This window comes from Castor canadensis, chromosome 7 (genome assembly GCF_047511655.1).
Source record: "Castor canadensis chromosome 7, mCasCan1.hap1v2, whole genome shotgun sequence".
In the NCBI taxonomy this organism is placed as follows: Eukaryota; Metazoa; Chordata; class Mammalia; order Rodentia; family Castoridae; genus Castor; species Castor canadensis.
Window position 1 is genome coordinate 39064637 of NC_133392.1, and position 144179 is coordinate 39208815.

General features: G+C 38.7%; 1 protein-coding gene and 1 pseudogene across 7 annotated transcripts; one reads left to right on the forward strand and one right to left on the reverse strand.

Moving 5' to 3' along the window:
* Positions 1-17344: 17344 nt before the first annotated feature.
* Positions 17345-119290, reverse strand: Pcgf5 (polycomb group ring finger 5). Of its 7 annotated transcripts, XM_020183932.2 has the most exons (11): positions 119180-119271; positions 77083-77252; positions 65602-65904; positions 48694-48790; positions 43869-43924; positions 43697-43756; positions 41282-41430; positions 38476-38574; positions 35378-35467; positions 29732-29791; positions 17345-23107 (listed from the first exon to the last, which is right to left on the reverse strand). In XM_020183932.2, the coding sequence occupies exons 3-11, from the start codon at positions 65711-65713 to the stop codon at positions 23060-23062; spliced, it is 771 nt and encodes a 256-aa protein (XP_020039521.1). In that variant the 5' UTR covers positions 65714-65904; positions 77083-77252; positions 119180-119271; the 3' UTR covers positions 17345-23059. The 7 variants fall into 7 exon arrangements, with proteins under 7 accessions (XP_020039521.1, XP_020039522.1, XP_073934886.1 ...); XM_020183933.2 differs by lacking the exon at positions 77083-77252 and having other exon boundaries at positions 119180-119290; XM_074078785.1 differs by lacking the exons at positions 77083-77252; positions 119180-119271 and adding an exon at positions 118733-118871.
* An 8440-nt stretch (positions 119291-127730) lies between these two features.
* On the forward strand, positions 127731-131634 carry LOC109699294 (ADP-ribose pyrophosphatase, mitochondrial pseudogene; annotated as a pseudogene).
* The last annotated feature ends 12545 nt before the right edge of the window (positions 131635-144179 follow it).

Here is a 144179-nt window from a genome sequence, read left to right on the forward strand (position 1 = left end):
AAGTGGTAGAGCACCTGTTTCACAAGCCTGAGGCCCTAAATAAATAATATAATAAAATAATAATAATGTAATAAAATAATATTTATTTTATTTACCATAAATAAATAAATAAATCTAGGTGTGAAGTTAGAGCTCATGTTTGATTTTTTCATTCATACTAGAAGGGGGCTTGAACACCATCCAGAACAGCTCTTCCATTTTACAAATGAGGAAATTGAGGTCCAGGTTTCATATGGTTTGCCAAGAGGTTATGCCAGAGGAAACCACAGAACTAGCCTTGGGCTCTGATGCCAGCTTCTGTACTTTTTGATTTCCACTAATGGGATTTAGACAAGGACAAGAGTGTTCCTAGATTACCAGAGGATGCTGGGAGCCCCTTCTTCATTCTGTGACACACTCTTGCAAAGAAAGAAGGCTGACCCCCTAGAGGCTTTGGAATCTTGCCCTTAATGTTCCAGTGCCCACACAAAGCTCTCCTTTTTAGAAACAGTTCTTTTCTCAGAACATTTCAAATGGAACAAATGTACATCAATCAGTATGGAGTGGCAATTAGCAATCAGCTCCCTATTCATTCCAGCAGGTGACCCAGAGGCACCAGGCGCCTTGTAAAAGCAGCCAGGTGACAGAGATACCACGCAGTTGCAGAGAGGCCTGGCCTCACTGTTCTCTGCTGTCAACAGCCTTTCAGAGTTCTTTCTTCTGAGGGCGCAAATCTCCTAGAGATTGCTAGAATGATGTTTCTTATGCTTTCCAAAGTAAAGGAGAACTGAAAGAACTGATCTTATGAGGCAGAGGTGCTTAGCTGAGGTTAACAGACTTTCAGGCTCTCCTCTAAGATGCAAACACCTCTTTCTTACATGCCTTCCTTCTGCCATAGCATTGCATCCTCTACTCCTCATCCTCCAGGTCTATCTACTCCCTACTACCCAGGAAGGCAACAGAACTATGGCAGGCTGATAGTGCCCCCTGCGGGCCAGGGTGAGGAACTGTGTGACTCAACTTTGCAGCTATAACCACAAACCTCCTTCCTGCTCACCATCTTCCAGAGTCTCCTGCATAGATTACATTCCCTGCCTGTTCTGGAGTAAGGAGAGAAAATAGAAAGCCAGTAGCTCTTACAAGTTATGGGTGTTTAAAGGACACGCATGCTCACACAGACATTTAAGAAGTATACAACACACTGTTTTAGATTTGATATTGGATTAGTATTGATTCTATTTTTGAACCATTTATACTAACCACATTGCTTAAATAACAAAAACAAATCAGAATTGTTTTTGTCAAAGAAACATTAATAATTTTCATTTGCATGTTTTCTGCAATTTCTTTCTTTCTTTATTCCTTCCCTCATTCTCTCTTATTCAACTCCTTCACCCCCACTCCCAGCTCCTTCCTTCCTTCCTTCCTTCCTTCATCCTTTCTTTTTTTCTTTTGATACTGGGGATTGAACTACTCAGGGCCTGGTGATTAGTAGGTAAGCATCCTACCACTTGAGCCATGCCCCAACTTGTTTTACTTTCAGTGTTTTTGTTTTCAAATAGGGCCTTACACTCACTTTGCCCAGGCTGGCCTCAGACCACAATCCTCTTGTCTTCACCTCCCAAGTACCTGGGATGACAGGTGTGCCACCACCACCTCTAGCCTGTTTTCTATAATTCCTTTTTATTTTAGTTAAATAGTGTGTATAGCTCATAAAAGTTAAAAAGCAGTGGTTACTCTTATTCTTATTTATCTTTTAAAAATTATTATTGTACTTGGGGTACATTGTAACATTTACCAAAGTTCTTGCAATATATCATAGTTGAACTCATCTCTACCATCCTTTTTTGTCCTCCATTCCTGGAACAGGTCTCATTTTTCCATTTTCATACATGAGTACATAGCATTTCCACCATATTCACCTCCTACATCTTTTCCCTACATCCTCCTGTGGTTACTTTCATTGAGCACTTTATACATCCACTCTTCAGAACCATGCGGATAAACCAGTTGATAAATAAGTCTTAAAGACGGGGGTAACTTGCCCAAAGTCAATGGCAGAGAAGCATTTGTACTCAGGTCTCTATCCACAAAGCCTGTGTGCTCTAAGTCACATATACTTATTCCATTTTGTATTTGGTCTTTTACTTTATCATAACAACACTTTACTTAAAATTTTATAAGCATCTTTCTCCATCTCAATAATCTTCCAATAGTCTCCAATTCATGCCTCTCAGCTTCTTTCCTATGGTTTAGAATTTTGTTCTCTGTTGAAGTGCAAATGTCCCATGTAAATTTCCTTGTTGGTCAGTAGGGATCAGACTTGAGCTTCAGTTATGTGTTTTATGGGGGACCACTGGAGAGAAGCCACAAACCCTGGGCTAGCAGGCATGTGGCAGGAAAATGACTTCCTGCAAAAGGAACCCACAGGACTTCTAGGCAATGTTAGCTACAGCACTTGGGGAAAATCAGAGATTTTTATCTTCTGGATTTGCTTTTTGTTGCTTTAGGTTTGTTTTTTCCTGATCTTTGAAACAAACCTAACAATGAATGAAGCTAGAAGTGAAAGTTTCTCCCCACTCCAAGTGTTGTGCCTCACTTTATTCTTCTGTAAACACTTTTGAAATTTATTTACTCTTAAGAACTTGAAAAAAAAATTTAACTTTCACCTACGTAGTATGAGATCACATTAAGCTACCAGCACAACTTAAGCAGCTTAAGGCAAAGACAGTGATTTCCCTTTTACTAATAAAGATCACAAATGTAAAGGAATCACTGATTAAGGTGAGACTTCTTTAGCTATTCACATTTATTTCCATTAGCATCTAATGGTTAAATTAGCAAACTGTTAAATTTAACAGTTTTTTTCCTTGTCTCTAAATAGGGATCAAGTATACCTGCATTCTTCCACTGAGAATTCATTGAGCATCTTTCTGGTAGCTTGTGAATACCATAGAGAAAACAAAAAACAAAAACAGAGAAGTAGCAGAGTCCATAACAACATGCAAGAAATGAGGGAAGATCCCCAACTCAGAACCATTCAGTCCAGGGGGTATGAACTGACATGTGCCCTCCTCTGTTTGCCCAGAAGGTGAAAACTTCCAGGTTCTAGGGTCCTCTGACTTGACTGGTTTCTCTCTGTGCTGTGGCTCCAAACTTTAGGATCACTTCAGTGAGAAAAAGGGGAGATAGCCCATGTGTCCTGAGGACATGTGTGTCCTTTGCACTGCTCTGTGTTGATTCTCTGCAAAGCAAAATGAAAGTTAAAAAGAAACATTCAGGAATGGAGGTTTAGACCCAGCACCACAAAAACAAAAAACTCCACAAAACACCAGTAACTGCAGAATACAATTTAGTACATATTTTTGTGTATCTTTTACTAAGCTATAATTTATATTATATTTTGGTGGTTTTGTTGATTGAACTGTTTAGTAATTCAACAGTTGTTACCTTTCAATTATTGGGCTGACAGCATGTGCTTTTGTTTCTCATTTGTTACTTATGTGTTCTTCTGTGTTAGCACTTATATTTTGAATGATTTAACTTTAAACCCATGTCAATAGTTCTCCTTTATCACTTGATAATTTTGAATTTTTCAGGGTTTTTCATACTGAGAAGTTGGGGAACCTTGTGGGTTTTCAGCCCATTTATCATTGAACCAATGATGTGGGAAAGGCTAGTCTTAATTCGGGGCCTCCTATGTGGAAGCTGAGACTATCAAGATAGATTCTTCAGCTCTCAATGAGTTCACTGGTAAGGACATGCAAGGGTGAAGAGAGGGATGTGGAAGACAGATTTTGTTAAAATGGAATTTTCTTTAAAGAAATAGATTTGTCACTCAGTAGAAAACATGCATTGAGCATCTCCTGTGGGTCAGCCACTGTTCTAATCACAGTGGGTATGAGAGTGGGAGAGATGTACAAAGTCCGTACGTACACGCAGTTTACGTCCTCGCCACGTAAGACAGATAATGAACAAATAGGTAAACATATCACTTATGTCGTTGGAGTTTTTAAGTTAGAAACTCAACATACTTTTTTCACACATTCAGACAAAACGGAGGAGTGTAAACAAGAAACAAAGGACATTTTTCAAGTTCCCTTCAACTCCTTCCTCCAAGGTAACTGCTATTATAATTTTATGTACATTCTCTCAAATTTTTGCCACACTTATACAAACATATATCTATGAATTTATTGTGGGGGAAGAATCACAATGTATATATCACACTGTAACCTTCACAGACCTCAGACCTGTCACACTCTTTACAATGCTGTAGTGTGATCTTATTAGTCCATTCCTCTTTTAGTAGACATTTATATTGCTTCTACTTTCTCATCATTACAAATGATGCTGCTGTGAATATTCATTTATGTTATATCATTTGCAGTGATGGTAGTATTGCTATAAGCGAGAATCCTTCAGCTGAGATGTCAGAATAAAAGTGTATGAATATAAAATTTATTTTTCTGATGGGAAGTATTTGTAGGACACACGGGGGGAAAGGAAGGAGAGTTAAAGAATCATAAAAGCAGAATATCAAGAAAAGTAGCTCTTAGGGAAGAGTGCAAACAGAGCAAGATAGGAGCATAATTGACCACAGAATGTAATTATTCAATTTGTCAGCCTTTCATTACTTTCCTGTAAATTCCACATTTGGACAATGCTGTCTGATTTGAGTGCCATGAAATGCATACCAGGTGGTTCTCACCTGGTACTATTTACCTTCACTCATGCTGTGTTTTATGAAAGCTCCATATGCATTGGCCCAATTCAGTTCATCAAATGTATATTGAATTCATCCATACATTACATTAAATTTATTTAATTCAATTATTCAGTAAATATTCCTGAATGTCTGAAATGTGTCAAACAATATGCTGGGCCCTGAGATTTAGCAGTGAATCCAAGAGATACCATCAAACTCAGCAGCGTTAGCATGAAAGACAGCTAGTAATCCAGTCCACCAGCATAAGGTTCCCAGTGTGACATGGTAAGAAGGTATCTGATATCTACCAGGGCCTCAGATGGGAAGCTGATTCAGTCCCTCCAAAGGGTTCCCCTAAAGTAGGGTGTTCTGAGTAGTGTTGGGAAGGGTTAGAGTACATTAGCTAACGGTACCTTGGCTGAGACCTGAAGGGTCACTTGGAGTTATGGAGGTAAAGAGGGAGATAAGAGGAACATGAACAAAGTCTCGGTAATAGGGAGACACTGACAAGGATAAGCATGGAAGAAAGCCAGGTGGGTCTGTGTGTAGAACTTGTAGTTTATGACCAAGCATGAAAGGTCACTGGACAATGTCAACTGCCCTGGAGAAGTTGACAATAGGGACAGCACATTGGCAGCAGCACACTATCTAGCACATAGGAGTTTAAAATAGCTTACTAAAGACAAAATCAATGATAGCTCGTGGTAAATTAAGCCCGAGCATGGAGCAACCATGCAGACACACCCTTCAAGCTGAAGGGCTTGGTTGGGTGTGGTGTTTTACGTCTGTAATACTGTTGCAGGTCTCAAACAGAGACACAGGACATCAAGGCAGTTCTGCAGGAAGCAACGATTTATTGTGCTGACACAGACTTAGCGGACTCGTGTCCAAAGGCTGAGGCCTGAGAACAAAGGTGTCTCACCTTATATATCCTTGCAATCAGGTTACAGAAACAAAAGCAAAGTTTAACCCATATATGGTTGCGTGAGACTCTATTGTCTACTTCACCTCTCAGTGCTACATGACCTTCACATTTAGATTCGTTAAGTTTTCTCTCTCTGCTGTGCCATCCCTTCCCCCTGCAGATTGGCCTGCTTCTTTTTTGGCCCTCCTCCCTGCTACATTTATCCTCCCTCACTCCCCACTTTGATGCTTGGACCCAGCTAGGGTCAAAGAGCATCATCCTGATTTAGGGGTTTATATTTCCACAGCCTCATTATATGGGTGGCTGTTTTCTTTCTGTAGTGGCCTCCATAATGGTTGTAATAGACCACAACACTAAGGGAACCAGGCAGGGTAATATTAAAACATGCTCCCAGGATAAGGCCCGTTGCCCCTATCAGGGTTTTGAATCCAAAAGAGAACCAAGGCAGAGAACCATCCTCCAAACAGGCATTCCATCCTCTCCAAGTCTGGATGGGGACATGGGCAATTTTTCCCAGTCTGTCTGTGATTTCTTCCATTACCTTCCCTTCATCATCAATCTGTAAGCAGCAGTTGCTTAGGTTAAATTTTCTACAAACTCCACCCTTAGAAGCAAGCAGGTAGTCTAGAGCTAAGCAGTTTTGATGCATAGCATTGCACATTTTAGTGCTTTGTTTTGCTAGAAAATTGAGAGCTCTTGTGGTTTCATTAGTTACAATTTCACCAACAGCCTGTAGCCTGATGAGGTGGTTAAAGCATATAAATTGGGGTGCAGTAGCCCCAGGATCCATCTTCTGCCCAAGTGGCAGGACCATAATACTGGGTGATTTGCTTGGGAGGCCATTCGTTATTTTTCCAATTGCCTGTTTGTAAGGCACCCCACTTTTGTCTACTTAATCTCTCTTCCTATATGGGAACTCCCAGCTTTTCACTTTGTCTGAGGGGGAGCAAGACGAAGGATGGCTTGATTGTGCCCAACACACAAGACCCAAACCAGCTGCGGGGTAGCACCGTATAAGCTTGCTTCTCACAGATCCAATATAGACCCATGGGTGCCCGCCAATCTATGTTTGTGGTAAGATTGTTCCAAACTTTTTGGAGAGCAGAGAAGTTGGCCAACAGGTGGGGCTGTGGTTCTGTGTGGTTTGGAATTCCCCACTATTGGGTCTCTTGGGCGGTGTCATTGTAAAACTTCTGTCCTAAACAAGTTAAATCCCCTACTGGGATGGAGCACTGGCTTTTTGGGCAGAAGATGCAGTAATTTCCAATGACAGAAGTTTTTAGGAGCCAGACACTTTTCGTGTGATTGGGGAAGGCGGTCCCATTAAAGGGCACCCATGGGTCTTGCTCCCTTGCTTCCTATAGCCAGTGGTCTCCCACGTTGGTTCCTCCACATACATAGCACGAAGTGACATTCAGTGTCTGGGCTATAGACTCAGTCAGTGAGAGGAACAAGTTTTTGGCCTTGGTAGAAATAGAAAATTCACCCTGTATTTCCTCATAAAAGGAGTGATAAACTTGGTATGAGGAACTCTCATGGGTAACAGTTACTAATTTGAAGTGCATCAGAGTCCTTGGGGTCAAGGCCCTCTCCATCTGTCTTTATACTAATTTTACGTCCCTGTTTCCAATCAGAGGGATTAAGTACAGTGAAACTTATAGGGTTACAGGTGCCAGTGGTACAGTCAGGGGCAGCTATTCCCTTGTGAAGGAGGGCTGCGTGTTTTGCCCTTTGACATGTAGTCCCTGAACCCCACCCCCAATAATAAGAGCTCACATCATCACATGGCCAAGAGTTGTCTCCCCGGCACATATACTTATCATTTGATGAATAGGCTCTTTCCCAAGTTAGGCCCCCAAAGCCACAGCCTGTACCTCCACATCTACCTTGGTCTGTGGTGGCACAGGCCTCAAAGAATACTGACACTAGTTTCCCAGAGTTAAACTCTGACAAGGTTCCCAGGGTTGCAGATGCTCTGGACCTCTAACCATGGCTCCCACGGGTGGTAGGTGGGATTGAAGCAGATATACTGATCACCATGGGAACACACCAAAAAGGTGGTGTGGTTGTGGGTGCATGCTCTGATGACAGTGCCTGCACAGAAATAGTAAGTATGGGAAAACAGAGTTCTGGTCCCCTGGTTAGGGCCGCTTGTTTGGTCTTCCGTTTAGCCTTCTGATCTCACTTGACAAAAACCTTTGTGGCCATCTCCAGAAGCTGGCTAGGAAATACCTCCAGTTTCCGCAATTTTTACCTTATGTCCCCTGAGCCTGGCCAACAAAAGTGGTGTTAATCATCTGCTGTTTTTCAGTGGCCTCTGGGTCAAGGGGGTGTACAAGTGGAAGGCCTCAAACAAACACTCAAAAACTGGCTGAGACTCTCATGTGGCCCTTGGAGGACCTCTGATGCTTTGCTGATGTTCATGAACTTTTCCCCTCCTTCCATTCTGCCTCCCAATATTGCCTCCTGATATTGTTCAAGTGGCTGATAGTCTTGGTCATCAGTGGGGTCCCAATGGGGGTCTTCCTCAGGGAACTGAGCTTGAGCACATGCTTGGGCATTTAGAGTGCCCTCAGGGGCATGGTCTTCTAACCACTTTAGAGCTGCCTGCATTATACAGCATTGCTCTTCAGAATTAAATAGTCAGAAGAAGCTGTTGACAGTCTGTCCAGGTGGGTTTATGAGTGTGGATGATAGATTGCATCAAATCAGTCAGAGCCTGAGGCTTTTCTGTGAAGGAGGGGGTGTGATGTTTCCAGTTGAGGAGGTCTTTGGTGGTAAAGGGCTGGTAGACAAATGTCTGTCCTCCTTGCATTTGACCATGCTTGTCATAATACATTGGGCCTTGGACTCCCTCAAAGGCATCTGCAGGGTGATGGGAGTCTGAAGAGAGGAGGGGTCCTTGCGGAGACTTGTTGGATGCCCCCAATTGAATGGGGGGGGATATGGGGTGAGCACTGGCAGACTTGTAGTGGGTATGGGATCCACAGGACTCAGGGAGTTCAGGGGAGTTGAGGCCCCAAAGGCTTCTGGGCCAGTTTTTACAGGTGAATTATCTCTCAAGCGTCCCCATCCAGTATCAGAGGCGAGGGTACAGAATTGGGCACTGGTGGCAGAGGTGGATAAAGTGGCACATAGGACAGTGGTACCTCCTCAGGCTCCTCAGCCAGTACAGGCTCCTTTGTTTTCTCCCTACATTTGGAAGTTGCAGCCACCCTAGCTACCATAATTCTACAGGCCTCTTCCAGACGAGGCCTTAGCCATGTGGGCCAGCTGAGGACAGTACCTGCCAGCAATTAATACAGGGAAACTGATCTGGGTGCCCAGGCTTCCCTACAATCACTCTATAAACGTCATTAACCACAGTTTTGTCTAGAGATCCTTCCAGGGGCCACCCTATACCAAAAGCAGGCCAATCTACTTCACAAAGGGCCTTAAGCTTGTTAGGAGTTAACCCCATAGTCTCCATTAATCCTTTTTTAAAGTGTTTACCCTACACTCCAAGGGAGTGTTTTTACTCTGATTTCCTCCCATTACCAGATGTCAAGACAGAAATGGGGGATAGAGGTTTTGGAGGAGAATTAAGGCGGGGGGGTCCTCTTCTCTGACACTCAAGGGAGAACAATACATCACTCGCTTTGTCCATCTCTAGCCATGTCACTCACGGGAACTTCAGGCGCCTCTTAGCTGTAGTGAGTATGTTAGGGCTCACCCTAGACCATATGAGTTTGCCACAGACCTGTGGATCAGGACTCCACACTCACTTCATAGCCAGGCTACATCTCATTCATACATGTTCACACGTAGGCATCCAACGTCTCTGCTCCACACCCAGCACCTAGGGGTCACAGTTTTGCTTTTGCTCAAAACTACTGGGGTGACTCTGGGAGGTGATCAAGCTCCCCTTCTGCCACTTAGGGGCAGGCCAAATGTTTGAACCTGGGTTCTTACCAGTCTGACAGGTAGTGCTCCCCTCACTGGTTCCTGTGCCTCACAAGGTTCCATTGTGTGTCTGAGGCTCTCACCCTGACTTGCCAGGAAGACAAGTCCCTCCTTTGGATCAAACTGTCCATTGGCATCTGGAGGGATCACTTCTCCCAGTGGTCTAGGGGACGCATCCCGGTGACAAGGGAGGTAAAAAACCACCATCTCTGAAATCTTGTGGGATTCTTAAAGAGAGACATGGACACCAAGGCAGTTCTGCAGGAAGCAATGATTTATTGTGCTGGCAAAGACTTAATGGACTTGTGTCCAAAGGCTGAGCCCCAGGAACAAAGGGGGGCTTACCTTATATACCCTTGCAAGGTTACAGAAACAAAAAGAAAAGTTTAACCCATATATGGTTGCATGCAACTCTATTGTCTACTTTACCCCCTAGTGCTACATGACCTTCTTCATGTTTAGATTCTTTAAGTTTTATCTCTCTTCTATGCAATCCCTTACCCCCACTACATTATCAGAACACAGACTTGCCTGCTTCTTTTTTGTCCCTTCTCCCTGCTACAATACCATTTTACTTGGGGGCAGAGGTAGGAGGATTATGGTCTAAGACCAGTCCTGGGCAAAAAGTGTGAGACACTATCTGAAAAATAACCAAAAGCAGAAAGGACTGGGGGTGTGGCTTAAGTGGTTGAGCACTTTCCTAGCAAGCACAAAGGTCTTGCTGAATTTAAACCCCAGTACCTCAAAATAAATAAATAAATAAATAAATTGCAGAGCTTGAAGAAAGAGTATAAATGGAGGCCATGTAGCATTAGCCTTACTGTCTCAGTTATCTACAAAGCCACACTCAAAGCCAGCCTTTCCCTGGGCATCCCTACTACCTGTGAGTTTGAGTAATTTCATGCACTTACTGAAGCAGGTAGGGAAGAAAGTGGATGTTGGCCCAGGTTCTCAGGTTCCCTGAACCCACCTGAACTCAGGATGCACACTGACTTGTCAAGTACCCCAAGAAGCCTGGGCCTCCCAAAACAATGCCATCCAAACAGAGGCAAGGGAGGGAGCACAGTGATCCATTGGCCTGCACACCTGCTTGGGGTTCCTGGGGTGTGTAGCTTTAACCAAGCAGCACCCCCTCTTCTAGTTTCCTAGCTTTGCATCTCCTTCCTACTGTGGCCCGAAGGGCCTAATTGGATGGCTTTTCTGTCTCCCCTAATTCCTTTTCACACAACTGGTATTGAAATTTACAAAAAGTTTTTTTTTTTTTTTTAAAGACTCAAAAGGGAGACATTTGTGTTGGGGTGTTTGTGATAGGTACCGTTAGATGCTTCACAAGGACAGGTCCAGGGCAGGGCCTCCCCTTGCCCATTTAGGGGTGGTGGTGCTAGTACAACTGTTTCTGGATTGATACCAGAAATCTGTGAGAGTTAGTGCTCATATTATTCACTTGGGTTTTTCATTTTTTAAATTTAATTAATTAATTAATTTATTATTCATATGTGCATACAATGCTTGGGTCATTTCTCTCTCCTGCCCCCACCCCTTTCCTTACCACCCACCCCGCCCCCTCCCTCTCCCACCTACCCTCTCGATACTTGGCAGAAACTATTTTGCCCTGATCTCTAATTTTGTTGAAGAGAGAGTATAAGCAAGAATAGGAAGGAACAAGTGTTTTTGCTGGAAGAGATAAGGATAGCTATACAGGGAGGTGACTCACATTAATTTCCTGTGCATGGGTGTTACCTTCTAGTTTAATTCTTTTTGATCTAACCTTTTCTCTAGTTCCTGGTCCCCTTCTCCTGTTGGCCTCAGTTGCTTTTAAGGTATCTGCTTTAGTTTCTCTGCTTTGAGGGCAACAAATGCTAGCTAATTTTTTAGGTGTCTTACCCATCCTCATATCTCTCTTGTGGGCTCTCGCTTTTATCTTGTGATCAAAGTTCAATCCCCTTGTTGTGCTTGCCCTTGATCTAATGTCCGCATATGAGGGAGAACATATGATTTTTGGTTTTTTGGGCCAGGCTATGGGTTTTTCATTTTTTTCTGAGTGCTACCATGGGCCAGGCCCTGTGCTGGGATGGAGAGCTGAACATGGCAGACTGACTTGTGTGGCCAGGGGCTTGCAGTCTTCCTGGATTGACAGATGTTACATAAGCAGTTGCAACAGAAATGAGTGTTACAGAAGGGAGGGCCAGGGAGAAGTAGACAATTAGGCAGAGATGAGAGGGGAAAGCAATCTATCCCAGGCCACACAGCTAGTGAGTGGCTAGACCAGGAATGAACTCCTTCCTGTGCTAATGCCTGGATCCTTGTTTCTTTCCTATCACCTTACCACTTAATCCAGAGCTCTGGGCTGCCTTAGATGGAAACCCCAGTGGCAGCCCCAAGATGCTCTTCAGTGAGCAGGTCTTTAAAAAATCAGGAATACATCTCACTTCTTGGTTATCTGAAATGGGAAAACTTTCCAAAACACTTCCCTCCCCTTTCCAGCAGCTGTCCCCAACTACTTCTGTGTATGTGCTTGAGAAAAGATGGCGCTTTGATGCTGATAGGTACCGACTGGCCCAGGACAGCTGGTACCCATCCATGGTCAGGGAGCAGAATCCTCTGTAATTAGATCCCTAATGTTAGGTTTGTGTCGTTTTATTCCCTTCCCAGGCCCATGGCCTCTCTGCTCTTCCCACAATGCCTGATGGTCAGCAGAATCTTGGACTGTGGTGGTCAGACAGGACTGCACTTGCTGTCCATCTTCACTTGCTGGAGAGCTGTTTTTAAAGAGTTTGTCCTGGGCTGGTGCCAGGGCCTCAGTCTGAACTGGATGCTACAGGTGGGTCTCTTTTTACCTGCTGTTGCATTCAGGAGCTGAATTATGGCTGAAGGACTGTGTGCCATCTCACTTCTGGACAAGGTGACAACAGAGAGAGCCATGTTTTCTTGGATCCAAGACAAACTGCATTCCCCTGGACATGATGATGGAGGAAAGGCAGAGAGAGTCTGCTCATACCTGATGATGATATGCTGCCCAAGGGCTCTGGCTAATTGGTTGGCTGGGAGAACAAATCTCAATTAAAAAGTCCTCTAGTTTTCAAAGAATTATTCCAGGAACTCTGGAGGGAGAATTTGTGCAGAGGCTTTCTGTGGAGTGAGCTGGACTGTGAACAGCATTCCTGGAGGCAGAGGGTGCTGCCCCCTTTTTCCCATCTAGTTGGAGTGGGGCTTCAACAGCACCCTAGGAAGGTCTGATGTCTCAACTACACTTAAGGGCTACAGTACCCGGAGTCAACACATCCAGAGGAATAGAAAGGTCTGAAGCTAAGCCTCTCAAAAGGAGGCTTTGGGGCAGGGAGCAGGGTGGGAATTTCTGCCATGCAGATAAGAGGCACAAATTCTGGTTGATGGTGGGTCAATGTTGCATGACTCCTGGGGACCATATGAGGGACCTGCAGTAGAAATATCAGAAGATGCTTCAAAGAGATTCTGCCCAAGATGTAATCTGTGTGAAGAGCAAATCCCTAGAAAGAGGCTGTGGGCTGCACCACCAGAAAGAAGGTAAGGGTTCCAAGGAAAAGCCCACTCAAATAAAGGTGTGGCCCTTGGCTAGGTGAATGGTGGTTGAAGGGTTGGGGAAGAGAATGTTCCAAGAACCTGGCAAGACTCCTGAGATAGAGTGAGCTTTATAACATCAGTCAGGCCCAGGCTCCTGGGCTCTGCTGAACTTCATTTGCTCTTCTCCCCCCCACTGTATCAATCAGCTTTCTGTCACTATTACAAATACCTGATGTAGTCAACTTATAAAGAGAAAAGGCCATTCTGGCTTATGGTTTTTGAGGTTTCAGTACAAAATCAATTGCTTTAGGCAAGGCAGCACATCATGGCAGGAACCCATGGAGATGCAAATTTGTTCACCTCATGACCAGGAGGTAAAAAAGAGGAAATGGAAGGGGCTGGGATTTCACCATCCCCTTCAAGGGCACACCACAATGACCTGAAAGCCTCCCAGTTGGCCCCATCTCTTAAAACTTCTACAACCTTCCAATAGTATCACGATGGGGACCAAGCTTTTAATGCATGGACCTTTGAGGGACATGGACACATAAGATCCAAACTATAGCACCTATGATGCACCAAAGCCAGGAAGGAGAGGAGAGAGAAGGAAAGTGACAACTTTCCACTGCAGAAGGAAGTTGATCTTATACCAGGCCCCAGCTAAGAGCAGAGAAGTGTTACTTGGGGGATGGGTATTAGGGTATTGATTAATACATTAAACTGAACTTTCTAGTTTCTGAATTGAGACTGGTTTGTGATTTAAAGCATACTGAAAAAGTCCTGGGGGCTGCTGAATTTTACCTACATGGAAGGGTGCTGTGAGAGGCACAAATAAAATACATAGGTGCTTGAATTAATTGATCTGGTGAGTCTTGGTAGTTTAATGTCTTGTTGGCCACTGAGGAGAGACACATAATTTACTCATCCTTTAGGTAATCAGTGATGGAACCCTAATTGGAATCCAGGGCCTCACCGATGCCTGTGATAGGGTAGGATGTGTTTGCAAAGGGCTATGGGAGGAAAAGCAGGCAAGGATCATCTCTGGGGAGTAGGAGAGTGGGCAGCACAGAAGGTATCACATAGCTTGTGCTGGGGCTGGGCTGGGAGAAAAGTGACTGAGCTGAGCAAGGCGAGGTGCTTGATAGGGCCACTGATATTCAGGGGAGACCTGAATACCAGGTACTGGACAGAACTGGTGGAGAAGGCTTTTCAGGATTCTTTCTCTCACTCTCCAACTCAAACCCAGCTCCTTACAGGTGCAGGGAATTTTAGTATTTGTTTTTCTTTTTGAGATATGGTCTTGCTATGTTGCCTAGGCTGGTGTCATGAACAGAATGTCTTAAGACTTGAACTCCTGGGTTCAAGTGATTCTCATGTCTCAGTCTCCCAAGTAACTGGGATAACAGGTGTGGCCACCATGGCAGGCTGGGGAGTTTTAATGGGGGCAAGCAGGGCCTTGTGAGAAGCTGGTCTTTACAAGGAGGAGAAGGGCTTTGTAGAAAGTGTGGGAGTTTGTACTATGTGCATAGCTGTCTAGGAGGAAAAGGGCTTCCTAGGAGAAGCAGGGTTTATAGGATGAGCAGGGCTTAGAGAGGAGCCAGCTGTGCAAAGGAGTGGGATTTCCTAGGATCCAAGCATCCAAGGTGGGCTTTGTTGGAACTCGGCATGTCAGGTGGGGCAGGGTTGAGAAGACATGCAGGACTTTGTAAGCAGAAGTGGGCTTTGTAGAAGAGCAAGGTTTTTAAAGCAGGAGCAGCATTCTGTTGGGAGGACCAAGGCTCTTTAGGTTGGATAGGGCTTTGTTGGGATGATCAGGGCTTTGTTGGAGGAGCAGGGTTTTGGAAGGAGGCAGGTGGTTTGTAGGAAGGCAAGTCTGGGAGAAGCAGCAGGGTTTTACAGGAGGTGCAGGCTCAGTAGGAGAACCAGCCTTTTCATGGAAGGTTAGTTTGTAAAGGGACAAGACTCGGCAAGAGAAAGTCAACATGTTAAGGAGGGGTTGGCTTTGTAGGAAGAGCGGGATTTCCCAAGGAGATTAGGGCTTGCAGGAGGAGGACACAGTAGAACAAGTCCCTGGAATCGTCCTGGGGATTCCAAGGTGGGGTGGAGCTTTGTAGGAGTGGGGCTTTGTATGAGGAGCAGGGTTTTGTAAGGATGGTGGAGTTTTGTGAGATGGGATAGCGTTTTGAAGGGTTGTGGCTGTGGAGGCACAGTTGTGGCTTTGGGAGAAAGTATGGGGCTTTGTAGGAGTAGGAAGGCCATGTCATTGTCAGCTGGGCTTCAAGGGCGCAGTGGAGCTCTGTAGGAGGAGAGGGGTTTTGTATTGAAGGCCAAGTCTGAGGAGGAGGAGGAGGAGGTCTTTGTAAGAGGCACAGGTGTTGAGGAACTGCACTTGGTGAGGAGCAGGGAGGAACAAGACTTGGGAGGAGGGACAGGCTTTAGGGGAGCAGGATGCTGTGAGACAGAAGGAGCTGTGGGGAGAATTGGGGGTTTATAAGAAACAGAGCTTTATAAAGACCAGGGATTTGTCTGAAGAGTAGGCATTTGCAGGCGGGATAAAAAAGAAACAGGATTTGTTCCTTTTTCTTACTTTCATTACCATACATAAGTAGTACAAGGGGGGTTAATTGTGGTAATTCCATGGACGTGTATGAACAAGTTCACCCCCTCTACTACATTCCTTAACTCTCTCCTGGCTGCCCCCCTTTAAACAGTTTGGTGGTTTTCATTATGATACATATGTAATGTACTTCAATCCTCTTCACTCAGTAGTGTTTCTTTTCAATGGGTGGAGTTGCTGCTTACTTATCTTTTTGTGCATGATTCTACATTTGTTTTTTAGTGTAGCTATCTTGGCACCCCAAACAGGGACTTGGGTATTAAGTAGAGTTTTACAAGGCTTCCAGAAAAGTACTACCTGCAAATTCCCCAGCAACACAAAAAGCTGAGCTTCTCAGGCCTCACCTGAGTGAACAACCTTGTTCATATCTTTCTAGACTAATGAGGTCAGGGCTGAGCCTGTGGTGACAAAAACATTTCTAAGACCTGAGTAAATGTGACTTCTTTGCTCAAATGGAGGTGTGGGAGCATGGTTAGCAGGTTACAAAACTGTTTTCCTGCTTGGGACGGCTTCATTATGTCCTGGAGACTTCCTCACATGTTCTGTGAGCAAGAGGAGAGAAATATATGCTACATTTTTTGAGCACTTCCTATGCAGGATCCTCCATGCTCTTTCTCATTCTGCAGTAGACTTGGAGAGAGTGGGGTTAAAGGATGGAAGGAAGCCAAATCCTGCTGGACTGCACCTCACCACAAGGCTTGGGGTTTCCAGCCACCTTCAGGGTTCAGTGTGCATGCAGAGTGTGATAAAAACAAAGGAAATAATCTTAATTTACTTGTGCCTTTCTTGGACTCCTGATTACTTTCTCAAGATTCTTTGGATTTGATTAATCTAACAAAACAAGAAATTCCCACCAGGGTATGTCTGTGCAGACACCTGAAGTATTAGTTGAGGGCCATTTTAAAACGGAACAGCTCAACTAGGGGAGAAGGGAAAGAAGAAGAGAATGATAGAGAGTGAGTAATACTGAAATGCATCGCATCTACGTAGGAACAAGATACAACAAAACACTGAAAACTGTTGACCAATACAAGGTAGGGGAACAGAGTAAGGTACAGAGGGTGTTAGACTGATTAAAGTTCTGTATATTTACAGGTAAAGTACCAGGCAACCCCTACCCTGAAAGTGAACAGACACATGAACGATGAAGGACAGGAATGTAAAACAAGTTACAATAAGGGGAGGGCACTAGTGGGTGGAGGAGGGTAAATGAAGAGGGTAAAGGAGGGTGAATATGGTTTACGTATTTTCTACATATGTATGAATACGGAACATGAAACCTGTCAAAGCCATTTTAGGAAAGGGGAGGGTAAAGAAGAATTATACTGGAGAAGCAAACCAAACAGGGCTACGCTGTATGCATATATGGAATTGTCACAACACCTCCCTCCCCCACCCCATAAAACTACTATGTACTAAGGAAAACATTAAAAAAGCCAAACAGAACAAACAAAAAACTGAACAGCTCAAGGTTCTTTAGAAAATGTTTATGATCTCAAATATTCAACAAATTTCAATAAAATTTGCTACGGGAAGGAAAAAAAATTGCTATGGGAGTAGTACTGAAAGGAGCTATTTTAAACAGAGAATACAATCTATAGCTACTAATATTAAACAGATGACAAACAATAAATTATGCAATCAAAAAATTTTAATAACAAAGATACTATTTTTAACATGGTCAAATATATGTGGCTAAGCCCAGACTTTTTTTATTTTTTAAAAACGTATCTAGCCCAACAGTACAATCATACAGCTTTGTACAGAACATTCCATAGATCAACAAAAAATACATTTGGGCATAAAAATAAAAAATATTTAAAGAGACTCTAAGCAGCATTTTATTTCTGCAAAACAGACATATATCTTATACTGATTAAATATCTACAAGTGCTTTTCCTTTACAAAAATACATATATTCTTAATAGACTAAGTCATTAACAATGACCTGGTAATTCTTTCACTTCAATTTGAATGATTTATAAGCTAAGTCTTACAACCACAAAAAGGTTTTTATTTGTTTTAAGATGTTACCACTTTTGACAAAAAGCTTAAAACATTTCATATTTCAAAGTAAAATTAGCAACATAACTTTACAATATATGCTATGATAGCTTTACTTATTGAGGGCTACTTTGTGTAAGAACTGATCCCGGTTGTGTTGCCAGATGCAGGAAAGCAGTGGAACATTGGTACCCCTCCCCCAAGCTCTTGCCTGGACCACAGCTTCATAAGGACACTTAGGCCCCACCCCCATTCTAGAAAAACAAGAGGAAAGGAAAACTGCCCTCAAACAAAGTTAGGCTGATCTTATTTTAATGTGTAGAACTGCTCCAGTGGACTGATGTGAAGTGTATGGATAGGTAAGTCAGCTGTTTACTTTCTGTACACTACTCAGAAATACTTACTCTTATTTCTACTGAATTAGTTTATTCCATAAAGATCTGTAAGATGGAAGAAAACTAGTCTCAGTATTTAACATATATCTGCTTCACTTGATTTTAGATTTAAAGATAATTAAATTTGAAAAGCATTTCTGAAAAATCAGTCTTAAGTTTTGAATCACAGAAGAAGGGGCATAATGAGTATACAAACATTCGCATGAGCATTTAAAGTAATTAAATTATCTCTAAGTTTGATTTTATAACTTTCTGAAAAGGAAGTGCTCAAGCATTTAAATTCTATTTGAAAATACAAGGGCAGCAAGTAAACATGCCATTTGTGAAAACTACTACAGGAAGAGAATCACTTTTAAATTACTAGAAAAACATCATTGCTTTAACAAAAACAAAAGTATGAAAACGCTGTACTGTCTAGTACATTTTAATGAACTTTCAGCCTCATGTTTTCCACCAAAATACTACTGAACTGTCAAGTAAATCCAGAAACACCTGGTTATTTTGTGCTTTGAAAAGGCTTCTGAGTCTTTAGTGTATTTAATATCTTTCAAGAATCAGATCTAGCAGATATGCTATGCTCTTTAATTGCTCTCCAAACTATTAGGGATATATACCTTAAAATAATGATAACAGCATTTTAAGTTTTTGTGTTTCTAATTCAGAAAAGTTATGACAAACTTACTCATTTTTGATATTCCTACAACCAGAATATATCTTACTGATATAAAGTTTATTTTGCTAGAAAATTCTTTCTGATAGACCAGAGTAATGGGTTAGGGATGTAGCTCAGTGGTACAGTGCTTGCCTAGGTCAGACTATGTAATAGAGTGTGAGAATGTTTTTCTCCCATCCGAGGAGGCTTACCCTCATGACCTGTCAGACAGACTTCATAATGTGAGTTAAAGGTGATGTAGAGATGAACTTCCAGGGAGAAATGTCACAACAGTACACCTCTCTTGATGGACATAAAAGCTCTTGTTCTGTGATCCATTTTGTCAAATTTGGCTGCATGGCTAAACTCTAATAACAATACAGTAACTGCTAAAAAACAAGACAGAGTTGTCTATTTAAGAAAAAAAAGGCCCTTATGAAAATTTTGCTTTAGAATATAGAAATTCTATAAATCCAATAGAACCTGCATATCAGCACTTTTACCAAACTGTCTTTAATAAAATTTCTCATTTTACTAAGAACCCAGGAGCTAAATAAGTATAATTTATTTTATACTGCCTCCAGAGAATGAAATGCTTCTTAAAATTTAAAATCTCAATTTTCTTTAAAAATATGTATTTCTCCCACTTTTCATTTAGCTGGGGGCTATTTGTTGTATTTATCTCTTTCTTCTTTCTCACATTTGAGGATTTCCTAAGATCTATTATATGGTGCTAAAAAAAAAAAGTGAACACATTTGAAGGAAGTGTGCTCTGGTTATTACAAAAAACAACCAACCAACCAACCAACCAACAAACCTGCATTTGACTGATCTCACCAAGAAAATTGGTTTTAAAGCCTTTCTTTGGTGATATTTAGCAATTAATCAAGGTTATTGCCTAACTACATTATGTAAAATTAAGTTGTAATCTAAACATTTCCAACCTCTGAACTGGTAAAACTATCTCTCTAACATGGTTATTAATTAAGAGTAATGTCTTTGGTGATATCTAAATTCTTATGAAAATCTTTTAAAAAGAGACTAGTCTCATGTGCAAGTGTCTATTTAGATAGGAAACCATTCATAAGAGACAGGTACAGATAACTCAAAACTTATGCACTAAATTGAAAACACAAATGCACTTAGCAATGAGGCACTTTCTTTTAAATATTCAATAAAGCTAAACAGTTCACAATGTTACATAATACTTCTTAAAGAATCAGTTTAAATTTAGGTAACATTTGAGTGTACAATATAGTTGAGCACACTCATTACACTTACAAAATGTGGCATATTAGTGTGGGAAACATGTTCAATGAATAAAGAAACAATATTTAAAGATACTTAAAAGACATTGCCCAAGTTACGCAAACCCTATCCTTAATATTACCTCATCAGTGAACCCTTTCCTTTATTTTTTCATACCTCTTAAAAAGTGTCTTAGTAATCTAAAGAAAGGGTCATATTTTGATTTCTTTATAAATTGATGTGATTCAATTTAAAGTGATTTATAAATCACAGGCATTCTTTATATCCAAGATTCCTTCACCCTTTTATAGCTGGTTTTTAAGGCAGATAGAACAGATAAAATCTTTTATGGAAGTAAAGTTCTTTCAGTTTATTGCTTAAGAAATAACAGATTAAAGAATAAATTAATTCAGGTTTATTTCTGATTTTACAGATTCAAATAATTATTCCTATAAGTTATTTATATAAACAGTTTGTTTTTAGCACTCTATATTTATAAAGCTAACCACAAAAGGCGCCTGTACATTTTTTTAATACCTGGCTTCTTGTAAATTCTATAACCTGAAGTAAAGGTAGTTATAACTGGGAATATTGTGTATTACTAGACATGAAAGTAGTTCCATACTTAAGAAACTCCTAGTTGATATACTGAAAGAGGTTGGCTGAAGAAGTCTATGGTTGTAGTAGCAATACCATATTATTCAGGACAATGAAAAAATGTGTACCTTTTTCCAAATAGCAATTGATTAAGTCAGATTTTAACATGTTTTGGCACATATTCCATTGCATTTCAGTAAAATGTCAATGCATTAATGTTAAATAAAGGAATTTTACATAAAACTATTCTCAATTCCATAATTATTTCCTATATGTTTGCTTGGAAAATAGTGAAGTGACTAATGATCAGGCAACAGGTCAAATTTAAAGAGATCTTGTATATAAAACTCATTTATGACCATAAATTTTGGCTGGGGAGCCAAACATCTCAGTCTCACCTGTGGTTTTCAAAATGTACTCTTAATTAATTTTGAGTTAATTAAAATTAACTTCCATATGTAAAACACCATTTTAATCACTGGTCTACATGTGACAAATTTATAATAACTGAAAAAATTTCTTAGGAAAATCTAGGAACTAGGTTTCACAGCACAGGAAAATAATTTCTGTAGCTAGATAATAAATTCAGGCTTTGGCTGAGGGTAATGGTATTCTCCAAGAAGCATTTAAAGACTTAATGAAAGTTGCCTTTTAAATTCTGCTTGTGAGCCCTTCCAAGAACAAACATAATTTAATAAAATAAAGTTAAGAAGGTACCGTTGTAACCTTCACAAAAGTCAGAACAACAGAAAACTTCAAACTTTATAAACTTTTTGACTTGAAAAAAATGATGAACTTTCAGCCTTTTAAATTATGAAATGCATCAAGACTGAGCAATATCTGTATGCTTCTTGGAGTTGTACAATGTTTTATTTCTATGAAGCATTTTGAAATTCAGAAGGCATGAATGTGACGCAGTTACTAGAAACTGTAGCACATGTGCCATGCATACAGTATAAAAACTTTGTGTGTAACACAGACTGTGTATGTCAGATTTCTAAAACAAGTAATTTCTCCTAATTTTCAAGATTCTTTTCCAAGTTTCAAAGATTAAGTTGTTTGTTTCAAAGTAACTGATGAAACAATTTTCAAGAAGGTCTTTGAAAAACAGCTATATACTTTAAGAGGTTTATAATGAAGTTTTTCATGTAATTTAAAGGAACAAGACATTCTTTGATTTGCAGACTAATCCCAAATTGAATGGAAGACTTAACAAAACCGCAAAATCAAGGACATTATCATAGTTCTGACCTTTAATGAACTCACATGTAAAACAACAATCCCATTTCCCCCTGATTACTACAGTATCTAAAATAAAATATCCTCAAAGCATTAATTCTGATTAGCATATTTACCTACTACACTGCATTTATTCTATTTTATGCATATAGTTTGGAAATGTGATAGGTAATAGTTTTAATCTACAACTGCTTTGAGACTTGAAATCCATAAAATAGCTAATGTTATCTGCTCTAAAAATCCTAATATTTAAAATCATCATACATAACCTTCTGCATGCCACAGTGACACACACATAAGGCCAACTTAAAAAGAAAACAATGCATTCGGTAAGTAACAGCAACAATGTAATGATACGTACATAAAATGGGCTACACGATGAAGTTTCATGAAGCAGCACCCACTGGTCATAAGGCATTATGAAAGATTAACCTTACTTATGCAACAATTTTATTAGAAGTCACTGTGATGAGCTGCCAACATTTCGAATGGTTGTGAATCTAACTTCGGTTGTCCAAGAAGTGATATACATTTTCAATCTGGAGGACTAACATGTCTTCCTTGTGCAACTGATAGACTACACAGACAGATGCTTAGAATGTCTACAAAAATGATGTGCTCTAATGCAAAAGAAAAATTGGAATTCTCCACAAAAGGACTTGCAGCCTCAAGAATGAGCTATTATTTTTTTTTTTTACACAAAAAGCTTACTAACAACAGGGCAGTGGCTCAGAAACCACTTTTCTAAATATATTTCCAGACAAAATAATTTCAAGGTATAATTACTAGGTTCTTGTACAGTACTCTATTTAAACAAGAATTAATAAAATAGTTGACTGTGGAAACTGTAACACCACAAAGATTGAGACATTTAACTAGTGTAATTAAACATTAGAACAATCTTGGAACAGGCAAGCAAAATATTCAGAAGGCTGAATCACAGCTGTACACCCAACTGATTTCGAACCTGACTTGCACACGGTGAGACAGCACAATTACCCTATGCAGATGGTTCAGTAGCAGAATGGCACTTGATTTGATCTTAATAGAAACAATGTGAATGCAACTGACAGTTCAGAGACAGACAATGGCCTTATTTGCATGCTGAAAATCTGATTGTGTCCCTCTAGTCCACACTCCATTCACTATGCAATCTGTTGATGAGTAAACAAATAGTGCAGGATTCATTTCAGAGATATCTAGGCCCGTTGGCCTAACCAAAATCAATTCTTGGTCGATACTGCAATACCATAGGGTATGACTAGAAAATAAAAACAAATGGTGAATAAGACCGTGTTTACATAAAAACAGTGTAATTTATATTCAAAGCTCTTAAGAATTTGGGGTTATAATTTACAATATTTCCTGGTACTGGTGAATATAGCAGGTAAGATTTAAGTTGCCATTTAAGATTTAAGGTACTACCATTAACACTATTTCTTTTAATTGCCATTATTTTTCTTGAATCAGTCAGCTTTTCACCAATATGCAGCAGAGGTCATGTTCAAAGGCCTAGATATCATACAGGGTCCCATATGTGATCAGTACCATGGGCCTGTGAAAGAGTACAAGCTACATGCCTTGTGTCCAGGCATCCCACTGGTGACCCTGTGGGGCTGAGCAAAAGGAGCCGGCAGGCTGGACTCTCTCAGAGCTGTTGCTGGTGAGAACCCAATGACTCCTCAAGAGGATACCCAAAGCTATGAAGCTATGAAGCTATGAAACTGGAGTAGTTTTCACAAAGTACATTTTTTATAAATTTGATGCTTTTCTCTTTTTCCATTTAAAATTTGTGTCACTGGTTTTTTTTTTTTAAATATTGAAAAACAAGTAATTGTTATATGAAATATTTAGGTCACTATGTATTTTCAGTAGCCAGTTGATACTATTAAATATTCATATCTGTTATATAATTGGAAGGTTTACCTTGGTGTCACTTTGTGTAGAAAAGGTATCATACATCTGGCTACCATACAGTTCTAGAGAGGAAAGAGCTTGCAGATAAAGGCATATGTTTTTACCTCTATTTCACAAAGTCAGAAAGGGTCTGAAGAACCAATGATTTCTCTTTTCTTAAAGCTGCAGGTTCCCCTTTGTAAAATGAAATTTGAGGAGCTACTTTTATGAAATCAAGAAAAAGCACAGTGGCTCACACCTGTAACTCCAGCTACTAGAGAGGTGGAGATCAGGAGGATTGTGGTTTGAGGCCAGCTTAGGCAAAAAATGAGTGAGAGCCCATCTGAATCAGTAAGCTGGGCATGGTGGTGCATGCTGTCATCCCAGCTAAGTAGCTCTAAGTAGGAGGATCTCAGTCCCCAAGGCTGTGTCCCAGAAAAAATTCTGAGACTCCATCTGTAAAAATATTGAAAGCAAAAGGGCTGGGGACATGGCTCAAGTGGTCTGCCTAGAAAGTGCAAGGTGCTGATTTCTACGAGAAAAGAAAAGAAAAAGGCCAAGATGGCCACTGGCCAATGTTTCTCTATCTTAGTGTACGGGAATGCAGAGATGTGGTTAAGATGTGGATTCTTTTAGATAGATAAAAAGGATAGATTCACATCCTACAATCCTGAAAGTGGCCATTTCAGCATTTACAGCTATGTCGTTATATACTGAGAAGATTCAGTGTTGGGGTACTTTACCTTTCAGCTCAGATTAGGACATGGGGTAGGACTTGAGGAAGCACTACCAGATTTCTAAGGGCTAGAGTAAAAGTCTGTCTCTCAAGGTTTACATGGTCTAAAATTATACTAGTTTAAATTTTATTTAGTTGTTTTTATTTTAAACTTTACTTGGCTCCAGCAGAATCATTATCTGGGAGTGGGGCAAAGAAACCTGCATTTTACAAAACTCTCTGGGTGTTTCTGTAGCAGTCAGCCAGCTTTTGAGACCACTAAGAGTCACCCTAACCTAAGGTTATTAAATCCCATTCCACCCTATACTCCAACCCAAAGTTTGCCCCATGCTGTAAATAGCCCTTCAAACTTTGCTTTCTTTTTCTGATTGTTGAATTGTGCACTTTCTGCAAGTGTGTCACTTGTTTGAGAATACACGCATCTTATACGATTGTACTACACATGATGGTAGAGAGGAGAGTAAAATGGCTTAGTTGTCAGTGGTTGAAATTTTCTCAGATAGTTTTGTTTTCTCCTCCAAGAAACTATTTGTGTTTGTTCAATGCCCACATATGAGGTTTAATAATTTTATTGAAATGTATCAGAACACTGATAATTCTTGGTACACTTTAAGTTCTATTTGTGTTTTAGTTTGCTTTCTGAGGTAAAATGGAACTGTACTACTACAATGAAATATGGCATATCATTCATTATCAATTAGTGTTAAGTGATTTATACTGAATGGACCTACATTTCATAGACTTTCTAGTCCTCAAGTGTCATTATGTAATAAAAACAAAGTGTAGATATGCTCAAAGTATACTCTTCATGTGATAATCTTAGAGAGTAAGACTGTCTTTGATTGATGTACTTTTTCCTTATTTTAAGAATAAATTATTTTTATCATAAAAGTGACTTGTTTTTACTGTAAATTTGGAAAGAACAGAAAAGCACCAAGGCAAGAGAAGAAAATTATTTAAATCCAACCCAGTCCTTTTGCTTTTGGTTTGTTTTTCAGATAGGGTCTCCTACTAACTTCGTCTGGGCTGGTCTCAAAACCACCGTCCTCTTACCTTCATTTCCTGAGTACCTAGGACTACAGGTGTACACCACCACACCCAACTTGTTTTTAAGCTAGAGTCTTGCTAACTTTTGCCCAGACTGGCCTCAAACCATGATCCTCCTGTTTCTCCCTCAAAAGTAGCTGGGATGTCGTTTGGTAAGTAATTTTGTTCATTTGAAATTCCATAAACATATTTCTATGCCATTGAATACAGTCTTACATGATATTTTAATAGCTCCATATTATGCTAATTAAAGAAATGAACCATAAATTACATGTGTCTCCTCTTACTATATATTTGAGTTTATTCCAACTTTTTTTTTGCTATTGTAAATTAATCTTGACCCAATGATTTATATCTCAGGATGTGAATTTCCCCCAGGATAGAGTCCTAGAAATGGAACTACTAGTTTATAAACCACACACACATTTAAAAAGGTTTTCTGGCAAATATTGCCAGACTCGTCTTCAAGTAATTTGCTCTGCTTTTACAGTTCTAAAAGAAATATGAGTGCCCATTTCACCAGAGCCTTGCTGATAAGAGTATTATTCCTTCCCTGTCCTAATTTGTTAATTTAATAAACATAAAATAGTATTTTATTTCTTTTTGCATTTCTTGACTTCTAAAGAAGTTAACCATTTCTGTATGTTTATTAGCCAACTGTACTTCCTTTTTTGGTAACTTGCCTTTGTTCATTTCTCGGTGGAAAGTTAAGCTTTTCCTCTAGAAATATGAATTGCTTATTATTAATGGCATCAATCCTTTTTCTCACATACTGAAAATACTTACTTCTCAGATTTTTGCCTTGTACTTTTCAACATTAATAGTTAACTTGATTAGTCTTCCCCCTCCCCCACCCATAGGTACAATGTGAAAACCCATACCAACCAAGAGATTAGTTTCTCAACTGCATTTTCTTCTTGATCTTTTATGGTATCACTTTAAATACTTACCACTTTAAACCACTGGAGACTAACTCTGGTGGTGAAGTCCCTTGCCACAATCAGTACCATTGATGGAAACAAGCTCTGTGAGATCTGCATCCTACCTTCCACCCTACAGCTCTGACTGCACAATTTCCAGTCACCTTCTTCTGTACTGTCTGCTCTGCACCATGGCCTCCTTGCAGTTCTCAAACTAACATATACCCACTGCTCAGAGCCTTCCCAGTTGGTTCCCTCTGAGTGAAGTGCTCTATATGAGATGTTCCCTTCCTTCCCATCAAAAACCACAGCACCAAAGAAGTCTTCCTTTGTTTATGTTATAAAATATAGTCTATCTATCTACTTTAAAATTTTTTAATTTTTTTTTGTCTGTTAAAAACAGTCATCAGAGTATAAGTTCCATGGGAGAAAGACATGTTCATGTTTACTTCCCTGGACGAGAAGCGTGCCCAGTGTGCACTACATGCTCAATCCATATTTGTTAAAGGAGTTTTCCTCCATTAATTTGAAATACTGTCTTATAGACTCATACATACTAGTGTCTATTCCTGAGCATTCTTTATATTCAAATATCTATGTTTAAGTTAGTACCTGATTCTAACTATTAAAGCTTCATAATGTGTTTTACCACGTGGCAGTGAACTTGTCCACTAGTTACTCACTTTAAAAATGTGACTGACCAGAGGTGCCTGCCTGTACTTCTGGATGAACTTTAGAATGGTTAACTTTGTCAAGAAAAACAAGAATCTGATAAAAGTGTGTTTGGAATTACACTTAAATTCAGAATTTAATCACAAGGAGAACACACTATTTATATTTCTTGTATGTATGAAATGGAATTTTGGATATATATGAGTAGTTGTCTTTGTCCTTAAGAAATACATGATGAAATATTTACTGGTCAATTTTCATGACACCTAAGTTGTTTTCAAATAAACTCCACCAGGTGCATATAAATAGAGCAATAAGAAAAGGAGATGGGAAAGGGAAGAGAGGGAAAAGGAGGCAGGAAAAGTGGTGAAATGTTAATTGGTAAATCTAGGAAAAGAATAGTCCCTGAAATAATTATTTCAACATTTTATGGTTTTGAAAAATTTCAAAATAAGAAGCTGGTGGGAAAAATCAGTACTTAATATTGAATTTTATCAAATGCCTTTTTAGCCTCTACTAGTGGGTTTTGTGTGTGTGTGTGTGTGTGTGTAAAATATAAGCTTATTATTTATCTCTCTAGTTCCTCCACAACATTAAGCCACTCTTGTATTTCTGATAAAAACTCCACTAGGTCTTGGTCTATATTCTTTTGTATAGTATTTTAGCATATTATTTAGTGTATTTTAGGATATTATTTATCATCTTTGTAAATTTATTTATATTCAAAATGAGATTTGGTGCTAGTTTTCTAATTGTGATTTCTCTGTCAATTTTTTTGCTATATTTATCTTTCATGAAATGAATTTGGAGAAGTTTTAAAAACATTCAATTTTCTTACAAGATCATTAGCCATAATGAAGTGTTGTAAAAGGAAATTAGTGTTGATTTGAATATTTGTCTTATTCTACTTGTTATTTAAAGCATAGGGTCAGAGTTTAAGAAAATAGACACCAATATCAAGAATAAAAGCAAAAACCCATGTATGTATGGTTTAGAGCTATGAAAAAGGTGTAGCACCACAAGTCACCATCCCAAAGTCAGCTATGAATCTTAAAGATGAAGGAAGTATGTAGTTCAGATTTTTACAGATTTCACTAGGTCAACTAAGTCATTTGCTCACCCTCATTTTCATCTCTGTAATGCAAGCAGAAAGATGACTTTGCTGCCTAAACAACTTTCTCTTGGCCTTTATATTAGCTTGCTCCATTTCTAAGAAATTAGGACTTACACCATGTGTATCAAAAAGCACATATCTTAATGAGGCATGGGGATTCCCCTATCACAGCAAAAGATTGAGGGAAATTCTAGATAAATTGATAATTAAAATTTTTTGATTAGGGATTTGAAATGTTCTATTAATCCTTAGAGTATATTAATTTGTCCCAACACTAAACTTTACTTAAGTTGTTACATAATTCCATTTTGTTAGCTACAAAGAAATAGGATGAACTCTACCTTCATTTCTGGGGTAAAAAAACAATGTATATTTTAAAGAAATGCTAAAACTAGTCCATGAGATTGAGGTTGTGCACAGATTATTTTTGGTGGGACTGGAGTTTGAACTCAGGGCTTCACACTTGCAAAGAAGGCACTCTAACAGCTTGAGTCATTCCTCCGGTTGACAGATCATCTTTAACAATAATCTTTACTATACTACTCTTAGTCTCTTCTGTTTTCCAAATTTTTATTATTTTAGTTTTTTCATTTTTGGCAGTACTGGGGTTTCAACTCAGGGCCTCATGCTTGCTTGGTAGGTGTTCTATTGCCTGAGCCGTCCTCCCCTCATTTCTCAGGTAGGGGGCCTATGTTTTTGATCAGGTGGGCCTGAGACCACAATCATCCTACTTTTGACCTCCTGCACAGCTGGGATGAACCACTGTGCCTGGCTCCAATTTTTTTTTTTTTTTTGGAAGTACTGGGTTTTGAATAAGCAAGGTCTGGAGCTTGCTGGGTAGATAGGTGCTCTACCATTTGAGCCACACACCTCCTGGCCCCAAATCTTTCAAAAGTATTTTAACTACATAAACTTTCTTTAGACACATGATCCAGCTTTCCCAGTGCATTACTAAATCAGCTCACTGCGATTTCATTTTTAAGAGGTAACCCAAGTAAATTTAGCATTTGCTGCTATTTAGAGCCACCCAATCAGGCACAGCACCTTTCACTTATAGATAATTGACTCATTAAAAAAAAAAAAACACTTATCCAAAGAAGGTAACACTCTAATCCAATATGGATCAGAGCTTTTTCAAGGGCTGAAATTGGTAAATAAAAATTCCTTACTCATAAATAATGACTTTATATAAAGTTTCATTTTTATATTTTTAAATTTTTATTTTTTGCAGTGCTGGGGATTGAATCCATATGCTAGGCAAGTGATGTACCACTGAGCTACACCCCAGCCTATGCTTTCATTTTTAGCTTAACTAAAATTAAATAGTTAATTCAGGAGAACTGGAATAGCGGGAAACTCTGAGTATTTAAGTTTTGAAAAGATAAAAAAAAACATTTGTTTCACATAAAAGTGGTGTGTCTGAGGAACTGGGGTCTGGGATGAGAGCAGTCCCTGCGTGGTATCATGATGGTCATATGTACCGTCGTGAGTGCCTCTTACCTGATACAAAGGGCCATCCTGAGAGCAGACTTGCGAAGCTGAGCAGTTCAGACACCGAAACTGCGGAGGAGATGAACTCATCAGATAAGAGGCATCCACAACTGGATACATATTTAAAACTGATTATTTAAAAGAGTTTAACGTCAAACATAAGAGTTAACATGATTAATTTTAAATAAACACTTTGAGAAAATGGTAGTTGTTTTTGAAAAATAGATTTGATAAATTAGTGATTGGTAAAATTTAGCAATTGGTAATTTTAGCATCTAGCTATAAATGTGTTTAATCTTCTGTAAATACCAAAATGGTGTCCTATCCTTCCATTTCCTTTTCAAATACTAATTCCTGGGAAATCCTCACCTCTTAGTCCACAAGGGGTGCCCTGTTTCTTTGATTGCTTCTAGGTCTATTGAACTACCCCTGAGAGCAGTCCAGTTGGAGGCGATCAGAGTTCCGAATGGGCGTGAAGCTTTGCTCAACCTGTAAGGGGTCTGTTTTCTATTCTCTATTAGGTTCTTTACATTGCTCAGATTTGATTTTAATAGCTTTAGATTTTGAGCTACTGAAATCTATTTCATGATCATATTTGTAGTCTTGATAGTTAAGGTCCAGAACTAGCACACAACAGTAAACAGATTTTAAAACTACTGAGTAGACTCCTTTGTAAATCTACTACCTTTGAACAATTTAACTACTCACATTAAACAATCATTCCCAGAGTGGGTGAATTCAACTATGATATGTAAGAACTTTTGTAAATGTCACAATGTCCTGCAGTACAACAATATGATAATAAAAAGTTAAAAATACAACAAAAAGATGAAAAAAATCAGTAAAAATAGTCATTCTGCATAGTTTTTTCATTGTAAACTTCTTATACGTACAAATGAACCAAATCTTTTCTCATTTAAGTTTGTAAAGAGGAATGATCACCTCTAACATTTAAAAGTTTTTAATTAGATCAAGTTAATTTTAGTAGACAAATTAAGATGTAATTCATGCCAATTTTTTGAAAATAATCTATAACTATTCTTTTCATGTAAAAGATACATATGTATTGAAAAGCAATGTAAGAAATAGTAACTTATTAAAATAAAATTTTAAAGTTAAAAAATATTGTTCCCAATCTTGATTTTTAAAATATTATGCTGAACATTTATTAAATACAGATATAATTTTAATTGTGGTGGAACTACAAAATATAAAATTTACACTTTAAAATTATGCATATAGGAAATCAACATTTCACACTCTTCAAAATGAAAAAATTAAACACATAAAAAAGCGAGTTGTAAATTAACCTGGAAAATGCTAATTCCCAGAATAGAGTTTTAAAAGATACACTTTGATTACTATTATACATTTTCTATTTCTCCAAAATACTTCAGCATTCTTTTCTTCTAGAAGTTGGTCCTTGATGTTCAGCTCATTGACATGCTGAACACATGCCCAGAACTGCTATTCTTTGGTGATCATCTCCTTTCTCTCTGAAAAGTCCCCAAGCTCTGGCCTATTGAATTTTGCCTAATTATACAAATTGCAAAAAGCATTCAACAAGAATGCAGCATTAAGGCGGAAAGAGGTAATTTCAGTAATTTTTTTTGACTGATATCTGTCAAGGTGTATATGTTTGCATTTCCTAAAATTGCCAGATAATGCAAATAAGTGAAGAAAGACTAGCATGAAGTAGTCACTTTTGGTGCTGGATTGGCAGAGGTTGCTGGTGGGATTGAAAAGGGTCATCTGGGAAAAGTCGGCTAAATTGAGAATATGTGCTCAGGCTACCCAAGGCCAGGTAGATAAGTAGGAAGAACGTGAGTCCATGATGACAGCTGAGGCTAAACAGTAAGCTCTCACTAAGTGAAGGAGGGAGAACTATAATCGTAACAAAAGTTAACACACATCAACTATCACTAAAAACCCAACATTTATTATGTAACATATCTGATAAGCACTTTTGTATATGATACTTCATTAATTCTTGCTAAATTTTCCAACACAGGTATTGTCTTAACTGTAAAAATCAAAAATTGAGAAAAGCTAGGAGGCAGAACACATGGGGGAGAAAACAGCAGCAACATATTTAACAGAGGATTCATATTCAGAACACAGGACAGTTCCTAGAAGTCAACAAGAAAAACACAAACATAATGATGAAAGAAACCAAGGCAAAGGATATGAAAGTTCACAGATGAAATATAAAATTGATAGGATGACGTGTCAGTGAGGATGTCAGAAGACAGGCTCTCACAAACATTATCGGTATGATTACAAACTGTTAAATCTCTACAGAGGACAATTTGCTAGTGCTCTCAGAATTTAAAACTTCCATACGCCATTGTAAATCTACTTTTAGGAATCTAGACAATGGGTATGCTGGCACATGTACAGAAGATGCGTGAACTGGAATACATGCAGCACTGTCAGTAATGTCAAAAAACTTGAAAGAAATTAAATGATACAGGATTAGGATACAGTCACACAAATCAAATCCTATCACTATATTAAAAATAATAATTTGAAAATTTAGTGATTCTCAAGACTACTACCAAATGAGAAAAAGAAGTTATAAAACATTACATACAATTCCATTTATGTCTCCAAAAAACTGTGATGATCACTGATATGAAGAGGATGCAGGTATTACACCGATGATAAGATTAGATGAGTGAGTTTTCAAACTGAGATCTGACTCTCTAATTACCCACAATTTGTAGATGAGGAAGCCATAGGACAAATCAATGGTCACAGGTCATGTCTTCTAAAACTCTGTTGCTCCAAAGTTGGTCCAAATATCAGATGCACTCCTGTCTCTTGGGAGTTTGCTAGCAATGGAGAATCTTGGGCCAACCCTAACTTTCTAAGTCAGAATTATACTTCACTAAGATCCCTAGATGATCTGTATTTTCATTAGAGCTTGAGGAGTACTATTTATTTTTAAAGTATATTTTCTCCCACCAATAAGCACTAGATCAATGTCAATCTCCAGTTTAAGAATCTTGAAGCGGTAATACTGTTAGTGAACTGAAAAATTTCTTACAGCTAGCTAAGCTTGAACAGATGTTTCTTTTGATTCCTAAAGGCACAAATCTTTCAAAATTGTATCACAATGAGAGAACAAGTAGGGAACATTTGAGGAAGTACAGAGGTATGGCTGGAGAGCTGTGAGCCAGAGGGAAAGTAAATGGTCAGGTCAGAGAGGAATGTGGGGAAAACTGTGGGACCATCTCTGTGGGTCTCTGAAGGGACTTTGGCTTTTATCTGCATGATATCAATGTAGATATTAATAGTAATGACAGGAGGGACTGGAGCAGAGGAGTAATATGTCCTCTGGTTGCAGCACAGGGTAAGGAGAGCAGGTGGAGCCCAAAGATTACTGAGTCACTTTGGGGAATGGCTGTGATGGCTGGGACCAGGGTGGTAGAAGGAGAGGTAGTGAGACACAGCTAGATTCTGATTATAGTATTTTGATAGTTGAGGCTACAGAATTTTCTAAGAATAGATAAAAAAAATTCAAGGCTGACTGTAGGTATTTTGGTCTGAGCAACTGGAAAATACGGGCTACTGATCTCAAAATTATTGAAACTGAAAACTGAAGGGGAAACAGATCTAGAGAAGTAGAGCAACCAAAAACCAGCTTTGTCATGACAAAGATGATGAACTGGGCTAATGCATCACTTTACTATTGCACTAAATGTAAAAAGTGGTCATTTTTCTTACTGGTTTAGTTCACATATGAATGATAAATCATGAGGTATTGAGCTAGGTTTTGGACTTTTATTACAATACGCCTCAAACAACCAAAGAATTTAAACTATTCAGAAATGTGTGGTCAGAAATGAAATTATAGTAGTGATTTAAATTAACTGATAGTCTATTAATAAAAAAGCCTCTATGAATTAGCGGTTTCATGGTTTGAAATTAAAATAGCTAGCAGTGTGGGTCGACTTTTGGCAGGGACCTTGTGAAGGACAGATGAGCCCTAGTGGAAGTCTCACACTGATGACCTTCACTAGGTGAATGATGACCTCCACTTAGTGATGACTAGGTGAGCCATCACAGAAGTCTCACAGTGATCATTTTAACCTTTAGGCAAATCTCTTACATAATGATGATTTCCAGCACTAACACCCTGAGATACACACTGAAATCAAAGAAAGCTGAAATTATACTCAATTCAATGTTCATACTATTTTTATGTGATATTAAAATACCCACTTCCCAATAGTACAGAATTTACTCTCTCTGCAATTTGCACCTGGCATTTGAAACATTTTGGTTGTAAGGATTAAATGAGGGTAACACATATATAATCCTTAGAAAAACTATAAAATAAGGCATGTAGTTATCTATTAAATACCAAGAGAATTACATTTTTAAAAAAAGAATCCAAAAGATATTTGATGAGTTCCTCAAGGACCCACAACTAGCTGGTGACTGACACTAGAACACAAATCTTCTTGGTCTTAAAACTTTTACCCATGTGAACTCAAATAAGAAAAAAAACTGACTTAAGAAGTTAGGTGTTTTATTATTATTATAACACATCAAGACATTTATTCTAAAAAATATCACCACCGAATAGCACAAAAATGATTTTTTGAGGTTGTTTCCTAACAGTTCCACAGATGCTTACCTTCAATTGTAAGTATGTTTTTGAATTATCAAAATGTGGCAACCCCCATTATATCTGGACTTTGCATTATCTATTACTGTGTGAGGGAGCATTTCTTAAAATTTTGTGTTATATTTAATAATTAATTTATATTTCAAAAAAATGTAATAAAACCTGATTTAAAGAACAGAAACATTATTCAGTTTAAAGTACAACATATTACACCATAAACACAATAGAATCTTAATGTCTGATAGATAACCTTGTAATTTATCTAGTCAACGTTCTAATCAATGTTAATTAAGATTATTCATGTACTCAGCTCATGAAGAGAACTTCTAGTTCTTACTACAGTATTCCTTACTCCCACATATCAGCCTTACAATAAATACCTAGTACCTCAAATTTTCCTAATATTCCATGCTACTTAAAACTCAGGTGCACTCAAACTTAGAATTAACTCTAATTAAAGATAAAGTTCAAAATACAAAATGCTTTCTCTTTCTTTTTTTCCAGGTTTTTCTCCTTTGAGAAAAACCTAAGGCATAAAAATCCAATTCTGGCATCAGAACCCCCCGCAAATTCACTTACTCTTAAGACTTATTTTAACTTTCAGTGTAGAGGAGGTACCTGAAAAAAAATATTCTCCTGAGTCTGTCCCACCTGTCTCCTCTATCACAACCTAAATAAATTTTCTTATTGACTATTAATCTATCAGTCAGGGTAGAACCTCGTGTCTAATCCACCTCCACTCCACATACTTAAGTTACTGGGCTTTAACAAATATGTGACATCCTTTCTGTCTTGATGTTAGTAGAATCCTGAACTTACCAAAACCAAAACCACACTTAACCCACACTTCAGTTTTATACTTGGACCAATTTTCAGAGAAGTGAGAGGAACCAGTTTCTTCTCCTAACCAAGCTACTTTTTTTTTTAAATTTAAAAGTTCCTAAGTACTGTTGTTAAATTTGAACAATGTAATAGTATACAACTAAATATACACGTAAATAAATATAAAAGCAATTTACGTTTTCTCCTCTTAGTCGCCATCTTGTCATATAGATGAATTCCATAGTGTGATCCTTCCCCATGATTTCACCGTTGCACAGAACATCCAACTTTAAAGACAGGGAGATGGTAATGTAAGTAATTTTGAATTCATAAGCATTTTATACATTTTTCAAATTTTCAAAGATCCAAATAGTTACAACAAAATCAAAGTATTACCTTAAAATAATACAGAATATTTTTATTGAAAGCACTTTTCTTTTTCAGAGAATATTAACATTTCAGATATAAGTAACTGTCTTTCTGTATCCTATGAAGTTCACGCACATAATTCATGAAGGCAATGTCAGTCTCCTTTGTCCAAGTCTCTGCAACCTTAAAGGTCTTAATCACATTTCTGGTATTGCTCCTTACTGTAGCAAGCTCACAGTTCCTTTGGCTTCTGAGTTCATCTCTCAGAATTCTTTCAACCCAAGATTGAAAGGGGTTACCTTTTTCTTGTTAGTTTGAATTCAAAGAGGGTAACAAATATGGATATCATGAGTTACGGAGTCTTTGAGGTGCATGAGTCTAGTGATCACAGAGAGCTAAGCTGATACTACATTAGGACTATGTAGTTCTGTGTATTCTACGCTATCTGGCCTCTCTGCTTTGCTTGATTAATAACTTGCACAATATTTACAGGATCCTCTTCACCTTGTCTGAAATTTCAAAAAAGGGTTGGATTTATAAATGCTCACTTTTGCTCTAGGTTACAGAAACCAGGCAACTCCCCAAATCCTTAAGAAAGCCACAGGAACTTGGGCTATGATTTACTAATTTGACACTGCATATTTAACAAATGTTTATCATAAATTCCTATGATAAAATAACACTGCAGTTGTCTAGCTACTGAAGGCAACTAAGATTTCACTGGAAGTGGGGAGAGGAAGAAAAAGAATGAGTTTTATATAATTCTGTATTGGGCTTGACAGAGACTTTGAGTCTAAAGTGACTACAGTCCCAATTATATTATACTTACGAAACAAAATGATTGGGTTTTGATGATTTATGATGCATATGAGCTTTGAAATGTTTTTTAGGCATCATTTTATTAACGCTTAAAAGCATAAAATAGATAACTTCCTTTTCTTTATCTTACCTGTAAAATAAATTCCTAAGCAAAGGAGTAAAGGGACTTAAGGGGTGCTTTACTGTCATTTAACAACTGAACTACCCTGCCCCAGTTAGCAATGCTCTTACAGAAGCTCCCACTGCGGTTACTTCCTCAAATTGTCCCCCACATTGCTGGGCAGCAAATTAATCAAGTTTAGATTGGGAGCCCAATCAAAACTTCTAAAAAAAAAAAAAAACAAAGGAATTTTCTTTGACTGAGATTGATAGGACAGATAAGACGCTTCAGAGGACTGAGTCCCTCTTCCTTGCATCTTTGTCAACAGAGAATTTATACATGCCAGAAGAAAGATTGAGAGCAGCAGTTTTCTTGACCTAACAACCTCCTGAAAACTGGAAAATGGTAACTCAGTGAATCAGACCTAAAAGTAAGGAGAAACCTGTGTATTTTTTTTTTTTTTTTAGTGGTACTATGGTTTTGAACTTTCTAGGCAAGTGCTCTATAACTTGAGCCATACCCCCAGCTCTTTTTGCTTCAGTTATTTTTCAGATAGGCTCTCAATTTTCCCCAGGTGGGCCTTGACCATGAACCTATGTATGCCTCCTGTGTAGCTGGGATTACAGGCATGAACCACCAGTCTGGCTTGTTTTTGAGATAGAGTCTCATTAACTTTTTGCCTGGGTTGGCCTCAAACTAAGAGCCTCCTGCTTCTACCTCCCAAGTAGTTGGGCTTACAGCTGTGAGCCACCACACCTGGCCCTTTATGTAGTATTTTACAAAAAGAAAATAAAATGCAAAATCAAATAATTTCATTGCCTATTTTACCCTGTAGCTGTATCTATAAATAGTTATCATTTACTTTTTCTAAGTACATTGGGTTCTGATATCAATGTTCACAATTTTTTCCTAATACAAAATTAGTATCTCTGGAATTTTTAAATGTGAATTTTTAAAATTTGTAGGACCAAACTATAACAAAAAAAATTAACTCAGCCTAATTAGTCATCTGAAATTTTCAAGTAAGTTCAAAATAGATGTTTCTTCAAAATATAGACTTTATATCTGTCAATGCCTGTGTACAAATTCTATGACATTTTGACATTTTATTTCTCCTATGATGACTATTCATGATATTAATATTACTCTGGATAAGCCAGAAGAACCATACTGCCTTTAACGTCTTTGTTTATAGACGTATAGGAAAGTAGTCCAGGTCTTCAGTTTCTCAGATGCCACTATTAGAACCCAAAGAGGAGGAAAGGGAAATTCATAAAAGTTGTTAAGTTTGCCTTTGGGCAGATGATGGTAGTCATATTTCCTTACTCTGTCATGTCCACCCCTAGGTCATAAATATTCTAAATATTGAACATAGTATGAGCTATGCTGTGATCAGTATGAGGGTAATTTGCCTCTCCTATAAATAAATTGGTAAATTGAATTTTGTGATGCAATATGTTGGTTTTACACAGTGTTAAGTAATGTAATTTTTGTATACATAGAAATATATTATCATTATTTATGACATCCTTTTTGATGAAAGACAATGTTTTACATTCTGAAGAAGTCCATAAAGAATTGGTAATAACTATATGCATGTATGGAAATATCACAAAGAAACTCCTCACTTTGTATAATTTAATAAAGTGATTTTAAAAACAATTGGTAATAATTGAGCTCAAAAGTCTCAGATAAAGAGTGATATATCCTAAAGCATGTTGGAATTAAAAAAATTAATTTAACTAGGATATTTATTTTGGGTATACTTAAAGTTCTTTAAACATCTCTTAATGTTTAAATTTACTAATATGACTTATTCAGGATATGTTAAATTATAAAAAAATACAAATGTTGCATCCTAAAAATTAAATTTTTAACATGAAGATGATCGAAGTTTCCACAAAAACTAATCTGAATACATCTTTGGTTAATTTCACTTCTCTTGTTAGAATTTTACTTTAGGTCGTAATTATTGAAATGATCAAGTTTAGATATTATTTAACTTACCTCATAAGAACTTGGAAGTTTCAGTTTTAAACTTAGAAATTTTTTAATAGTTCCCACAGTCACACGTGTAGAACATCGAATGAATTTCTTCATTAGACCCTAAAGGAAATAAAAATAACTAATTAAAACGTTCTACTTTGTTTTAATGAAACTACAGATAGTATTTTCAAAATGTTTAAGAATGTTTCAATTTATAGCTCTTAGTATATATCAGTAAAAATGTTCGGGTTTTTGTATACTTACATGGTATTCTTCAAGAATGCACTATCATGTATCCTAGGAAAATCCTGGTAAATAGATAATCTGCTTATCTCTAAGACATTTTTGTAAATAAAACATCGTAAGTTTAAGAATAACAGAGGTCAGGCACAAGTGGCTCATGCCTATAATCCGAGCTACTTGGGAAGATGAAATCAGGACAGTCACAGTTCAAGGTCAGCCTGGGCAAAATAGTTCTCAAGACCCAATCTCCAAAACAACCATACAAAATGGATTGGAGGTGTGGTTCAGGCAGTACAGTGCTCACTTTGTAAGCATGAAGCCCTGAGTTCAAGCCACAGTACCACCAAAATAAAAATGAAAACAAAAACAAAAGTCACGAAAAACATGTATTTTATTACATAGTATCACTTCTGTAAGCATTGATAACATTTTCTAAAACATGATGCCACAATTTTAGAAGGAGCAGAGATTTCAAGTGAGATGCAACAGAGAGGGGCTAGATAGACCACTGAAGTCTCAGGAAGGAAGTACTTCGCAATGTGGACTTTGGGTTGAGGAAAATCATGCTCCTCTGATGGACTGTAGAAGCATTTTACTGTGAAAAACAAAGCTCCATGTGCCTTCATGTGTCTTATTTGTAAAATGTAGACAGCAGTACTAATTTACTCTTTAAGCATGAATATGACTAAAATATTAGAATCAATCCAGAATGGGCACTCCAACTAAAAAATGAGACAAAATGAGACTGTAAACATGATAAGTATGTGAACCAATATGTGAAACAAAATTACATTCCTTTACTTAAAAATCTATATGAATACTGAAACAAAACAAAAAACAGAGTTTTCAAAACATAATGTGTCATTCCTATTTATACGTTACAACAAACTGACTCAACTTCTGGAACAACATCTCCAGAAAGGAGACTACTGGGACTAGGGCTGGGATTCAAGTGGTAGACACTTGCCTAGCAAGTATGAGGCTCTGAGTTCAATCCTTGGTCAAGCAAAACAAGCAAAGAAAGAGGAGACTATCAAGGCAGGGGTAGTTCATTTTTAGATGAATTTCTAAGATTCAGTGTTTCAGTTGGGTGTGTAGTATAGTTTCATAATACCAGCATTTGGGAAGCTCAGGCAGGAGAATCTCAAGTTCAAGGCCAGCCAGGGTTATAGAGCAAGACCCTATCTCAAAAATAAACAAATAGATAGAGAAAGAAAATAAGATAAACATAAAATTCAGTGTTTAACTTTCATATTAAAATTCATGCAGAGAAACAGATGTCACATTTATTTATGAAAAGATATTCGGCCTTTCCATTGACCTAACTTTCACTTTGGGATAACAACTCATGTATTAGCTAAAGGATGATAACAATCTCCATGAGGAAGAATGTTTCCAAAAGGAGATTATAGAAGTGGCTGGCAAGAAGAGTTACAAAAATCCTGATGAAGATATTTATAAAAAAGGAGAAGTGTTGACGTAAAACATAGAACATAAAAGCAACAGAGAACCAGAAGGATCAAGAGGCAGAGTGGTCAGTTCTCTAAAGGTGGCTGCATTTTATAACATGCCTCATCCAGTTAACTCCCAAACTAATTAATAATCTTACTGCATTGTAACTGTTTGCTTGTTATGTGTAAGACAAGCAAGTTTCTTGAATGGCACCTTTTTCTCTTATTAGTTACATCATTACTGTGTAATATTCACATAGTAGATAAATATTCAGTGAATTACCATGCTCATGTATATTTTTTGTTGCAAGATACTGAAAAAGTTAATCTGAACTGAAAATTTGGTTTTCATTTCCTAATAGAAAAATATAATTAAATATATTAGTAAAAGTTCAATCCAAGGCTTACAGATTTACATAGAGGAAGTGAAAAGAAAATTAGAGACAATGGAGGGCTGGCAGCATGGCTCAAGTGGTAGAGCGCCTGCCTAGAAAGCTGTAGGCCCTGAGTTCAAATCCCAGTGCAGGAAGGAGAAGGAGAGACAGGGGAAGAGGGGGCGGCGAGAGAGAGAGAGAGAGAGAGAGAGAAAGAAAAGAAGGCCTTCAAGGAATTCAAAAGTTCCACAGGCACTTTATAACACACAAAACCAGTTGATTATGTAATTCACAAAATATATTAGCTTTGACATGGGAAGCCTACTGAGTTGAAAATAAAGGACAAAATTTAAAGGAAACGAATAGAAGTGTTATAGAAGTATGAGAATCACTGCTGACATGAATTTATCTGAGTTTGGCTTGCTTACCGCTCTTTATAAAGACAGAAACAATGCATGTGAACTCCCAACAGAATTATAAAAGGAGGTGGAGAGGAGAGATTATTGGTGTGTTTTCCGCATTAGCCACTAGGTGGTGGCATTGGCCCAGGATGGTTGGGGAATAAAAAATAGATTTCTGGAGTAAACAATAGCTTGACCATTTGTAGGTACAGGACTGTCAGAGAATGGCATTCTACTGGATTATGTTAATAAAAACTTTGGAAGAAAACATTTTGAACTATTAGAAAATTCATTAATAAATTAACCAGGGTTTAATATAAACTGATCATTAAATATACAACTGTGCTTGTCCACTCACCTTTACTACGTTGTCCCCTGATTGCCCATTATTTCGTAAACAATCTAGACAGATAGCAATTTGTGGGTCACTTCTATGATAGTCCTTATCATCTTGATTTTCATCGCCTTCTTCATCTACTTTAGGTTTGTCAAGTTTTGAACCATCATCTGTGCAATTTAAACAAAACTAAGTTAGAAATAACTCAAAATTTAACCAATATACATTACTCATCAAAACAAAATCAACCTTAAAACATTCCTAACAGTTTTTGAAGAATAACTAAAAATTTTAATATCTTTAAACTGCTCTAATCAAGTCAACAGTGGAAATATTTTTGAAAAACCATCAGAAGCTTAACATATCCTAAGATTTCTAGTCTCTCTGGGACATCCGAAAGAAAAATTTTGGATTGAACATATTTGGTCAGAAAAATGACTGAAATGAGTGATTAGACCATTTTAGAAAGCAGACAGGACATAAAAATACTTCCAAATGCAATATGTATATTTTCAAGTTAAAAGCCAAGTATTCACTTTTAAAATTATAATATTCTCTTTATGTTCTCAAAATTTCAAATTAGATATGCATAAGATAGTGAAAATGATAATAAATTAGTACTTAACATGTAAGTCTGTAACATATTAAACCTCCTTTTAAGAAATATGAATGGCAGACTTTATATTATATACAAAGGTATTTAACATGTGCTATAGCCTATAAATAATGCAACTGTACTTACTGATGCATTCATCTGTTATATACCTTTAGTGATGTATTAGATTGCACTCTGCTAGGCCCAAGGGAACAAAAATGCAACTACCTATGCTTGTATTGGTCAGAGTACAGGATGAGGTAGATTTGTGGCGGGGGGTATGAGGTTGATTCAGAGAAAATTTTCATTGAAATATCTTTAAGTTTAAAACTTGAAAAAGTTAGAGAAAGCCAAACATTACACTGTAGAGTACCCATGACAGGTCAGCACCCCCCATCAATAAATATAGTGAAAACTCTTAAAGATGAACCACAGAGAGATGAGCTTTCTTTTATGTGATCTATCCCCCATATTTATATAAAACCCACATTAACAGAAGCTGCCTTTCAAGAATCAAACTCCCAATTCCAAGATCCAAATTCTCCACCCAAACTAAAGACCAAATACCAAAAGTACTTTTTAAAATGGAGAAGCAAGGGGAAAGAGGAGATAAAATTCACAAGGCAGGATACAGTCCTTCACAAGTAATCTATGATATAAAAAATTATAGACCAAACCTACCATATAACTTCTGATGACAATTCTTTGTGCTACTGGACTCTTGAACAGGTAGTCAAAAATTGGGACAGTTAATTAACTTTCTATTTGCATTTTTACTATAGCATTAGTATCTAAGTTGAATGTACACTTCTGTAAAACAAGCCTTCAGTTAAGTCATTTTAGCTTCTTTGCGCATTTCACTGCTATATAAAAGAATAGTCCCTTGCTACCTCATTCCAGCCATCAAAAATATTCTGAAACCTCCCCTGCTTACGAAACAGTCCTGCATAGTTAAGTCAAACTAATAAAACCACAATCCCCATATTACAGATGAAAAAAGCATTTTCTTGTCCATCTTAGAATGTTTAATTGGCAATTCTATGGCCTCATTGGAAAACCAAGGGTGGAGACTCAGTTCACAAATGAGTCTATAAGGACACACATATGTACTTGAAATTCGATTTCAAAGGTACTTAGGACATCTTGAATGAAATCTCTTATTTAAATAAATGGGAACTGATATTACTTCCCATTTTATATATCCCTTTGTGTGGATAATATGCATACTAAAAGCCCTTTCTCTGGCCAGTAATGTTTGCTCCTTTGTTGAAATTATTAAAAATTACCTGGGACCCAGAGGAGAAATTTGGACACTTGTCATAGGTGATGGGAAAAAAATCCAATAAATACATAGAAATATTTTATAAATCTCTAGGACAGGTAGTTTGCATTACTTGAGCTCTATCTATGAAAATTTCATTCTAGAGTACCAGAGCATAGCAAAATCCCCTGATCTGGCTCTCAGCCACATCTCAGTCCCCTCCCCTATTAAAATGAACTTATAAAATAAATAAAACAAAAAATATCCACTATTTAGTTGCAAGTTAAGACAATTTACTACTTCAGATTCCTTTTTCTCTTCAGATATTATTGCTATAATCATCTATTCAGCTTTCTCTTTCATCTGCATTTTCTTGCCCCAAAGTCCAATTTCCTCTATTTCCAATTACCCTCAACTGAAGTGGGTCTAAAGTTACACGGATTTAGATAAAAATCTCATGAAGGGGTGCATGATTTTGTTCAGGGAAATCTTGAGCTTGAAGACAGATTATTAGTTCACCAAAGCAACAAAAAGCTAACCAATTTGAGAGGCACTGTTAGGTATAGGCATAAAAAATTACCTTGTCCATTTTCTTGAGGCTTATTTTTCTTCCAAAACTCAGATTCACGCTCAAGTTCTTCTAATTTAAAAAGAAAAATAAACATAAGATCATAGGAACAATCATGAAATCTTTAATAAAAATGCTGATTGCATAAACATGAAAGTCTATAAAAGCCTAAAGGGCCACTTACGTTCTCGTAGTCCGGGCACCAGCTTAAATATAATTTCTTCCAATGTATTATCCAACCTTCAAAAGGGGAGTAAGGATACACTAATAATGAAGATATCAAAATGTAACATGCGAACAGCTTGAGATTCTAACATGTATGTGTTAAAAAATTCAGAACACAGATGATTTTAGCATGTCTTTCTACAACAAACTCTTCAGCAGAGGAGAACACTATTTGTAGCCTTCCCCAGTGGTATACAAGTAACAAAAATGGCCCCAGTCCCCAGCTCTTTGTCTACATTTTCTGAACATCCCTTTGAAACTTCTCTTTTGATTAAGGGGTATGGAGTCCAGGATCTGGAGAAATGTAAACCCTGAGAATACAGGTTGGCCTTGCAACTTGCTTAGATCAAGAGAAGCTGGCACCAGTACTGTGCTTAGTTGAGCTAAGTCTTGCTATGCTTTTGCTTGCTCTCTCTCTCAGCATCTTGGTGTTATGAGAACAAACCTGGAGGAGGAGGAACCATACAGAGGGAACTGCCCTGCTGCAGCCAACTTAGTTCAGTCCTTTGCCAGCCCATTTCCAGTACACGGCAGAGCCCCGCCATGAGCAGCAGAGCAGCCTACCCGATGTGGCACAGCTGACGGCAGTTGCAGGAGTGCCCAGCCAAGCCCAGAAGAGCCACCTGCTAAGCTGTGGTGAGGAAGGGCTCTCAAGCACTCACTTAGGGGTGGTGTGCCCCACTCTCAAAATTCCTACCCCAACTCTGCTCTTTCCTAAGAAGGAAATCATCTTCAAGCCTCTTTTCTGAACAATTCAGACCATTCAGTCATTCTGCCTTCCTATATATGAAATTCCATATCTTTGTTGACATTTTCCCTGTCTTTTCTTGCTCTACAACCCCTCATTTTCATAGCTTCATTCTTCAACCGTTCTCTTACCCCACAGCACCCCCCCCCACTTCATCTCTAACAGCATTACTCTTCTCTGACTTCAAACATGCATATTTCTCACATCTGGAAAAGCAAAAACTTTTGCTTAACCGAGTATCTTTTTGAGCTATTTTTCTGCTTCTCAATCTTCTCTCCTAACTGGAAAAAATTTGAAATCATTATCTATATCATTTCTGTCACATACTCTGTTTTGCTTCTTCTTACCCTCCTGAACTCTCAAATCATTCATAACTTTATACTAAATAGGTTTAAAGGCCTATATTTATTTATTTTTGTTAATACTATGGTTTATACTCAGGGCATTGTGATTGCTAGGCAGGCTCTCTACTACTTGAGCCACACAGCCAGCCCTTTTTGCTTTAGGTTATCTTTTAGATAAGGTCTCACATTTTTTCCCCCAGGTCAGCCTCAGACCACAATCCTCCTATCTAGGCCTCTTCCATAGTAGGGATTAGAGATGTGAACCCCACTTGTTGGATGGGGTTTCAGTAACTTTTTCCCTAGGTTGGCCTTGAACTACAATTCAGTTCTGATTTCCACCCTCTGAGTAGCTGGGATTACAGTTGTGAACCACTGTGCTTGGCTGTAAGTTTTTAAATCTAAATTGTTCTGCAGCAATTTGACAATGTGACTTAACAATAGCTCACTGAACATTTTCATTCCCATTTTTTTCTCCTGTCTGTTCTTTCTTCATCCCTAAATATTTTTCTTTATCCAACCAAATCCCTCAGTATTGGTGGTGGATCGGTTACAGGACTCCTTCAGATACCAGAGGATAGTCAAGCCATTTATATAAAATGGTATTGTGTTTATATATAACCTATAACCTATGCACATTCTCCCACATGCCTCAAGTAATCTCTAGAGTGCTTACAATACCTAATACAATAAGATGTTATAAACAGTTAACATATGGTACTGTTTAGGGAACAATTATAATTTAAAAAGTCTGTATGTGTTCATTATAGATGTGTGATTGATTAACCCACAGGTACAGTGGGTTGACTGTATTTCTAAATCTGAGTATTTCACTTTGTACTCTACTTTTGTGGCTTGTAACTAACATGTAGGCAGTTAATTTTGTTTGTCTGCCTATTATATCTTTTTTTTTTTTTTTGGTGGTGCTGAGGTTTGAACTCAGCCTTGTGCTTGCAAGGCAGATGCTCTACTGCTTGAGCCATGCTTCCAGCTAATCACACCTTTCTACTGAGCTTATTTCAAACAGATGCTGAACACCTCAGTCACCTCCTTTTATTCATCTATGTCAAGTTGTCTCATCAACACTCCTCCAACAAAATACTCAACACCTTTCACTGTCACTATCTTTTATCTTTTTTAAATTGTTGTGCTGGGTAGGAGTACATTGTGGCATTTACAAAAGTTCTTACTATATCAAATATATCCCACTTGAATTCACCCCTCCACCATTCTCCTTTATCCCCACTTCCCTTATTCCTGAAACAGTTTCAACAGGTCTCGTTTTTCCATTTACATACATGTTTTAAATGATACTACAATTCTTCCAAACAGACTCCAAATGAAAGAATTATCTTAATTTCTCTCTCAATTCACATACTTCTCACCAAGCCTTATTCCAGCTCCTCAATTTTTCTCCGACCTACCCTCTTCTCACTACTTATCTGTCCATTTTCTATCCCTGCCGCATCACAGCATGACACAGAACTAGTTCCCTTTAACTGGACATGCTCAGAATGGTTTGTTCTAAGGTACAAATGTGATCATTATTTCCCAGCTCAGAAGCTAATTTCTCCCTACTACCTGGCTTCAAGTGCTTATAACTTGAGTCTGATCTATACACTGTAACTGGTGCACCCTTCATGTTTTTCATCCTGGCTTAAGTACTCACCAATCACACTGATGTCAACCTTACTTTTTTAAGACAACTCAAACACCAACTCTTTTGCAAAGTTTTCCTAGACTAGTACATAAAAAATAACACTTCCTTTTAAAATCATTTTTAATCAAATACATGTACATAATTTAAAAAATAAACTTCTCTAAAACTTCTATTAAAATACAACATTCTCAGGTCCCATCCTTTTCCTATAATCCTAGAGACAACCATTTTAAAACCCAATCTCTTTCTTCTAGTATTTACTTTCATATTTCTATTTTTAAAAAGCCATAATTTTTTAGCTGTCTAGATTTTTTCTGACTTCCTTTTAGGAACAATAATGCTTAGTTCTCTTCCACTATCCTGTCACTTCCTTTACTTCAACACACATTTTTTTAAACCCATCTTCTCAATATAATATTATTACCAGTATCTTTATACACCTAGTTTTATTTTTGTTTAATAATACTATTTACATGATTATTATTAAATAAATAACCATGGTGTTGGGTGTGTTACTCAGTGTTAGAGTGCATGCTTAACATGTGTAAGGCCCCGGTTTCGATCCCTAGCATGCATGTGCACATGCACACACACACACTCTCACACTCACACAATTGCGCACACACACACATGCACACTCTCTCACACTCACATGCACACACCCACTCTCACACACACGCACTCACACACACATACACTCGCTATGTACGCTGATTATTGATATCCCTCAGTCAGCTTTTTAAAAAATAACTGCTTCCTTTTAATTTTCTATGTACCTATTCTTGAACTCTCATAAAAAAACCTCTTCTCACTATGTACAAATAGATCAGGAATCGACATTACATTTCTGCTTCCTCAGAGACATTCCTCACCATCTGATGTCCTCTCTGTTCTCTTAATCCAGTTTAAGACTGGTATGATCTATGGCCAGTCATTAAAATCATTCTCTCACATACAATTTTTTTTTTCTTTTTAGACAGGGTCTTGATATAATCCCAGGCTGGCATCTCAATCCTCTTGTCTCACCCTCCTGATTACATATGCTTGTGATTCTCTTGTCCCTCTCTTACTTGCTCAAAATTATTTCATCCAACCGTAACTCTCCATCAACTCTGCACTTTTACCATGTCTGGAAAAGAAAACAACCACAACTCTTCAAATTCATAATTACAATCTGAATGTGTCTGTAATGCCTTCAAGAACCATGCCACGCTTCCCTGTGCACTTATTCTTATTCTCTCCCGGGCAGCACACTTTTCTCTCCTACGTCCCCTTCTCTATCCTTACTCTTGGCTGATGAACATGTTCTCCTCAGTGAAAAATACTGAAGCAATGCAAAACAAACTTCCACAGATTGTGGCTACCGTATCTACCTGCATCATCCGCATCTGAAAATAACTGCAACTAAAGAGAAAGAGAGACTAAGAGAAAGTTGCAAATTTTAATGTGCAAATGTATATTGTAAATACTTAAGATACAGTATTTTTTAACTCTTTGAAATAAAATTATTTAAAATGAAAGTCACATACAGGAGGGCCGAACAGGTCCTGAGGAGGGCTGGGCGGGGGGTGGTAAGAGTGGGAGGGAGGAGGAGGTGGGGAAATGGTGAAGGAGGGTGAATATGGTGCAAATACTGCATACACATGTGTGTAAATGGAAAAATTATAGCTGCTGAAACTGTTCTAGAAATGGGGGAGGGGATGGGGATGAAGGAAAATGGTGGAGAGGGTAAATTCAAGTATGATGCATTTGATATAATGCAAAACTTTTATAAATGGCCACAATGTACCCCCACCCAGCACAATAAAAAAAAAGAAAAAGAAAAGAAAAGAAACAGAAGGAGAAAAAGTTGGTATATAAAAGACATAAGCAAATTAAAACCTTTTTTAAAAGTTAAAAAAAATGAAAATCACAAAATTCTTAAAGACTTAAATCAACTGAGGCAAGACATCACGAAATAACATGATATATAATAAAAATTAAGAGTTTATACAATTAATCCAAATTAGACAAACTGTAAAATACATTTCCTTACCTCAACATTTCTAATGGATTTGTTTCATGAACTTGGTTGCCACACCTTGGACAATCATTGCTGTCTTCAAAGTGCTGGACAATACAAGTTTTACAGACTAAGAAGAAGAGGATGTTAGGTTAAAATGTGTCAATGGAATCATCACTTGAATTTAAAATTAAATTAACTGCAACTAGAAAAGTTTTCAACATTAACTACTACAGGTAGAATACAAATATTTAACCAAACTTTATAAATCTTAAAATTAAAACATTATAATGATTCAATTGAAATGAAAGCCTAGTCCCAAAATGTAAAAAGCATATATTATTTTATTTACTGTTTTTATTAAGTATGTTCACAAATCAAACACTACTCTAGTCATATTCCTTTAAAAAGCTAGTGCATTTTTTCTCATTTAAATCAGTAGAACAGAGAAAAGTAAACTGTTTTGTATGTCTTTACTTCTTTTGCTAAAAACTTATTTGAATGAAATATTAATAGTTCTTAATAAAACTGGAAGGGCTGGGGATGTAGCTCAGTGGTAGACTGCTTGCCTAGCAAGTAGGAGTGACGCACTAGGTTAGATTCCTGGCATTGAAAAAAAAAAACTTGAGAATTTTCAATATGTTTGGATTATTTTAATTGGTGTGCTGCTTCTAGACCAAACTGGAAGTTACAATGGAATTTCTGTCCCTTGCAGAATATAGTGGATTTGTGCTCATAGGTACCACAATTCTATGGAGCACAAGCTGTGGGTAATGGCATCAGGTTGGTACAAAGACATAAGAGGAAAACTGGATGATTGAGAAACTGACTGGGATAATTAAAATTTTAAATAGAGAGTCTACAAAGACAACGAAGTATGATTTGTGTATCTGGTGCATAAACTTATACAATCCCACATTTCCTTCAAATAATACTAATCTCTCTGGCTATAAAATTCTTTTATCTTTTACCTAAACTTCTGTTTCCTATTATTCCAACTGTTTTGCCCCAAAACCTTAGACGCATTTATAGCATCTGAACTACAAAATTTCAAATCAATTTCCTATCCCTCTCCCATGTTATTATCTTGATATAAATTGGATACCTCACTCCCCTTTTACAATTACATTCCAAGCTACTCTGTTCTCATGCCCCATACTATCTAAAAGAAGTTTATCTAAATGACTGGTAAAGAGCAAACAGTAGGATTCCTATCACTGAGATTAGGTCTGAAAAATTCAAATCTATCATATACATTGGTGAGAGCAACAATGGTTAGAGAGAACTCCACCAGGTATTTAATTTTAAAATCATTTAATACATATAGAAAATAACATCTTAGCATTTCTTTCACTTGTTGATTTATTGATTGAATTAACATTTACTGAATTCTCAGTATTATACTAGGAGTTGAGGATGCAGGGGTAAAAAAAACTAAGTCCCTATCCTTATAGAGCTTATATTCTATCTAGTAAGGCAAGCAGATCATTTTAGTTAATGATAGGTGATATTTTTATTCCCTCCAGTTCCCCCAAAAAGTCAGAGTCCTGAAAGCAAGCATCTATTTAGATAGAGTGATCAAGCAGGCCTCCCTGAAGCCATATTTGAGCGCCTTTTTTTATTGGGTGACTATGTTTAAATCCCATTGTTTCTAATTCTCCTCATCCCATACAGCTATTTAGGATAACACCACCTTCACTATAATTCTCCCAAAACTGTGGTGAAAGACAGTACCAGAAAAACATTTTTAAAAGGTTAGGAAGGAAAAAAATAGCCTAGCATTATCATGCAGAAATGATTATCTCTCCTGCTTCTCCAATTTTTTAACCCCAAAATGGTCTCTCTCTCTCTCTCTTTTTTTTGTTGTGCTGGGGGTTGAACCCAGGACTTTGCACATGCTAGGCAAGAGCTCTACTCCTGAGTGACATCCCTGGCCCTTTACATGTCTTTTTTTAAAAATCAAAATAATTTTTGAGAAGAGAGGGATGCCTTATTTAGCCAAATTGAAGTAGAGTACAGAGAAGCTGAATTCCTTTAAGAAGATAGCCAGTATTTGCTCTTTTCCCAGGGACACAAGGTAAGTCTCTGAAATTCAGGAGAGAGGCAAAAAAGAATAGATAAGAAACAAGAGTGAAGGGGTTTGATGAAGCCTGGTCCTGACCTAGAGCTCTGATCCTTGTGGTTCAAAAGCCTTATCACAATCAATGGATTCGGCAGTTCTTAGTTATCTACCAACCTTGACCAAACCGAGAGGTACAATGTCATACCAGTAGCAAATTATCATCTGGGTCAACCAAAATGCTAACGATAGGACTCTAGTTCCCAGGGGAAAAGATTCTAATCTATGTAGCCTGATAAGAGAGATGGAAGGCTCAATGCCCAAAGGTGAATACAGTTTTAAGAATAAGGCTATGATAATTGCTTGAGGCCAAAGCACCCTAGCACCCAGAACACTGTCAGGGAATACTGATATATGTGGTAGGTCTGGACTGTCCAATATGATAGCCACCAGCCACATGTTGCTACTGAGAAACTGAAATGTGATTAGTTCAAGTTGAAATGCACTGCAATTGTAAAATACACACTAGAGTTAATATTTAATATAAAAAAAATCTCAATTTTTTCGCTAATTATATATTGAAATGAAAATATTTGATCTAGCTAGATTAAATATATTTGAATTAAATTAAGTTTGTTTTTTAAATGTGGCTATAGACAAATTTTAATTGCACATGTGGCTCACATTTATATCTACTGAAGAGTACTGTTTGTTAGAGGTAGAGACAGAAACTCCCATAGAGAGGTAAGTTTATTTTTCATACCAACATTTGAGGTACAGTGTCTTACTCCACTTTTGCAGATGAGAAAGGAAAGATTTCATATGCTAGGTTGCCTGCCTACTCTGGTGAATGGCAGCAGAGACTTTAATCCCGGTTCTCTGATATGAACTTTTTAAAAAGTTTTTTCAGAGACCTAGGTCAAAAACCAGTTTCACTATTTTTTTTTTTTTCAGTGCTAGAGAATGAACCCAGGACCTTGCACATGCAAGGTAAAAACTCTATCACTTGAGCTATGTACCTGGCCCTTTTGCTTTTATTTTGTTTTTGAGACACAGTCTTGCTGCTACTTTGGCCTAAACAGGTCTTGAACTTGCAATCTTCCTGCCTTTGCCTCCTGAGTAGCTGGGATTACAGGCATCCCAACACACCTGACACTAATTTTTTTTCAGATAGTTTTTTAAAAAGAAAATATTAAGATGTTGATCAATATAATATTTTTATTTTAGTTTTCCTTTTTGTTCAGATGTTGTGGTGGTGGTTGTCATTGTCATCTCATCAACACATAAAAGGGTTTACATACCAGACACATCCCAAATATGTATATGCACCCACATGTTTTTTCAAACTGTATGTACATATGTGTATTTGTATATTCTATTCAATATGCATTTAACCCAACACAATCTAACAGTTTGACCCTCATTACAACCTTATTAATTAGGTAGCATTATTAGGCCTTTTACAGATGAGGAAAATGAGTAAAAATCATGAAGCCAGTAAGTGATGAGAGCCAGGACTTGAATCCAGAGTCCATTTTCTTAACCAATGCACATTTGTCCCATACCTTTGCTTCTAATTTTACCTCTACAGATCTACAATACATAGACTAGGAATCCCTTATCCATTGATTTGGGAGCATTACAGAAGTCAACTTGTAGAATTACATCTCTTTTTAACATATTCTGCACAAGATAGTCCTTTCAAGTACGTTATTTGCCTCTTTAGAAACTCTAGAAAACATCTGTCACATGGCTTTTAAAAGCTGTTCAATAGAGCAAAAAAACATATATAAATTAAAATTGAGGAATCCAGACTAGTTCAACGACACTGAAAAAGTAAAACGGGGATGTGATTTCCTTAAGATGCTTAAAAAACTTCTCATCAGTAGAAAACTGACCTGTGAGTCTTAGTTTATAACTTGAAATCTATACTTAGCAGTACATTTAAAAAATTTCTTAAAGATTTAATATCAAGCTCCCGAAATGTGCATCTGCTAACTGGTTAACTCAATTGGTCCCAAGATGATGTTAAAAAGGCCTGTTTTATGGTTAAGACTATGTTTGGAAAACAACTAGTCTCCATTCTCACCAGCCATTTTAGAAACAGAGGGTACAATTGCATGAAACACCTGGCTCAGAAATGGAGTTAGGCTCACCAAAGATATCCCCAATTAGAAAAACACTTCAATAACAGTTAAGTGCTAACATTTATTAAGTACTAACCAAATATCAGGCTCCGGACTCAGATCTCTGTATGGACTGTTATCATTCCTCTTTGGCAAATGAAGAACAAAATTTCAGTGTACTGGAGAACCTGAGAAGGCTGCCCACAGCTGCCCAGCAATAGCAAAGAGGGCATGCCCAGCCCTGCAGCTCCAGGCTTAAAATATGAACAATGTATCTCGGAATGAATAACATTTGGTCCCTACCTTAGGCGTGCTAGGCAAATGCTCTGAGCTACACCACAGCACAAGACTTTGTATTTTTAATTGATCTTTAGCTTTAGCTCACAAATATCATTACTAAAAAAACCTACTAAGTGAATTCCTTATTTCTTAGATTTGAACAAGGTCGTTATACAAATTAATAGAAAAATGACCAAGTCATCTGAAGCGGTTTTTCTCAAATTTAGATGGGTATCACCATCACCAATGAGTTTTTAAGGAAAAGATTTGCAGACTCCCTCCTACCAATTAAATCAGAATATCTGGGAGATTAGCACCAGGACTAACTCTGAGAAGCCCTCTTAACAATGCAGCCAAGAGATACCTGGGGAACATCAGCTAAAGCGAGGCCAGGAATTGGTCACAAAATACTGGCTAATACCTGTTAGGGTGACCCCGCTCCAGGATTTGGTTCTCTGCTAAACCATAATTGGAGGTCACTTTATTATCAAAAACCAATGTCACAAGACAAGATACAATCAAAAGTATATGTGTGATTAATGTGCTCTTTTTCACAAATAAAAATAGGTATGACTAATGCATGCATAATGTAGATGTCCATGAGAAGCCCTGATGGTATAGCATGGTGGTTCCAGATAAAATCCTGAGGCAGACTGCCTGGATCTGAACCCTACTTTTACCATTAGGCAAATTACTTATTTTGTGCCTCTATGTACAAGGGTGATAACAAAGGTACCTACTTTACAGTGTTCTTATGGGAATTAAATGAAGAGTACATCTAACAAATACATAATTACATATAGTGTCTAGTAACCTGTAAGCACTCAGTACATGTCAGTTATCACTATAAATCAGATTGCTGGATCAGCATAAAATAAGAACAAGGAGAATCAATGTAAAGTACTGAATAGCATCAGACCATGATTAGTTTGATATACCTATCTTAAATAGCAGATAATCTTGCTAATGGAATTTGAAATGTCCATCATTTGTTGGTACTAATTTCCTGTAGCCATTTGCATCCTAGGAATGGTTTTGCAACTCAGATATGATGTTTAAGACACATGATTGTTTCACCTCAATGGGAACTGCCTATCTTTGCATGTGGGACAATTCTTCTGGGGTGAGGTGGGTAGGGTGGATTTGTATCCAAGATTGACCAGCACTTCTGCATTAGGCATCCTTTCCTTAACTTCATGTCCAATCCAATTCCAGTATAGCCCCACTGGTCTAGAAGCTAGCTATTGTCTCTTCCTGATTCTTTGAAAAAACATGCTTTGATGCACTATTATGTACTGATTTTGCAGTTGAACTATCAAAGAGCTATCCTGCTTTCTTAGTTTCTCGGGGCATCTCCACAACAGGTACAACGTCATCTGTTGTTGCTATCTTGAATGTATGGCCCACCCACATTTCTTATGACTCACAGAGACAAAGTGTAGATTATCTATACAGATTTCTCCTTTTGAGCACTAATTCTGGTATCACTGACGATAAAACAATAATAGTCTTTTCTCTCTTGTCCTTGGCATTGTCATCCATTATTAATGCTCTGTTTCTTAAAACTGACCAAGGAATAACTTCCTTTGTTAAAGTCATCTAACTGTGTTGGTTTTACCTGTCAACTTAGAAGCGTGTTTTTTCTCCCTGGTGCACTACACCATGCACTTTATGTGCATTCTTATTTTTCATTTATTGCTGTCCTAGGGGATCAAACCCAGGGTGTTGAGAATGCTAGACAAGCCCTCCACCACTGAGCTATATCTCTAACATTTATGTGCCATTCTTCACAGCATTTAATTTTACATAATTTTTGGTTTTATTTGCTAACAGTTCACAAGTAAGCTGTTGTCATGTGCAAAGAAAAGAGGTATGAGTTTTCTGATTTTCATTTATATTCCTATGCGTGAAACTAATACTAATGTAAAAAAATTCCAGAGGGCTGGTGGAGTGGCTCAAGTGGTATAGTGCTTGTCTAGCAAGCATGAAGCCTGAGTTTAAACCCCAGAACCACCAAAAAAAAAAAAGCAAAACAAAAAACCCAAACCCAAGAATGGCTATAATTTGATTCCAAGACATAGTAATCTCTTTATTTTACTTATATAAGGAATTAATAGACATTTTTTTCCTCTCACCTTGCTACATATAACACAAGGACAGCATGATTTTCTAACAAGTAGAATTGCCGCGTTCTTTTTTTTTTTTGCTAGGACAAAGAACAGGCAACAAAGTAGAGGTTTTCCAACAGGATGAAGACAGAATCTAGGATTTATATACATAGACTGAGCAGGCCAGTAGGTGCTGAAAGGTCTATGGAGGCTGGTTTATGGAGACAAGTGGGACTCCAAGGTCTGAGAAGTCTGGTAGAGGTCAGTGAGTGCTGTGATGGCCCTCTTCCCCTCTTTTTCAATATAAATTTTATAATAAATCAAAATAATCACTTCCTGTCATGTACCCTTGATAGCTCTGGGCTTTGTTACTTCAGCTTCTCTGCTACGGTCTGACTGTGTTTTGTCCCTTCAGGTTCCATATGTTGGAAGCCTGCTCCCTAATGTGATGATGCAGGAGGTGGTTGAACCTTTATGAAGTGAAGCCTAGTGGGAGGTCCTGGGGTCACTGGGGATACTGCCTTTGAAAGGGATTAAAGTAGTTCTCCTATGACTCCTTAGTAGTTTTCACACAAGAGGGTTGTTATAACAGGAACAAACCTGTCCCTTCTCTCTCTTTCTGCTTCCTGGTTTGAGGTGTGACCTTTTGCTCCTACATATGCTTCAGTTCTATGTGATGCCATCTGCAGCCATCATTAGGGGCTGAGCCAAAGCACCTCCCCATGATAGATCTTAAACTTTGACCCTCCAAAGTTGTGAGCTAAATGAACCTCTTTTTCATAAGTAGCCTGCTTCAGGTATGTCATTATAGTAATGAAAAAGCTGATTGAAATGCCCTCTCTTCTTTTGTCATACTTACTGAAACTAGAATCTCTGCTAAATCTAAATCTCTACTTATTCTGCTTCTACAGATGACAGCTGGACATTGTGGAGGAAAACATGCAACCATGCCAATTGGTTTCTCACCTTAAATGCATGAACATGAACCTCATGAAGTCGGAATTTCATCTGTGAGGCAGTCACACTCACTGCCCCAAGTCCATTATGCTCCTTGCCAGTACTTCTCCTCTTTCCTCAACCCCCATCAAATCCTCCTCCATACTCACTCTCCACTGAAGACCTCACTTCCTATTTTACTGAAAAAAGGAAAAAAAAATAACTGAATCAAAGAGAACTTATACCAACATACCACTCATCTACTAGCACCTACACTGTGTTCTTGCCTGTTTCAAGACAATTTCTGCCCTGTGTACTAAATTCCCCCACCAGGACCTATCTAAGCACCACCAAAGATTCTTATTAACATTCAGACATATAATTCCTTCAGTGTAAAACAAACACTTTTATTGACTGATTCCCATGTCAGCTCTCACTTCATTTCTTCTCCTTGAAAGAGCTACTAATACATATTCTCTCAAATTCCCTTATTCCCATTTTCCACCCTTTCTTTACCTTCATTAAGGTTAAATAAGAGCTGGGAATGTAGCTCAGAGGTAGAACACCTGCCTAGTATGTGTGAGGCCCTGAATTCAATTCCCAGCATCATCAAAAAAGTTAAATATTTATATATTCACAGTATAATAGTCAAAACCAGGAAATTAAAAATTAGCCATTTTTCCTCAACTACCCAGACTTTCACTCCTACCATGCACTGAAACTGCTCTAAACAAGATCCTGCATTGCTAAATTTGGAGGCCTATTCTCAGTACTGTCCTATCAAATACTTTTGACTCAGTTGATTCTTCTCCTTGACACCTATGTGTTAACTCTGCTTCTCAGGACTCTACTCTTTCTGTTTCTTCCTGTCTCACCAACTCCTTTTCTTCCTGATGGGAAGCTGCAGGGTCCCAGGGCTCAGCGCTGGCCCTCTTTTATTCTCTATCTCACTCCCTTTGTGCTTTTATTGTTTAAATATGATCTACATGCTGAAGATCTTCAGACTCATGTTCCACTCCCAGCTAGACATTTCCATTTGATGTCTCATAGCTTATATTCAATTTCCAAAAATTAACCTAAAATAACCTCTTGGTCTTCCACCCTCAGACTTTCCTATCTCATATGATGACATCTTTATCTCCTGGTATCTCAGGCCAAAAGTCAAAGCTGTCCTTGATCCCTTTTTGTTTCATGATCCACATACAATTCATTAGCTAATACAAATCTACTTTCCAAACAATTTCACCACTATCCCCTCTACCACCACCACCACCCTCACCTTGGTGCTAGCCATCACCATCACATTCCTGGCTTATTGCAATGATTTTTTTTTTGTTGTTGCTGTTGTTTGCTTATTTGTTTGGTGGGATTGGGGTTTGAACTCAGGGCTTCATGCTTGCAAAGTGGGTACTCTGCTGATTGAGCCATACCTCCAGTCCATTTTGCTCTGGTTATTTTGGAAATAGAGTCTCTCAAACTATTTGCTGGACTCTCCCAATCTCAGCTTCCCAAGTCCTTAGGACTACAGGTGGTGAGCTACTGGCATCTGGCCTAAATGATTCTTTTAAACATAAATCAGATCATGTCATTCTTCTACTCAAAACCATATTTGAAATGCGTTTTCATTTCTTTCAGAATAAAAAGTTCAAATCTGAACTTTTTCTGCACACTATGCCTGTGGTCCACATCCATCACCATGGCTTCTCTGAGCTCTCCTTCACTCACTGCTGTCTAGCCACATTGGCTTCCTGGTCATTTCTTGACATGTCAGACACACTCCTGCCTACAGCCTTTAATCTTGCTAGTGGCTCTTTCTGAAACACCCTTCCCTCAGAAATCTGTCTAACTTCTTCACCTCAAGTCTTTGTTCACACATCACTTACTTAATGAAGCTTTCTTGGACACATGCTGCACCTCACTGACTGCCCAATTACCCTTACCCAGTTTGACTTTCCCTTTCCTATAGTATTGGTCACCTTCTACATACAATATGATACATTTATTGCCTACTATGTCTCATGTGTCTAGAACAGTACCTGGAAGAGGAAGTGGTCAGTAAATATTTATGAACTAACCAAGAACATGAGGTTAGGAATACTAAAGGAAGCCAAGACTCAGGGCCTACAAGAGTGCTATATTTCCAGCTCAAGAAAGATTCTGTGGTTATCCTTGACAATCAATGTGAACCCATTCAATGTTAATGAAAATCCAACACTGATCATTTTCTATCAACTCACTAAAGGAATGTCAGTGGTTGAGTATTCTCAGACAATAAGTTTTGTTCACTGGTTTGGAAATTTTTGATAACAATATAATAGTCGCTTAAAAGCCATCATGTATAAAACAGTAGTAGTTGTGAAAAGTCTTCAAAATACACAAAAGAAACTTATCCTTTTTTTTTTTTTTTTACAAGGGTAGGCTGTTCTTGTTCATAATGCTTACAGTCAAACTTTGGGTTCGACTCTTACATATACTCTATGGTTTCTAGCCTTGAAAACTTTTGCATTTTAGATTACATTCTTATTTCTCAATCCAACATTGAACTCATTCTGACTTATTTTCAGAGGTTAATATAGAAGAAAATTACACTTTTTACTTCTGTTGTCTCCTAGTTTTGTTCTTTAGTTTCTGCTGTGGTGTTATGCATGACTGTTTAAACATTTCTCACTAACTAATGCACAGTTTCAAAAGCAAAAAGAACCATGTGTATGCATACATGTATGTCACATATATCTGTATGTATGTTTGTGTGTGTATATATACGTATATATATATATATATACGTATATATATGAAGAAATTAGTGAAATGTCACAATGTATTTTTCAGGTGTGTCTGAAGTTTCCAGGACTTAAGAACTCAGCTCTGGTGCTCACTGAATTTGTTTCTTAACATTTCTGTCTTCTCTCCATGAAAAATGTTGGAATAAGAGTCTGAACCATGCTTCCCTTAAAGCTTTTTTATATCTTAGCCTTACTATTATTTTGGTCTCTGCTCAAATGGCAACTTCAAGTTCATATCCACTCACAGCATTTGTTACATACAGAACCTGAAATTACTTTCATTTCTTGCTTACTGCCTATCTTTGCTACCAGAACATAGTTTCTAGGAAAGCACAGGTTCTGCTTGTGTTTATTTCTGTGTTCCAGTGGCTAGAATGATGACTGGCCATGTAGGTACTAAAAAACATTTACTGAGCAATTAAATAATACCACATAGTAGTTAGAAGAGCTCTTGGATAGATTAAATAAAACAATGAATGGGAAACTCATGATTCCCCACAACAAACATTCAGTAAACAATAAATACCATTTTAATCTTTAATTAGCATTTAAATGACTGTATGATTAAAAAATACAAATTGGGGCCTAGTGTGATAGTGCACACCTGTAATCACAGCTACTCAGGAAGTGAAGACTTGGACAACTGTAGTTCAAGGCTAGCCTCTGCAAAAGGCTACAAGGATCCCATCTCAGCCAGTAAGCCAGGCATCGTGGCTTATGCCTATAAACCCAGCTATAAGGAAGACACAGCTAAAGGGAACATGGTACCAGGCCAGCCCTGATAAAAATGTGAGACACTATCCAAAAAATAACTAAAGGAAAAAAGGGCTGGGAGTATGGCTCAAGTGGTAGAGTGCCTGCCTAACAAGCACGAGGCCCTTAGTTCCATCCGCAATACAGCCAAAACCAAACAGCCTACCTAGTTTAAGAGATGCTAGAATTACAAATGCCTGGCCCAGAACAGTGTTTCCTGAACTTCAGTGTACCACAGAATCACCTGGAGGGCTTATTATTATAGATTGATGCCCTTGTCCCCAAAGATTCTGGTTCTGTAGGCCTACAGTGAAAGCCCAAGAATTTGCACTTCTAATAAGTTCCCAGGTGATGTTGTTATGGTGGATGCTGCTAGCCTGGAGACTGCATTTTGAAGTAGCAAATGTATGCAGCATAAGACTTTAAAACATTAACTATCAGACAGTCATGATTTCTCTGCACCTTAATTAAGTAGTCCTGTGTTTATGACACTCGTTCAAAAACAACAAAATGGTTGATAGTACATAATTTTGCCATCATACGACTGAGTTATTCTCTCATACATATTACCACATAAAATCTTCAAGTCCCTTAATTGTAACATCAACTGTATTTATCAGTGAACCTTTCTTCTTTGTATAAGTTTAAAAACAGCTGGGTGCTTCTGGCTCATGCCTGTAATCCTAACTACTCAGGAGGCAGAGATCCAGGAGGATCACAGTTCAAAGCCAGCCCAGGAGAATAGTTTGTGAGACTGTATCTTGGGAAAACCACAACACAAAAAAGGGCTGGTGGAATGGCTCAAGATATAGGCCCTGAGTTCAAACACCAGTACTGCAAAAAGAAAAAAAGAAATACAATAATTTGTTTTTCCAAGGAAGTAATTTTTAGGTAAGAGATTACTGACATCTCTGAAAGGGTAGAAAGAAGAAAATTTTCTTTTTCCTGTACTACAGAATTTCGTGACTATAACACTTTTTTTCTGAGGAAAGAATCATCAGATTTTCTACAGGGCCCTCTATCTACGAAAGGGCTAAAAACCAACGCACTTCATTTATCACATTTGAGCTTCTGGAACAAAGCTCCTTTGTCCTTAGTTTTAGTGAATGTATTTCATTTTAAGTCAACAACCTATACAACCACCAGCATATACATTACACAGCTTCAGAAGATTTCTCAAGCCTTGGTGCAACAGATAGCACATTCCTTAATCTAGGCCCATCAGTCTCTGGACCCTGAAACCCACAGGCACCTAAGTAGATTTGAGAAGATAGTTTTTCTAAATTGATAATTACTAACATTGTCTACATGCCTTTCAAATTATCTGCCACTGTGTTTGAATCTGTGAAAGGAGAAACACATAATAAAATAAGCAACTTTTAAGCCATTCATTTATTCACATAAGTTTTTATTGAGTACTCACATACCAGATATTAAGGAGAGATTGAACCCAAATCTGTGTGGGAACATGTGGATGGCACATCTTTGAGGGGATGATTTTTAAAGGCTGGCTAACTGCTAGCTGAACATAGAGGAAAAGCAGTTCATGTCAAGCAAAGTGAACAGATGAACCAAGTCTCTGCCTATGCATGTGTTAAGGGGTTGGGAAAGAAGTAGGCAGAAACTAACCTTTAACAGGTAAGCAGCTGTAATTTATCCTAAGAGCAACAAAGTACCTTTAGGAAATTTCTGGTCAAGAATGGGCTGTAGTGGCTCTGGTGAGAAGTAAGGAGGGCCTGAACATTAATAGGGGATGGAACTGAAGATACAGACTTGAGAAATATCAAAGAGAGGGGCCAGACAGGACACTGTCCATTTTGTCAGTGAGGGTAAAGAGTCACTCATGGAGCACATTTCTTGCTTGGATAACTGAGTGTTGACATCCAATTCATTCATTCTTAGTTGAGTTTCAGGTGAGTTCAAGACATCCAAGTAGGACATCCAGTAGGAGTCTAAGGCCAAGAAGAAAGGTCTAAGCCAGAAATGAAGATTTAGGAAATATCATCATAGTTATTCAAGTATCAGAATATAAAACCTTACAGAGAAAAGAAAAAGATAGTTCCAAATAATACATACATCAGAATTTCTTCCTGGCTTATGAGAAGTTTTCTTGAAGAGTGTAAGTTCCAAATTTATCTTATTGACCACTCAATTTCCAGAGACTATAAAAGTGACTGAAATGTAACTATTTATTTTAAATAATAGAATAATTATTTTTGAGAACACTTTTCATTAGATCAGGTAAAACTATCTCACCCTGATTAATCTAATAAAGCTACAACTCATTCATGTTTGAAATTTTAACTAAAAATTATATATTTATAAAACGTCTTGGCCTACATAAAGGAAGTTGGTAATGTTTGGGTCTAGTTAAAGGCATGGCTTTTGTGCCCCTCCTTTTTGCATCTCCTTGCCAAGAACCTGGAACACAGGTGCCCCACCATCTTTGCCTCCTCTTTCCTCTTGGTGGGTTTGATTTGCCCCTTTCTCTTTCTTCCATATAACTGAATGCTTCAGGCAGTCATCCTGCTCACCCTCTGGGCCCTCTTTTATATCCACAGGGCAGCCAGGCAGTATTAGCTCCAGAATTTTTTTATGAAGAATGGGGGAACAGCAATCAATCTGACTTGAGGAGAAGAAAGAAGTGAAATGTGTTTGCATAGTAATTTGAGAAAAGGCTGAAGTAACTTTGTTTATCCTTATCATAGCACAGATGATTCCTGTCTCCCACTGAAATGCCTCTCCCACCCTTTGCATCTCTACTGAAGCCAGACCAATGGCCTCTGACCCTGTCTGCGAAGACTTGGGATCTATGGCTTTAGGAATTTCAGAAACATTCTTATTCCTTCTTCTGCATTCCACTCTGCTTCAATATCCTGACACATTCCTGCTATTATATTACCCTGTTTCACTGTCATCTTTGTACTTATCAGCATTTGAATTAATTTTATACATTTCTTAAATTTATTACTCTTTCTTCACTTGATGAGATAGTTCAGAGGGCAGATTCCATGTCTGGATTGCTCACTATAGCTTCACTTATATATTTCTTACTATTATTCAGTAGGACCAACATTTTTACACTTTCTTGTAAGTTTTCATAACAAGAACTAGTGTTCATGCATTCTTTACTTAACTTGTTGTTAATGTATAGTACCATACAATTGTATTCTTTGTGCAGTTAATTTAATAAGGTATTTTCTTTATAAAGCTAGGGTCTAAATATGCTATACAGTACCACAGAATCATGTAATAGTTCTTAATTCCTGCCTTTCCCACTTGATCATTTTACTTAATTTTCACCCATTTCATTCATAGTACTATTGTATCTGTCCTACATCATACCTGAAAAGACCTGGGAAAAGAGACAAAATCCAGAGTATAACCACATATCAAAGACTCAAAAGGTTGAGGAAGGCTGCTTTATGCTGCTTTAATGCTATCCACACAGAAAAGAAATACTTTGCCAATAAGTCCCAATATTCATACAAAGTACATAGAAATCCAAGAGCCCGAGAGTACATAAAGCCTAGTGCTATGGAATCCTCATCTCCTCAGACACAGGGTTGAGTACCTGAATCCACCAACTACACTACTATTTGGAGTTCTTTGTCAATAATAAAGGCCACATTTTTGATTTATTACTGTATTTTCATCACAGTTCTACCATGGTCACTCTCTCTCAGTAAAGGGGCTGGCTGACTGTTAAAGGATCTTTCAGGTCAGAATGACTTGTACAGTTAAATTGTCATTTACCTCTTTAGGCTTTAATTGCTATTGAGAACATAAAAATAAACTAATTCTTTATACTTTTAGAATCTTTTGCTTTCTCTCCAAAAGAAGTAACATTTAATTTGGTATTCCATTTTAAAATTTTTCTTTCAGAAGGATGTACATAAAACGTGTAGTATACAGATACAAATTGGGGTATTTGTGCTTTCATCTCATTTTCAAGAGTTGGCAATTTTTGCTGGAGTGATACAAATACAAAAACAATGCACCAATTTTAGAAGCAGTAAAACAGACTGTGGGCCACGTCCAGGTACCATGCTTGGTACATAGGGAAACAAACAACAGGCTCAAGTCCCCACTGTAGTAGTAGCCTCATCTTATTGGCTTGTCCTTCAGATACATCTGTGATCCAACTGCTCTTCACCACCTCCATCTCACATCTTCTTTGCTTGGTTAAAAGTCTTACAGTCTTCCACCTGACCTACCATAATAGCTTGTAATTGACTTGCTATTCCTTGAAAGTGCCAAGTGTCTTCCCACCAAAAAGCCTGTGGACTTGCTTTTCTCTCTTGCTAGCAGACTCTTCAAATATACACAGAGCTTGTCTCTTCAATTTTCTGTTCAAATGCCATCTTTTCAGAGAGGCTGATCCTGACACTCCATAAAATAATCCTGTCTCTCTTACCTACAATCTTACTTTGTTCCACTTCATAACGTTTATTACTAACATAGCATATTTATTAGTAGCTTTCTCTACTAGAATGTAAACTTTTTAAAAAGAGCTTTTTGTCTGCCCTGAACACTTACTGTATTCTCTGTTTATAGCAGTACTTGGCGCACAGTAGGTAATCAATAAGTGTGTGTTTAATGACAGTTAATTATTAACACTTCAAGTTAAATAATGGTACAAGATGATGGCACATTAACTGTTCAAGGCATTTTTTCATTGTTACTTGCTAATTAGACAACATGAGTCAGTACTATCACAAAGGAGTACACATCAGCATCACTAGGAGAGCTTTTCCAAAACAGGTGCCCAGGCCTTACCCCAAGACCCACCACCTGTCCCCTGAGTATGTGTATGTTTACAAACAGCTTCCTATGTGATTCTATTTTTTTACTGTGGTAAAGTATATGCAACACAAAATTTGCCATTTTAACCACTTCTAAGTTACTCTGTTTTTCACCCTTTATTTAAAACCAGTGGTATGTATTTTATCAGCTGAGCAAATAGCTTTAGGAAAGGTTTACAAAAATCAACCAAACAAGCAAAACAATCTCTCAAACATCATGTTATATTAGAAAAAACATGGGCTTTTGAGCTGAATTCAAGTCTACTACTCAGGATCTGTGAGACAGGGAAAGTTATTTAAACTCTTAGTTTCCACACCTATAAAATATAGGTAATTTGTATATCTTCTCTTTCCCCTTTACATCAACTCTAAACTGCTCCAAGGTTATTATAAAGCTAAAATGAAATCAAGTTTCTATTTTGTTAGTCATTAAACTTGAACCTACTGGACTTATTTTCACTGAAATATACACTGGCAGAAAACACAAGAACTATGTATAATCCTGTCATAAGTAGCTATAAAAAGGGTTCTTCCCCTTTTGATGGGACAGGTAAGAATGAAATTTATTAGAACAGTGGCAGGCTCCTTAAAACACAGATTGCGGGGTATACTCCCAGACTTTCTCATTCAGTAAGTCTAGGGTGGGCTGGTACTCTGCATTTCTAACAAGTTCCCAGAAGATGCTGAGGTTGATGCTGCTGGTGTAAGAATCACACTTTGAGAATCAACGAGTTAAAGTATGCACAGCCTAACAAAAATCTCTGAGCAGATTAATTCCTTCAGTATAAACTTAAAAAAATATGAAACTTGAAATGGTTCACTTTTTAAAAGTCATAGTAATCAACATGCTTAGGATTTTTAGAATATTTTATAATATAAAAATCAAGTATGTATTGAAAGTCAACTAACAAAGAAATCTCATACTACTGGTATCCTACTGATAAATATTCTGAAACTTAATTCAAAGATGAAGTAATTCTTAGAATACTCTTTTTAAAATTTAAAATCTAGATTAAAAACAAGACATAACCATGTAAAGAGATATATGCAGGTTTAACTTTTGATGAGTAGATGACATAAAATAATACTTACAGGTATGGAGGCATTCTGTCACTGTCGTTGGTTTGATAAGATATCCTTTACAGATATAGCAGGTAATGTAAGGATTGAAATCTTTCACCAAGTGTTTCCTTTGGGTAGCCATTCGGGGTTAGCTGGCTTTAGTAGTTCAGACAAGGAGGGGTACTAAGTGGATGAAAGGCTGGTCCCAGGAGCTGGTGTGGTGTTTCCAACAGGATGTCCTGAGGCATGAGAACTAACATCCAGATTTATCATAAGATCACTGATCATCACTCCTTTTAGTGCTTCTTCTTTTCCATATCTGTCTCCAAATTCCTTTTAAAAAGATCAGAGAAAAACATGTCAAATTCATCATACTGTATAGCTATTAATACATTAACAGCAAGTGTTATGTGGTCCAAAATGGGTGAAGAGGTGAATAGAGCATATCCTTTCCTATACACTTAGCTTGTAAGTCTGCTATAAGTTAATTCAGAATAATAATGACGTCATCCAATCCTGGAGTCTCAACTATCACCTCAACACTAAGGACACCCAAAGCTATTAACTCCACTTTGTTAGCTTTCCTCTTTAGTAATGCATTTTAACTCTTGGCTTCACTGCTCTATTCATAGTTCCTGCCACACGTTAAAAGATCCAAAACTGAAGCCAGCATTCCTTCCTATCAAATGATCCCTATTTCCATTTTGTACTCCATATCCAGTTGACAGTCAAATGGAGTAGATGTCCTTTTCCACTCCATTCACAGCTACCCTACTTGGATATAATCAGACTCTCCATCTTATATTCTGCTATTAGGTTTATTTTATTCTATTGTATTGCATTTGGATCTACTCAAAGAATGTCAGTGTCTCCTCCTTACAAACAGAGAAAAGAAGTCTCTGTGTGTAGGCATGCCCCCACACACAGAGTTGTAAGACCTTAACATACCGTCAACACCTTTCTTCAGGTAAACTGAAGGGAGTTTTCCCCTTCCACCATCCACTCTGTAGGCACTGTCTTCAATCCAAGGAGTCCTTCTCCTTTGCTGGCATCCTCCCTAAGCTATCCCCAGTGTAATTCCTCCCTCCTTTGTTAACCCTTACTTCTCTATTACATTTTCCTTTCCTTTTGATTTATAGTTACACTCATTCTTTTATCTTCTCTATTAGACTGAAAAACTGTTACTAGAAACCAGTCATATGTAGTACAAACATAACCTGGACAATGCTACTCTCTTGTCTGTCTCGTTTTCTTCTTAACTCTAAAGTGAAAATAAGAGTGTTAGCCTCCTAGTGGAGAGGATTAAGTGAAACAACACACATAAAACCTAGCACACAGTAAAAACTGAATAAATGTTATTACTTTTTCCCATGACTTTAGCATAATTGGCTTGTACAGATTAAAAGGTTTGCAGAATTTCTCACAAGGGAGATGCCCTCTCCAAAAACACAACATGAAAAAAAAGGTGCTAACTTTTCTAAGTTCATTGTATAAACAGGAACTTTTCTGCTACCTTAGTTGTTAACCCTTGGGCAAGTATAAAGTAACCGGAAAGGTAAAAGGCATCATTCCATCGACACATAGCCATTGTGAATGCGCAGGGAATAGGTTCTGCATGTACTCATCCCATCCGGTCGGGAAATCTCGTGGAGGGTGTGACAGAAAGAAAGTAGAATTAACCAGGATACCGGGGTTCCGGCCCTTAGTTTGCATGCCCTTCTGCAAAGCATTTACTATGGGTGCCCGGGTCTCCGCTCCTCCCCACGTCGGAATTAACCGCCCCGTCTTTCCCACGTACGGGAAAGTCCTCTGACAGAGGAAATGTGGGTCCCGATCTGGCTGCATTCAGGTCCTGGGGCAGATCGCCCTGTCACCAAGACAGTTAAGGGAAGCAATTCCTCCCCGCGTCGGGCGGGGAGGGAGGAGACTTTTCTGAGTCCCGGGTCGGGACCGGGCGGCACAGACCCGATTCGTGTGGTTCGAGCGCTCGTCCGTCCGCCCGCCCGGCAGGTGCTCGGGCCCGGGCCCCGCCGATTCCCTGTCGCTCGCGCCGGGCCGGGGCTGCGCCGGGAGGAACGAGCCGCTTTTCTACGACCGGGCGCCCCCTGTGTCCGCGCTCCCCGCCGCGGAGAGCAGTGCACGGATGCAGAGCCCCCGACCCCAGTCGGCCGCCTCCGCCCCCGAACCGTTTCCCCGATTCCCCGAGAGCCGGCCGCGGCAGGTGCCTGGAGCTGCCGCTCGCGCTCAGGGCGCAAACTTGGACGGGGAGCGCGGGGCCGCCCGCGTCCGGGTTCCTCCCAAGCCCGCCCGGTACTTACCCGGCGGCTACCACCGCCGTTCCTGGCCCGCCAGCGCGCCGGCCTCCGAGCGAAGGAAAGTGAAAGAGAAACAGCGCCTGCCGCGGCCTGGCCGGTCCCTGCGCCCCGTCCGCCCTCTCTCCCTCCCTCCCTCCCCCTGCAGGCGGGAGCGCGCCGGCTCCGCGGGGCGACTCGGCTGGGGCCCGATAGGGCGCGGCGGGCCTCAGAGCCCACGGCCGGTGCCGCCTCCAAGGGCAACTCCACCCCCTTCCAACCGCCGGCCCCGCCCGCGCCACGGACGACCACGCCCACCGCCGCCCGGCCCCGCCCACCGCCGCCACGCCTGCCAGCCCGCCCGCGCTGCTCGCAGGTGCCGTGCCCCCACCCCCCGCCGCCCCGCCGCCCCGCCGCCCCGCCGCCCCGCCGCCTGCTCCGCCGCCTGCCCCGTAGCGGTGGCTTGCGTGTAGCTCATAGCTTTGGCCAAATTTTATCTCGCTTCTTTTTATCCTCGCCACCACCCCCTTCCCGGTTGTTTTCATCATAACAATGACTGGTGTATTTTTCCTGGCGGGTTTAAAAGCAACGGTCAGTATTGAGACTGAGTCACCCTGCAAAATTCTCTTCAGCTGTGTCTTTCCCAAATCAGTTACACCCGGGCAGGAGCCATCCCTTGACTTGTACCTTATTTAAAAATCACTAATGAACTTGTTACTTTATTTAGGGTGGCTCCAGTGATATATAAGTAAATGGGCTTAATTGTAATGGGGTCACTCTCATACCTTACAGAGGAGGGTATGTGGTGAAGAATTATTACTGTTTGCACGGCTCAAAACAAAAACCCAGTAATCTTTCTAGTGGACTTTGAGATCTCCATGGGACCATACATTGCAAAAAGATTAACTCAAAAGAGTGCGTCAAAGGACTTCTCAGTCTTATTCTACTACATTTCACAAACTCACAAATTTCTACTACAACCACCATTTTGCTAAATATAGTCTTTTGCTTCTTAGTAGATTACAATTCAGTAAAACTAGGATAGCAGGCAAATCAATGTAGCATTCCTTGATTCAACAAATATAAAAGAAACATTCCAAAGGGAAAGTTGCAAAGGGTAACTTTCAATCTTATATACCAAATAGGAAAATGTGTTGCAATTACATCATCCTCTCTGTTGTAGAAATCAGAGCAGGAGAGGACACAGAATTCACAATTCATTTGTTTCCTACTGATAGGAGCTACCTCTCTAGAGTGATAGATTGTGGAGATGACTCTTATTGGTAAACCAACAAATCCAACCACCACTGGTCTTGCATCTGTACAGGTGTCCAAAGATACATTCCAAATTTAAAATGCACCAAAAAGTAGACAAAGCAGTTTTTAAAACTTGATTTTATAATTACACATGTAAAGTAAACATAAGTAAAACAAATTGCCATTTTAATATCACAGCAGGAACAATACATTTTCTGAAATAGCTTTAAATAATCATATTTTATAGTACTCTGAAGAACTATTTTGCAAAACTATATATGCCAGTTTCCAAGCTGAGATCAATGTCAGTAAGACACAGCAATCACAATAAGTAAAAGAAAACAAGTTAAATGACTTTATAGCAGAAGGATAATTCTTCATGTCTTTCATCTAGATACTGAACAAATCAATGTGGCAAGTCAGCCTATATCTAGTGTCTTTAACATATGCAAGGGAAGATCAATGGTATATATCAAAACACATAAAATGACTATTTTAAATGTATTTTTAAAGAATAACAGTTCATGGAGTCCAAGGGACATGAACGTGATAGGTGATTAACAGTAATTGGAGTTAATGAGCATTCCCAAAGGAATGCTAAGAAATGAATGTGAGGGTGTATATTAAGAAGACATGTTAGCAGTGGAGGGGTGAGGGGTCACAGATATGCTACAGAGCAGTGCCTAAAGTTGGAGGTGGAGGTGGTATTACCATAATGAACTGTGTGTGTGTGTGTGTGTGTGTGTGTGTGTGTGTGTGTGTGTGTGTGTGTGTGTGTGTGTGTGTGTGTGTGTGTGTGTGTTGGGGGGAGTGTTCCAAACTTGGTAAGGAAATCTGTCCTTCGTGTTCCTAGAGAGGCAGCATGGTTCCTACTGAAATGTCCTGTGATTTTTCCTCTTTTCAGCAACCACCTCATTTTTCACACCTCAGTAAATAAAAATGCACACACTCAAAACCAAAACATAAAAAATTCAAACACTCATCTGCTTAAAAAAATAACAAAAGGGTGAGACGAAATGTTACAAAAGAGCAACTTTCCTGAACTGTATGTGTAGATTCTAAGTATTCAGGTATCAAACTTCAGATGTCCTCCTGTGCCTGTCTCTCTCTCTCTCTCTCTCTCTCTCTCTCTCTCTCTCTCTCTCTCTCTCTCTCTCTCTCTCTCCTCCTTCTCACTCCCTCCCTCCCTCCCTCTCACTCCCTCTCTCCTGGAATTGCTTTCCAGTAACTCATCTGCTATCCCTTGGTTCTGCCAGTTAGGGCAAGGAACAAACCTCGTAAGTCTCAATATGACGATGGCTCTGAAAGCACACCTCAAGTACCAGTGGGACCTTCAAGCTAATAAAGGTCTGAAACAACTGGATATACAGGAACAGCAAAAGAAGAGGCAGGATGAAAGATCCATAGCTGGAGTCTCTTCATTAATAATCTACTTTAGCCTCTTCATTTTATAGATAGAAACCAAGATCCTGAGAAGTGGCAAATTCATAACCATAGAGCAGATTTTGGTAGAGCCAAGACCCAAACAAAGGTGTCAGTTCAGTTTTACACCTCTCACTAGAGCTTGTCAAATACAAAATTTAAGGGAGGACAGGTAAAAACAAAACAAAACAACCCTACCCCCAGAGAAATGTAAAAACAAACAAAAAACAAATGGAGGAGGAGGAAAAGAGGGTGAAAAAGGGAGGAGAAGGAGAAAAAAAGAGAGGAAGAGAAGGGAAGAGAAGAAAGGGAGGACAGAATGGATGAGGGAAGGAAAGAAAAAAACTGCCTGGTAGCACTTAGGAGTGAACTAGTTCCTGGTGATTCCTATCAAAGAAGCATGGCCCCAAAGCCATAACTTGGTGCATTTGATTACTGACTCTGACTATTTCAGGGAACCACAAATGGTTCTTTATAACCCCTGGAAATATTCAGAAGCATCTGTATATGTAACAAATGCTTTCATTACATTACATTTTGCATACAGGTTTTTATTTTGGTTAAGATGGGTAGTCCTATACTGAAAAGTTCAAATTTCTTTCTTGTTTAATAACTGTCATTAGTTAGTTGATTGTAATGGTATAATTTATTTGAAAAATAGGATTATATATTTATATTTCCCTGAAATGTTAAATAAGATGGCTTTTCTCCTTATTATAAATTATTTTATATAACACAATATGCTGTTTAATCTTAATATGGAGTATTTTTAATATATAAACTACCCTCTGCAATCTAAGTCTTCTTATAGAGATTATAGAAAATATTAAAATTTTAAGATAAGTCTCCTCCTGTGTACTTATTTTATCACCATAAATGTTTCTGCTCAAAATCAATGACTGCCTAAAACCGATAATGGTGGAATTGGGGGAGGGGAATAGAAAACTTAAGGTACAATTACTTTTTCTCTTAGTGTAACCCCCCCACACTTCCCGTAATTTTCAAGGACTCCCTCTGCTTCATGTCTCTTGACTTGCCCTGTTCAGATCACTGCCATCTCCATCTTCCATTACTCACTGGACTATTATGTAGTCTCCATACCAATCACTGGCAGTCTTCTCTGCCAATCATTCTGCACAGATCATAGCTAGAGGATTGCTTCTAACTACAATTTTTATCATGTGCTCCCTGGCTTAAAAACAACAAAGATAAAGCCCAGATACTTCATAAGGCCATCCCATCCCAGATCAGATCGCTGTCACTTCTACAGCCCCTTACTTGAACTCCAGGCTCCAGCCCTAGAGAATCTCATTATGCTCTGACTACACAGATGTGTCTCCTTCCAAACGGAATACCCTGATCAAATCCCCTCCCACAACCCTTGCTAAATCTGGCCAATCCTTATTTATCCTTTAGGTAGCAGTGATTTCAAAGGTCACCTTTCTAAACACCTCAAGTCAGCTGAGAAGTTTTCTCAGTAGACACAGACTACATAGGTACATAACCATACGTACGTGTCCTCTCAGATTACCAATTACTGTCTTGGATTCTCTGAGTTAGTAGTCTAAATCTCCTACTAGAATGCAAGCCCACTGAATCTACCACCTGACCACAAATCCCTAGTACATCTGACAGCAAACAGTAGCATTCAAAAAATATTAAAAAACTGAGTAATTGCAAACATTTTAAGACATGCTGTAAAATGTTTCTTTCTTGGAGGGATTTTTACAAAGGATGGGTAAAGGCATAATAACTTCCCTCTTGAACTATTAATTAAAATCACCCCAGGGAGCAGAGCCTTATCCACAAGAAAAAATCATGGAGAAATAAACCAAGTTTAATAACAAAGTGATAAGTAATTCCAGTTGAAAAGAGTTCTATAAATGGTCAAGCAACCAGTCCTAAGTGCCATCCCTACCAGTTACAAAGACAACAAGGCACAATCCCAAAATGATAAATGGGAAAGCCAGAAAGGAAGCTAAATTAAGTCAATGTGCTAAAAATCAGTACCAATAAATAGATTAGGTATAGAAACAAGATTAGTCAAAGTAAGACTGTAAAACTAGATACATATTGTAAAGTGCTTTAAATATATTATGCTAGAAAGAGGGACTTATTTTTCTCCTTTAAGAGGCAAAAGAAATTAGTCATGTTTTCTTTACTACCATGTTACTAGTTGACTGGAGCAAGTCCCAGTCATACTGGGATAATAGAGAATGGAACTATAATAGGTGCAAACGGTAAAAAATTGAATGTATTCCAATCATCAGAGCTGTGATATTATAAAACCTATTTACAAAACTACAACTGTTGTTTTGGGAGGTGAGATTAAATTCCTGAGGTTCATGAATGGACAAATAAATGGCTTAAAGGCAGAAACTGAGAATAATCCATCAAATCTGACTGTAGATTATTCTAAATTAAGACATATTATAAAACTTTAGTGACATAAATAAACAAATAGCAGAGGTGGTAAGTTGAAGAAAATGTGCTGATTATATAGATAGCTGAGGTTTAGAAGAAAAGACCAGATTTAGATCCAGGAGAACCTGGGTTCTGTTAGGACAAGTTATTATACTCCCATCAGCTTCATTTTCTTTCTATGAAAATGGATGCTGTACTGGCATCTTAAACACTAGTCTTCAGGGAAGATTTTCTTTAATTTTTTTTTTTGGTGGGACTGGGGTTTGAACTCAGGGCCCTGTGCTTGCTAGGGAATCCCTAACTTTTGTGGAGTGGCTGAGTTTTAGGGTTGCATATTTTTGAGACAGGGTCTCTAGAACTATTTGCCTGGGCTGGATTTGAACCATGATCCTCCTAATCTCTGCCTTCTGAGTAGCTAGGGTTACAGGCTTGAGTCACTGGTGCCCAGCAATCTTACGTATTTATGTGTTGTCATAATAAACATGTAGAAGACTAAGTGAGATAGTGAAATGATAGGTGAGCAATGCTTCTCTCTCTCTGTCTCTCTCTCTGGTGGTTACTAGAGGTGAAACTCACTGCCTTCTTCTTGCTAAGCAAGCACTCTACCACTTGAGCCACACCCCCAGCCCTTTTGATTTTAATTTGATTTTCAGATAGTGTCTCATGCTTTTGTCTGACTGGACTTGGATATGATCCTTCTACCTCAGCCTCCAGGAGTTGGGATTCTAGACATGTACCACCATGCCTGGCTTATTTTTGAGATAGGGTATCCCTAACTTTTGCCCAGGCTGGCCTCAAACTTGATCCTCCTGTCTCTGCCTCCTGAATAGCTGAGATTACAGGTATGCACCATGCTTACCCCAAGAAATATTTTTCAAATTGTAAACTATGAAGCACTGTGTGAAACGAAAGGCATACGTAGTAATTTTGTGGGCCCCTGGCAGTTGAACAGTACCTAGTAATGCTGTAACCAAGTGAAAGAATGTTTATAGAATGAGGTACTCTAGACAAGGTTACTGAGTCCTAGAGCAATATAAGTAAGAGCACAATGTCAGAAAGACCTCTTTTAATCTCATAATTTATCACCCAATCTTTAAAAGCAAAGGGGGAAACCTAAACATTTCACTAAATCCAAGTTGTACAAAGGAAACTAGTTCCCATAAAAGTTTTAAAACATTAAGTTGGTTGAACACTATAGAAGTAGTATATTAAGACTTTATTTACTCCCCACCAATAAGAAGGTAGCAAAATTTTTTCTATTAAAGTGTAAATTTTCCATGTTGGGTCATAATTAATGAGCCCTTGATTGAACTATTTATTCCCAGCTCCACCAGGATTAGCAGACTCCTAAGTCGGAAGGAAGAAAGTCCAAGGAAGGGCATAAGGCTTTGGTTATGGAGTTGACCCTTTCACAGCATATTGATGGAACTGCTTTCCTGGCTGGCGGTGGAAGGCTACCAGAAGGAAGGAAAGTAGAGCTGAAGAAGGCAGCAAAGCACCAAAGAAAGATAAGACCTTTTCCTTCTTACTTCACATTTACATTTTGAACCTTCTCAAAAAGGAAGAAGAAAACCCAGCACATCTGAAAATAAAAGGTAAACTAGTATGTTCACTCTGTTTCCAACTATTCAAGCATTAGTGACCTAGGATACTGATTCATTTTTGCCCAGGTTTGTAGAAAACCAAAGAAAGAAGTAGCTTAAATGCAAGCAGAGAGACATCAGCTAGAATATAGGATAGAAATGTCTAATTCTTGACCTTTAGAATTAGCCTTACAAAAGTCTCAGAAGCTGTGATAACTTGCCCTTGACAGTTCAAGTGGAAACAGCATCTATCTTGAAGGTTACTTGTGTTGAAAGGGGTTATCTTAGCAGATTGAAAAAGGCCCTTCCAGTTATGAAACCTTTGGTAACTTATTGGTGAGAAGCCCCCCCCAAAAAGATAAATAAATAAATAAAATAAAAGCACCTACAGCAAAGCATCAAAGTTAACATGAAAATATAGAGAAAAATGGCTAACAGAGCATAAGCTCCATGAGGGAAAGGCTTTCATCATCTCTGCTGATTAGTAGGCTCAGATCTAAAACACAATAGGTTCTTGTTAAATGTTTGTTGAATGGATGAATGAGAAAATGAACAAGCAAAGAAGTGACATCAGACTTTGCAATCACGACTGCTTATGTTCAAATTCTCGCACAGCTTCTACTGTTATGTCCAGAGCAAACAATACCTGCTTTGCTTTTCTCATCACTTAAAATGGCCATTATAAAAGTACATACCACACAGAGTTTTTATGAGGATTATATGAGAGAATGCAACTAACACATTTACTGCATATTAAGCAAACAAAAGCTTGCTGAATTAACTAAGAATTTTTTTTACCTGTACTGGTCCTTGCTATTTGGGCAAAACAACAGTAAAAGGATATAATTTAAGGAGTGATGACAAATATTTAGAACAAATGCTTTCACACAGTTTGCTTGCTTTTTGGATATACCAGAGACAAAAACTAATTGCCTAACTTTGCTGAAAGGTGTTCATTTTTACCCTATAAGAATTTGAAAATGTGGTTACTTTCTAAGAGGCTAATGAGTAAAATATAAAAATCACACCTCAAATTGGTCATCTCAATATGAAATTAAGAAATGGATGTATACAGAAATGTAAAGAGTTTTATACACATTCAAAACTCCAGTTGAGTGACCTGAGTCTTAGGGAGGCAGTACGGGCTGAAATGTGATATATTTAGTAAACCTAACCATAGTCAATTACATTCTACTCTGTCTGGAAAAAGTTTATGTAAATAGAAAAAGAATGATTAGCACCACATACAGAAAAGGGAAGTTTAATGGATAAGGTCTTGGCAGTGTGTTAGCAACACTACTAGGACTGGGAGACACCTAGTTTGGCAAACATTGAGCTAGTCATCAGAGAAGTGTGTTTTAATGCTACTCAGGAGCAGTTTATTAGACCAAAATTACCATCCTCCATCTTCAGCTCTGATTCCAATGCCTACAAAATTACTTCCCGAGCATTAATTTGCCTTCCCTTATACATAAATATTGGAAACAAATGCCCCAAACTGCAAAATTAGTATTTTGTGACTACATTCCACTGAAAAAATTTAAAAATTTCCTTTTTAAAAAAAGGTAAAGAAAATCACCAGCCAATAGTAAGACCCTTGGAAAGTCACTTCATGAACCTTGAGGTATAAAATTGCTATAGATTTGGGATATATAGTATCTAAGGATCCTTTATCTTCAATTATATGGCTGTTCAATTTGGAAGTATGACCTAGATGATAAATATTTTAGACTTTGAGGGCCATATGGTTTCTGTGGCAACTGCTCAACTTTGCCCAGATACAGAAAAAGCTGCCCAAAACAATATGTAAACAATTGGATGTAGCCATGTTCCAATAAAACTTTAAAAACAGGCAGTAAGCCAGATATGAACCTTGGTCTGAGTTTATTAACTCCTGATGTAGAGAGAATATCTTCTGTGAACATGTATAGATGGTTAAGTTAGCAACTAAAATGTTTCCTGTGTCCCAGGGTTAACAACTTCTATAATTCCAATAAGCTACTGATGACAGTTTCATCAGAACATTTTAGTGCAATGTCTTAATTTAATTTTATGTTTTGTAATCCAGGAAATGAGTAAAATATGGTAGCTCAACCACAACTGATACCATCATCATCATCATCATCATCAAACATCTCGAGCTTTTTTGTTTTGTTTATTGAGACAGGGTCTCACTAGGCTAGCCTCGAACTCACAGTCCTTCTGCCTCAGTCTCTGGAGTGCTGGAATTATAGTTATGAGCTATCATGCCTGGCTAGAGCCATTTTAAAATTCCTCTCTGTAAGGGTTTGTAATAGTTTGATCTTTTTTCTATGTCACAATGAAGGAAGTCTTTTGAGAAAGAGAAAAGGAATGTTAAACAAAAATATTCTGTTCTGTTTGTCAAAGAGCAGGCTTGGCCTCACACTTCTGACTTCAAATAACCAAATAGTCCTATGATATTTAGAGAACATATTTCCCATTCTAGCTGGGATTCCAGGATGCTGACCTAAGAACAGGGCTTCAAGCAGTCAGCTATCTGCTGACATACTTACAGAGAATGCTGCAAGCTGGCCTGACCTCAGGCAGTCATGCTGGAGTGTGTTATCTGTCAACTCCAGCCTCCCCATGGCCAGCTTCAGCTGCCTGGATCCTGGGCAGAGAAGAGGCCCTGAAGGACACGATGGTGAGAGCCCACTATCCCATGGCCTTTGAAAGACAGCAGCTGCAATAAGAGAAGGCACATTCGAAAATAAGGACACTGCAGCTGTGGGAATTAGATCTGGCTTAATTAGCCTAAGGAGGAGATATGCTCTTATTTCTATGATGCTAAACAAGGAAATTTATGCTGCAGGCACCTTTCTAGGATGACTCTAATATGCAAATCAAGAAGAATCTGTAAACAGGGGGAAACAGATTTCAAAGCACTTTGCACACAAGTCACCAAGACTGAGGTCCATTTATTATCTATATTGTTGAATGATAAAAGAGGAGGCTTTGATACCAGATCATTTAAATGTTGCCATTTTAATTTACGAGATTAAGAAAACTGCCAACAAATTCAAGAAGTAAATACATGCACTCTACTCACTTATGCTTTTGAGAAGCAAATTTTCTTAAGAACTGTCGATCATGGTTCACACTTACAATGATACTTCCTAAAAATGTTAGAAGGATGATGATTATCAAAAATACTGCCAAGGAACTTGATGATTATAAACTGACAGATCACCTTATGGTATTTCCTTAAGTGTTCTTTAATTCATTTTGCCCATGAAATCTGAAGTTTTAAGTGAAACACTCATTTGTACTAGAAAAGGAAAGGGAAGACTATCTGTAATTAGAAACTGAACTTATAAGCACGAGCATAAGTACTTGCATGAAGTCTTTGTCAGTTAAAACAGCTCATGTTAGAAGTATACAGCAATAAACTAGCCATTAACAAAACCAAGTAAGTAGAATTTAGTTTTTAAAAGTCAACATTTCATGGTTTTGTTCTTTGTTCATCAGCTTCGTCATTTTAATTGCCATATTGTGGTAAGTATTACATGTTAAGTAATTGCATAGATTTATTCTAAATGCCTGTTATGAGTTGAACTGAGTGCCCTCCAACAGAAATGTTGAAGTCCTAAGGTCTGGCACTGGTGAATGTGACTTTATTCAGAAATAGGGTCTTTGAAGGTATAATCAAGTTAAGATGAGGTCAGGTCATAGTGGAGTAGTTGGCCTCCTAATTGAATAGAATTAGCATCCCTATAAGAAAAGGAGAAAGAGACAGATGAGGAGAATGCCATGTGAAGACACAGATGCAGAGAGAGAAGATGGCTATGGTATGACAGAGGCAGAGGCTGGTGCAATCGCACTGTATTACAACTGCATGGTGTAGGGAAGGGAACTTCCATCCTGGGGCATTTCCATCAGGAGGAAGGAGTATACCCCACTCCCTCTGGGTTAGAGAGTTTAGGATCATGGCTATGGGAAATGGGAATTTGTCTAGGCACATACTGGAGGATTTAAAAAACAAAATAGAGCACTGAGAACTCAGTTGACTTGTATAGCATTATTTTTAATAGTACTTGATTTGCAGACCCCATACTGGAAGAGGGGAAGCACGAATGGATGAACAGACTAGCCAGAAGCCTAGAAGACTGCAGATAAGTGTAACATAAGAATAGCTAGAAAGTTAGGGATGATTACATTGGATCTGGGGAAGACAAGGAAGGACATGGTTCCAGAGAACAGTTGATTGAATTAAACACAAAGGAAGGAGTAGTGACTATATTCATACTAATTTAATTCTCAGGTATTTAAGGCAGAATATGATTATTTTACAATCAATTTATACTGTAGTCAATTCCGGATATTCTTTTGGATCAGTTCAAAGGTACTGTATATAGATTAATGCTTATATTATATCATGGAACTAATTTGTGCTACAGATAGCCACAGTTAGTGAGATTTCTTGACACATACATACATACCTACACACATCTACACAGACCAAAGAATAGAGTTGTATTTCCTAGAACATTACAATCATGTGTAACTAGTTCATATCTTTTACATTTAATAAGGCACAAATATCAAGACTAATGAACAACTATTAATGCCAGTGAATGCAGGGCATGTTCAGAAGACTATAACATAGTTAGAAAAAGTGTTGACCTTTGGAAACAGTTAAATTGTATGTAGCAACATGATTCTACATTTAGAATGGTAATATAGACAAACAGCATGTAGGAGGTAAAACTTAAAGTGATAAATATATAGGTATGATATTATCCTTTGAGACACAGCTATAAAATTTTTCATACAGCTTCTGTCATGAAGATGGGACTGAAGTGCAATTTATTCATATCTTTATGAGGACAGAAGACATCAAGCTTAGTAAAAGTTTAAGCTTCTGGCTAAAGGAATTAAACTTACCTTTAGCTTAAACAAAATCATCCAGTTAACAGAAAGAAAAGCTTTATGGAAGAGTGTTAAACAGAATTCTTGTTTTTACAGACAGTTGTGTTCCACTTTCTTATTCACCCAAAGTATGACCCACAACAAATAGAATTAGCATGCATGAGTTATTAAAGTTAGGAACTACAATTCTTCTAGGGATATTGTAGCTATTTTCTATTTAGATTTATTCAGATTTAATTCTCTTTCTCATCCCTGTCAGCACAATAGTTTCTGGGTATACAATATAAAATATTAATCAAGAAAAGAATCAAGCAAACAAACTTCCAGTTACTTCTGGTCAAATAATTAACTTTCTCTAAGTGACCAATATTAGAATTCTTGTGGTTATTAAAGGTTATGCACAATGATGGTGACAAATCATTTCTGAATAGCTTTCAAGTATGATCATTCCTCAAATCTGTGAACTGGAGGTTTGAACTACATGGTTTGCTTAACATGTAACTCCATACCATTCCTGGCCTTCCTGTGCAGAGGTTGGAAATCATGGAGACACCTCTAGAATCAAGTCTTTAACTATAAGCAGGTGAAAGGCAACTCAACAAGGCTCAATCACCCAGTTTTGCATATCAAAATCAGCTTTCCAAAGCATAGCTCCCCCTATGTCTCACTACTGCCTAAAGCTAATATTGAAATGACCTCTACCAAGTATGGGTGCTTAGCATTTTATACAAATATGATTTCTTTTATTATTTGTACAACCCTCAGAAATAAATAAAACCAGTGTTCTCATCTTACAAATGAGGTGACCATGGCATTGAGAGCTTGCCTGAGAACGAGGACCACACCTGTCAGGATGGAAGGTGGGGATGGAACTAGGTTGTGTGCCTCAAGAATCATCCTGGTGCTGCTCAACCACATTCCAGACCATTTGCTCTGGGGCCAGCACTTTACGGCCTTTTCTCTAGTCTTTCCAACATAAAACCTCTGCTCCAAAAATTAACCAGGCTTTTCACTGTAATCTAAGCCTTTGCTTTCCTATACCCCACTACTTAGGATGCTGTCCCTCCTACCCCTTTTTTACCATCCATTAAGGCCAGTTGCAGTCCTACATCTTCCCAAACTGTTCCTTTGTCCTCTCCACCTCTCAGGAATCTCTATATTCTGAGAATTACTGGGGACCCATGTACCTGATAGGTTAACTAGCTTTGTGTCAGTATTGAAGTTTGGTGTTTATGGGGATCAGGGCCAGTGGTAAATCACTTGAGAGCAGAGACACATAGGTCTGTAAATCTTGCAGTTGCTCAATAAATGCTGGCTGAATTTACAATAACTTCTACAGCAATACAGTAAGTAAAATTAATACAGTACATTCATGGAGTAACACTCTAAGAAATCATCTCAAGACTTTCCAGGCAAAATTGAAGGTGCCATATGACTTTCTGGAATATTCTTCAACTTACCAACCAATTCCCCTAGTTAATCATATCAACTAGATATTTCTGTGTTTGGATGTACCAAGTCAGGATATGCACATATGTGTGCATAAACAGGAAGGGATTGATACTCCAGCAATGTTCAAATATAGCATATTGAGGAACTGAAGTTTGGAATCAAACTAATAATTGGGAAAGGCTGATGGAATGGGAAGTGAAAATAAAATGTACTCAGTTACCATTCTTTTTTGTTTCGGATCATGAAATTAATTATTAATTATGTGAGCCAAATAATTCCCATTCCCAAAAACACTGTTTTGGGCACTGTGAAGAATGCAGCCATACTCTTCCTGGTTTGTTTTTTAAAAATCATTTTTGAAGCAGCTACTCTAAGAATCTTTCAGTATCAGAAAGAATGAAATATTCTTCTACATTTAAATGAGAGAATAGGTGAAACATGCTCTCCAGTTTACTACTATCCAAAGAATTTATAGACATTTTTCATAGGTTAAAAACATACATAGCGATCTAGGCCGGAATCTGAAAGATTTCTGTTTTTCAGTGATTTTTTTTTTTAAAGGATAGCTCATGGGAGAGAGAAGGGGAGACCAAACAGCAGAAAACAGGTGTGCTCTAATTGGTTCCAGGTGTCTAGAACAAGAGGCACTGAGGCAGTCTTTTTGCTCTCCACAGGGACTTGGCACCCAGCCATGAGCAACCCCCAGAATACCATGACAGTGGCCTGCAGACCACAATTTCTGTGACCCCGTGCTTCTATAGCAACCACTGACCCTCTGTTGGACAATGATGCCTCACCTCAGGTGGCATCCTCCAATAAGGAAGACTTAAAGGTACCTGCTTGCTTAAGCAGCTTACTAGATTTCCAGGTTAGCTTTTAGATGTAATGCTTTCCTAGTGTGGCAAAATTAAATCCCCTTCTGTAATACAAACATTATTGAGGAAAGGAGAATAAAATTCTTAGCACCATCTTGTTATTCAATGAGCTTAGTTTATAAGTATGTGTTGTGACCAGGGGACAAATAACCAGAGCTGTTGCACTTTCTGGCACAGATGGGGGCTGTAGTAGTAGGAAGATTCTCTGCAACCAGGGAAAGGGAGTCTAACATCACTCAGCAGATCCAGCCCTCTGCAAAGAAGGGGACTAAGAGGGCAATGGGACACATGATATTACAAATCGTTTACTTCAGAAATTGATCAAGCTTTACAGAAGTCTAATCTATCTATCTAAATGCCAGAATCAGCAACGTTCACAAATGATGGAGATGAAAAGAAACAAACAGCCAGGTGCTGGTGGCTCACTACTGTAATCCTAGGTACACAGGAGGCAGACATCAGGAGGATCATGGTTTGAAGCCAGCCTGGGCAAATAGTTCATGAGACCTTATCATAATAGGTGATTTCACATGCTGAGACTGTCACTCTTTCCCTGATCCCAGAAACCAAGAGCTGAAGCCACCTCCCTGAAAGGCCAGGACATCAAGAGAAAGAGAAAGACAAAATCAAGCATGAATGTGGGGAATAAGCATTCCCGGTCATCCCAATTTCCAGAACTCAAGCAGGTAAGGCACACTTTTTCCCTCCCCATGGCTAACCAAAGATCATGCATTCTCAAAAGATTATTCTCCAAAAAGATCATTTTCTTCCACAATAATGAAGAAAATTTTACAGGATTACAAGGAGAGCAACATGTGTTTTCACTCTTCAAGACCAACCTGTAAATCTGAATAGCTTTGCTATTTCAACTGCAGTGGGCAATCAGCATTATCAAGGAACTGGACAAGAGTGCAAATCTGAGGCCCAGGGCACTTTGAGTGCAATTAAAATTGGAGAAACACCATGAATGGACTAAAATATCTTATTACTCTTTGGATTATGGATTTCTCTCCCTAGTTGCTACTGATAAATGGAGTTCATAGGCCAACTCTTGGATAATGCAAACATTACAATTAATGACAGCAATGGATTATATAATGCATTTGTTTTAAAGAAAATAATCCACAAGTCTATATTTATGAGCAAGAAATCAGGCAAATAAACACATAGGAGAGAGGAGGCTTTTCTTTACAACAGAATGCCAACTTCTCTAAGGAACAAAGGTATTATAAAATCACATTTTGCAATGATGTTATTAATTGATTTAGGCAAAAAATTTCCAGAGATTCTAAAACTATTAGGTGAAAATTGTTGGGGGAACCAGATATTGACATCACTTTATAGTCTCTTTCTACAGAGTTTCTATACTTTGTGTAATTAGAATTTACATTTTAAATTTATGAACTGCAAAGGGACAAAGTTTCCTTTACAGTGGAGATATCTGCTGAACGTTACATAAACCAAGTGACCAAATTTAAGATCTCTAGTAATGGAACAATCTTACATCATGTAGATACACTGAGGTAGTGTACTTATGAAGATACAGTATTGTCTATGTAATATTTCTGCCAAAACATCTATCTTGACTTTAATCATGGGGAAGTCTAAAATAAATTAAGCCCACATTGAGAGCCATTTTACAAAGCAAATGTGTTGTACTTTTCCCAAAGTAGTAATGTCAATGAAAGACAAAGAAAAAATTGACAAAGATTAAAGAAACATGATAACTAAATGTAATGTGGGATCCTGGGCTGTTTCCCTGATAGGAACTTCTTTGTTATTGTTAGCATTATAAAAATTGCACTTCATTGAGACAGATCTGCACATTAGATAATACTCCTGTATCAAGGCTACAGTCTCTGAATATGGCAATTGTATTTCTTTCTTGGGTGATACAAATTCAAGTATTTATAAGAATCATATCTGTAATTTATCCTTAAGTGGTTCAGTGAAAATTGTAATAATGTATATAGATATAGAGAGGTAAAGGAAACGTGGCAACATGTTAGCAAATCTAGGTAAGAGATGTCTGGGTGTTCAGTGAAATACTCTCACAACTTTTCTGCAGGCTTTGAATTTGTCAAAATATACAGTTGGAATTGGGGGGAAATAGTGAAAGATGGAACAGCAATGCAGTGACAAATGGTGCCATCTCACAACCTTTCAGTGGAAGAGACCTATTACCACAGACGCCCCCGCACCAACATATACCAAAGTAGCCTTGAGATTGAATACAAATAAAAGGCAGGCTGAAAATATGACTTTTGTAAAGGTTTTTTTTTTTTTTTTAGGATAAAGCATTTTCTAGCTAAAAGTCCCTTCTTTGAAAATCCTATTTCTTCCAGTGTGTGAGGGCAGGTCTCAGCACAGGAAATACACCAGGGAACCAGACGGAATTCTTGCTTCATGGAGCTTACATTCTAGTAGAGGGAGACAGACAATAAGCAAATAAGTAAGTCAGTAATAACTGCTATCAAGGAAAATGAAGCTGAGAGAAACTTCAAGGCAGTGGTATTCAAAACAGGGAGATTAGAGAATTCTAGTCAGGGGACATTTAACAAAGACCTGAATGCGGTGAGAGTCAACCATGCAGGTGCGTTAACTGGGGGAAGAGTGTACCAGCAGAGGGCACCGCAGAATAGTCCTCAGACTGGAACAGAGAGAGTAAGGAGATAGCACAAGAGATGAAGTCAGAGATCGTGTGGCCACTCATAGGCCATTGTTGAGGCTTCATTTACTGTGACAAGTTGATTGCTACCTCCCATCTCTTCCATCAATCTAACATCCTGGTTGCTCCAGCTAACTAAGCAGTCCCCTAACAAAGGGACCACCATGGGGGAAATGCAGCCAAGTTTTTCCCCCGGGTGAGAGAGCTCTGTGTAGGCTTCCCTTTCCTGTATTCCCCAGTCATCTCGGGTGATGCCTTCCTCACAAACACTCTCTCACTCTCTTTCTTTCTCTGTTCAACTCCTTTACTTTCTCCCTTATACTCTTTTAACCCTCATTCAAAGGTCTCAAAATGTCTCTTTGGCTTGGGAATTTTTTTAAAAACTGTATTATTTTGGTTGATATATTTGCAAATATATTTATAATGTCTGGAGCTTGTTTTCAGCAAATCAATCATCCTTTCTGAATGTTCCATCTACACCTACTTCTCAGTTCTCCTTCAATTAGCCTTGCTTTTCTTCCAGGTCTGTAGTTAAGCTAGTTGAAGACAGGAGCTGCCCTGCTCACTCTTTTATTCCTAGTGACAAGCACAGAACCAGGTATCTAGCAGTTCTTTAATATTTGTGAGACTATTTTGTAGATAAAAGATTAAAAAGCCAATGTCTTGTTAATCTGATAGGAATTGCCAAAATGTTGGTATACCATGTCTTTCAGCTATGTTAAGGGTGAATAGACTACCAATGATTCAATGCAGTCTGATGTAGGGAATGGAGCTCGGCATAGAGTCAAAACTCCCTATGTGTTTGATAGAGAAGACAATTAGATGGACAACCATAAATCAGATGGGACTTGCATGGATGGCTTGTAGAACCCATCACTAATAATTTATAATATTATTTCTAGAGGCAAAATGCATTTTGAGCTTGGTTCAAACAATTAATTTATAATGAACCTAGAATGAAATACAGCCTTATCATTTTAATATTGATATCTGCAACTGTGGGTATATTTTTATGCATAGATTATGACAGATTTTCAGTACCATGACTGACTGGGGAGGGAAGGCAGATATTTACTTTATGTTAGCTAAGCTGAATTTATACAGATTAAAAATGTCTAGTAATTCAGAAACACAGAAAAAAGGAAAATCACTGGCCAATATCCTTTCATAATATTTGAGGGCAACTGTACTCAAGACTGGATAGCACACAGAATCAAAGAAATAAAGATGTTGATCAACTTAGTGACTCTAGTGAGAGGTAGCAATATATTTAATGCTTTAAAAATAATTGTATGTACATATCTAATCTTTTTGGGTAATAAGGAGTAGGATTGTAAACCTGCATTGCATATAATTTAGTTTATTCACAAAAATTTAAAAGTAGCTTATGTAGATAAAGATTACAAATTTACTAGATAGTTTACTGTTTTAAAATTTAAATACAGCTTATGTATTCTGATTTTAAAGAACATCTTCATTTTATGAGGAAGAAACTAAAAGTTGAACACCAAGGAAAACTTCCAACACTGTGTTCAGATAAAGGTGTTTATTACAGATCCTGAACTTGGTGACCTTCACAGTATCAAACCAATACCCAAAGTACTCATTTCCATGAAAGAAAACAAAGCAGTTAAAGGAGTTTGAGGAAGAGAGAAATGTAGGAGAAGGCAACAGTGAACTGGCAGCAAGGAACTTTCACTGTGTGTAACTAATCTTTATTCTCTGGGCTGCTCCTCCTAGTATTTGCTTGGCTCTCATGTTTATCATCTCCTAAGACTACTGAGAACAAAAAGTTGTCTTGACAGAAGTGGATCTACTATTGCATATCCATTTATACCCTGTTTTGATAATTTCCAAAATGCTTTAAAGAACAGAAGTTTGACACAGATGACCAATAAGAGAATGTAAAGAAAATACTATGTATCTATGATTCTTAAAACATGGTAAAGCACTGGACTAAACATCCAACCATGTTCAGCATTTGCAGCATGTAAAATCACCTATTATGATAGGGTCTCGTGAACTGTTTGCCCGGGCTGGCTTCAAACCACAATCCTCCTGATCTCTGCCTCCTGAGTAGCTAGGATTACAGGTGTGAGCCATTCAAGTTCTAAATGTATTCCTTATTGCCATTCAATCATCCTACAACTATTTTTATGAGCGCCTGCCCTCAACCAGGAGCTATGCCACATACTTGGAGCAGAATAGTGAATCATGACCCTGTCCTCAAGGAGCTTACATTCTAGAAGAATTAAATGTTACTTAAATTAAATCAACATCTGTTAAGTAAAGATTAGTTAAAAGCGTCTAAAACAGTTACTGGAGCACAAACTTCTAACAAAAGGAGGTGGGAATGATACAAAATTTTTCATTAAAATCTTGTACTTAAATGAGCTGAATTGCCTTGAAGTTTCTCAATTCAATTATTAGCCAGTGCTGGACTCCTATCTATGTGACGTCCTTAACAGCTGGCCTTCTTCCCTATTGCAAGGCTTGTTGGAATATTTTATGCAGAGTAAAGAATGGCTAAAAATGCACACAAATTAAACATTCATTATCTTAACAATTCTAAAAATTTCATCTTTATAAAAGCAAATAGCCATTCCAAAAGACATACCTTAAGCTCCATCTTGACCTCATTTGCAGTCTGGTTACATGAGTTGAAACATTTTTACAGTTTTATAGTGTCATATTCCACAAACTCAATCAATAATAAATGACAACCACTTTGTATTAGTTACTTTTATCATCACTGTTGCCAAATATCCAACAGAAACAACTTATGGAAGAAAAGATTTATTTTGATTCATGGAGAGAGTGGTGGAACACCTCTTGCATGGCACATAGGAAATAAGTGAAAGGGCACATACAGGAAGGGTCCAGAGCAAGATACAGTCCCAAGGACATCCCCTGCCTGTGCCCTACTTCTTTCAGTTATGCCCTATCTTCTACCTTTTGCTACCTCCCAATAATGCCAACATATTATGAATCCATCAAGTAATTAATCAATTAGGTCAGAGTCCTCATGATCTAATTCTTTCTGGAAATGCCATCATAGATACCTCTAGCAGTATACTTTACTAGGTGTTTCTTAATCCAATCAAGTTGACAATCAAAATTAGCCATCACAAGTCTATCCCTTGTCAACCGGATAACTAAATACATTTCCTTAAACCATAACATTATACCTCTGCCCCCCAAAAGGTTCATGTGTATCTCATAATGCAAATTCAGTCCCCCTCCAAGGGGTCCCTAGAATCTTAATAATTTTGACATTTTTCAAGTCCAAAGTCTTCTGAGACTCAAGGTAAACTTGTAGCTGTAAGCCCTTGTAAAATCAAAAAGAAAGTTTTAAACTTTGAAGATACAATTAATTGCACAGAGTAAATACTCCCATTTCAAAAGGGAGGGATGAGAGAATCCCAAGGAAGGATCAGACCAAAGCACCACTGAAGCCCAGTGGGACAAAAATTAAATCCTGTAGTTCTATGTCTAGCATCAAAGGCATACTGTGCTGGCATAATTTGAACTCCAAGAGGCTTGAGCAGCCCTACCTCTATGGTCTTGTTTGTAGCCCACATGGCCTCTCTTAGGCTGGCTCTACTTGTTGCTTATGGCTTTCCTCAGCAGACATTCCATGTTCCTGGCATCTCCAACACCTTGGGGTCAACACTGAATCTTAGACTTCACCATTACAACTTCATATATTACCTTCTCAGGGGCTCCTTGTAGAAAATCTGACCCTTTTACACATGCCTGGCCTCCCAGGCCTTCCTTTGAGATCTTGGTGGGACCCTACATGATCCTGTAACTCCTGCATTCTGTTTGCCCACAAACTAGAATCATCTAGTGACTGACATCAAGGACTGCTGCCAGCTCAAGCAGTAGCCAGGCTTGCTTGGACCAGACTACAGTAGTCTCTGAGTGCCTGGGCAAAGACGTCCCTAGTCAGGGGCACTTTTCAAGGGAAAATCATTTTAATGAGTTTTCAATTTTATATCCTAGAGCCTGGGATGGGTGGGGTCTGATGAATTCCTATTGTTCCAAAAGAAGTTCTTGGCTTCTTTTTAATGGTGCTAATATATTTGACAACCACACCCTCCCTGAATACAACTTTAAACTTGTTCCTTTTTTGGCACATTTTTCAAATCATTCTGCTTTGCTTTTCCTCCCAAATCTCACTATAAACCTGGATAAAAGCATCCAGCAATAGCCATGCCACAGACTGAATTCTATGCTGTGTTGAAATTTCCTCTGCCCAGTTAATTAGTCTACTGCTTTTAAATTCAGCCTCACGCAAAGCCTCAGGACACAGACAAAATGTAGACAGATTCTTTGCCAGAATGTAACATGAATGGCCTCTAGCCCAGTTCCTGATAGAATCTTTACTCCCAGCAAAACTTCATGAGCCTGGCATTCAGTGTTTGCATGCCTGTTCACATTCTATTCTTCTGAGCTCCCACCAGAATTACTCATTAAGCTTTGCTTACAGCATTCTAGGACTTCTCTAGCCCACTTCTCCACACTTTTCCAAATTTCTCTCATAAATCAGTTCCAACGGCTTAAGAACCACATGGTTAGGTTTAGTCACAGCAATGACCCCAGTTCTCTGGTACCAATTTTCTGTATTAGTGTGACCTTTGCATAAACAACTTAAAGGATGAAGGATTTATTTTGACTCATGGTTTTAGAGGTGTCAGTCCATCATGGTGGGGCAGACATGGTGGAGCACATCACATCACACAATTACAGCCAGGAAGCACAGAAAGGGGATGCCTTCTGGCTTTTCCTTTTTACCCATTCATTCTATCTAGACTCCCAGCCTATGGGATGATGCCCACCCACATTCGGGGTGGGTCTTATCCCCTTAGTTAATCTTGGCTACACAAACTCTCATAAATGACTTATCTGTACAGCGAGTGCTCTAGATCTATATTAGCCATTAAAATGCTTAGTACCAAGGGGTACCAAGGGGTAGATCAAGGCTGAACATCTCCCCTTTCCCCACAAGACTGCAAAATCACTGGGTTTTTGTTGCTGTTGTTCCTGGTTTGCTTTCTTACTTTTTATCACATATTTGGCCTCTATCCTACTGCATCAGAAAAATGTACTGCCTACTCTGTGTTGTTTCTAGTCATTTCCACCAACACATTTCCTTACTGTCTTTCTTCCTTTAAAAAAAAATTCTCTGGTATGAACACTAATCTCATCAATCTTTTCAGCAAAGAATGAGCTAACTCCTTCAACCTGAATGCATCTAAAGTTCAGAGTCACAGTTTGATAAAAAGCATTACATTATATAGCTTAAATGGTTAATATTTCCACCTACTTACCCCAGTTCCAACATTAACACAATAAACACATTTATTTTTAAAGATCAGTAAGTTAACAACCTCTACTACTGAAACCAATTAAGTATCAGAAAGAAACTTTTCAAAGGATTCTAAAGTAACAACTTCTGACTTGTATTACACATTACATTTAGATTATTAATAATGACAGGAAAGATGGCAACGACAATGATTGCTATGTGCGAGACCCTGTGCTAACAAGGGTTTTACAAATTTTATCCTATTTCATCTTCACAGAAATCCTGTGAACTAGTTTGTATTATTAGTCCCATTTTAAAGATGAGTAATCTGAATCACAGAGAATTAAATTAACTTTCCCAAGATCACAATAGTAGTGAGACCCAAATCCAGGTTATTTAGCTTCATAGCTTAGAGGCTTAAATGCTACACTAAGGAGAAGGCAGAAAAACTGCATAAAACGGATACATCACTATCTTAATCATCATCACCATTAAACTTACATAGCATTTTTATTTTTTTTTTCCTTTCTTCCACAGTCTTATTACATAGCATTTTTATAGGCAGGTATTGTTTTAAGCAATGAACATAGCAAAAACTTATTTATTTCTCACCATAATCCTACTGGGTAAGTATGGTTATTAGTCCCAATTGACAGAAAAAATTGAGACAGAGAGAGAGTAAATGCCTGCCTGAGGGAACACTGCTCATAAGACGCAAGAATGGGCGATAGCCTGCACAACCCGGCTCCCACGTCCAGAAACCTCCCTTCATTCCTTGTTACTGCTCCTAATAATTCCAAAAACCCCATGCAAGCTACCCATCCTAACTCTTCAGAACCTCTGAGGTTGGAAAGCACCACATTAAAGCACAGAACCATAACTAAACACTCATTAGTATAACCAAAAATCATCAAGAACAGTTTAAAAGGTTTTCATTCAGTCTTGTTAAGAAAGCAAAAAAGTAACACACTTAAGCAAAAGTTTCATCCAAGATGAGTTTCTTTAAAATTTTTGTTTTGTGGAAAACTAACTCAATTCAGAACAAGTGAGATGTTACAGTAGGTTTTTTTTTTTTTTTTTAAATCTTTCTATAGAAACTGCTTTTGTTTTTGCACTCTTGGGTTTCTCAGAATTCCCTCAGGGGTTGTGGGTGGCTGAAGGAGCACGAGAGAAGACAGGGCCCTGGCTCCCCACCCCACTTTCAAATGAGTAGCTCTGTTGATATTTTTTACATACTGGGTTTCCCCTTAAAGGTTTGCTTTGATGGGAGTTAGGCTTCCATGAGCATTTCGTCTAAGCGGGCAGCCGTTCTCAACAGCATAAAGCCTTCTTCATCACCATCCCAGCCTCTCAGGAGCCAAACCCCGAGTATTTTTCCTTTTGCTTCTTGAATCTCTTGGTTACCCAAGCCCTAGCCATTCTCTTACCTGACCCTCCCTTTCAACAATAATTACCTCCACAGCTAATGTTTGTCATACTCCTACATGGCAAGGTCTGAGTTAAATGTTTTTACATCAGTGACATCAGAGAGTGGTCTCAACACCCTGTGAATTAGGCTTTAATACTAACCCCACTCACAGAGAAGGAAACCAAGGTTCAATTTACCCACTGTCATGACCACTAGCTTTTGGAGATAGGATGAAAAGCTAGTCAGCTCCCAATTCTTTACCAGTATGCTATTTACCTCTCACCCATGTTAATCATGTTTCAATTCAAGACTCAATCTCTCTCTCTCTCTCTCTCTCTCTCTCTTTCTTCTGCCTCCCTCCCCCTTTCTCTATCTGCAGGACCTGAGATTGAACTCAAGGCCTCATGCTTGCCAGACAGATGCTCTACCACTTGAGCCACACCCCCAGTCCTTTTTGCTTGAGTTTATTTTTCAGATAAGGTCTAATGCTTTTCCCTAGGTTGCCTCAAACTGCGATCCTACCATCTCTACACAGCTGAGAATTAGGCATGTTCCACCATGCTCAGCTTCAAAACTCAATCCCTTAAGAACAAAAAACAAACAAAGCACCTTTCCTTCTGGAGCGGCCCTTTATAGAGTGCCTCAACACTGACAGATGTGATGCACAGCTCTTAGTACTGTGTCATCTGCTCGTGCTGCTGTGAATGCCAGATCATATCTTCTCTTGTTCTTCCAAAAATGTATGTACACAAAGCTCTTCAATCAGATTGTGTCTCACGAAAAGGATTATACCTCCTGCTCCATCTATACTGTCATCCTCTCCTCTCCAGATTACATAGGAGTGTTGGGGGCATAGAGTAGGAAGAGGTTCAACAAACAGGTGAAGAGCCCTGCCAGAATTCCTGAGTTTGGCTTGGGGCACTCCCCTGAGCACTAGCATCCCCCTCCCCATTTCCTCAATGGCTTGTCTCTGCATGCTGAAGGAGCTTTCTTAGACACCTGTGGCTTTTATTCTGGCTCTGGGCGCAGGCTGGGCACACTCATAGGTTGAACTGAAAATGCTGGGAAGTTAATGCCTCTAGGAAGTAGCCCTCAATCAAGGACAAACGGGAACTGATGGGCAAATGTCCCACGTTCCTTGCCCTTTGGGTAGGATAACTCCAGTCTATTAACTAGTTCCTGGAAGGAACTGAACTCCAACTACCTGTAGCACTAATTCTTGTGGAAATCCTCCCTCCCTCCCTTCCTCTGTCCCTTCTTTCCTTCCTTCCTTCTTTCCCCAACTTCATTTTCTTCCCACTTCCCTACTTTCTTGATGACATTTCTAGGAGGAACCTCTCAAACAAACCACTTACTCTCAAATTCTTGTCTTGGGGGTCTGTATTTGGTGAAACCACTGAGATTTCCTCTTCCTTCTTTTAATCATTTCTCTTTTCATCTGTCAAGAGGGCTGCAGAGAGGATCTCTATGACCTCTTCAGGCTCTAACCCCCTTCAGTTTCAATGAAATCTACTGAATTTCAATCTCAAACTAAAAGAAACCACAAAGGTTACTTCTGTATCATGTCTCGGAGTAATGGTGAATTTCACTTATATTAATGCAGAAGATGCCAAGGCACTACCAAGACACCCTTCAGTGAGGCCTTTTATTGCACTTATGCACTTGCCTCTGCAGGAATGGCCTCAGTTGCAGACATCTTTGCTGAATGTCACTTTCCCAAGGCAGCCAACATGCAGTGACTAAGAGAGGCCAGGGTACAGAGGCCAAGCTATCTCAGCCAAAGCCAAGACAACTCTGAATGCTATTCTAGCCCCAAAGGTCGCCAAGGGGCCGGCCCCACAGCTCAACTTCCCCTCCGCCTCCTGGCTTCCTTCCCATCCTTCCTGCATAAAGAACACCACCACCTCGGAATCTGCTTCCCGGGGTAACCCAACATGGGACAATTACATTTTAAATTTTGTTTATTAATGCCACAAAAGTCACACACTGTGGTACTTTGCCTGTGGAAGTAGAGGCATCCCTTTTAATGCTGCAAGGCCAAGAAGTGGTAGAAATGAGGAAAAAGAAGCCATGGTTCTAATCAAACAGGAATGAGGCAGATATAAACCAATTATATATGAGATGCAGTTTCAGTTTCTGAACAAAATGAGAAATATATAAAAGGTCAGCACAGCCAGTGAAACTGAAAGCTAAGAACATAGAGAAGGCAGCCATACAGGATGATGAAGGAGAGAGATGTCTCAGAGGTGGAGAACAAGAATGGCATTGCTAAAGGAGGGAAGCTAACTAAACAGACTAAACACATCCAGCCAAAAATAAGGGGGTAAAATGCCCATCCAAAGGAGGGCCCTCTTCTTCAAGAACCTACATCTATTTCACAAGAGTGAGTCCATAGTATGACAAGGGCAGATGTCATGCTGGGAATTCCCTTCAAGTAGGCTCAGTGTTGAACTGATGCTACTGCAGAGGCCTGGTAGATTCCCATGGTGTTTGCCACTAGGCGGAACCTTTACTGAGAACTTTCCCAACAACTGAAGGACTGAGATGACAGACAGACCTGCTCCCTGGAGAGAAGACTAGTGATGCTGCTCTGCCTGTGGTTGTACCCAACTGGTGGCATCTGGTCCTCTCCTCTGTTGGACTGTGACTTCCAAGAGAGTAGGGGTACTGGGGTGAGTAAGGAGGTGACTGAAATTTAAGATAAGTTGGTTAACAAAGGCATTACTGAGAAGATGAATCTGGACAAGCAACCAAAAGGGGAGAAGGAGTCAGTTTTACAGACATATGAAAGAAGAGTGGCTATGTAGATAGAAAGGAAAGTGCCATGAGCAAGAATGATGCTCATGCCCAAAGTTCCTCCAGTAAGGCAGCCAGTGTAGCTGAGGATGAATAGACAGGCTGAGGTCAGGGAGATGGGGCTGGATAATATAGGACCTTCTGAACTTCTACTTGGAGAAGGTGGGAAGCAATGGGGACATAATTGGGTAGAATGACATCATCTAATACTCCTACTGTCCTCCTCTGGGTTTATTTTATCCATGGTATTTTTCACATCTGACAAGTAACACATGCTGTGTGATTACTGATTATCTCAACCCCTCAGAATAGAAGTTCTGTGAGGGCAGGTATTTTCTGTCTGTTTTCTTTGTAGAGTCATGTCCCCATGTCTCATGCTCAGTAGATAATCAACATTCATTGAATGAATCAACACATGTTGAGAAGAACCTGAAGTTCTTTCATAAATGGCATTATGAATCCAGATAAAGAGAAAAATGTTTCTTAATCCCTGGCAGGTTTACATCTAAACCACTGCAGTGAGGCCAAAACAACAAATATGTTATTTATTATCTTTTTCAGGTTTATTTATTATCTTTTTTGGTTTTAGGAGAGGCCCTAAAACCAAATACATTTCTAATTTCTTAAAACTGGATTCTGTGGTTCAGGGGAAATTCACAGAAGCATCAGTAGGCTGGGAGGTTTCACGTTTATGGGCTCCATTCACTAAGTACATATGGAGCAACAGTATCTATGAGAGGCTCAGTCCAGAGGGAGGGGAATACTACAAGTACACTTGCTTCCTCCCTATCAGGATAACCACTCTCCTGTGCACCTTGCTGACCCAGGTGAATCTCAGGTATGCCCACGGGTTGCAAAAAAGTTCTGGATTCATTAGAAAAAGAAAATGTGTCCTTTTCCTATACAAATGTTTCCAACATACCAATAGTTTATCATCCCAAAAGTTTTAAAAAAGTTAATTGGAATGAGCTTTCCCAATACTTATATTTCCAAATCAGTCCACAGACTCAAAATATAACTAAAATGATTTATGTTTTCAATGGGAAGAAAGGAGGCTCTGTGTGTGTGTGTGTGTGTGTAGGGGGGCTGCTGGCCAGTATGTGCTGACAGAAGAGTCAGGAGAGGTCTATGGTTCTGCCTCCCCTCTGGAAACAAGGCTCTCACCCACTGTCACCATTAGCTTTTTCATCAGTAAAAGCCCTTTGTGAGTTTACACATTGCATCTTCAATGCTATGCTTCACTGAAAAAAATGGACTACCTTACAAATCACACATGCTGAGGGTTAAATGATATAATACATACAATGTATTAGCACAATGCCTGGGCCACGGTGAGCCCTCAATAAACACCAGCACTCCTTGTGATGATAACACTGTCTGTGGAACTCTTAGTTCCCATTATAGGTTGGTGCAGTCATCCCTGGAAAATAATACTCATGGAGAAGTTACACAGAAAGGGACATGCCCAGGAGCCTGGGTGTCTCAGACCAGGCACCAGACACATGAGCAAACCTTCAATGATTCCATCCATCAGCCAATGAGTCTACCTTGTGGATGCCAGGTGGAATGAGGACAGGCTGTACAGGCACTGGGTGCTAAGTTACTGACTCAAGAAACTGTGAGAGAGAATTAATTTTTAAGTCATTAAGTTTTGAGATGGTTTGTCACTTAGCATCAGAAAACCAGAACACTCATTAATTGACTCCCCTGTCCACTTCTAACACAGAAACCATATCATGCTATTCTCTTATTTTAAAAAAGAGGTGGGGTTGGAAGTTGTGGTTCATGCCTGTAATCCCAGCTACTCAGGAAGAGGTGGGAAGAGGTAATGTTAGTGCAAGAACCTATCTGAAAACAAAGTAAAAGCAAAAGGACTGGGGGGCATGGCTCAAGTAGTAGAGTTCTTGAGGCCCTACGTTTAATCCCTAGTCCCGGTGAGGGGCGGGGGAGAAGAGGAGCAAGTGCCTTCATATCCTGCACAAGATAAAAAGAACCTGGAAGCTTCTCCAAGGACTGTGCATCTTGAGAGAAGGGACTGTAGCTTGTCTTCCAGTGATTTCTGAGGTCTCAGCAGTTCCTCACCTTGTGAGTGACTTCACAGCCAGGGGAAAAAAACTGAACAAGAGGAATTATGAAAACCATGTAGTCAGCAAGTACAGACATGGCTCCTTCCACCTGGCACTAAGAATACTATTAATCAGCCTCCCTTACAGAATTTGTGGATGTCATGATATAGCAATGAAAAGAGACAGATGAAAAAGACAATCACTACATGGATAAATCATGTATTACACTCTGAAATAATGAAAAGAATCCATCGGAGTAGTAGGAAGAGGCTGGTGAGTGGATGTGGGACATTTTATTAGGGTAGTAAGGAAAATCTCTGAGAATGTAACATTTCTGCTGAAATCTGCCCAATTGTGAAGCTATAGAAAGACCTGGGAGTACGAAGGAATAAGAAGTCACAGTAAGTGCAAAGGCCATGAAACTCTACTTTGGGTTTCCATGAAGCTGTGGGCACTCAGCTTTTTCAATGTGTTTGCACATGTATCTTGCTAAGAAAAATCTAAGATATCAAAATCTGGACTTTGCAAATTAAAATTCAGGTCTGATTATAGAGTGTTAAAAAATTTAGCATAGATTTTTATGATTAATTAGTATACTTCTGACTAACCTCATGACTCTTGGTACACCTTTTTACTCTCCAGCCCACACTGACAGCATCTCACTCCCACTGTACCCTCACCTCTTGCTTTCCACTCTGGGCCTTACTCAGCCACTACCATGTGGGGGATATCTGGAGGACACAGGTGAGCTACTCTGACACATGCAGTCTGGTGACAGACTTAAGACCCATGGGGCAACACTAGACCAGCAGACTATGAGACCAAGTGGGTGAGTAATGAATGCCTCTCCCCATTCCAATTCTCTCTGTTGGACAGTTCTAAAGTACATTCTTGGAGAGTTCCATGTGGGAGGAAGTCCAAGCTGCCCACAATGGTGACCAAGTTGATGAACAAACAATGACTGGGTTCCTTCCTTCTCTGTTAATTCATCCTAGTCCCAAATTCTGTTTTTTGGGATTATTCCTAAAAACAAAACAAAACAAAACAAAAAACTAATTTGCCTATAAACCCTTGACATGTTCTACCACTTTGAAGAAGAGGGCTAAAATAGCATTTCAATTCAATTTAGCAAAATGTGATTTATATTAAGTAATTTATGAATATTATTCATCCTATAGGGCAAACTATTTTCTAGGGAATGACAGAAAGAGTAAGAAAGTACTGGAATTTCCTTTCATAATTCTACCCAACATTAAAAAAACCCTGGCTTTTTTTGAGAGGTATATAAGTAGAAGTCTCTCTTCTCAAAGGTGAGTGGTGGCATTTGCTTTTTAAAATTTATGACTGCAAACTTTCAATGGGCTTTCACTTTGTGTCCCTAGTCTGTTAATCTTCCAATCTCCCAATTAACTGAATTTTAACTTTTCTCTCTCTTAAACCCCCAAACTTCCATCCCCATCTTCACCCTCAACTGTTTCCTAGTCCTCTGAGAAAAAGGGAGCATCAGAAGAAAACTCCCCTCCATCACCCAACACTCCGTCTACCCACTCTGCTCCCTTGATGGGCACCAAAATACACTATCCACTCTCCTATCACATTCGATGATCCTACTTATGCTCTTCAACCCATCCCTATTGCCTTGGGGATATTTTCCCAGAAAGTCTTCTGTTTCTCTTATATCAACTTTTGCTCGCTACTGGATAGTTTCCATTATTATACAAATACACCCTTAATATTGTCTTTTAAAAATAAAGGCAATGATCCCACTTGTTCTGATGGCTATAACCCATGTTTCTTTGCTCTTGTTTGTAGCAAAGCTTTTCCTTAGCATCGACTCACTCTTCATCTTACCTAAGACCAGCATCTTCACAAGCAACCACCCCCTCTCCCCTGAAGACCTTTCTGCATGTGCCTTCCAGGATTCCGCACCCTTCATTTCCCCTATTCTTTGATTTATCAGTCTCCATGTGCCTTATTCTTTCCTTCTTTCCTCCTTACCTCTTGAGATTGAATGCCAAACACTCCATCTCCAAGTCTCTTCGCTTCTCTGTTTCTATTCAAGCAATTGGAGTTCTCTTTTGGTCTCTGGCTTTAAATGCCACCTCAATGCTTTCAAATTCCAGACCTCTATCTCCTCACCTCCAGATTGTTATATCCAACTGTTTACTCTGAATATTTATTTTCTACAGTTGCTATGACTAACTACTACAGACTTAGTGGCTTAAGACAAAACAAACTTATTATCTTATAGTTTTGTAGGTTAGAGAGGAGTCTCCCTGGGCTAAAATCAAGGTACTGGCAGGGCTGTGTCCCCTTTTTGAGGCTCCAGGGGACAGTTTGCTTCTTTGCCATGTCTACCTTCTAAAGGCCATCCACTTGGCCCATGGCATTGATCTTCCATCTTCAAAATTAGCAACATTACATCTCTCTGACCGTTCTTCCAATGTCACATTGACCTCTGATCACCATGAGAAGAGTCTCTATTTTTAGGGACTTGTGTGAATAGGTTGGGGCTACCTAGCTAATCCAGAAAAAATTTGCCATCTCAAGGCTAACTTAATCCTATTTGCAATGTGCCTCTTGATGCTTAACGTGACATATGCACAGGCTATGGGGATTAGGATGTGGACATCTTTGGGGGGACCACTGTTCTACCTTTCACAGTATGCAGCTCAAGTTGGATGTTTAATAGACATCCCAAACTGAGTATGTTCAAACTGACTTCCAATTCTCCAGCACCACATGTCTCTCCACCTGCAGCTTTCTGTGTCTTAGCTGACAGCCACTCTGTCCTTCTGGTTGCTCAGAACTAAACCTGTGAATCATCTTTGGCTTCTCTTTCTCTCACACACATTCCACATTTGAGTCACACAGATATAGACTTTATCTTCAAAATATATGTAGACTTTGGCCACTTCTCACCATTCCATGACTCCTGTTATCCTGCCTAATTGGTCTTCCTGATTCTCCCCTTCTCTCTCAAAGTCTATTTTCAGAGCATACAATGTGATCCTTTTTAAAATTAAGTAAGTCATATTGCCTCCCTGCTTAAAATAGCTCACTTGGAATAAAAGCCAAAGCCCTTCATGGTAATCGCCCTGTACCAAGTTCTCTTTCTGACCACATCTCTTAGTCATCCCCTTGCTGTCACCACTCCAGCCACACTGGCCACCTTGCTGCACCTGTAATGCTCAGGTCTACATGGCTCTTTTCCTAGAACCCTCTTTCCCTACAGAGCTTGGCTAACTCCTTCAATCCCCAGGTTAGTTTTCTACTGCTGACATGACAAATCACCACAAACAAAGCAGCTTCCAACACCATCCATTTACTACCTCATAGTTCTGTAGGTGAGAAGTCAGAGAATAATATGTTTCAGCCGAGTCCTCTGCTTAACATCTTACAATGCCAAAATCGAGGTGTCAGCAGGGATGCATTCCTTTTTGGAGCCTTAGGGATGAATCACCTTCCAAGCTGCTTCCAGTTGGATTCAGTTTCTCCTGTCTGTAAGATGAGACCTTGGTTCCTTATTGGCTATCAGCAGCAGGCTGGGCTTTTTCCTCAACGCTGTCCCCTTCTTTCTTATGTTTTCCACGTGTGCTCTCTAGCACTGAAGGGTAGCAGCTCACCTTTTGAGTCACTCCATATTCCATCATGTCTCTCAAGAGGCTAACCACTGTGATTTCTCTACTTTTAAGGGCTTATTGACTAGGTTGGACTATTCATTTAATCCAGGAAAATCTCAATATTTTAAGATAAGTAACTTTAATTAAGACTGAAAAGTTCCTTTAGCAATGGAATTTAACCTATTTATAGGTCCCAGGGATTGGGACATGGAGTTCTTTGGGGTTATTATACCTACCACAACCCTTTTCGGATAGTGCTATTTATACCATAACCCAAGAAGAAGATGGGTAAATCCCAAGGAATAGCTCTTGGAGTATTTCTCCATATCCATGGTCAATAACATCTAACCAGCTTAATTTCTCATTGATAAAGACTTATAATAATACTTCCTGAAAAAAAATGTGTTCAATTATAATCTTTACAAAAATAAGAATGGTTTATTTTGAGATTATCCAAGTATTTAAGCAAAACAAATTGAGTTGTTGAATTAACCTGGTCTCAAAGTGCACAGAAAGATAAATGGGCTATATTAGTCATAAATGCTTTTTAAAACTTTCTACAAATGAAAAATGAACCACATTAGTTTAAGGAAGTACCATGAGAAATCAGTAAGACTTAGAAGACTTAAGCTTAAGACCACTAATTGCTATCAAGAAGTTTGAGGCTAGGCCAAGTTATGGAAACAGCCAAGATGCCCCACTATTGACAGATGGATCAAGAAAATGTGGTATTTATACACAACGGAGTTTTACTCAGTCATGAAGAAGAATGAAATCTTATCATTTGCAAGTAAATGGATGGAACTGGAGAACATCATTCTGAGCAAGGTTTAGCCAGGCTTAGAAGGCCAAAAATCCTATGTTCTCCCTCATATACAGACTTTAGATCTAGGGCAAATGCAGTAATATTATTAGACATGGGTCACCCACTAAGGGGAGAACACATATGGGAGGAATAGGGAAAGGTAGGAAACCCAAAACTTGAAAGTGTTTTTGGTGCCCATTGCAGAGGAGCTAATACAGTAACCTTAAAACGACAGAGGTCAATATGGGAAGGTAACCGGGAAGTAGTGAAGAGGTCTGGTAGAGATGAATTGATTCAGGTTGTAACACACATGTGCATGGAAGCAATGCTAGGAATCTCTCTGTATAGCTATCCTTATCTCAAGTAGCAAAAACGCTATGTCTTTTTTTTTTTTTTTTTAACTATTGCTTATGTCTTCTCTTTAACAAAATTGGAGAAAAGGACAGAACAGGTTCTGCCTGGAAGCGGGGCCAGGGGAGGAGATGGACCAAACAATGTATGCACATGTGAATAAATGAATTTTTCTTTAAAAAAAAAGAAGTTTAAGGCTAGAGAGAAAACGAAAAAAAATTAAAGGAGGGAGGGAGAGTGAGAGAGGTGGAGAGAGAATGAATGAATATGAATATAGGAATGAATTCTGGAGCCCAAGTATTCTCAGTAACAAAATTTCAACTTTATGGGTGAAAGTGAAGTTCAGACAGACTAAGCAACTCTCTGATCTTATATATATAGCTGGTCAGTGATGTGACACTTTGGATATAGATTAACACAGAATAAAGAAAGTGAAAATAAAATTTCTATTATTTCTTTAGGCATCAAAATGTTCATTTAATGAGCTGACTCTCTACGTCAAAGGACCAGATCCAGCATGGATGTTCACAGACAAGGAAATATTGCCTACCAGCCTTGTACTTTCCAAACTAGGTCAAAATGTCTTATTTCAGGTGGAATGTTCTGAAGGCCAGGGGACAATGCCCACAGAGCATGACCACGTATCTTGCAACCTCAGAGTGACTCTCCGAGGGCTGTTTAGGACATCACCACACTGAGGACAAGCCCATGATGCAATGCATAAAGAAATCAAAGAGGGCTGGAGATGTGGCTCAAGTGGTGAAGCATATGCTTTGTAAGAACGAATCCCTGAGTTTAAACCCCAGTCCCACAAAAAAAAAAAAAAAAAAAAGGAAAAGAAATTAAAGGGCACACTGGGTAAAATGTGAGGGTGCCTAAGTAGATTGCCTAGAGATTCACAAGAAAAAGCACCATCAATTCAAGGACTTCGACAAAAATCTGTGTTTATAGATATGGACTTGTTGGCAGCAGAAAGGCAAAAACGAAGGAAAGCATATTTTAAGAGAAGAATAAATAAGATATATTTTGAATGGGGTTCTCATACAAACACAAAAGATGGCAGAAGTTGATGTGAAATAGTTTCTAAATCTACCCAAATCACCACCTTCTATAACAGGAATGAAAAACAGCACAAAAATGCAGATCTATATTTAAAACAAGGGGCAGGAGCTCATTTGTTTGGTATATCTTAAGACAGTCTTCCATTCACTTTTGAGCAGCTGGCACCAAAATAAAATCACGAAATTGATTTATTAAGGTAATATACACAGAGAGATTTACTCAATGGGAGAGCATCACTGTTACACAGAAGAAGAAAATAAGTCTATTTTTAGCACCACCAATCAACTTTCCTCACCATGGTTACAGGCTATGTTTCATAACTTTCCAGAATCACAGATGATTCAAAGTGACCTTGGTAGTAATTTAGACCAAATCTCATCTTTTATACATGGGGAAACTAAAGCTTAAAGGGGTAGGGGTAGATTGTCTGACATCATGAACCTTTTCTAAAATATCATAACCAGGACTCAGGTCTCCTCACTCATAAGGAATGAGGGGAAATCATTACCTCTTATGTCCTGAGTGTTTGTGTCTCCTCAAAATTCATATGTTAAGTATTTTCGGGTGGCAATGTGTTTGAACTCAGGGCCTTGCACTTGCTGGGCAGGTGCTATACTACTAGAACCATTCCCCCAGACCCCTCTTTTTTGGATTTGATTGTTTTTTGGATAAGGTCTTGCATTTTTGCCCAGGGTGAGCCTCAGACTTCAATCCTCCTACCTATGGCTTTTTGCATAGCTCGAATTATAGGCATGAATCACACAATAGGCTTACTTGTTGAGACAGGGCCTAATTTTGTACATGGGCTAGTCTTGAACTATAGTCCTTCTGATCTCTACGTCCCAAGTAGCTAGCTTTACAATTATGAGCCACCATGCCTGACCCATATGTTGAATTTTAACCTCCAAGATGATGATATGATTACATCATAAGGGCACAATTGAGATTGATGCTTTTTATGAAAGAGAGCACAGAGAGCCAGCTAATCCCTTCTTGTGCATTCCAGAAACCAAAAAGTAGACTCTTACCAGATACCAATCTGCCCATGCCTTCAACCTAGACGTCTTAGCCTCCAGAGGTGTGATGAAGAAATGTCTGTTATTTATTAGCTAGCTAGTGTATGGCATTTTGCTATAGCAGCCTGAATGAACTAAGACATTACACCAGGAAAAATGGTATGCATTAATTTCTATCTGATTTTTATTTGTAGACTATATGAAATTGTTTCAGCAGTTAAAATTTACATGTTTCACAAGATTGAAGAAAACCTTTCAAACCACATTCTTATAGTCGTAACTTCAATGGAATTTGAAAATATAGATGAGTTTCATGCTGGCTCATGTGTTTCTTAAGGTTTTACCTGTTTCTTCCTAGCCAAGGAGGCCCATCAGAAAAAGAAGAGCTAAGCCATGTGTATTGTACAGGCCTCTAAAGTTTGTTACTACAGAGATTTAATATTTATAAAAACTTTTCTATCTTTTAAATTTTCTTCCATTTCACTTTAATGTAGATGGGTATGCATACATATACACATATGTGTATATTTAGAAAGATCTCATTAATAACTTGGTATTTGGTAAGGGTATAGCGAATAAAAATGAAAACAATATAATTCTGATGTCTTATATTACTAAGTGGCATTCATTTTGAACCTCCAACCCAGAAAGTGAAGGTTCTCAACACTTTACAAAGAAATCTTTTATTCACTTACCTAGAAACCATTGCACGGGTTTACTATGTATCAGGCTCCATGTTATGAACTGAGACTTCAAAAGAGCTTATCTTTATGCCTGCTGAGTTCACAATCTAGTGGAGATAAGTCTGAACAGATACTTGTTGTCACACAGTAAGTACTTAACGGCAGCTGTTTAATGGAAACAATGGAAATAGGTTGGAAGGAGATGACCAAGAATCGTGGGGGTAAAAAGAGAATGTCTGAAGAGAGGAGAAAATTGTCAAATGGGGTCTTGAAAGAGAAGGATTTTCCCAAGTAAAGAAGATAATAAGGAAAGTATTTCAGATGGAGGTCCCGGCCTGTGCAAGAGCAGAGATGAGAAGTGGAATGGCTCAGTTAGGTGCTGGCAGAACACCTCCTTCACACCTGTACCTCTCAGCTGCATGCTGGACAGTCTCACTTTAAATCTATAATCACCCATCTCCATGGGCCTCTAATGCTGCCCAGCAATTGCACTCCATTTCCTTGGTGCCATCTACCCTCCCACTCTCCCACACTATTCTTTCATGCCTCGTTATCTTTCTCTTCAACCTCCTACATTTCTTCCCTGATCCTGAATCTCAGCTAAGGAATGAACAAACTGCTATCTGGAGAAGTGACAGGTCATGAGGATGGAAAAAAGGTAGGGCCAGGTCAGAAGGCTTTAAGTGACACTCTGAAATTCATCCTTTATTTTCAGATACAGAGGGTAAGAGGAGGCCCCACACTTATCTCCACAAGAGAGGACTCTGGCAGAAGAATTCTAAGGGCCAAGATGGAGACAGGGAGGGCCAGTGAGGAAATTAACATAAATAACAAGTAATGAGCATCTGACTGAAGGCAGAGGCTATGAAACAGACAAAATGATCTTAGGGAAAATAATCAAAGGCGTATTTTGTGACTGACTAGTGGAGAGAGGGAAGGGAAAATTCCAACTTCTTAGCTGCACAATTATATTTACTTTTAATTCACTGGGTTTAAAGCTTATTTTCTCCAAGAAGTTGCCATTAACATAATTTTAATATACATAAAACTGTTTTCTCTACTTCTAGGATTATGTTTGTAATAATATTAAAACAATTATCATTTGAACTCAGGCCCAGATTTTTGAGAAAATTGAACCTTTAATCTTCCATGAGCAGTGTTGTTATTCCTGAGAATAACAACAGTTTTTTCATCAGGATGTTGTCATTCAGTTTTTTTTTTAGAAAAAGTAAATGCATAGAAAATACTTCAAAGTTTTCTAAATAATTGGCAAAACGTGTAACGGGAAACATGTAAATACTAGAATAGAAATCTGGCTATGCAGAAACTTTGCAAGTACATATATTTAAAAAGATATAGAGAGAGATAGTAAGAAGTAAATGGAAATATTTCTCTGAAGAAACCAGAAAGTATCAAAGCTCATCTAATGAAAGGGCACAGAGAACAGGAGGGTCTCCTAAATGAAGAGAGAACAAATTCTCATTCATTCATCATCTCAAACTTCCTTCCTTTAGGTGTCATCTGGGTTCTTCATGAAAAGGACCATTTTTCTTCCCATGCATGTTCCCAATAGTCACTGCCATTCAATCTCCAGGAACCTGAAAATCAAAAGGAATCCTTCTCCATGGACTGCATGCACAAAGAAGGTATATGAGCACCATAAAGGTTACCTAAGGTGCTTCAAAGACTGCTACAAAGTCAACCCACAAAGATCTTTACCTATGAGTCACAGTACAAGTGTGCCAAGCTTGTTAGCAGTGGTTTGTAACCCTATTTGTACATTAATGTCAAATCTGATAGATCCATGTATCAATCATATCTATCTGGATACACTTGATGCCCAGGCCGCACTCCAGACCAATTAAATCACAATCACTACAGATACCAGTGTTTTTAAAAAGCCCTCAGATGATGCTAATATACAATTGTGGCTGAGAACCAACCATTGGCCAGACTTTGCTTCTCTAAGTGTGGTTTGTAGACCAGCAGCCCCTGTGTCAGAAACACAGAGCACCACCTGAGAACCACTGACTCAGAACCTGCAATGCAATGCTATTCCCAGTCATTGGTGTGTGCCATCAAAAGTGAGAAGAAGCATTGAAGTGTTGCATCAAGTGAGTGAACTGTAAGAACTATTGATGAGATGGATCAATCCCTCACCTTAAAGACTACACTGTGCCAAGTGTGGGGGTTCACACCTGTAATTCCAACACTTGGGAGGCAGGAGGATCCAAGTTCGAGGCCAGCTTGGGCTACATAGCTAGACCTTGTCTTGGTCTCAAAAAAAAAAAAGTCACATTCTGACCCATATGTATAAATGTATATAAATATAAAGCAGTCCTCCAGAAACCACCCAGGACAGCTCCCTGTACATAGACAGGTTACTACAGAGAAGTACTAGTACTATTATGGAGCAAAGTACAGGCTTGATCACTTACTGACAGCCATTCGGATTATTTACCAGTTATCAGAATGACTTTTCCCCTGTCTCTCCCTTTCTTTCCTCCTCATCTTTTGACCTGAAAGAGATCACACTAGTTCACATCTGAGAGAGAGAAGATCTGACTTGAAACAGAAGCAGTGAGGATAAGATAGAAAGAATACAAAAGATGTTTATCTAGGAAGCAGAAACAAAGATGCTACTTGGCTAGAGAAGTTAGTCCTTGTTGCCTATTAGAAGTAGCTCTGAGCTTTTAAAAACCGAAGCCCTGGGATTCACTCAAAGCCAAAATCAGAATCTTGGGATAGGGAGTCATTTGAAGTTGCTAAAAGCTTTCCCAAAAATTCTGAGACAGAATGAGTGCTAGAATCACAGTTGTAGGGTAGAATTCTAACTTCAAAGCAAAAAATGTTTCTTAACTTTTGTTACACAAATTTCTAAAGCTCTGGATGCATGTAAATCACTCTCTAATCTACTTACACCACTACGTTCCTTTTTTCTTACTAATTGTATTTTTACTGATGTAACCCATGAAAATTATTTAAAAACTCAAAGTGTACTACCAGAATTAAAATGAAAAATAGCAGTACCCTGTCTCACTCTGCACTCAGTCTCAAAGACAAATAGCTGTTTCTTCTGATATTTAATTTTAGATTCATAAACAATATGTATATTCCAACATTTATTGATTTATTAGTTTTAGACACTTATTATGTATCTAAATTTATCATTATATATTATATCATTATATACCAGCTTATCATCTTCCATTAAATTCCAGTTTCCTTTGCAGTCAGGCATGGCCAGGGTCAATATCTTGGCTATACTTTTTAGGACAGTTGTACCAATTATTATTAAACTACTTCTGCACCAGCTGGTAAGGAGCTGCTGCCTAAGCTTCTCCCAATCTCTTTTTTGGGACACTCCAACCCACCATTCCTCACAATCCAGAAAACAGAGGGTTAACATCCCAATTCAGCTGGGAGCCTTCAGGACCTGCCTCCCTCTACAGCAGACCTGTGTTCTGACTTGTCAGTGGCTGGGCTACCAGTTATGAAATGTTCTGAATACTGCCCCAGGTGTGACCATGTGATTAAATTTTTTCCATTAGAATAAGTGAAAGTGATGCATGTCACTTCCAGGCTTGGACCTGGAACCTTAATCCCATGTTTCTCTTTCCTGTTCTTATGAACAGGGCCAGAGATGGTGAGTGACCAGGTTTTGGCCTCACAGATTAGGGAATGCCTTAGAGGATACCTGGGGGATAAGATGGTAAAAATCTGGGCTCTTGAATGACTATGTGGAGCAGACACATCAGCCCACTTGAAATTCTCACCTTGAACTAACACACAAGACAAAATTATAAATTAATTTGTTCTTTAAATCACAATGTAGGGGGGTGGTCTGTAACTAGAGTAGTAATGATTTGTATTATTATGATCTATGTAAATATCTGCTGAGCCATTTTCACTGTTTCTTTTCTCCTATGACCACCTATTTTTCTATAGTTTATAGTTCCATCCCATTTACCAGGTTTTTGAATTGATAATTCATCCCAAATGCTTCACAGGTAGTAGAAAACCTCTCTGAAGAACATTTTACATTTGGTCAAAGGTATCAGATCATTCATCAGTTTTATTTTTGTTTTCACTTGAAAATTCCTGTAGATCATCCTTCCTGGAGTCATCCTCTTCCTATTCTGATCTGGACTGGGTTCTCTCTAGGGCTGCCATATGTTACTGTCATTCTGGAATTTTATTTAATCTTCTCTCTGTGTTTAACTACCTGTTTCTGGACTTTCATATATTATTATTTGTTGGGATACTCCCATATTTTTATTTTAAACATACCATCCAATAGCTTCATATGAAACAATGCATAGAGAATACATTTTTTAAGATCTTCCATGTTCTCCAAATGCTGCTATGAATAAAAGACCCACACATAAATCCACACAGCCACAGCCCCGTGATTTTTGACAAAGGAGCCAAAACACCTGATGGAGAAAAAGACAGCCTCTTCAACAAATGTTGCTGGGAAAACTGGATATCCACATGTAGAAAACTGAAACTAGATCCATATCTTTCACCCTGTACAAATACCAATTCAGTGGATCAAAGACCTTAATATAAAGTTTGAAACTAGTGCAGAAAAGAGTAGGGAATACACTGGAACACACAGGCAGAGGCAATAACTTCCTAAATAGAACTCCAATGGCTCAGCAACTAAGAGAAAGGATTAACAAATGGGACTACATGAAACTAAAATCTTCTGCACAGCAAAGGAAACAGTAATCAGACTGAAGGGGCAGCTCACAGAAGGGGAGAAAATATTTGCCAGCTATACATCTAACAAGGGATTAATAACCATAATTTACAGGGAACTCAGAAAAAGCCCCTAAACTCCCAGGGAATCAATGACCCAATGAAGAAATGAGCAAATGAACTGAACATAACTGTTTCAAAGGAAAGAAGTACAGAGGGCTAAAAAACACATGAAGAAATGCTCACCATCTCTGGCCATAAAAGAAATGCCTTCCAACTCACTCCTGTGAGAATGACTGTCACCAAGAACACAAACAACAACAAATGTTGGTGAGGATGCGGGGAAAAAGGAATCTTCATACACTGTTGGCAGAAATGTAAGTTAGTACAACTATGGAAAGTAGTATGGAGGCTCCTCAAAAAACTAAAAATATGATCTAGCAATGCCACTCCTAGGCATATATCCAAAGGAATGCAAGTAAGGATACATAAAGACATTTGCACACCCATGTTTATTACAGTATTATTTACATAGCCGAACTACAGAAACAGCCCAGATGTCCTACCACTGATGAATGGATTAAGAAAGGTGATGATGGTTTAAGAAGAGGATTAAGAAAATGGAATTTTATTTGGCCATAAAGAAGAATGAAATTTTGTCATTTGCAGGTAAATAGATGGAACTAGAGGACATCATGTTAAGTGAAGTAAGCCAGGTTCAGAAAGACAAAAGTTGAATGTTTTCTCTCATGTGTGAAAGACAGTTCCAAATATAAATACAAGCATTATCAGATATATGTAAATATACATAAACTTTCCAGAAGTGGAGACTCTAGGCATCTCCTCTCTTAGAGGAGACTAAGGGAGGAGGAAGAGAAGAAAAGAATGATACAGAGTGAATAATATTGAACTACATCACATCTATGTAGGAACAAGAAACAATGAAACACACTGAAAACTGTTGAATAATATAGGGTAGGGGAAAAGGTGAGAAAAAATAGTAGAGGGGGTTAGACTGAATCAAGCACAATGTATTTATAGGTAAACACATCAAGGCAAAATTCCCACTGAACAATGAACAGACACTTAAACAATGAAGGAAAGGAATGTAAGATCTTGCTGGGGGGGGGCACTAGTGGGAGTGAGAGGGTAAATGAAGATGGTAAAAGGAGGGTTGAGGTACTTTCTATACTTGTATAGAATATAGAACACTGAAATCTGTAGAAGTCATTTTAAGAAAGGGAGTGGGGGAAAAGGGAGAATAATGGAGGGAATGAACCAAACTGGAGTACAATATATGTATATATGGAAATATTACAACAAAATTTCCTGTATAACTATTATATATTAATGAAAACATTAAAAATATTCTCATACTTGATAGTTTGTGTTTAATATTGTGGATTGAAAATAACTTCCCTCTGAATTCTGAAGGAATGAATCCATTATTCTTAGGATTCCAGTGTTGCTGTGCAGACATCAAAGGCCCTTCCACTGTCTAATCTTTTTACATGTGACCTGCCTTTTTTGTAGAATTTAATATATTTCCATATCCTTAGCAGATAGAAATTTTACAGTGATATGATTGGTACATTGGATGTCTTTTGTGCCTAATCCTCAAATATTCTATACTTCTGAAAAATTTTCTTGTATTACTTCCTTGATAATTTCTTCCCTTTACTCTACAATCTCTTTCTGGATTTTTCACTAGTACAATATACCTGTTGAGTGATTCTTTAATTTTATTTCTTCTGCCCTGTCGCCGTTTTTTTTTTTACTTCTACTTTATTTGCTGGCCTTCTCGATAAAATTTTCTTTTCCCTTTCCCTCCCCCTCCTACCCTTCTTTCCTTCCTTCCTTCCTTCTCTTTTCTTTCTCTCCCTTCTTCCCACCCTCTCTTGCTTTCTTTCTTGGTACTGGGAGTTCAATCCAGGGCCTCAAATTTGCTGGACAAGTGCTCTACCACCTGAGCTAAGGGCACAGACCTTTTATTTATTTATTTGAGATAGGGTCTTGCTGGCCTTGAACTCATGATTCTCCTATCTTCACCTCTCGAGTAGCTAGGATTGTGGGTATGGGACACCATACCCAACTTGCCATTTTGTTTTTAATTTCTATATTATTATTTCTTGACTATTATTTCCCATAGTCTCTGTTCTGATTTCATGAAAGCAGTATCTTCTCACCTCTTCACATATGAATTATAGGCATGCTGGCCTTGCTTTTGATCTTTTTCTCTTTGCATTTTTGCTTCTTCCAGAATGTTTACATTTTTCCTTCTTTCTTTGCTTTGGTTTCTGTCTATTTTGTTGAAGGCTTTGTTCAAATGCCTTATTCACTGGCTATCTTAAGAGCAAGACACTGAAATTCTGACTTCAAGTTCCAAGTTCACAAGGGAGGGGAAGAAGTGGGGTAGAAGGGTTGTTGACTGAGGGGTTCACTGTAGGAAAAATGTGCAGTAATAATTCAGTTTTTTCATTGTCATGCCAGTATGTCAGTATCTGTAGGTTCTTTCTCTAAGAATAGTCTTTTATGTCTTGCCTGAGTACTTACCAGAGTATCCTGAGGACAGGGTGGGTGAAGAATATTTGGCCTCAATGTTTAGTGTACAGAATTTCATTAAATTCTTTTTTCATTTGATCATTTTACCCTTCCTCTCTATTTTGTCTGTCATTTACAAAGCCAGAACCTGTAATTTATTTCAATTTCTATAGAGAAAAAATATCCAGTCTTTGGCAAAGATTTAATCTTGCTACATGGGACAGAGGAAGCAAACTTCTAGATCCTTTTCCAGATGTTTAGTCCTTCATTTTGACACTTAGACACCCTGATTCAATACCTCTAACTTTCTGGGATTCTTGGGGATAAACTGGCTGTTTCTTTCCAGGACCTGCTCCAACATCTCTTAAAGAAAGGAATCAACTCTCTCCAGCATACTAAGTCAGTTACTACTGACTTAGTCTATTGCTTTTTATCCTCTAAAACTTTGCTTGTGACTCCCATCTAACTATTGCCTCCTCTCATGTTCACCATTATTAATGGTGTTTGTTACAGTTTGTATATGGAGTGTCCCCCTAAAGTCTCATGTTTAAAGGTGCCATTACCAGTGTGTAGCACCACTGGGAAGTGCTGAAAACTTCAGGAGATGTGTCTAGCAGAAAGGACGTTAGGTTACTGGAGGTGAGCCCCTCAATGGTGTATTGGGACACAGCCCCATTCATCTCTCTCTTTGCTTCTGGGCCACCAGGAGGTGAGCAGTTTTATTCTGCAATGCACTCCTTGCCATGATGGTCTACTCTGCCACAGGCCCAAAGACAACAGGGCTAAGTGACCATGGACTAAAGCCTCTGAAACTGTGAGTCAAAATAAATCTTTCCTTCAAGTTATTTATTTCAGGTATTTTGTCACATTGACGCAAAACTGACCAGCACAGTATTTTAGGAAGGACTGACAGTAAACATGTTCAATCTACCAAAGAAAAAGTTTTTTGCAGTGTTGGGAGTCAAACCCAGGGCCTTGTACATGCTAAGCATCCCCAGCCCTCAAGCTACCAAATTTTAATCTGAAGCCTCATTAACCAAATCACACAACCAAAGAAACTGTCACCAAAATGAGTCTTTATTAGTTTTTTAACACTCACAGATTTTCTGGTTAATAAATACATTTGAGTAGCTAAAATACCTTCCCAATTACCTTACTATTTATTAAGATGTGAGAAATGTGTTTCCTTTTTTTTATTACTGAAAAGAGTTCTTTATTGGATTATACAAATTACTTTTAATATATTAATTCATTAACTTAGTCATAAAACACAATAGGATTTATCACACTAGATTATAACTAAACAAAGGAGATACGTGTTTTATATGCAATACTTTTTCACTGAGTTCTTCTTGCCATGTCATATTTAACCTATGGTGACCTGTGCTGGAAGATAGTTGCCTTGATTACTGTCAAGTATTTTTCAAGACATTTGTGTATTGCACAAAGCCATCAGCAATACTGGCTTCTAAAGACAGGCAAAGGAGGGATGATGAGAAATTTTAAAAACATAATCAAGCATGAGGACTTTTCTCACATCCAAAGGATCAGAACCTTTTTACTCTCATCCAAAGGACACACATTGAAGATGCTTAGCCTGAGGATCTCAATCTTTAGCAATTGTCCTAAACACTAAACTCACAGTGATGAGAATAAATTCTAAGGAGGACTACAAAGTAAATGACTAATATTACACTTTGATCTAATTTCACTCCAAAGGAGCACATATTTTGGAACTGGCAAAACTTAATAACTGCCTCTTGTTACTCCTCATGACTATCCTGAAAAAACATACCACCACCAAGTACCTAACAGTAGAAAAGATTCTCCATGGGGAAACGTTAAATTGCCTAGTTTTTGAACTGGTTGATGTTGACACAGATGCTCACTTTTTAAAATTCATTAAAGTACACATTCACATTTCAAAAGTTTCTTGTATATGTGTATACTTTATGATAAAAAGAAATTTTAAAAAGAAGTTAAAAGAAATAGATGAAGTAGAAATTTCACTTGTCAGTAAACATATTGCCTTAATCTCACTTGGTCAGAATTATCTTAGGGTCTAATAGGTAATTTTTAAAGCCTAAACTAGGGCTAGAGGAGTGGCTCAAGTGGTAGAGTGCCCAAACTCCAGTCCCACCAAAAAAACTTTAAACTAATGTCCCATCAGAAAAATTTACATTTGTTGTTTTAGTCAAACCACTTTATTTAAAATGAAAGTTCTTAAACTTCACAGTTGACATCACATCCCCTATGTTACCATACTGATACCTCACATTTATATAACACTAGCTATTTGCAGAGATTTCAGATCAAATTCCTAGGAGATACAAAAAAATTAACAAGAAGGAGGCTCTGAGTTCAAACCTCAGTACTGCCAAAAAATAATTATGTTGGCTCTTGTGGGTCTTTAGCCTTTCTATATAAAGTTTAAAATCTTTCAATATTCAGAAAATAATTTGTTGGAACTTTAATTGAGATTTCATTGGCTCTATGAATCAAGTTGGGAAGTTTTGAAAATATTGAGTCTGCCTATGCATGAATATGGAATCTCTACTTAATTTTTCTTTGGTAACTTTCATCAATTCTACAGTTTTCATCACTTAGATCTTATGCATATTTTGCTAGATTTATACCCAAGTGTTTTATTTCTTTTTTGGGTGCTAATAGAAATTATACTGTATTCTTAATTTCAAATTTCACTTGTTCATTACTGATATACAGGAGAGCAACTGACTTTTGTAATTAATCATGCATCTTGCAACTCTGCTATAATTTTTTATTATTCTGAGAGGCTCTTTTGGTTGATTCTTTTATACTTTATAGATAATCATGTTATCAACAAAGATGGTTTTATTTCTTCCCTCCCAATCAATATCTTTTATTTCCTTTTCTTGTCATATCACCACGTTTTTCTACAAATAACTTCTTTATCATGATCAGGATGATCATGCAATTCATTATTAAAAAGGGACTTTTAGAATAAAAATGGACATTATGTGCCCAAATATTATAACAATAAACAGGGATAACAAATGTGAATGGAGACTCTCCTGTGTAATTGAGATGTAAGGTCCAACCTACCTTGTCCTAGCCCTCCTAACTGAACACTAGGAGGTAATTAACACTAAGTAATTAATGCACCTAGTGTTCCTAGTGCATTAATTACCTTCTACTCCTTCCCTCTCTATTGTTATCTGCTCCATCCACAAAAACTCCCAGGCTTTATGATTTTGTTTTTCAGTGTATGATTTTTTTTGCAGTGCTATGGATTTGAACCCAGGGCATTGTACATACCAAGCAATCACTCTATTGCTGAGTTACATTCTCAGTTCATGCTTTTAAGAAAGTTTCATTGCTACTCTCATTACCTCAAGTTATTATCCTCTGTAATAATCTTCTCTCTCATACATTCTCACAGGTTTACCATCCTCCTCCATAAAGATACTGCTTCCAAATCTTCATCTTTAATATCTCATCCATCTGGATAGTCCATAAGCACAAAAGAGTGAATATATCCAAATCATAACTTGTAATCACATCCATTAATTAGACAAATATTTATTGATTGAGCACTACTTGTAGATGATTTACTAGATCTTCCTGCCTATTTCAATTCCTGCAGACATCATCCTAGATTATGTTGCTTCTATCTTATACTTCTCCTTCAATTTCCATGTCCAATTAGCCAACATGCTATGTTGCATTTACGCCTACCATATCTCACTGAACCCACATGCTCCCCCACAATTCGGGTTTGCATTGCTTCTTTTCAGGAGGCTATTTTAATAGCTTTCTGTGTATGTACCTACTGTAGCTCCCATGCAGATTAATTTTAAAGCACAGCTTTGACCAATTATTACCCCACTTACCAAGTCTTTGATGTTCTCTATTACCTACTCAATAGGCTCCTTAGACTAGCATTTGAGATGCTTCACAATGTGGTCCTCATCTTCCCATGAGCTCTTCTTTCTCACTAAACTCCCTTCAGGCTCCTCAATCCCCAGATTAACCACATTCTTCTCCATTTCTAGATATGTTATAGATTCTTTCCCTCAAGTCTTACTATGAGCTGGTCCTCAAATCTCTGTCAAATGAAGTCCTACAATTCTTTAAGACTTTGCTCAAAATTCCCTAATTAATTCTTCCCCAAATTTTCTAGCTATTAATAGATTTTTTTCTTTAAATCCACAAAGTATTTTCTTTATCCTTAACAGTTCTTCCATGCGATACAGCCTTTGTTTACCTGTATTATCCTATTTGATTCTTACACCTCTCACAGAAAGGAATGTCTTATTAACCTATATCCTCATTATACTGCCTTACATACAGTAAGCTAAATGAACTAATATCCAAGTTAGCTGTATCCATACAATATATAACATAATGAAAATGTAGCAAATGTCATCAAAGGTACTTAAAGCAAATTCTTAAGAAGGTCTAGAAACATCATTTTTTTTTTTTGGCAGTTCCTCTTGTTAGATCAAGGATATAGGAATCATTTTAGTTACACTAAAACCACAGAAGTGTACATTCTTAATTGGTTACTAAAACCAGAGTCTGACAAGACCTTAGAGAATTTCCCTCCCCCATCCCAGCACCAATACCACAGGTGAGAAAACTGAAGCTGTGAGATATTAAGCTGACCCTGTATTTACATAAATAAGCAGTATAGAGTAGTTTTCATTTATTAAGGGCCTTATATACATCAGAGCCTTTATATATAATGCTAGTCTTACAATAATCCTTTGTGAATCCAGAGTAGGAAAAATCTATTATTAGTCAGAAAATCCTTCAAGGTAGATGTCATTTACCCCTACATTAGAGGTAAGAAAATTTGCCCCAAAGGTAAGTAGCTTGTTGTGGGGAGTACTGCTTGTTAGAGACAAAGCTGAGTTTTAGCTCCAATTCTGTCTGGCTGTAAAAGACCTGGCTTTTCTATTGAACATCATGATAGACACAAGAGCTACTAGATGTCCTGGTATTTTTCTCCAGCGAATAATTATGCCAACTAAGCCACTATGCCCACTATAAATTCTAAGCCATTTTTTTTAAGTCATGGAGGCATGAAAATTAAACAGTTGCTTTATCACTATAAAAGTCCTAAGGGTAATTTTTTTTTTTTACTGCCAACATTCTAATTGTATTGCCAAAAACTTCAATCTGGATAAAAAGGATGTTTTCCAGCTGTATTTTCTACTTAAAAGTCATTTGTTAAACCACATTCAAAAGTATATGTTGAGTCCCTAGATGTCCAAGGGACGTGAGAGAATATGATTTTACTCAGAGTTCTCCAGCAAGACTGAGACAATCTACTAATGGTAGGATCCATTTCTCCCAACCTATGGGCACCCTGGTTTATGCTCCAGAGTGGGAGTAAGGATTCTTGATTTTAATCCCAACCCTGAATCTTGGACAAATCATTTCTCTGTGCCTTAGCTGCCACAGAGAAAAGATTGGGAAAAAGGAAAGAACTATGTCAAATAATGTCACGATCACTTTTGCTCTACAATGCTGCCTTCTCTGAGTTCATGAGATTATACTTCTGAAAGTGATCACAGCTACTATTATAGAGAATTGGAAGGTGACCACTCTTCTTTAGCAGCGACTTTTCAAGTGCTGAGTTCTGAAAGTAGTGGTACAAGACTGAAGCTAATCGATAAGTCTTCAAAGTTTATTATTTATGATAAAATAGAGAAGTTTTAAACACTACATTCAAATCCTTCTTCCATTATATTACTGACTTATAGCTTTAATTCTTTATAATTCAATTAAGATGTTTAAAATATGGCAGGTGTGCTGGTACATGCCTGTTATTCCAGTACTCAGGAGGCTGAGGCAGGAGGAGGGCCAGCCTAGCTACATACACAGTAAGTTTCAGCTAGCCTGGGCTACATAGCAAGACCCTGTTTCAAAACAATAACAAAAGAGATGTTTAAAATAGAATTTTAAACAACTTTTTATCTACTCTTCTGTAGACAAATTAGGGTCTCTGCAGAAAAAAAATTTAATATTCATTTGGTAAAATAAATACTTCATATTAAGTGAGACTTACTATGGACCTTTCCCCACTACAGCTAAGTTTGAGGTTGCTTTACAGGCAGTGGGAAGAAGAAAGACAGAAATATCAGTATTTCAAATGAATGGAAAAATAGGACTGTGAGAATTTCACTTTGTTGATTCCACTTCAATATGTTGCACTCTTGTTTTCAACTAGCAGATAAATATTTTTTAATCATCTTCTAACTTATACAGCAGTGTACTTTATCTCAGCGAGGCTCCACATGCCTTACCTTTCTTTATGTTAACCATCTTAGGGTAGGATGTTAAAATTTACCTTATGCTGTGACTTAACAGGAAAGAGAAAATAAATTAATCAAAAGAAAATTAGAAGAAAAAAAGAAAATTTGAACTGTACCATGTTGGTAACTTGAGCACAAAAGGCACTGAAAATTTTCAAATATCAAAGATAGTCCTACCAAGAAATCAGAAAGACAAAGATTATTCATTCACTAGTCAACAAATACTAGGTGTCTAATATATGCCCAGTTCTGTTCTGGATGCTAGGGTTATAACAGTGAGCAAACAGGCACTCCCCTGCCATGGGGTCACATTCTTTTAGAAAGAGACCAGACCTAAAGAAAACCGAACAAAATAATGATAGCAATTAAATGCTATAAGAAAAATAAAATAGGTCTGTGGGGTGGTTTCAGACAGGAAAGGTCAAGATCTATGTAAGGTAATCAAAAGGGCCTCCGTGGGCCCCTGCCATTTGATGTAAGCCCTAAATGAGGAGAAAACTTTACTCTTATTCCAAGTGTGGGGTGGAGTGCGAATGAGTCAGATTAGTGTTGCAGGAGGATCACAGGGGGAAAATTCCATATTCATGAATGAAAAACTAGATTCCATTTACAATTTGGCCTTAAAAAACTCAAAACCTAATCGTTAAGTCTACCTAAGGAGTCACTTGTTTTTAAGACCCACTTGCCTTCTAAATTTTGCTAATCACTTGCCAGCTACCTAAGTAGACTCGATTACCAGAAAAACTCCTTCAAAGTCGAATACCTCCTTCACTTGACACCATTCAAATTCTACATGAAACTGGACATCCCTGCAGCGAATCAGCGCTCCTCCACCAACTCCTTAATGTAACCAGGTGGAATCCTGTAACCCTTCCAGAAACGTGAGACAAACCTCAGGGAAGGTGGGGAACCTGACACTCTCAAAGTTGTGGTGGAAGTGGGAAAAACCGCCGCCCTTTTGCAGGAACTCTCCCCCACCCCTCCAGGCGTCATCACTGCAGAAGGGCCGCTCTCTGGGGTCAGAGGCACACGACGAGTACGCGCGCGCGTGTGTACCCCGCATGAATCATAGGAGCCGGGTCCGCGGGGCGATGATTCATTCACTGCCCTGGAGCTCACGGCCACACGTTTTGGGCGTACTATGACGGCCGCACACGCAGCTTCCTTAATATTAAACAAATGTTTCAAAGTACAAACGCCTGGAGCCAGAAACGTGTAGACCAAAGGCGAGGTGGCAGCGAGGAAACAGCACGTTTGGGCCGCTGCTGGAGTGTTCCCCGGGCGGGGAAGGAAGCGGCAGGCAAGGCATCCCCCTCACCCCACCCCCGCACGCGTGCGGGAGGGGCCCGCAGAGGCGCGGAGGGCGCACAGGTGGATCCCCGCCCGGCCCTGCCTCCTGCCGCTCCCTGCCACTCGCGGAAGGCCAACGCGCCCTCGCCAACGCGCCTCCCGCTCGCCGCTTTCCTCTCCGTGACATCTTATATAATAACCCAAGCTAATCAAAACGGAAGCGACGCGCGCTGCCGGGGGCCGGTCTGCCTGCCCCGAGCAGATGCTCACGCCCAGAGCCCGCGCCCCCCAAACTAGACGCCCAGACGCGCGGCTCCCGGGAGGGGGAAGGGCCCGCCTACTCGGCTTGTCCCTTCTGGGCGAAGGCGCTGCTGTGGCCGGTCCCCATCAGGAAGCCGAGAGCGTCACAAACTGCGTCAGCTTCTTCAAAGACATTTCATGGTCTCCCTCCAGCCCGGGAGCCGCTGCTCCCGTGTCGGGGCCGCGGCCCGAGCTGGCAGGCGCCCCTCTGGGGAGGAGAAAGTTCCTCGGGGCCCTCCCCTTGCCCGCACAGCGCCCAGCCCCTCTCCGCGCGCCGCCCGCCCCGCCGCGCAGCCCGCCAGCCCGCACCAATGTCAGGTTGGGCAACTTGTGACCCACGGCGCCGCGCGGCCCCTTCCAGCCCGCCAGGATCGCCGGGCGCCCGGGGCCTCCTCCCTCCCCGGCCCAGCGAAAAACAGTCACACCAGAAACTTCCTCGGGCCGCGCCGGGCCGAGACCCCGCCTCGGTCCTCGTGCATCGCCCTTACCTTGCTCTCGAGAGGCCACGATCCGCGCCAGGCGCGTGGTGCGTGAGCGCGCGCGCGCGTGGGGCGGTAGGTGAGGGAGCCCGCGCCGGCGGGGGCGGGGCGGGGCAGAAGGGGGTGCGAGCGGCGCGGGGCTGGGGGCTGGGCCGGCCCGGCAAGAGGGCGGGCGGGCGCGCGCGAGGGCAGCGGAGCCCGCGGTGGCGGCGGCGGTGGCGGCAGCAGCGGTGACGGACGCGGGGCGAGCGCGCCAAGGGGGCGGAGGAGTTGCCGTGGGTTTGTTTACGCATTGCTGCCCGGCTCGGGGCACAGCCCGCACTCCCTGATTGGACACAAACTGGGGCACAGCCTCTTGCCGCCGCCCGCGAGGCCTCCTCCAGCCGCCACCGCGCAGCTCCCGGAGCGCCTGCCGGGTACGGCCCACAACGGTGGCCAGGCCTGGAGGGGACGAGAGCAGCGGCTGTCTAGGGAGGGAGTGGAGCCAGTCATTCGCCCTGGGTTTGCGATTGCCCACCTGTAGTGGCCCGACCTTGGCAAGGAGAAACTCGAAAGTTCTCAGGCTGGACTTCTTAGCATCTAGTAGCAGAAGGGCCTCCCCCACCTCCACCCCTAGGAAGCCTGGCCTTGAATAGGTAGAAGAGCAGCTGGAATATATTCCTATGCCCCTTTGGTCGAGTGGAGGCTGCTTGTATAAGCTGCCCTTTGGAGCTCCCTGTTTCTTTCTCTCCTTGTGCTTCTCTGCTTCTAATCCGTCTTTTGCACAGCACTCAAGTTGCCCTCCCAGCAGTGACCTTGCTGCTCTGACGCCGAAAATCTTCCCACGATGATTTTCCATGGTCTCAAGCTCCAATGCCTAAGTCTCAAAGAGTTCCCGATCTGGAAGCTGAGACTTCCAGATCCCGAGCTGGATCTTCACCTTTCAGCCTCCTGTCCACTGCCCAACCATCACCTTAAAGCCGGTGTCTCCAAACAACGCCTCAAATGTCTCTGACCTTTCACACTCTCCATTTATCCCTCTCTGTTCTCTACTTTATCTCCTGCCGCCTGTCAAATCCTCCTAGACTAAGTTCTACCACCTCCTACCCATTTAAGTGCAGTCTTCTGGACTCCTGAATAGAATCCCCTTTTGTGGTTGTCATCAATCTGACTTGGGGAAAAGCGGGGAAGGGCGCCAGTCGTGTGCCTATGCTGTGCTCCCACTACCCTGTAGATTCCTTAAGAAGAGGAACCTGGCTCCTGCTTCGATGGAAGAAATGAAAACTGTAATAACAATACTGCATTGTTTCTCAGTGTCTGTAGCGCTGCGGGGACTGGAAAAATCCAAGTCTTTAATAAGAGGCCGTCCTGATACAGACCACAAACTTCATCTTGTCAAAAGCAAACACTTTCAAAGATTGAGCGTGCCCTCCACTTTTTCTGTGTCTCTGTATTTATTCCCCAATCACATCTAAGTATGTGCCTCTATACTCATAATGGGCACTTAACCCTTGGAAGAAGAAAACTAAGTTTTATAGAGATGTTACTTAAGGCTCATAAGTGATCACAGTGAATAGAGTAAGTCATGAAGGAATAGGTGTGAATTCAGTACACATAATTATCTAGACTAAGGGCACCTGAGTCCTGGTAGCTACTGTGGATTTGTCCTTGTCTGATCAAACACTGTTTCTAATCCGTCCTCTGAGTGGACCCAGGCCCTTCTTGACTCCTGGGATAGCTGGATTTCTTTTTCTCTCTAGATGTGCTTGCATATGGTCCCATTGGGAAAGTGTCTTTGAACTCTGGAAGTGAATCCAAGTGAAAGTAAAGTTTTCTTTCCCAGATAGTGATAATTTAATGTAAGCAAATTAGTTACGAAAGTGTTGAAAGAACTGGAAATGCAGCTAGAGACACGTGAGGCAATTTTGAGATTAGCGAATGCTGGAAGCAGCCCCCCAGTTCCCCAACCCCCTAACCCCCTGGGGGGTTGAGGACAAAGAGAGGAGACTGCAGAACTGTGAAAAGCTTGTGCAGTGGGAGCTGGAAACCTGAAGGAAGTGCTACTTCTATTGGAGATGCCTTCCAAAGCCTGGGCTTTGGGGTGTTGGGAGGGGGACCCTAAGAGACTTTGGTATCTGGAATACCAGGGGGGAATTCCCTGGCTCTCCCCTTCCTTCCCAGCCACCTAGTGGTAGAAAGCAGGAGAAGCCAGTACAATGGACAAAATGGCCCAGGGCAGGTTGTCAGCACTCCTAGAATGCAGGTCACAGCAGGCAAAGAAGAATGCATCTAAGAGCACAGTAACAAATACTGACACCTGTACTTGGGTGCAGCAGCACCTGGTTCCCTCTGGACTTCTCCTCCAGGTTGGATTCTGCTGTACAGTCAGACTTTCTTCCTGAATCTCAGAACTCTCTTTCTCCTTCCCCTGTGACTTTTTGCTTCCATTCTCCTTTTATTCTTCTCTTCTCCACCATGATATGTTTACATTTCCTTTTCACTTATCTCTGGCTCTCATTTTTCTCTTTGTATTCCATCTATTTCCTCCTGACTTCTCTTTCCCCCACTGTCAGTCTTCTCATCTCAGCTTGTCATACCCTCCCTGGGTAGAATGTAGCCTTCTTCAGCATGAAGGAGATATCCAGGTTCCTATTAAGGTAATAAGACTAAAAATCATGTTTTCCCCCATGCTGGATATTTTACACATCTCACATCTTTGTGTCACATCCAATAGCCAGGGATCATTGGATATAATTTGGTGGCTGGCCCATTGCCTATCACAAAGGCTTTGTTTATGCAAGTCACCAACAACACTGCTGACAGTTCATTTACTGTTTGGGTTTTCTACACCCTTTCTTCTTATCCTACATCTTTTCCTTTCATTACTAGGGACACTCCCCCCAAATCCCAAATCTGGAGTCTAATACATCTCCATTCCAAATATCCAAAAATTGAGAATGGGTACTTGAGTAGATGGCATTTCAGATGGCTTTTGAAGGATGAATAGAATTGGAAAAGACAGAGATTGATCAAGAAAGGACCTTCTTGGTGGGACAGCAAATTATAGCTCAGTTTTCTGAGACAGTCTACTGAGAAAGACACATTAACCAAAAATATAGCTATAATTCATACAATTAGAACCATAATGTTTTAAGGCCATAAAGAAATTTTAACATTGTCTAGCTTCACATGTCCATTTTTAAGTGAGAGAATGAAGGCTGAAGAGACTTTGGTATCTGGAATACCATAGGGATTAAATGTAGTCATTAGGGTTTGACTATCCATATTCAAATCCCTATTCTGATAAGTGTTAGGTTATATGACCCTGAACTTATCTGTGGTTAACTTTCTTCATCTAAATACTAGGGAAAGCAACAGAATTTACCACAGTGGGTTGTTGTGAGAATTAAATGTTATTACACGTAAAATACTGCTTTAGTCAATTTAGGCTGCAACAACAAACTGCCATAGCATAAACATTTGTGTCTCGCAATTCTAGAGGCTGGAAGTGTGACATAAGGATGCTGGCATGGTTAGAGTTCCGATGAAAGCATACTTCCTTTCTGGTGTGCAGACTCCCAACTTCTCCTTCTATTCTCATAATGGAAAGAGGGCAAGTGGGAGAGAGCTCTAGGATCTCTTTCATAAGGGCACTAACCTCATTCATGAGGACTCCACCTTCATGACCTAATCACCTTCCAGAGGCCCCACCTTCCAATACCATCACAGGGCGGGGTTAGGATTTCAACAGATAAAATTTCGGGATTCACAGGTTATTCAGTACATTATAAATATGTAGCACAGTGCCTGGCATATAGCCAGTACTCAATAAATATAACCAAATATTATTATATCTATAGCTATCCAGTTAGCAAATACCAGAACCAGAATGGGTCTCCCAATTTTTTTTACACTCTAATTGGGCATTTTCTGCATTACTTGAAGTTATGTCTTAGAGTGCCTATTTAATGCCATCTGTGAAGATATGGTGCTCCTCTAGTTTGCTGTTTAAAGAAGTTCTCAGTTACCTTTCTAGCTCTAATTCCTTGTTGCATTTCCTGCTTTCCTGCTCCTGTCAGCCCTAGTTCCTCCACTAGTCTCAGCAGTCCTGGCATACTGTAAAGTTCTAAGGGGAGACAGAGAGCATGAAAAACTAGCCACGGACACATTTTCATAGTCAGCCATCTAGTTTTCAAGTTGTAATACAGTAAAATTCACTAATTTAAATTTCCAAGCACCAAACACTATTTAATTAAAATAGATTCAAATTATTTGCTGCTCCTTAGCCCATGGTATCAAGCCTACCAGCTTAAATTTTAGTAGGTTCTTAGGTGGACTCACTGGGACCAAGAAAAAGCCTTCCTTTATTTCAGGGTACCCAACCCATGAACAAAATTGTGATGAAAGAGAAAATTCTTCTTTTTCTCTCATCCTTCCCTTTCTAGTCCCTAATCCCACTTTTCAGAACTCCCCCTAACCCATGATCTCTATGTAGTCTGTTTTCTCTGGACTGTAAGCATCTTGAGGCAATGAACAACTTGTCCTTTTATCTTAAGAACATAGCTCGGTATCTGGGGTAGGACAGGTGCCCACGTGTTCAATTAATTAACTTGAGTAGTGCCACCCATTGGAAGGTATCCCTTCCTCCTGTCCCTTCAAATCTTTGTCTCCGCAGTTGACTACCGGTGGCTAGTGCCATCCTGCTGCACTAATTCACCAGAAAGCATGACAATAGCTGAATGTGAAATAAATGTGCAATTTACAATGCAAAATGTATTTAGAGTGGTGTATTTTAATGGTATAAATCTAGGCAATATTTTAAGATGGTCAGAGAGACATTTTTGAGCAGCTGGACTTTTCCAAAATCTTCACATTATACCACACAAACTGAAGCTTATTGCTCCTACAAATAAAGCCCATTTGACTTTCATGATTACACATTGTACTTTAGACGTCTTAGGCTAATTTGAAGACAGCATGGTTCTACATATGGCTATATTAGTTATCTTGCCCAAGTCATTTTTAAAAGGCATAATTTTCATTAATCTTTAAAAATGTCAATGATTGCCCCATTTTTCTCTTGTATTTCAAAACTAAATTTATAATCCAATACTTCAATCCCTAAAATCTACCTTGTACTTCCCCTACTTCTTTTATATGCTTTCCATGCTTTTTCTAGTAAGTTGGAGAAATCCAAAGAATTAATTCTAGATCAACTCTTTATTTTGTAAAAGAGGAAACTGAGGCACAGAAATGTTAGTGTCAGAATCTTAAGTTCTTAAGTCACTCATCTCATGCTCCATGTACTTACTGTGTGTCTTTAAAATATACCTAATGGTGAACCCCTGTTGCCAGGTCCCTTCCTGACTTTCCTGTTTCTGCTGGTCACTACCATTTCATTAGGGTCCTTTTGGATTAAGGTGGATGATCTTTGACTCTTCCTTCACTTTAGCCTCCACTTCCACTTCAGTTTGTCTCCCTTACTTATCCTTTTAGTCTGAACTGGACCATAATTCAGGCATTTTCAGTTTACAATTGTGTTGGTGCAATAGGCTGCTAATAGTTTCACTGCCTCCAACCTCTGCCTCTTATGTGCAGTGAACCTAGTTGATCCATCTTAATGTAACTCAACTTTTTATAGTTACAATAAAGTAGTGCCATTTTACCATATAAAATCAAATTCAACATGCATTTACACTATCAATAAAACATGAGTTTATGATTTCAAAGGCCTTTCCAATTCTGAAATATACTAGTAATTAGCTGAGTGACCTTGGGCACATTTAACTTCCATGACCTGCCGTGTCCCCAGTCTGTGAGCTGGTGATATTATTAGTGTACATGCCTAACACATAGGATTATTTGACAATTACATGGGATAATAAATGTGAAGTGCTTAAAAATAATAACTGTAATAGCTAACGTACTTTTTGAGGTCTTACTCTGGACCAAGCATATTCTGAGCTCTTTTAATGAGTTATTTCATAGCATGGATACCATTATTATTATTAGATGCGAAAATTTGGGCCCAGAGGAATTAAGAAACTTGCCTAAGGTGAACCAGCTAAGAAGTGCTGAACTAGGATTCAAAACTAGGCAAACCTGTACAACCACTGTCTGATACATAGAAAAAACTTAATAAATGACAGTTGTTTTATTGTTGTCATTTATTATCATTATTCCTACTTAAAGAGAGAAGAAAACTTTTCATTTGCTTTTTGTTCAGATTTTTTTCTGAGTTTTAGCACTACTTTAAGAAGAAATGGATAATTCTTTATAGTTAAATGTACTGGGTACCACTTGTTTCTCCTTCCCAAAGAAGCAGGAAGGATGATTAGAAGTTCTTGAACATCCTGGGCCCTCTAATCACCCTGATCTTCCTCACCTCTGTTCTTCCTTCTGTAATATTCTTAATGAAATAGGAACCACATAGGCAATCTCTGATCCAGGTCTAGTTCAGAACACCAGGCCAAAAAATTGTGCTCTGATGTCCCTTACTGTTCCTTTAGAGTTTTCTCAAAAATAGGACCAGAAAGTTCTCTGTTTAGCTTTGTTTCTTCTTCTACCTCAAAAGACAATTTAGGAAAGGGAATCTCCCCAGTATGTTCCCAGCAAATAATTATTTTGGTTTCTACTACAGTATTTCATTTCCCTCCCTTAAGGTATGTTTTATACCATAATCATCAAATGGTCTGCTTTAACTGTCTTCTGCCCTTTGGTGATGCTGAAAATAAAACAAAGTACCCTTTTCCTAGGTTTGAAGTCCCTTTTCAGGTGTTGCATGAATTCTTGTTTGGCCATCATATTTCTGCATTGTGTGTGATGCACCATACCTTCTCTGTTGCTTCCCTCAAGTGTGTGTGTGTTTCCCCCTGAGCATCTGGTTGTTTATATTTGAACATCTGGTCTTTTTGATTCATAGCAAAAATTGACCTTGGCCTTCTAATAATGAGATTTTTATAGATCCTAAAATCATAAAATGTTAAAGCCAGAAGGACTTTTGTAGATAATAAAGGCCAACAGATTCCTTTTATTGTGAGGAATGAAGATTCAGAGAAGCCAAGTGTCAGAAGCACAGCTACACAATGTATGGTGGGAGGAAGCTGAAACGAGACCCAAGACTTCTGCTTCATTTGTTTCCTATGAGTTGAATTAGGATACCTGGAAATATTAATATGAAGAATTCACAGTGTCTTCTAGAATGTTTTAAGTTTTCATACTAGTAGTTTTCTCAATACATTTTCAGGGACCAAAGAAGAATAGAAATTACATGATTAAAAAAAATCAGGCAGAAGGAAACACAAGTTACAGAGCTGGGCCTGTGCCCCTTAATGATCATCTTTCTTTCCCAGTGGCACTTTGAACGTGCATTGTGCACAGTAAATTCTCAACAATGTTGATGACAATGATGGCTAATGATGCCAGGTCTCATATTTCTCTGCTCCTAATCTTTTCCTACTATTTTGTTTTCTACAGTACCAGCTATATCTGAGCTTCAAGTCTTCTGAAAGCCTGGCTTATCTAGTTTAGAGTTCTTTATGAGGGCATCGACTGGGTATTCAGTAGCTGCCTTCTATAGTAATGATGACAGTGATGACTTCAAATGGTTGTAAATCCACCCTTCCCCCAGCAGATACATATATTTTGAAACATTTCTAATAAATTTGAGGAAGTATGTTCCTAAAATTTTACTAGTTACTGCATAAAAGAAGCATTCTCTAGTCAGATCATTTGGAAAATGCTGGATAAAACACTTTAGGATTGATTTGCTTGGTTTTTATAGGAATTCTCAGGATCTTTAAAACACTAAAGTGAATCCTAAATTTCTAAGGGAGAGGAGTGATAAAGTATGTAGGATCTCCTAAATATATTTGACCATAAAATTATTTTTCATTGGATATATTTCTAATGGGATTGGTGTAATATGGAACAAACTTTGGGAAATGTTAAATATCCTTTATGTTTTATATACATATATATAGTATATATTCTTTTCTAAAACTTTCTGTTTCAAATGATAAGATACTTTTCCCTAGAGTCTTCTTTTTTCTGTGTAATGACTGTGTTTCTTCTCCTCATTTGTCCTTTCAGGACTTAGATACTATTATTCTCAGCCTGAATTTCTTCAGACACAGAAAGCATTGGTTGTTTAAGTCTGACTTCATATATGAATTGCTCAATTCCCATTTTCATTTCACCTGTCCTATTGTAACACACAGTTTTCAAGGTGTAGTCAAGAATGTTAATTATCACAAGGACAACTAGCTTTTATTGAGTGTGTACTGGAAACCATACATTGTGTGAACAGCTTTACATGTAACACCCTACTTAATTGTTACCATGGCCCTATGAAATAGGTACTATTAATACCTATTTCAAAAAAAAAAAAAGAAATTTCCTTTTTATACATGAGGAAGCTTGAGGAGATCTTAAGTAACTTCCAAGAAGGTTCCACATAACAGGGTGTTGGTGGGGGTGGGGGGGGGCAGGAGTGGACCTGGAATTAGAACTTGTGTTTAACCCTTATCTATTACCTGGCACTAACTTGCCAGTGTTGCTTCTCTTTTTAAATAAATGTCATTGCTGCCTCCTCAATCAGATTCCTGTAAGAGCAGAGGCCTCTTGGCTAGCCTTCAGTGCTTGGCACAGCACCTGGCATGCTGTAGCCAATACTCATTTGAAAAGAGAGATTAAGCAAGTTGCCCAAACCATTCAGGTAGTGAATGATAGACCCAAAATTTGAAACTACTTCCATCATACACATGGATTTTTTTATCCATTCGCTGAGTTTTCCCTCTCCCCTTGGAGGTCTCACTTGGCTTTTGAGCATCCTTAGCAGGTAATTTTGTCTACCTTCACCTCCACATTCATTCTGCTCTTCTTTAGACAGACAATGGCCTTGGACCTATGAACTGAATGTGCCAGTAAATGGCTAATGCCTTAGAAAGCAAGAAAGCAATTTTATTGTCATTTGCTAATTTTATTGGCATTGTAAGGACCATGCTGTTAACCTTAGCACTTCCCTTTGGAAGCCCTTTCAGACGTTAAAATCTCTTAATTTGAAATAAAAACTGCCATAATAGCTTGGAATGACAGGAGCTTGGGTCTCCGTGGTCCCTGGCTGCCCTGCAGAGTCGTTAGCGTCAGGAGCTGTCCCCAGCGCCCTGTGAGGCAGGCGGTTGCCAGCGCTAGACAGTCTTTTAGGAAGGTCTAACCTTCAAAGGGCATTTAAGAGATAAACGTGGCCTCCTCGCCACGGGGCCCCTTGGGTCTGTACTGGAGCCGAGAATGACCAAAATCCCTGGGGAATCGCTGGGTTGTGGATGGCTGGACATCATTTGGCAAAGACTTTGGCAACTGTGTCTCTCTCTGTGACCTTGGTCTCCGGGGCAGTGAGGCTCAGCAACTGCCCCCAAATCCACGCCAGCAGGAGCCTGTTTTCCTCAAATGGGTTTCCTCTATACTTCATCACGTGGGGTTCAAATGCTGTTACTGAGACACACCACAAGAAAGCGCCGACATCTCCGTACCCTGGCTCTAAGGTGGAGCGAAGCCAGGCTCCCGATGAGAAAGTGAGTTGGCTGGTTGAGTGGAAAGCGTACAACCCTGTGGAGTACACTGCCAGCTCTGTCTTGGGGGGCCCGTGTGGGCAGATGCCCAGGTGGGTGAAAGAAATTTCTCTCCTAAATATAACGAAAAGGATGGGGATGTGGAGAGAAGAAGCCAGAACGGCTTGTATGGAGTTGAACATGGTAGACCCAGAAATCCCGCAGGTCGCACGGGGCTGGTTGGCCGAGGGCTTTTGGGGCGCTGGGGCCCTAATCATGCTGCAGACCCCATTTTAACCAGGTGGAAAAGGGATAGCAAGGGAAATAAAGTTACCCATCCTGATTCTGGGAAAAACATCCTGCAATTTGTAGCCATTAAAAGGAAGGACTGTGGAGAATGGGCAATCCCAGGAGGGATGGTGGATCCAGGAGAGAAGATTAGTACTACACTGAAGAGAGAATTTGGTGAGGAAGCCATGAACTCGTTACAGAAATCGAGGGCAGAAAAGCAGATGCTGGAGAAACAATTGCACAGTCTATTCAGCCAGGAACATTTTGTGGTCTATAAAGGCTATGTGGATGATCCTCGTAACACAGATAATGCGTGGATAGAGACAGAGGCTGTGAACTACCACGATGAAACAGGTGAAATAATGGACCACCTTTCCCTAAAAGCTGGCGATGATGCCGAGGAAGTGAAATGGGTAGACATTATTGATACACTCAAGCTTTATGCCAGCCACTCCCAACTTATTCAACTTGTGGCTGAGAAGCGAGAGGCCCACTGGAGTGAGGATCTGAACCCTGACAGTCAGGGATAGAGGCTTGGAGTCTTATGGAAGCCACAAGTCTATAAATAAACAAGGATGGATAAAAAGCAAACAGCATAGAATTTCCATTAAACAGGTCACCTCTTTGGTGATTGTTTCCCAAACTGCACAGTTTGAAATCTTTGTATCAGTGCATAATATCAGACAAATATGCAACAATGGGATCACAAACTTTTTGGCTCTCTAATTAGAAGAAGAGGACTGTAGTTACACATTTATATGTCTTATACATGGGTTGAACCAAATTACACAATGCTCTTTGAAGAACTGTAGGTAAAACAAAGATACTATCCTTACCAACCATGGCCTCTACTTCTCAGCCAGTGTGCATTTGTCAACTCCTTCTCCTCATGTGTTGGAGTGTGGCCTCATCTAATGTGTAATTGGACTTTTGGGTAGCATTTGTTTTTTTCAATTTAGCCTTGTGTGGTCTTGTGTTTGTTTCTTTGTGAGCATAGAAGCTATCTGTTGATTCTTGTTGTTAGGTCCTTCAGTTTTATGAGAAACATTCAATTACCATTTTAGCCCACAAGTATCAAGTATTTATTAGCCAGACCAAAAAATATCACAACAAAATCACCCCTCTGGCAATCAGAACTGTTTCTGTCTGAACATACTGGATTAAGATTAGAACATTGGTTTTCTCTCATCTCAGAAAAGATCCCTAAAAATGAAGATTCCTGTCATGAAGTAGTCTTTATCAGGGGGTGTATGTAATTTGAACCTAATGAAAATATATTTCACTCCTACCTTTTCTCAATAATTAAAAAACCCCAAAGCCCAACATGTAAATAGAGAAGGTTTATATAACCAGATTAGAAATGTGGATATGGAATGAGGGAACTCCAATGGCAACAAATAGTCCCCAAACACTTTTCTTTCCTTTCTCATCACTTAAAACAAGCCAGTTAACTTTATTTATGACATATGGAAAATTAAACCATTTATGATGGGAAAATAATAAAGACTGTTATAGGAGTTGGTGACTTCATAAGAAGATTATTTCAATAATAACAACAAAACACTGATATTGCCTTTCCTATGTGCAAGCACTCACTCTGAGTGACTTAGTACTAAGGATCACCCTAAGAGGAGGATTCACTTATGTTGTAGGTTGGACTTCCTTAGAAAGCAGACTCCAAAAGGGAGATTATCATGTCAGATGTTTATTAGAGAGTGGGCTTAGGATCAACACTTGGGGAAGGAGGGGGAAGAAGGCAGGACTGGGTAGAGTGAGAAGCTGAGTTGGAATGCAGGCCCACTGAAGGCCTCAGCCAACTCCACATGGAACTCTGGAGCTGGAAAGGCCCTTTATGCCTTTGTGCCCCATGTTGATCACTTGGGGTGGTGGGCCTGGAAGAAGAGACAATTTTCTCAGAGAAGTCCTCAAGGATGGCTGGCAGCTAAGAACCATCTTCTGGTAATATTCTCAGCAACTGAGAAGAAGGATCTGAAAATGAGGGTGTGGTATGTACCATAGGGTCTATTACATTATCATCCCTGTGTTATGAATCACATAAGTGAAGCATGGAGAAGTTACAGAACTTGAACAAATTTACATAATAGGTAAGTGGGGGAAGTGAGATTAAAGTACAAACTAGTGGATTCTATAGGTCACCCACACCCTTGACTGGTTGGTGTCTCTATAACTACCCTTCCAGAGTCTCCAGCTTCCCTCTTCACTGTCCCTTTAAAGAAGAGTTGGGTGTGGTAGTGCATTTCTGTACTCCCAATACTCAGGAAGCTGATACAGGAAGAGCATGAATTTGAGGCCAACCTGGGCTACAAAGTGAGACCTAGATTCAAAAAACCAAGGAAAAGAAAGCCAAGAAATACCACTATATCTAGTTCCTACATGCACATGTGATCAAGGTCCCTTTTCTAAACTTGGAGGACAGCTACATTATTTCATTTGCTTTTCTCTTGAAAAATGTTTTTATGTGGGTGACCACATATTAATGAGTAGCCCACACCCATTCTGTTCTTACTACCTTATCTGATTATATTTTATACACAGTATTTAATACCATATGAAATTATCCTATATACTTTCTCTCATGAAAAGAGAGTCTATGAGAGAAGGATTTTTCTGTCTTGTAGATTAACATTGCCCCCATACCATTTGTTGGCATGCCAACAAATTATTTTTGGAAAATAACTGTTTTTAACAATTTTCTATATATGCTTCTTTTTAAAAATTATAAATGTGATCTATTACTCTTGGTCTATATTTTGAAAAACTTTCTTTTAGAATAATTTTAGAGTTATGAGAATTGTACACAGAGGTCCTATATAATCCTTCACCTAGCTTCACCTAATGTTGACAACTTATAAGACAATTATTGAAACCAGAAATTTAACATTGATTTAATTAATTTTGTTTAGTATTAACTAGTCTATAGATCTTATTAAATTTTTTCCAGTCCTTCTACTAATATCTTTTCTATTCTAGAACCCAAGACTCCACATTTCATTTAATTGTCATGCTTTATTCTCCAATCTTGAAATGTTCCTCAATCTTTTTTCTTTTATGATCTTGACATTTTTGAGGCCAGTAGCCATGTTTCTAGTCAAATGTCCCACAATTTGGTTAACTCTGACATATTTTCATGAATAGTTTGAGATTATATATTTTTGTCAAGAATACCACAGATAGGATGTTGCTTGGCCACACTTTCAAATGAGAAAGGTCAATTTTTCAGAGCAGTCACTTCTAGATAGTAAATAGTATATGCTGTGTTTTTAGAATGTCATTGTGGTACTTACAAACCATCTTGTACAATTTTCCATCAGCATTTTTATGTATTTATAATTGCACACACACAATTGAATTTATGTATCACTAACTCCTTCCACCCTTCCTCTGCAAGGGACTTGGTAGCCAGGAGGCTCTGAATCTCATTGCTTATTCTCTCTATCCTTTCCCTTCAAGTTCCTGAGATGACACTTGAATGGTACGTTATCCTACTATATCAGTTTCCTATATTTACACACAATACACACACACACACCAACTCTGTATATATTCCCCAAATGTAGTGACATAAGACAACAAACATCTAATTAGTTTGTAAGTTTGAAAGTTTCCAAATAGAAATGGATTAGAATGGGTAGTTTTCTGCAGACAGCCGGGCTCACTCGCATCTGAGTACTGGCTGGTTGTTGGCTGATCTAGGATGATCTCAGATGCGATGAATGAAAAGAACCTTTTCTCTGCCTCATACCTCATACTGTGTCAGCCTAATTCAGCAGGTTCTTATGGCAATAACTAAGGAACAAAGGTCAAATGGAACATGCAAAGTTTCTTGAGTCCCAGGCTCTAGTCTCAGGCACCAAGTCACTTCTCTGCATCCTGTTAGGCAAAGCAAGTCAACCAGATTCAACAGGGTGTGTGTGTGTGTGTGCAGAAGATGGAGGAATAAATCCCACTCTTTAGTGAGAGAAGATGGAAAGTTAACATGGTATAGGCTGTGGATGCAGGAAGGGGTAAAGAATTGAACCTAATTTGTGCACTCAATCATCCTACATCAATTGTGCCCTTTTGTTCCTATCAGCTTTATTAATTCATTTGCCACACAATTTACTCTTTTAAAGTGTACCATTCAATGGTTTTCATGGTATTCACAGAATTATGCAACAAACTCCACAAACACTTTTAGAGTATTTTCATCACCCCATAAAGAAGCCCCATTCTCATTAAGAGTCACTCTCATTCCCCTCTCAAACTCCTCTCTTGGAGTTTAAGTTCCAACATATGAATGTATATACATTCACACCATAGCAGATATTTATTTATTGAGTAATTTGTGTCACTTGTTCTCCTTTCCTGATCTCTGGATGTAGTGCATGTTATTTTGAAGTAGCAATCTGTTCTGCTATTGAGGGTATTTTAGAAAAATTAATTCTCAAGTATTAAATGTAATGCAAATTCATTATTTGTATTTCTCATCAGAAGTAGTTGTTTCATCAAATGAGCATTCCTTCACTACTATTTTCAGAGCACCAGGGCCTTTTAATTTTTTTCAGGTTGCTTTTGGGAGAAAAGATATTGCACAGCTACTTGCAATTTAATAAAGAAAAACTCTTTTATAACTTCTCACTTTGGGATGCTCTCAGATTGTGCTAGGAAAAATGTAGGAAGAATTTGATATTTAAGGTTATATAATCTTGGTGTTTTTATTGTTACCATAGATTCCAAAGTATCACTATACAAGTTTTTTTTAAACATGGAGAGGCAATGCTTCATACCCCACCCCTTAACTTGAGCCTTATTTAGTTAAATAAAAACAGCTCAGTGAAAATTCACTCTCTTTCTTTTTTGTTGGTGGTACTGAGATTTGAATTCAGAGCTTTGCACTTGCTAAGCATGTGCAAGTTATACCTCCAGCCCTGCTTTGTTTTTTGAGACTGGGTCTCACTGTGTAGCTGAGCCTGGTTGCAAACTTGCTATGTAGCCCAGGTTGGTGTGAAACTCAAAATCTCCTACCTCAACCTCCCAAGGACTGGGATTTAATCCACCATGCTAGTCTTTCTTTTCTTCTTTTATTTTCAGGTAAGATTCTCAAGTTTTTGTCCAGAGCTTGCCTTGGACTACAATCCTTCTACCTAGGCCTCCTGTGTAGGTAGGATTACAGGTATGTGTGCTACCATTAACAGCTTGTGTGTTGAGATGGACTCTTGCTAACTTTTTGTTAGGGCTGACCTCAAATCACAATCATCCCAAATTTTGCCTCCCAAATAGCTGGGATTACACTCATGACCCACTTCATGTGCTTCACTTTCTTTTTAACCCTGAGAGCAGTAACTTATTCCTTGGTTAACCATGGATACTCAGATTTTTCCCTTTCATTTGGATTTCATTGGTACCCAATGGCTCCAGCTTGCTTAGAACTGTCCCGGATTTAGCACTGAAAGTTTCATGTCCCAGGCAAAGCAGGTCAGCTAATCACCCTATCAATGTTGTTAGAAAAAGCAAAATTTAGTGCAAGGCATCAGAATTATAGTGGTGAGTAAAATAGACATTGTCTCTCCCTTTACGTCAGCTAATCACCCTATCAGTGTTGTTAGAAAAAGCAAAATTTAGTGCAAGCCATCAGAATTATAGTGGTAAGTAAAATAGACATTGTCTCTCCCTTTACTGAACTTTGAGATATGCAACCAGGCCATCCAATTCACATGGAAATACAACCAAGATGAGTGAGCAGTCCAGGAGTAGACTGACTTTGATTGGTTGTTATTTTTAAATGGGTTGTTTTCTAACTGGTTACTGCTGTTCAGGAAGAGATAATTGATTTGTATCCTACCAACAACGAAATTGTTTTGTATCCTATCAACATGTTTAAACCTCTTAAGTCTATAGTGATTTTGGATGCTCTTGAATCTTTCTGTATCACATAATCAAGTTATTTGAATGACAAGTTGCTTTCTTTCTTTTGAATTTAAATTCATTCATGTCTTCCTTTTCTGTCTTATTTCATCCTGAAATAAGCTAGGACTTTCAGAATGTAATTGAATAGAAGCACTGATGGTGAACTAGTTAATCTCATTCTTCACTTGAGTGAGGATGTTCTACATTTTATCATTGACTGTGATATTTCATATGAGTTTGGGAGAGAACAACCATTATAAGGTTAAAATTTCCTTCTGGTACTGGTTTGCTAAAATTTTTTTTATTAAAAATTGCTTTTGAATTTTATTGGATTTTTTTCTGTATCTACGAAGATAACTAGAAACATAACCCCTTGTTTTCCATTAATAGGATGACTCATGTGACAAATACATGTGTGTGTATGTTTGTATGTGTGTATTATTGGATTCAGTTTGCTAATGATTTCTATACAGCTTTTGCATTTTTATTAGATTAACCTAAATTATTATTTTTCATGCTATCCTTTTCCAGTAAATTCTGTATATCAGCTTTTGCTGCATAAAAAAACACTTCAAAACGTAGTTGCTTAAAATACAAACATATATTACCATGTGATTTTATGTCAGTGGTGGGTGTTTTTTGTTTTTGTTTTTGTTTTCTGGTTTGAGATTGGTCAGGTGGAAGAGGGGCTGCATCCTGATGATTGGATGGCTGGGCTTGAGGGGCTTGTATTGAAAAATCTTACCAGTAAAATACAGAGAGGATCAAGGTGAGACCTAGTCTGAACACCTCCTCAGAAATTCTGGGATAGTTAGTCTTTATCTATCAAGACTCCTGTGTGCATGGAGACCCAGTTTCTGGGATCAGTGGTGGAAGACTTTGCATCTGATGGTCAGATTCTAAGATACCAGGATCACATAGCTCAGAGAGATGGCATAAAGATTTTCACAGCTTCTGGGATCAATGTGCTTCCAGGAATGCAGAGAATTTACTGTGAGGAGAAAGAAATATCTTTCTGAGTGTGCGACTCAAAGGTGGTAGTGACTCTTCAGTCAGCTCTACCGCCTCCGCCTACACTCTGCAGAGCTTGTCCCAAGCTCCTCTCTAGGGGGCTAAGCAGGTCATCCTAATAGCTTAAAAATAGCTGTAATCAAGTGGTTGTTGAGATTTCAAAGAATGGATACAAATATTGCCCTAGCTTGCAGAATCTTGTCAGTGGTGGCAATAGGGAGGCCAAGCACACCCTCAAAGGCTCTGGCAGGCCTGGCTGCAGTGTGGTTGTGCAGTGGGGCTGCAGTCCTGACTGGAAGAGACAGTGCAGAACAATACCATCGACGGTCCTGCCTGAGGGAAGATTCTCTGACCTCTAGGGGTCTTGTTAACTGGGGCTCATAGCTGCAGAGAGGCATAGCTCAGAGAATCAAGAGCTACACAAAGAGGATAGTGGAGAACCTTAACGCAAACAATTGCCTTCAAAATTCAGCTGTGGTAACTGCTGTTCTTCCCTGTGCTCCAAAGCACTTTGTGCCGATTGGAGTTGCTCGTGTCAGCCTGTCTCCACCAGTTGATTGAATTCCCGGAGGTCAGAGGGCATGGTGTGTTCTGTCCTTTATAGTGTCTTCCAAAACTCTATCTCACGGCATTTATTCCATTGTGTGCTTGACACATGTTTATTGAATTCATTGATGAGCCTGGTGTGTTACAAGAAGAAGGAAAGGTACAAAATCAGACCAAGTGAGAAGAACCAGGGACTGATGTCCAAAGAAGAATTCATATGTATTGTATAATTGCAATTGAAACCAGCCCACCTGTAGAAATATGAAGATTAGGATAATGCAAATTATCTTTTAGAAAAGGTAATCATTAATCTACAAAGAAATAAGTATATTTCATGTTGTCAGGTGACCAGGAACAGTTCCAGCAAGTGTCCACATGTGAACTATTGCCTAACAATGACCACAAGATTGAATCCAGAATCTAGAGGGAGGGGAAAATAAGAAAAAAAAATCCATTAAGATGTTTAATTTTAAAAAAGAAATAGGATTAAACTGCTAGATTGAAATGAATGCCTTTAGTTACATTTAAAATATACAGCACAAAGGGGATCTGAAGACCTTAAAAATACTTTTATGAGAAATGACTGTCACTGATTTTACAAATGACATGTTGGAGGAAAAAAATCATATGTTGTTCATGAAAGCAGTAAAGGAAATCATCGAAGGTAAGAGGGTTTCAGAGGAGAAGGGAAAAAAATTTCAGAAATGACAGAAACAGGAAAGCATGTAACTTTTCTCATATCAAGTTTATATCAGAGATTAGGCAGAAATAAAAGGATCACATAAAACAGAAAATGCTATTTTAATATGAACCATCTCTGAGTGATGAGCCTATCAAATCACTAGAAGGAATACTGAATTAGGCATAAACTATTTGAAAAATTTGTCCTGTAAAGAGGAATCATGCCTGAAAAATCCCATAAAAGGTCCTCAAGGAATTATATATATCCACAGAGAAGGTGTTATGGTCAAATATGAAATATACCCCCCACCCATGGGTTCATTGTTGAAGGGTTGGTCCCCAGCTAGTGGCACTATTTTGGGAGGTTCTGGAAACTTTAGGAGGTGAGACCTAGCTGGAGAAAGTAGGTCACTAGTGACATGTCCTTGGAGGCTGTATTTGCCCTCCAGTTTTCTGGCCACCATGAGATGAACAGCCTCTGGCCCTGTAGGCCCAGAAGCAAAGTAACCATGCACTGAAACCTCTAAAGTATGAGTCAAAATAAATCTTTCCTCCCCTTAAGTTATGTCAGGTATTTTGTTACAGTGGCAAAAGTCTAACACAGAGGGGAACTATGAATGCAGTAGACATTGACTCTTACCAGACTTTGACTTGACTGTACTCCACAAACAATCCCATGTTGAGATTTTGTGATTTGAGGACAGTGTTTAGTCAAGGATAGGTGGTTTTCTATGAGACAGAAAACATATGAAACTAAATGGATATCTTTTACCAGCAATAAATACAGAGGGTAACCAGACTCAACATCTTGATGAAGAACCTGAAAAGGCAGAGCCTCCACATTTTCAAATAACACTCAGCCACTCTGTACAGTACAATACGAGATGTTCCTCAGTCAAGTCATGTGAACAACCAAAAGCACACCACAGAAGCCTCAGGGCAGGCAAGGGTTAGATCATGGGTACGGGCAAAATGATCTGGCCTGTACTTTGAAGATGTTGAGTTTATACTTTAAAGATGTTACTATGAACCAGATCTGATTAAAGAAGCACACTACAAATTGAGTTATCCTACACAAGTGGTTCTCAAGCGTTTTGGTCCCAGTACAAAAAAATTAAAATATATTAAAGAGCCATGTTTTAGTTAATTTTAAAATAGTAGTAAACTCTTTACACATTAATATAAATAAACAATTTTAATTAAGTGTATTTTCAAATAAAAAACAATGAGAATAGTATTTTTGCAAGTCTCTGATATATTACAGTAGAAAAGAGTTGCATGATTGTATCTGCTTTGCATTCAAGCTGTTACAATTCTGTTTTAATTGAAGTATATGAAAAAATTCTGGTCTCATGTAGATTTGTAGATGGAAGATGTGTGTATTTTCAGCCCTTTTAGATAATTGTGGTTATACTTCTTTGATACTATACAAAAACTCACCCTCCAGTAGTTTTTTAGAAGCTAGTTGCATGTTGAATCTGAAACTGTATTAACTTTTCATGTTCTATTAAAATCCATTAGTTTATCTTGCACTTTGAGTGTTTAAAAAAATTTAGACATGTGCACAGTTTTTGTAACATAGTGAATTACTTACTCATTTGGAAATTATTGTTTTGCTCAGTTCTGTAGGTATTCCTAATGCTGATGTGCTTTGTTCCATAATATCAACCAGTTTCATTGTGGTTCTCATCAGAAAAGTGTTTATGCATTTGACAATGGATTAATATCAAGAATATATAAAGAACCTCCAAACTGTGAAACACCAAAGAACAAGTGAGTCATTCGATAAAATGGACAAATGAACTGAACAGTTACTTTTCAAAAGAAGGAAGGGTAAATGACCAGTAAATATATGGAAAAACTGTTCAGTATCTTTAGCCTTCAGAGAAATGCAAACAAAAACTACATAGAGCTTCCATCTCACTCCAGTCAGAATAGCTATCACCAACAAAACAAAAAAGAACAAATGCTAGCAAGGATGCAGGAGTGGGGGTGGAGTGGGTGGGAAGGAACCATTAGACACTATGGGAAAGTAAATTAGTCCAACCACTATGCAAATCAGTATGGAAGTTCCTCAAAAAACTAAAAATAGGAATAATGTGAGGGCTTCTGGAGTAAGATGGCAGATTAAAACTTCTTCTGTGCAATTCTGTGAATGAGAAGAGTCAAGTAACAAAGAAGAGACAATATTCTGAGGAGAGAAAGAGAAGGCAAGCATCAGGAATTAAGTAAGAGGTGGCAGGACAAGTTAAAAAACTATGAAGAAACAGAAAGGCAATGCAGAGGAATGTAGGAAACAGTCCATACTTCCAGCTTCCACTCCCTGGGAGAAAGGAGAACTGCAAGCCTCAACCACAAGGTAAGTCAGGCAGCCCGGTGGCAACAGACTGGTAGTCCTAGCCACAGAAGGAACCCATAGTTCTTGAAATTCTTAAATCCAGTGCAGGGATTTGGTTTGACAGTGACTCCTACTGCATGGCAGGTCAACATTAGATAAGAAATCCATTAACTTGGAGTGCTAGAATCAGGCATAATCTTGAGAGAGACCCTATTGTTTGAGATTGAGCTATTCTGGGGACTTGCAAACAAGGAACAATCACAAACCAGGGACCCTGGAGACACACTGCCACAGTGTCTGTTTGGGATATAGCCATAAGAGATACTCATGGAAAGAGGGAGCATTGGATGTGGACCTATCTAGAAGTTTAAGCAGGAGGAAGCTTGCACTATGGAGGGTTCCCTGGTTGGTGGTAGCCCTGCCCTCTGTGTTGAGGAGTCAACCCCATTGTCTGTGGATTATTGCAAAGACTGAGAGCTATGAGCCCATGGCCAGCAGACTGTTAGACTCCAGAGCTGTATCCCTGCTGCATGTGGCTTGCTGCTGGGTGAGGCTGATACTCTAATCCCAAGTCTGGTGAATTACTCAATTTCCCCAGCCTCCTTCCTCAGATGGTTTATTGCTGGATAGAGTCTGAGACTAGCAGGCAGAGTACCAGGTTCCCTTGGTTCACCCCAACACGCCAGGGGTATATCCTTCAGAATGGACACTTGCCACCCCTGTGTGCACAAATGAGCATGTGTGTGTGTGTGTGTGTGTGTGTGTGTGTGTGTGGTGTGGGGGAAGAGCTCTGGAATCAGTGGCCCATAGACCACAAAGCTTCTTGGGGCCAACGGTAACTCCCAGTATGCAAAGAAGAGAAACTTATACAGTGAATGCACCCCTGTTGTTCACAACACACCCTTGGCTGGCCCAGACCTCAGCCTGCATATAGCACTAGCTTCTACAATGAAACAGAGAATTGCAATAGATCCAGATACAACTCACTACCGAACCCCCTCAGACCTGGCAAGCCGATTCCGGTATCAGAAGACTTAGACAGAAGCTTCTCCAATTCTTTGTCGTTAAAAATTTTTTTTTTCCTTTTGCTATATTTTTGATATGTTTTTGCTTTATTTAAAACTTTTTGTTTTTATTTTTACCTTTATATATAATTATGTTCACATATTTTAATTTCATAATCAGATATTTTTTTCTTTCTCACTCTTTCCTTTTTATTTAATTTATTTAAAAAATTTTCTCCTTTCTATTTTGTAGACCTCTTCTTATGGTGATTTCAACAGGTTTAAAATTTCTATATTCATTCATATATAGGAGGTATATCAACCATATTCACCTTCTTAATTTCTTTCTTTTACCTTCCCGCTCTCATATATAACCTCCTCTTGGTGTGAACTGTTTTTCATAACATTGCTTGTATTTGTGTTAGGTCTATATCCCACAGATGAGAGCAAACCTGTGGCCCTTGACTTTCTGAACCTGGCTAACTTCACTTAAGATGATGTTCTCCAGTTCCATCCATTTACCTGCAAACAACAAGATTTAACTTTCTTATGCCTGAAAGAATAAACTCAACAAGATTTAACTCTTTCTTATTCCATTGTATATGAATACCACTAACCTTGCTTTTCTTTTTGCATTTTTCCTTTCCCTTACACCTCCTTTTATTAGTTTTACTCTTGTTAATATTTAACTTCATAGTTTATTCTACATTATTTTTATTACATTCTTTCTATGATTATTGGTGGTATAGTAGTTGTATTTAATTGGTTTTTATTATTATTTTTATCGGGCTTGACTTGGTATTGTTGTTATAGTGTTTTGTTTTCTTCTGAGTGGTACTGGGGATTGAGCCCTCAAAAGAAGGCTGCTCACTTCCATATAAACTAGAAGAGATTTCCTTCTGAATAGATGCACAAATTACAACATAGGAACTCAAGAAAAGTGAAAGAACAAGGCAACATGACTGAAAAAATGTCATAATTCTTCAATAGGAAAATCCAAAGATATTGAGACAATTGAAATGTAAGATAAAGAATTCCAAAGTCTATTTTAAAAAATAATCAGTGACCTCAAAGAAAATTCAAATAAGCAAATAAATGAAGTAAAAAAGTCAATTTCAGACCTGGATGAGAAAGTTAGCAGAGAAATAGAGATTCTGAAAAAAACCCTGAAATCTTGGAAATAAAAAGTTCAATAAATAAAAAGCTCCATGGAAAGCATCACCAACAGGCTAGATTAGATGAAAGAAAATATATCAGTGATTGAGAGCAGGGTTGGAGAATTATCACATTTAGATAGCAATAAAGAAAAAACACACAATCATGACCACAACATCCAACACCTCTGGAACATAATTAAGAGATCAAGTCTACAAGTCTGTAGTAGCAGAAGGAAGAAATGTGATACAGACTGAAGGTATAGAAAACCAGTTCAATGAATTTATAGCAGAAAATCCCCCAAATGTAGGAAAAGAAATGGACATCTGAGTATAGGAGGCATTTAGAACCCCAAATAAATATGACTAGTAAAGAATCTCTCCACATCATATTGTAATTAAAATGTGAAAAGCACAGAGCAAAGAAAGATTATGGAGAGCTTCAAAAGAGAAGTGTCAAGATCCTTACAAAGGTGAATTTATCAGAATAACAGCAGACCTCCAAGCAGAAACCCTAAAGGCTAGCAGAGCAGGGACTGATATTTTTCATGCTATGAAACAAAACAACTGGCAACCCAGATTACTACATCCAGCAAAATTATCCTTTAAAATCAAAGGAAAAATGAAAGACCTTCCACGCTCTGCATAAACTGAAGCAACTCATGACCACTAAGCCAGCTATATGGAACATACTTAAAGGCATACTATACACAGAAGAGGAAGAAAGGTAAATACAAACACAAGAGCTTGGGAAAGAGTAAATCACATTCGAAGAATTGATAAAGAAATGAGAATTAGGAAAGAAACAATAATAATTTAGTAAACCTCTAATTCCAGGAATGTAAGGTTCAACATATACAAATCAAGAAATGTAATGCAGCACATAAACAGAATGAAGGACAAAAACCACATGATCATCTCAATAAATGCAGAAAAATTCTTTGACAAAATTCATCATTCTTTCATGATAAATGCCCTGAAGAAACTAGAAATAGAAAGAATATGCCTCAACATACTAAAGGCTGTATATATTAAACCTAGAGCCACAATGTGTTAAATGAAGAAAAAACTAAAACCATTTCCTGTAAAGTCAAGAGTGAGACAAGGGTGTCCACTCTCCCCGCTCTTATTCAATATCATGTTTGAATTCTTAGCCAGAGCAATAAGGCAAGAGAAAGAAAAGTTATACAAACAGGAAAGGAAGAGACTAAATTACCTTATTTATAGATGATATGATCCTAAACATAAAACACCTAAAAACTCCACCAAAAAACTCATTGGCCTGACAAACACTTTCATCAAAGTAGCAGGATACAAAGTCAACATACAAAAATCAGTAGCTTTTCTATATACCAATAATGAACATGTTGAGAAAGAAATCAGGGAAATAATACCATTTGCAATAGCCTCAAAAATTATCTAGGAATAAACTCAACAAAGGAGGTGAAAGACCTCTATAATGAAAAGTATAAAACATTGAAGAAAGAAATAGAAGACATTAGAAGAAAAAAAGACCTCCCATGTTCATGGATAAGCAGAATATTGTGAAAATAGTCATACTATCAAAAGCCATCAACTGCATTCAATGCAGTCCCTGTCAAAATTCCAATAGCATCCTTCACAGAAATAGGAAAATCTGTCCTAAAACTCACATGTAAGCGTAAAACCCCCAAATAGCCAAAGCAATCCTCAGCAAAAGGAGCAATACCTGACTTCAAATTATACTACAGAGTCATAGTAATGATAAGAGCATGGTATTGGCACAAAAATAGACAGGTAGACCAATGTGATAGAATAAAAGATGCAGAAATCAGCCCACACAACTACAACCATCTGGTTTTTGACAAGAATGCCAAAAACATACATTGGAGAGAAACCTTTTAAACAAATGGTATAGGGAAAACTGGATATCCAGATCCCTATGCAAAAATCAATTCAATTCAAATGGGTCAAAGATCTTAATGTAAAACTTGAAACTTTGAAACTATTAGAGGGAAACACTTGAAGAACTCCAACAGGTCAGGAAATAAGAGGAAGAATTGGCAAATGGGATATCATCAAATTAAAAAGCTTCTGCAAATCAAAGGAAACAATTGCCAGAATGAAAAGACAACCTACAGAATGGGAAAAATTAAAACTTTGCTGTTTATCAGACAAAGGATTATAAAAAGCTCAAAAACAATAAACACCAAAAGAACAAATAATCCAGTGAGTCGAAAAATGAATTGAACAGACACATCTCAAAAGAAGAAGTACAAATGGCCAATAAATAAATGAAGAAATGTTCAACATCCTTTAGCCGTCAGGGAAACGCAAATCAAAACTACTTGCGATTCCACCTCACCTCAGTCAGAATGTCAATCATCAAGAAAACATACAACAAATGCTGGTGAGGATGCAGGGTAAAAGGAATCCTCACACAGTGTTGGTTCAAATCTAAATTAGTCCCACTGCTATGGATCAATGTAGAGGTTTTTCAAGAACCTAAAAAAAACAGAACTTCCACATGATTCTGCTATCCCCCCACTCCTGGATATATTTCCAAAGGCA

Bases quoted from the DNA above. Each gene is read 5' to 3' on its own strand.
- Pcgf5 (XM_020183933.2), bottom strand. From the start codon at position 65,713: ATGGCTACCCAAAGGAAACACTTGGTGAAAGATTTCAATCCTTACATT. The intron at 41,431-43,696 runs GTAATTTTTTAT...TAAATTGCACAG, and splicing joins GCCTCAAGAAAATGGACAAG to ATGATGGTTCAAAACTTGAC. The intron at 35,468-38,475 runs GTAAGTTAAATA...CTGTCTTTAAAG, and splicing joins AACTTCCAAGTTCTTATGAG to TTGGATGTTCTGTGCAACGG.